At 38.5% G+C, this 144,179-nt stretch overlaps 1 pseudogene; it reads right to left on the bottom strand.

The window, feature by feature from the left end:
* Window positions 1–24,196: 24,196 nt before the first annotated feature.
* Window positions 24,197–134,897, bottom strand: LOC120538174 (annotated as a pseudogene).
* Between the last annotated feature and the right edge of the window lie 9,282 nt (window positions 134,898–144,179).

The following is a 144,179-nucleotide window of genomic DNA, read 5'->3' as shown; positions in this document are numbered from 1 at the left end:
ACTTTGAGCAGTTGTTAAAAGCTGATCCTCCTATTAGCTGTGAATCACCCAATTTCACTGATATTGCACAGGTGGTGAACCAGCTGAGGTAGGGAAAGGCTGCAGGGATCTGTGGTATCCGGGGTGATCTTCTCCAGGCTGGTGGTAAGGCTGTCCTCCTGGCATTGCAAGCAATCTTTACTTCCATTTGGGAGACTGGCATCATCCCAACTGACTAGAAAACGGGACTTATCGTCCCTACATGGAAAGGGAAGGTGAACGCCTGGATTGCACCAACTACAGGGGTATAACACTGCAATTGATGCCAGTTAAGGTCCTTGCTAAGGTTGTCTTCAATAGGATCCGTGATCACTTGCTCACTTACCAGCGACCGGAACAGTCTGGTTTTGCGCCTAAGAAATCTACCATCGACCGCATCGTGGCACTGAGGGTTCTCATGGAGTGCAAACACGAATATCGGCAGAGTTTCTTTGCAGCCTTTGCTGATTTTCGCAAAGCATTTGACTCAGTTGATCGAGCTGTCTGTGGGACATCCTGAGGGTTCACGGGATCCCCTCAAGGTGCTGGATATCATGGCCGGCCTGTACACTGGTACTGTGAGTGCTGTGCAGAGTGGAGGCAGTACCTCTGCATTTTTCCCACTTGATTCTGAAGTTCATCAGGTGTGTGTTCTTGCTCCTACTCTATTCAATGCTTGTATGGACTGGGTGTTGAGCAAGGTCATGGGGTCCAGCGGCTGTGGGGCATGTGTTGGTGAAGAAAGATTCACGGATCTTGACTTTGCTGACGATGTTGTGATCTTCACTGAGTCAGTGTAGGCTGTGATCTGGGCTCATGAGAGACTGTGTGAGGAGTCTGAATGTCTGGGCTTGCAAGTGTCCTGGATAAAAATCAAGATCCAGGCCTTTAATGACCTTTGGGCACAGCCATCAGCAGTGTGTCTGTTTGCGGAGAGAGTGTTGAACTGTTGAGAGGTTTACTTACCTTGGCAGTGACATTCATGTCTCTGGTGAACTCTTCCTATGAAGTCAGTAGATGGATTGGGAGAGCATGGGGGGTCATGAGGTTGCTTGAAAGGGGTGTGTGGCGCTCCCGATATCTATGCAAAAGGACGAAGATCCAAGTCTTTTAGAGTCCTGGTGCTTCCTGTTTTAGTATATGGTTGTGAGACATGGATGCTATCCAGTGACCTGAGACGAAGACTGGACTGCTTTGGTACTATGTCTCTCCAGAAAATCCTTGGGTACCGTTGGTTTGACTTTGTGTCGAATGAGTGGTTGCTCATGGAGACCTGAATGAGGCACATTACCTGCATAGTGAGGGAACGTCAGTTACGGCACTACGGTCATGTGGCGCGTTTCCCCAAGGGTGACCCAGCTCGTAAGATCTTAATTGTTGGGGACCCGAGTGGCTGGACCAGGCCAAGGGGTCGCCCACTTAACACATGGCTGCAGCAGATAGAGGGTCATTTCCAGAGGGTGGGTCTGGACCGCGTGTCTGCCTGGGGGATTGCAAACTGGGATCCCGAGTTGTTTCACTGTGTAGTGGATGCGGCAACATACTGTACCATGGCATGCTCCCCAACTTGACTTGATTTGTACTTCTGTTGCCATAGATAAAAACATAATGCTTGTTAAGGATAAATCTTTAGCAGTTATATACGTTTCTCCTTCTAAATTCAGTAGGAAGACTAAGTAAATGTCTGTTGTCTCAAAGCAACATCAGTCACACTGCAGTTTCACTGTATGACAAGCACACAGTGAAGAAAACTAAAGTGCAGATGTTCAAGAAAATTATAAAGATACTTTTATATAACTGATACATCTAACTGGTTGAAAGATTAGAATTGTGAAAAGGACACTTAAAAGCTTGTCCTAAACAAGTTATGCTTCAGGTTAAGATTTGGGGAACTACAATTCATAAGTTGTGTGCCTTTTCTACAGTATTTAAAATAATACAACTAAGCATTTTTTGTTATTGTTTTGTGTCTTCATCCTCCTTCTCTTATCCTTAAGATACTGTATACATTAAGTATTATTTTGTTAACTGCAGCAAGCATGTCTGAGTTTCTGGTGGACGGCCAGGGCTCTTGCCTAGCCGGGACGCCCCTGTGATGGAAGGACAGGGGTAGAGGGCATATTCAGGGCAATACCTCCCCCAGAGCACGAGAGGGCAACACCCCTGGCTCACAGCAGGGCCACGGGTTTTGGGATTGGAAGCTCAACCCTGCTGGGGTCAATTGCCACCACAGAGTGCACCACAGTGTTGAAAATTAGCCTATTGTCACATTTAAATCATGGGCAGAGAAAATGAGAGTTGTGTAGACTTTCACCAATCTATACTAATAAAAGGCAAAGCCCTCACTGACTGACTGACTGACTGACTCACTGACAGACTCATCACTAATTTTCTAAGTTCCTGTGTAGGTAGAAGGCTGAAATTTGGCAGGCTCATTCTTTACAGCTTACTTACAAAAGTTGGACAGGTTTCATTTCAAAATTCTACGCGTAATGGTCATAAGTGGAAGCTATTTTTCTCCATATACTGTAATGGAGTTGAGCTAGATGGCCGTGGGGGGCGGAGTTTCGTGTGACGTCATCACGCCTCCCACGTAATCACGTGAACTGACTATCAACGCAGTATGTAGAAAACCAGGAAGAGCTCAAAAAAGCGCTGAAGAAAACATGCATTATATAATTGAGAAGGCAGCGAAACAATAAGAAGCGAGCGACTGACATATACAACCATATTCATGAGTGCTGCTACTTCGGAAACAAAGCACGGTGTAAACCTAAAGTTTAAATTAAGTTCATAGACAGGCTGCCGCTGGTGTTTGTAATTTAGTGCCTGCCCATATAAGGCCGTCCGTCAGCGGCAATCCAATAGAAACACTGACACAAAATATTCACGGGTGAAGGACTGTGCTGATGCAGAGGAAGATGAGATGGTCAGGGTGGTGTTTGGCACAAACTCAGAGAAACTGCGAGAGAAACTTTTAAGTGCCGGGTCTTAGCTGACATTACATACAGCCGTGGACATCACACGAGATGGCACCAGCACAGCTGGGAACCTTCGATGCAAGAACACCAAGCGGCTTACGTGAACTGACGCAGTGCACAGACAGAAAGCAACAGTTCCAAAGAGTGCTGAACAAAAACCGAATTACACAATTGAGAAGGCAGCAAAAAAATATGAAGCGTCTGATACATACAAGCATATTCATAAGTGCAGCTACTGCGGAAACAAAGCACACGGTGGAAAAAGTGAATGTCCTGCTAAAGGAAGACAGTGTAAAAAAAAATCTGTGCATGTAGTGTGTCACATCTCAGATAAAGAGGAAGACAAGCTGTTTATTGATGCAGTAAGAAACGAATCGATGAATGAAACCCCTTATCTTTACAACGATTGACAAACACGGAATGTAACTTGAACACAACACATCGTACAAATACGACCCTGATTGAAACAAATAATGATAATCAAATCCTTGATGACAGCAACACTCAATAACACTCACAAAACAATTACTGTATATTGACAATCATGTTACGTTATTTTTTAAATGTTCCCTTTTCTTTTTCATAACTTCTCTAACACACTACTTCTCCGCTGCGAATATATATATATACCCCGATCTACATACTCTCAAATAGACAAGCCACACGCCGTGGCGCAATTCGCCTCTTGCGCCGACATCCGAGGTTCGATTCCCGAGAGGGGATGTACTGAGTATGTACGTGCGCTTCGATTCATTTAACCTCGCATCTCCTTGGTTTGGGACGTATGAAAAAATATGCGGTTAACGCAGAATCATGTTACGTTATTTTTAAAATCTTTCCTTTTCTTAGCACAAGCACAGCTGAGAAGCTTCGATGCATGTACTCCATAACAAAAAATAACGCATTTGATCACACTTTCAACTCCATGCAAAGGGGAACTTTTGTCAATGCATGATTTCCTGGTACATCGATTACACTGATGCACACATCACAGCTACAAAAATGTCAGAGTCGTAATGAAGCGCGTTCCTACGACTGATGGGAGGAAAATTTAATTTCAAAAAACTACCCGAGCGAAGCCTTGATAAAAGCATAGTTTTGTGCACACTGAAAAGCAAGCAAAATTAGATGCATTACAGAAAACTGACTTTGTGGCTCTTACTGGGGATCATTGGACTTCCGTGACCGTTAGTAATTCTAATTACATCTAATTACAAAATGTTCAATGATCATACTGTTTTAGCCTAATGTACAAAATAATTTTGGCTAAGGTTACTCAGAGTTTAAAGATTAAGTTGGTCAAATTAACTTTTATGTTTCTGACTTATTTGTTTTAGAAGAAAAACTGCACTTTATGTTGAAATTTTGGTTATTATTATTTAAAGACAATACCATTCTGAAAATGTACTTAAAGTACTTAAACTACCACTTTATTTTTAAGTCTGCCCAATTTTGACCAGGGATGATATTTTTGTTTCTGTTTTAAATTCAAATGCAGTTTAAAAGCATTTTTTTTTCAGAAATTAAAAGAGCTTCAGTTTACAATATTTATGTCCATGTCTATTATTTGATTCCCTTTTGAATTAAAAAACATTTGCAATTTGGGGCAAATTTACATGTGCGATTACATACAATTAATCAAGATTAATTATTACACAGCCTCTAATTAATTGGATTAATTTTTTAAATCGAGTCCCACCCCTAATATATATATATGTAGATTTGTATATATATGTGTATATGCAGTATATATGTATATGTGTATATATGTATATATATTTATTTGTATATGTATATATATATATGTATGTGTGTATATATATATATATATATATGTATATATGATGTGTATATATATGTTTATATATGTGTGTGTGTGTGTCTGTGTGTGTGTATATATATATATATATACAGTGGTGTGAAAAACTATTTGCCCCCTTCCTGATTTCTTATTCTTTTGCATGTTTGTCACACAAAATGTTTTTGATCATCAAACACATTTAACCATTAGTCAAATATAAGACAAGTAAACACAAAATGCAGTTTTTAAATGATGGTTTTTATTATTTAGGGAGAAAAAATCCAAACCTAAATTACCCTGTGTGAAAAAGTAATTGCCCCCTGAACCTAATAACTGGTTGGGCCACCCTTAGCAGCAATAACTGCAATCAAGCATTTGCGATAACTTGCAATGAGTCTTTTACAGTGCTCTGGAGGAATTTTGGCCCACTCATCTTTGCAGAAGTGTTGTAATTCAGCTTTATTTGAGGGTTTTCTAGCATGAACCGCCTTTTTAAGGTCATGCCATAGCATCTCAATTGGATTCAGGTCAGGACTTTGACTAGGCCACTCCAAAGTCTTCATTTTGTTTTTCTTCAGCCATTCAGAGGTGGATTTGCTGGTGTGCTTTGGGTCATTGTCCTGTTGCAGCACTCAAGATCGCTTCAGCTTGAGTTGATGAACAGATGGCCGGACATTCTCCTTCAGGATTTTTTGGTAGACAGTAGAATTCATGGTTCCATCTATCACAGCAAGCCTTCCAGGTCCTGGAGCAGCAAAACAACCCCAGACCATCACACTACCACCACCATATTTTACTGTTGGTATGATGTTCTTTTTCTGAAATGCTGTGTTCCTTTTACGCCAGATGTAACGGGACATTTGCCTTCCAAAAAGTTCAACTTTTGTCTCATCAGTCCACAAGGTATTTTTCCAAAGTCTTGGAAATCATTGAGATGTTTCTTAGAAAAATTGAGACGAGCCCTAATGTTCTTTTTGCTTAACAGTGGTTTGCGTCTTGAAAATCTGCCATGCAGGCCGTTTTTGCCCAGTCTCTTTCTTATTGTGGAGTCGTGAACACTGACATTAATTGAGGCAAGTGAGGCCTGCAGTTCTTTAGACGTTGTCCTGGGGTCTTTTGTGACCTCTCAGATGAGTCGTCTCTGCGCTCTTGGGGTAATTTTGGTCGGCCGGCCACTCCTGGGAAGGTTCACCACTGTTCCATGTTTTTGCCATTTGTTGATAATGGCTCTCACTGTGGTTTGCTGGAGTCCCAAAGCTTTAGAAATGGCTTTATAACCTTTACCAGACTGATAGATCTCAATTAATTCTGTTCTCATTTGTTCCTGAATTTCTTTGGATCTTGGCATGATGTCTAGCTTTTCAGGTGCTTTTGGTCTACTTCTCTGTGTCAGGCAGCTCCTATTTAAGTGATTTCTTGATTGAAACAGGTGTGGCAGTAATCAGGCCTAGGGGTGGCTATGGAAATTGAACTCAGGTGTGGTACACCACAGTTAGGTTATTTTTTAACAAGGGGACAATTACTTTTTCACACAGGACCATGTAGGTTTGGATTTTTTTTCTCCCGAAATAATAAAACCATCATTTAAAAACTGCATTTTGTGTTTACTTGTGTTATATTTGACTAATGGTTAAATGTGTTTGATGATCAGAAACATTTTGTGTGACAAACATGCAAAAGAATAAGAAATCAGGAAGGGGGCAAATAGTTTTTCACACCACTGTATATATATATATATATATATATACACTCACCTAAAGGATTATTAGGAACACCATACTAATACGGTGTTTGACCCCCTTTCGCCTTCAGAACTGCCTTAATTCTACGTGGCATTGATTCAACAAGGTGCTGAAAGCATTCTTTACAAATGTTGGCCCATATTGATAGGATAGCATCTTGCAGTTGATAGAGATTTGTGGGATGCACATCCAGGGCACGAAGCTCCCGTTCCACCACATCCCAAAGATGGGAGCTCTATTGGGTTGAGATCTGGTGACTGTGGGGGCCATTTTAGTACAGTGAACTCATTGTCATGTTCAAGTAACCAATTTGAAATGATTCGAGCTTTGTGACATGGTGAATTATCCTGCTGGAAGTAGCCATCAGAGGATGGGTACATGGTGGTCATGAAGGGATGGACATGGTCAGAAACAATGCTCAGGTAGCCCATGGCATTTAAACGATGCCCAATTGGCACTAAGGTGCCTAAAGTGTTCTACATCATTACACCACCACCACCAGCCTGCACAGTGGTAACAAGGCATGATGGATCCATGTTCTCATTCTGTTTACGCCAAATTCTGACTCTACCATTTGAATGTCTCAACAGAAATCGAGACTCATCAGACCAGGCAATATTTTTCCAGTCTTCAACTGTCCAATTTTGGTGAGCTTGTGCAAATTGTAGCCTCTTTTTCCTATTTGTAGTGGAGATGAGTGGTACCTGGTGGGGTCTTCTGCTGTTGTAGCCCATCCGCCTCAAGGTTGTGCGTGTTGTGGCTTCACAAATGCTTTGCTGCATACCTCGGTTGTAACGAGTGGTTATTTCAGTCAAAGTTGCTCTTCTATCAGCTTGAATCAGTCAACCCATTCTCCTCTGACCTCTAGCATCAACAAGGCATTTTTGCCCACAGGACTGCTGCATACTGGATGTTTTTCCCTTTTCACACCATTCTTTGTAAACCCTAGAAATGGTTGTGCGTGAAAATCCCAGTAACTGAGCAGATTGTGAAATACTCAGACTGGCCCGTCTGGCACCAACAACCATGCCATGCTCAAAATTTCTTAAATCACCTTTCTTTCCCATTCTGACATTCAGTTTGGAGTTTAGGAGATTGTCTTGACCAGGACCACACCCCTAAATGCATTGAAGCAACTGCCATGTGATTGGTTGATTAGATAATTGCATTAAAGAGAATATCAATGACAAAACAATTACATTAACAATCATCTTACGTTATTTTTAAAATATTTCCTTTTCTTTTTCATAACTTCTTTAACACACTACTTCTCCGCTGCGATCTCTTCATGCATCTGCTATTCTGAATGGAGCATGAAACTGAGATCTCCCACAATGTTTTGGTATTATTATGTGTATTACGTTGCTAATTACATATGGTTTGTGCGCTGATTCTCCGAAAACCCCAAAAGCTTCACGTGGTCTTCTAGGTAAACATATCAAAATTATATCTTACAATGAGGAATTCTACACTCAAATATTATGCATCAATTTCCCAAACTTGCTTTTTTTCCTTTGCATATTTAATATTACTAGTCTGCTGGTTTTTGAACTCTACAAGGAAACTGAATTTTCTAGACTATGTCTACACCAACACGAAGAGAAAAAAATCATCTAAACATTTTTCCACGCAGGAATGAATTTAGATTTTCACCGTTTTTCAATATTTCAGATTAATAGTTTACATATTTGGTGAATTCTCTAGGTCATATTGGATTACACTTTCATTAACACTCAGAAAAGTCTTTTTAAACAGACTTTATTGTTGAACTTCAAGAAACAATATTGGAGCCTTTTAACACTAGAATTACCAAAGCCCACAGAAAAACTTAATGTAATCCCGGCCCACCTTAAATCCGTTTGCACCTCTCCATCAGCATCTTTTGTTTTGTAAATGTGTTGATAAGCACAAGCAGCCTGCTATCCCATCCCCACCAACACTGCAGGATTATGAGTTTTTTGTAGGTGTTGGTAATTCTATTGTTAAAGGCACATGGCCTTCTTTTCTAGTTTGATTCCAGTTGTCTCTTTATGGAAATTGAAAGAATTCAAAGGCTTCTCCCCTGGCACTATTGAATGGCAGAAATGGCAGGGCCCCAAGCACTGCACATAGCCTGTAAGAAAAGAAAGCAACTGAGGAGTTAACTGTTTAATAGAAAATTACCCAGCTATAAAGGGTTTTATTAACGTGAGATATGAGACTTCTGCAAAGCACTTCTGCATTTGTTAAACTGCTCTCTGTTTAAAAGTGTGTTTTCTCTATAATTATACCAGCTCTAAAAAGCAAAAGCACAACCTAATCTCTCACAGTATAATAATATTAATATTATTATCTTATTCAAATATTGTTTGCAAAAATTAGTCCATCAAAACATCCAAGCAGTTTAAATGCCCGTTTGTCCCTAGGAATTTATTTAACTTGTAAGTTCTAGGATTGCTAATGTATAAAGAAAAACCAGTCTAGTGTTTTGCCTTTAGCTTTCTGTTTTCCTGCAATGTTTCAATGAATGTTCACACTCGAAACAAATCCTTGTTAAGATAGATGCTTGTAAAATAAATAAACTGTATTTCTTTTGGCATCTTACATCTTGGGCAGCAAAGTGGCACTGTTGGGGTTCACATCCTTTCTGTGTAGAGACTGCACATTCTCTCTGTCTGTGTTTGCTTTCTCCATGTACTGTACTTGATTATTTCCCCCACATCTCCCAGACATTCAGAATAGGTCTGGACCTCTAAACTGGCCTGGATTCAATAAGTGGATCCCATTCAGTATTGGTAGTTGTCTATCATTCAGTGTTCCCACCATAGGCATCAGTCTACACCTGTGTTGGAATAAGTTGATTAAAAATGAATGAATTAATATATTTTCCATATTTCATGGTGAACCTCTTTCCTAAGTGCTTTGAGAGCACATTTTAATTTTAAATAGAAAACAACTGCCATAAAAGCAAGTGAAATCTGTACTTTTTATATTTTTCCTTGTAAAAATTCTGAGCATTAACTGAAATGGTTTAAATTTATAGCAGGTTATGAAAACTATGAGCCCTCTGGGTGTATTAGAACACTGTGCCAGGTTGGAAATATCATAATGGCAACTGATGGACCACAACAGTTACTGAGGTCTAATAATTTTGGCAGGGCTGTTGGAATAAGCAGTAGGGGAATCTTGTTTTTATGTAAAATCAGAGCAGCACTGCAAGTCTTCAGTTTAAATATGAAACACTATTTTAAAATTCAAGGAGCATCTGGCAGTACAAATGACCATATATACAGTATATTGTAGGATGTGACTCGTCAAATTAAAAGACATTTTAAAATTTGGGGTTAAAGCTCAAAGTTGTGTCTCTGCCTGTTGAGTTTGGGTAATTGGGGAGCTGTCTATATATATATATATATATATTGTCACAATAATAAAACAAAAAGAGTCACAAAAACGTTTGGGGTATCCACCCTGTATATTGAGTTGGGTTGCAAACAAAGTAAAGCAACACATTTCACTGAGTTCAAAATGGAACTGGTGCATAGGTGGAAAATTGGCCGGAACTGGAAGCAAAGTCATCAGGATCAGAACTAGAAGTCACGTTGTCAGGCCAGGTGGGATTTCTCGAGAGTGGTCTGCAGGAGAAAAAGACAAAGGTTTAATGCACTCCATCCTCCTCTGGTCTGGAATTGAATTTCCCTCATTCAAGCCCTTTAGCTGCGTTGTATTTGATACTGTAAAGAAGTAATCTGTAATTATGACTGCACACTTAAAAAATCAAATCAAAGCAGTAACTGTTTAAAAGAACATTTTCTTTTTTGAGATTTTCATGTAATTTTAAATAGTGACAATTTTAAACAGTGTAACTTCCACCTGCAGCCATAATGTGGCATCAATAGGGCATAGCTTCCAACAACAACCATCCCAAAATGCCAGAACCCATGAGAACAGAAAAATAATATAAAATAAATTTGCAATTGAAAATAACAGAAAGAAAAGCAGTAGGTAAAGATATCCCCACAGGTAACGATATCCTTCTATTATTTTGGGCCTTAGGCAAATGAAATATAATGCAATATACCAAAAAAATATGCAGACATACCATTAAATATAATGTAAGAGATGTTTAGTTCAAACATATGTATATATGGATATTGTCACACATACAGTTGTGCTTGAAAGTTTGTGAACCCTTTAGAATTTTCTCTATTTCTGCATAAATATGACCTGAAACATCATCAGATTTTCACTCAAGTCCTAAAAGTAGATAAAGAGAAATCAGTTAAGCAAATGAGACAAAAATATTATACTTGGTCATTTATTAATTAAGGAAAATGATCGAATATTACATATTTGTGAGTGACAAAAGTATGTGAACCTTTGCTTTCAGTATCTGGTGTGACCCCGCCCTTGCAGTAAAAACTGCAACTAAATGTTTCCTGTAACTTTTGATCATTCCTGCACACCGGCTTGGAGGAATTTTAGCTCATTCCTCCATACAGAACAGCTTCAGCTCTGGGATGTTGGTGGGTTTCCACAAATTAACTGCTCGCTTCATGTCCTTCCACAACATTTCGATTGGATTAAGGTCTGGACTTTGATTTGGCCATTCCAAAACATTACCTTTATTCTTTTTTAACCATTCTTTGGTAGAACGACTTGTGTGCTTAGGGTCGTTGTCTTGCTGCATGACCCACCTTCTCTTGAGATTCAGTTCATGGACAGATGTCCTGACATTTTCCTTTAGAATTCTCTGATATAATTCAGAATTTATTGTTCCATCAATGAAGGCAATCTGTCCTGGCCCAGATGCAGCAAAACAGGCCCAAACCATAATACTACCACCACCAAGTTTCACAGATGGGATGAGATTCTTATGCTGGAATGCATTGTTTTCCTTTCTCCAAACATAACGCTTTTCATTTAAACCAAAAAGTTCTATTTTGGTCTCATCTGTCCACAAAACACTCTTCCAATAGCCTTCTGGTTTGTCCACATGATATTTAGCAAACTGCAGATGAGCAGCAATGTTTTTTTTGGAGAGCAGTGGCCTTCTCCTTGCAACCCTGTCATGCACACCATTGTTGTCCAGTGTTCTCCTGATGGTGGACTCATGAACATGAACATTAGCCAATGTGAGAGAGGCCTTCAGTTGCTTAGAAGTTACACTGGGGTCCTTTGTGACTTCGCTGACTATTACACGCCTTGCTCTTGGAGTGATCTTTGTTGGTCGACCACTCCTGAATTTCCTCCATTTGTACACAATCTGTCTGACTGTGGATTGGTGGAGTCCAAACTCTTTAGAGATGGTTTTGTAACCTTTTCCATGCTGATGAGCATCAACAACTTTTTATCTGTGGTCCTCAGAAATCTCCTTTGTTCGAGCCATGATACACTTCCACAAACGTGTTGTGAAGAGCAGACTTTGATAGATCCCTGTTCTTAAAATAACACAGGGTGCCCACTCACACCTGATTGTCATCCCATTCATTGAAAACACCTGACTCTAATTTCACTTTCAAATTAACTGCTAATCCTAGAGGTTCACATACTTTTGCCACTCACAGATATGTAATATTCGATCATTTTCCTCAATAAATAAATTACCAAGTATAACATTTTTGTCTCATTTGTTTAACTTGTTTCTCTTTATCTACTTTTAGGACTGATGATGTTTTAGGTCATATTTATGTAGAAATAGAGAAAATTCTAAAGGGTTCACAAACTTTCAAGCTCAACTATATGTTTATGGTAGACAACCTCTGTGCTCATCTACTGCTGATTACACTCCAAGCCACTCACTTAATGTTTTTTATTTACTCCCTCTGCAGAATGGATGATTGATTCCACCTATAATGTCACTTCTGTCTTCCAACCTCCAAAACCCACCTCTTCCATTGTGTCCCCTTTGAAACTGGTTCGCGCCCTCTTGGGCTCATTCCAATAAAGACTCTTGTCTGAAAAAGATGGCATTATTGCATGTTATTTTAAACAATCATCATTCACCTAGTCGCCCCAACTCTTTATAACTTGTCTGTCATTTACTATATATTTATATAGTGGAAGACCAGCCCGACTACAGACAGAAACAGGACACCCAATGTTTAAAAGTACACACATTTATTATTTTTCTGCACATAACACAGTGCCCAAACCAGCAACAATATCGTTCACTGTCCTCTCCTTCTTTTCTCCTTCTTCTTCTTCTGTCCTCTCTGCCGCCTCCACTCCTCTATTGCAAGCTCCGTCTTCTGCCTCCCGACTCTGGCTCCTCGAATGGAGTGAGGTGGCCCCTTTTATAATTTTACTCAGATGTGCTCCGTGATGACCTTCCTACAGCACTTCCTGGTGTGGCAGTAGTGCTGCATGGGCACCTGGAAGCACTCTGGGTGTAACTGGTTCCAGTTCTGGCAGCACTTCCTGGTGTGGTGGAAGTGCTGCATTCCATAGCTTCAAAACCATCCAGGAACCCCCTGGCAGTGGCCATGAGCCCCCACAGGATTAAGATTCTAAGCTCTGATCCTGTGGCCCCGATGCAGACCAGGGTAGCTATATATATATATATATATATATATATATATATATATATATATATATATATATATATATATATATATATATATATATATATATGTATATATAAAAGGGCAGCACGGTAGTGCAATGGGTAGAGCTGCTACCTCGCAGTTAGGAGACCCGGGTTTGCTTCCCAGGTCCTCCATGCGTGGAGTTTGCATATTCTCCCCGAGTCTGAATGGTTTCCTTCAGATGCTCCAGTTTCCTCCCACAGTCCAAAGACATGCATGTTAGGTGCATTGGTGTTTCTAAATTGTCCTTAGTGTGTGCTTGGTGTGTGTGTGTGAGCGTGCCCTGCCCAGGGTTTGTTTCCTGCCTTGTGCCCTGTGTTGGCTGGGATTGGCTCCAGCAGACCCCCGTGACCCTGTAGTTAGGATATAGCAGGTTAGATAATTGATGGATGGATGTTAATATATTTTTAAAACATTTAAAATATATATTGTAACAAGCCATGTGCGCCCAAATACATTGCGCGTGTTAAACTTGTCTGTTAAGGGCTCCCTGTTTAAACCTGGCTGCCAGTCGTGAATTGGGCCCTTCATCGCACAGCATTATGATTTTTTTTTCTGCTTCTCACCATTCACAGTCCGTCTCGTTTTCATGACGCTATCGTTTCCTCTCACGATGTCTTCTCAACCTTTCTCCAATCTCGCAGGTTGCTTTGTGGCAATCCAAAGAGTAAGGCAATATACACGGAGCAATGGTTATAAAAGGGGGACACGCAGGTATCCAGGCTCTTTAAAGCATAAATAGGGATCACTTCACTGACATGTGAGCAACCCACGGTACAATTGTGAGATGCGCAGCACTCGCGCTACTACACGTAACAATAATAATTTCCGGTACGTGCTGTTACGTTGTCATTCATTTTACCCACTGTCTTTCTTTCATGCATATGTTACGTAGGCACGTACCTTTTATCTTCGGCAATCTCATTCTCTAACCAGGCCTCAGGAGTTAACCAGTGTAACACTGTCCACCACCCCTTTAATTATACCAGCACATTGTTGACATCCGTGAGTAACAACAACGTACTAAACTGGAAGGTGGTCTACTAATGCGTGGAATTCGCGGACAAAGATCAAGATCTAAATGAAGATCTCTAGTTAATTTAAAGCACAACAATTTGCTTAGTTTGAATGCCTGTGTTTTGAGGTGTGACTGGAGTACTACAGTCTTCAGTAGTATAAGCCTGGAGGAGATTCTTAATGCAATGTCTATGTTTTAGCTGCCTCTCTACTGCCATCTAGTGCTTCTTCTTCTAATTCATTCGCGGACAAACAAAGATCAAGATCCAAATAAAGATTATATATAGAGATATACAGCACAAAATGACAGGTATATTGAAATATAAACTGTTTTAGGTATACTGTACAATATAAGCAGCATTTAAAGTATATCTGAAAATATATTTTAGCAGTTCTTTTAAATTTTTGTTATTCCTAGTATTTTAAAATATATTGACATATTTTTATATTTTAAATATATAAAACAATGGCAATAATTTAAATTATTTACAATACATTTCAGTATGCTAAACATATTACAATATATTGATCCTATTAGTATTTTATATTGCAAAATATTTTCATGTTGGTAGTATTATATTTTTTAAATATATATTTTTCATGTATGTCATTTAAACAAGGGCTTAAATAAAGATGGAAGCAGAAAGCCAAGATAATGGCATTTAGTTTCAGAAAAGAGGATACCAAGAATTTCAGCAGGTAACTCCTGTGGAGAAATCTACCTGAACAAAGCCATTTAAAGAAGACACAGCCACATGAGCAGAATCTCAGCAACTGAAAGCCTAGGATATTCTCTGGAGAGGTAAGTTGATTAAATGTAAATGTATAGCAAACACATATTCTTTACACAGAATATAGAAAAAAATAATTTAAAATATTATATATCCTCCTAAAAAATAAATTCAACCTGACTTAAAATATTTTTTGTTATTATTATGGATCCTTCTGTTTTTGTAAAAAAAATGTAAAGGAGCTGCTGAGTAGATAAAATATAGAATTTTCTGGTCCAACTGATATGCTGAATTTATTGTTTTATTGTAGCAGAAAGGATAAGTATTTTTAAATATATTTTCTTATAATGTTTTAGGATTTTCATATTTTTAATTTGAGATGTACAGCAAGGCAGCATCAAAGTGATTTATGTTCTCCAAATTATGTGGAGATAATACAACAGATTTTCATGCTCCAACTATCCAAATACCAAGCAGTTTAAATCAATAGTATGCAGATGGAACTGTCAGAAGAGCAAGCCGCTCAGTGAATATAAGTCTTACATCCTTCTGATTTAATATGACTCTCTCAGCCTATGGTCTGAATGTGTAAAAGAAAATGTATTAGTTTAAAATATAAAAGTACACACACACTGTTGGAAGAAAATGAAAGAGCAAAGGACTCTGACTTTTTTGCAATTGACATTCTCTTACAGTCTAATATAAATGGTTAAAAAAAATAATTTTCTGGTTATACAGTGTCAAAAAATAAGTGAATAAAACCAAAGTTCATTCTATCACTGGTAAATCGAAACATTTTTGTTCAAGAATAAATACTTCAGGATAGGAACAGTTTATAATGCAACAGTAAGTCATTTAGTATTATCTACCAGGATCTTAACAAAGGCTTTATTTGGGCTTAATAAAAGACAATTGTTAATACATGAGTTTGAGACAAGTCATCACAGGAGACGCTTACACAGACCAGTCAGCAGCTCCCACTTAGCCCACACTGGCTAAAACAATTGTAAATCCAGAGGATTATTTCCATTTGTTTCAAAGGATTGAACGAGAGATGAATTGCTTTTCCCCCTGTAAATCAAAGATTAGTCAGAAGCCAGTTAGGCCAGATTAGCAAAGAGAATAAAGGAAATTAAACATCAAAATCACAAGACGGATATCAAATGCTGTCTCCAAAAGAACAAAGCAAATAAGGCCCTACTGCTATCTGTTATCCTTTCTTTATCTAGATTCCTAACCTAATTTGTTTTATTTAAGGTGCTTGGACACTGAGAATAGTGCCATATTATATGTCAGAAGCTTGATGACATTACAGGTCACACCAATAACGGATCATGTGACTAGCAATTGGTGTTGTTATTAACAACAGTATGGCTGCAACCATTCTAAATGTGTCACAAAATGCCAGCACCCAGGAGAAAAACATACACAAAATGGTATTGTTATAACATCAGTAAGTAATAACAAAAATGAATAAGAACAATAAAAAAAACAAAACTGCAAACAAATAAATAGACAGAGTCCCAAAAAAGGTTATGACACTTTATCGCTTTGGGATGCAGAAGGAAAACCAGGGTATGGGGAGGAAAACACTTACAGACAAGCAGAGAACATGAAGACATCATGGAGTGAACAAGCTAGGATTGAAACGAAGTCACCTGAAGCTGTAATGTTTTCATACCGTATGTGAAATATGTATTACACATTTTAGTTTTATGGAAATACTTAATTTTTTACACATTTTTAAATTGTAAGGTGGAATACATCTAAAATTTTCTGTGTTAGAAGTAGATAACATTTGTACATGGACACATTGAATGTCTTATATTTATTAAAAGTTTGTACCGTACATTGTTAAACAATTCAATATGCAAAAAAAAATTAAGTTTAGTGTGTCTTTCCCTATTAAATATCCTGTGCTGAGATTTTAAATTAATTAATATTGTCATTTTTTTATTAGTGTTTAATTATAACCTACGGCAAAGTAATACTACTGTATATTTGCTAAGAGCTTTTTTTATATCTTGTAGCTTGATTAGTCAAGCCCTCCATTTTATTTTAATAACACATTTGTTTTTAAAAATCTTTTTGCTAAAAATGAAGAATCAAAATTTTTATTGTATTGAAATTTTATTCACAAACATGGTTGATAGAAAACATGAGTAAAGATCATTGAAGATCCACTCTTTGTGGACCAGATTTTGTATTAACTGTATTTTATTGTAAAATATGAGATAAACAATAAGGAAAAGAGACTAACAACAGTGCTGTAGGTGCTGGGGTGGGTGTTGTGATTTCCTGGTGTGGTCAGCAGCGGTGGCCCAGAAAATATAAGGCCTTGGTTTAACCCAAAGGCTATTATGTTTGCTAAGATCATAATAGACTGTGAAAGTGATTAAGTGATTTAATGGACAGTACCTAACGCATTTTAATATATAGCGGTGCTACATGATTAATGTTGTCGTAAATGTATTTTGTGCTGAGTCCCGTCTTTAGTCACATTGTCCATCATATTTTAGAAGAATTAACTGGACTGGACTTGCAAGCTTTGTTGGGCTGAATAATCTGTTCTCGTCTAGATGTTCTAATGTTCTAACTGCCTTAACCACAATACATGCCCCTACTTTAAAGAAGAAACACAATCTACACAACAAGTCATTTGCAATTGTTCACTTTGATCATCTTAAGTGGAAATTACAGGTGAAACTGAACACTATGTGAAATTCATGGAATAAGTTATAGAAAAGGATCATGTTCTACCAAGTACCACTCTCAGTGACCAATACCTAACTGGGCCTGATTTAATGAACAGTTTGGTTGGAGTCCTTATCCGATTTTGTTAGCACTGTGTTGCTCTTTTGTGAGCTGACACATGAGCTGACTGTTCAGAAAAACTCCTGTACCTGCCATAAACTGCTCACTCTTATCCTTAATAATTTCTTCCATTAATATTCCTGTTACGCACATTAAACTTACTGGCTAATACTTGTTTGGATCTGCCCAGTCACCCTTTTTATATAACAGGATAATATTTACCATTTTCCAGTCCTTCAGAATTTCCCCAGTGCACAGTGATGTTATTCTTAATGCCTGAAATTTGTGGTTTTGTATTTCTCAGTAAATATGTATTTATATTAAAACCGTACATATTATTATGAGAGATCCATGTTTTGTACTTCAAATTATTAAAACATAAATTAATTTTATTTTGGTATTCAAAAATGGTGCATCTTATTTTATTGTGAAGGTAGACAAGTGAAACAGACATTTTTTTTTAAACTTCTCCAGATTTGTACATATTACAACTGTTATTAGTGCTACCAGTATGCAGTTTCTCACAATCCTTTATGTGTAGTTGAGGATTGTGTGAGGCTTTCCATGACTCTGAACTGCATACACCAGTTAGAAAATGAATGTATACCTGGGCAGCCATCTGTAGATGCGCTCTGTAGATGTGTGTGATGGCAAAGCCTCCATTCCTTTATCAGGACTTTGTAGGAAATGATATCAAGCAGTGCTTAATCTTGCCATCATTTCATTTCCTCTTACAAATTTGTGACACTAAAAGTGAGGTGATTACAAATCACATTTGATTGGTTACATCATTGCAGTGTCAAGGCACACACAAATCTGTATCTGGTCTAACTGCAAAATGAGATAAAAGTGTCAGTTACAAAAGCCTGTATGCGTGTTTTGCACACAGCACAATTCCTGCAATCATGTGGCAAAATTTCTGAACCAAAGGCTTTTCCAGACATGACTTCTGCTGATTTTGTTTTGGACATGTGTTGATGTAGTGCTGTAACATCACCTATGTGAGCAACTTTTACATTTAGTTTTTATTCACATTTTTCTCACATATTATTGTGCCTGCCAAATAAATTTTTCTACTTGGAATAGTGCATAAATGTGGTACAGACTTTCACTGGGTGCCTCACTTGGCTTCACTTTCACTTTTGCTTGGTGCTACCGATACTGTAAAAAGCAGGTAATATATTATTGGAATTTTGGTTAGTACCAAAGTATCAACTCTTGTGACATCCCTACTCTTTAGTTTATCCACAATATCAGATGTGTCATGCATGATGCATTGGCTATTTAATGTTTTGCTGTTGACATCATGCTGCTCAATTTCTAAGACTATTCCCTCTGGAAAAAGCAAAATGGCCTTGTATTAAAGAAATTGCATAATAATTACTCTTCTGTCCTCACCATTTGCATACGTAGTTATGCAGCGAGCTAAACACTCCTTCAACAAACACCCAAGGCACTGATGATATTCAGGCATTTAATAAAAGTGGTATGAAACTGTAAAGTAAAAAGCAATACCTATCAGAATTTAACTTAATATACATTTTTCCCTAAAAATGCCTACAAATTGAATACAAACTACTTGTTATTATTTCCTTATGGAATGACATGAATATTACAAACAGATTCTTTACCGCAAAGACATCCTGCCGCTTCATATTCAAATACATAATAATAGGCCTGACCAATCATATACTGTACAAGCTCTATATATTTACGTACACACTAAACATTTGCAAAATAGTAAAAGGAACAACTAAAACTCAAAACAATGTATACAGTATACTAATAAAGAAACAAAATGCCTACAGAGTATGCCTTTACAAAGGCGAATAAATAGCAGATGGAAACGAATGTCTGCCACCTGCTTCTCCATGTGCTGCCTGCTTCAAGATGGAGTTTTAATAGCAGTATTAACAGTATTACATTTTAACAGAGGACAGAACACTCCCCGTCTGGCATCTGTAAGATGTCAAACTGACACAAACTAAACAAATTGGATCAACCTGTAAAGTAACGTTCATAGGTCAGTGTCCTCAGATACTAGAAGAATGACCTCAGAGACTGCTTGCAGGAAAAACTTGCATACATCGTCTTTGACAGTCTTCACTTCGACCTTCCTTACTTTTCCATCTTCACTGGGAAATGTTTTCATGATTAACCCAACCAGCCATTCATACCTGTTAACTTTATTGTCTTTCATCATCACCACATCTCCTTCTTTTAGGTTTGGTTTCTCATATTTCCATTTGTGACGAGTCTGAAGGTTATGGATGTATTCCCGTCTCCATCGTTGCCAAAAAATATTAGCTAAGATCTGCACTTAACGCCATTAACTTTTGTAAAGGTCTCCATCATTGAACTGATCTGGAGTTGCTGAAGGAACCCCAACTTTTTGAGTCAGAAGCATAGCTGGAGTAAGAATAAGTGGTTGATGTGGATCTGTAGACACTGGAACAAGTGGCCTGGAATTGATTATAGCAGTAATCTCAGCCATAAATGTAATTAAAACTTCATGTGTGATCTTCCTAGGTCCAAACAGAGAAACGTCGTGTTATGCCAATCATTCGTTCCCAACTGCCTCCCATATGTGAGGAGTGTGGAGGGTTAAACTGCCATGTGCATCTTTGAGCTGTAAGATAACTGTTCACGTCATTGTTCTTGCAGGTATTAGAGTCTATTTGTAACTCTCTGCAGGCTCCTACAAAATTTGTTCCTCGGTCAGATCTTAGCTTCTTTGCAGGTCCTCTGATTGCAAAGAATCATCATAGATCATTAATAAAACTGGAAGTGTCCATTGATTCAATTACCTCAATGTGTATTGCTCTTGTGGATAGACAAGTATATATTACTGCCCAATGTTTGCTGTTTAGGTAGCCACCGCATGTTTTTCTTGCGACTACGATCCATGGACCAAATACATCTAATCCCACATTAGTGAATGTGAATCTGTGCATAGGCGATCTATGGGCTAACCTGCCATCTTTTTTTCTTCCCTTTTTCCTCTTAGCTTACGACAGATCACACAATTGTGAATTGCGCTGCTGATGGCTCGGTTTCCCCCCGATAACCCAGAAACCAGCTGCTCTTACAGTCCCTTCAGTAAAATGTCTGCCTTGAAGCTGCACCTGTTCATGGTAGTGTCTAATTAGCAGTCTGGCAACATGGTGCTTACCAGGTATAATTATTGGGTGTATTTTGTCTGATGAAAGATGTGCATTCGCCAACCTGCCTCCAACCCGAAGTAGACCTTGTGAGTCAACAAATGGACAAAGTCTAATTAGTAAGCCTTGCGAATTTCTTTTCCTGACAGTACATAATTAATTTCTTCTGCATAGGCCTCAATTTGAACACTAGTTAGGATACAAGCTTTGGCTTGGTCATACTGTTCCTTGGTAAAGGGTTTGTTGCAGAAATGCCAGCCATAACAAGTGTTATTCTTGGTTGCTAGTTTAAAGTTATGAGCAATGTGTGAGAGGTGAACAATAGCCCTACAAAGTGATTTCCATCTTGAAAACCGTTCAAAATGTGCACTGCCAAGTTGGTTGTATGACATTTGTGAGACACACACAGTTACCTCTGGACGTATCTCTACATCAAATGCAGGATCAATGAGGTCAAATACTTCTGTCTGCAGCTGATTTTGTCTTGTGTCAGCCAGGAAAGCAGGCCCAGTTAACCATGAAGAACAAGCAAGCTGACTTGCTGGAAGTGCTCTTGTTGCATGATCAGCTGGGTTTAGGTGGGTGGGAATATAATTCCACTGACATAAACATAGAACCTTCTGGTTTCATTACTTATGTAGCCAAGCACTACTTTGCTGTCCATGAAAAACCTTGTGTCATCCAGTTTTGTGTCCAGTTCTTCAGAAATCATCTCTGCAATCTCAACTGCGAGGACGGCTGCACAGAGTTCTAGCCTGGGAATGGTAAGTTCTGGTTTTGGAGCTAGTTTTGCCTTACCAAAGATGAAACCAACTTCAGTCTGTCCTTTGGCATCTGTGACTTTAAGGTAAGCAACTGCCACAAGTGCTTTAGTTGATGCATCACAGAAGATACAGAGCTCTCTCCTTTGAGCTGACGAAAACGAGAGTGATGTGTAAAGTCTGGGTACTGTCAATTCTTTGAGATGCTGAAGGGAGTAACTCCACTTCTGACACTCTTCGCACTTCTCACTGGGAAGTGGAGTATCCCATTCACATACACTACAGGTACTGTAAGTTCTCTCAAAATAAGACGACCTTGTATGCTTACAGGAGCAGCAAATCCGAGGGGATCGAACATACTGTTTACCATAGGTAAGACACCACGGCGTGTGAAGGGCTTCTCATTGGCATCTACCTGAAAGGTTAATGTGTCTTTTGCGAGATCCCATTTAAGGCCTAAACTGCGCTGCATGGAAGGTTGATCTTGGCCAAAGTCAAGGTCACACAAATGCTGTTTGATGCAATCTTATGCAGTCTGATTAGACCAAGCCAACATGTCTTGGGTTCTTTTGAGTACATCAATGGCCTCAGAGACACTGGAAAATGATTTCAGGCCATCACCAACATAGAAATGCCTTTCTACGAAAAGTCTTTCTTCAGCACCAAATTCCCTTTCACTCTCTAAAGCTATCCTCTTTAGCCCATTAATGGCCACTGCTGGGGATGGACAGTTGCCAAAAACATGGACCTTCATGTGATAATCCTCAATTTCCTCATCGAATTGGTGGTTGCGAAACCACAAAAAGTGAAGATAGTCACGGTGGTCTTCTCTTACCACAAAGCTGTGAAACATTTGCTGAATGTCAGCCATCACTGTTATTCGCTCTGTCCTAAAGCAAATAAGAACTCCAAGTAAGCTATTATTCATATCTGGACCTCCCATGAGCACATCATTAAGTGAAATGCCTTTATAACGTGCACTTGAATCAAACACAACTCTAATTTGGTGTGGTTTTTGAGGGTGATAAACACCAAAACTTGGCAAGTACCAGCACTCATTGGTGTTCTTTATTTGTGGTACTGGTTCAGCGTGTTCATGAATTCAATAAAATGTTTTTTCATTTCGGGTTTGCTTTTTAAGGTGTGTTTAATAGACAAAAGACGGTTAAGGGCTTGTTCTTTGTTGTTAGGAAGAAACTGTCGAGGAGAACGAAATGGTAGAGGGGCCACCCTGCCCCAGCTGTTTGTTATCCTTAAAAATTTCTGTATTCATTATGTGGAGGAAAGTCTCATCTTCAACAGAGGGTGCTAGCTTGTTATCATCCTCTGAATGACTGAAGATTAGCTTGACTAAATTCTGTGACCAAGAGCTAGTAAATGAGGTAGAAGTTGATTTACCCTTCTCATTTGAGAGCTTCTCTTTTACGCAGATACTGCTTTCACAAGGTTGGAAGTAGCTTGGTCATCCGTTTTCAAGGACACTGGTTTTGAGGACTTTCAAAGAGGGCTTGTGAATGCCCCCCAAACAGACATCACCGATAATGACCCATCCTAGATCTAATTGTTGGGCATAGGGGGCGTTATTTGGACCATTGTGTGGGCTTCTTACTTTGTGCACACAGATAATGTCTCTGCCAAGCAACAAGAGAATATCAGCATAGGGGTCAAGAGGTGGAATGCTGTTAGCAATAACTGAGGATGGTTGTATGCAGCTTAAGGTGTAGAGATTTCATCCCTGTTGTTAGGTATCAAATTGCACTCAATAAGGGTTGGCAGAGTAAGGCAAACCTCTCCATTGACTGATTCCACCACAAATCCAGAGGTTCGTCTTCCAGACATTTCTGCAGTTCCAGCACATGTCTTTAGGGTGTAGGATGTGTTGTCACTCTGGATGTTGAAAATGTCAAAAAATGCAGATCTTGCCAACGACACATTGCTCTGATCATCTAGCATTGCATACATTTTTACTTTCTTTTCGGGGTGTCCTTTTGGATATACATGTACTAAGCATATTTAAAACACGACTTGCCTTGGAGACTTCCGCAGACCACTGTACATATAGAAGTAGCCACAGTTTCAGCATGTTCAATTTGCTCCCCGCCATGCTCTGTGGCAGAGAGGTTAGGTTCTCTTGTAATCCAGGGTGCTGGACTTGCGTGGAAAGCTGAAAAGTGCCGGTCACTGTCACATTCTGAACAGTGGATGACAGCTTTACAGTCTTTAGCTTGGTGGCTTGATGAAGCACAGCATCTGAAACAAATGCTATGTTCCTTAAAGTTCATGCGTGCTACATATGGTCTTTCTCTGAAAGCTTTGCAGTTTTTGAGAGCGTGAGGCTTATTATGAATTGGACATTTTTTGGACAGATCCGCTAGAGATGTTTCAGAGGAGGTAAGTGTGGTAGAGTCTTCGATAGCAGTTTTATTTACTGAGATGGGATTGGTAGGTTTCCATTATTTGGACAATGACCCTTCACTTCTGAATGACTCTGCCCTAGAAGCTGGGAGAACAAAGCTGGGATCAGTTTCTATCTCTACATAGCAACACACGAACTTTACAAAGAATGAAAATGGAGGATATTGTACACAATTTTCTCTTTTTATATCATGAGCCCTGAGAAATCCATTTCTCTTGAAGGTTGTGGGGCAGCTTTTCCACAATAGGATTTATTCCTCTGGCAGTATCGAGAAAACTAAGTCCAGGTAAGTAACCATCATTTTTTGCTGCTTCTATTTCAAGAAGCAAATCTCCAAGCTCTTGAAGTCTTTGACAGTCCTTTGCTGAGACTTTCGGAAAGCCATCAAGTCTACTGAAAAGTGAAGCTTCAATTGCTTCTGGAGAGCCATAAAGTTTGTCTAGTCTTTTCCAAACCATTTTTAGGCCAGATAGTGGGTGACGGACATGAACTGCTCTGATCCTTTTAACATGCCGCAGTGAATCGCCATCAAGCCACTTAATAAGAAGGTCTAGCTCTTCACTTGGTTTGAGGTTCAGTCCTTCTATGGCATTTTGAAAGCTAGATTTCCAGGACAGATAATTTGCCGGCTGATTGTCAAACATCTTAAGTCCTCCTGTTAAAAGATCACGACGAGCCAAATATGCTGCAAGGTCAGATATATTTAAAGATCTGCTTGAGCAGATGGGCGGGAGCTGGTTTTCTTTAAACACTGCTGTATTGAATTGTGAGTGTGCTCTAGAGGCCTTTGCATCAGAGTCAAAGTTCTTGAAATTTATACAGTCTTTAACATGAAGCTTTTGTTTTGATGGTTCTTTGGTAAGAGAATGCGAGAGATCTGACTGTGGCAACTTTTGTTTGTCATGAAGGGGACCACCAAAATCTAATTGTGTGGGAAGTGGAGGATAAGTGATTGTTGCTTCCTGAGTGTTGTAATGAAGTTCTGTGTCATTTTCATGAACAGCAAAATGAGCTTGAATATATTCTTGAGTCCAATGGATCAATTGTTGGGGTGACAGAAGGTATTTAGCTTCACTGATGAGTTCATCATTTCCTTTAAATGCTGCTTCTTCGAGAACCTGTGCCTCTACTAATGCAGCCGATCTATGTGACCACTCTTGAAATGAAGTAAATCTTTTCACTCTTCTGCCCTCATCACGCGTTTGCGAAATTAGTTATGCAGCGAGCTAAACACTTCTTCAACAAACACCCACGGCAATGATGATATTCAAGCATTTAAGTAAAGTGGTGTGAAACTGTAAAGTAAAAAACAATACCTATCAGAATTTGTTAACTTAATATTAATTTTTCCTTAAAAATGCCTTCAAATTGAATACAAACTACTTGTTATTATTTCCTTATGAAATTACATAAATATTACAAACAGATACTTTAGCGCAAAGACATCCTGCCGCTTCATATTCAAATACATAATAATAAGCCTGAACAATCATATACATGCTGTATATATTTACGTACACACTAAACATTTGCAAAATAGTAAAAGGAACAACTAAAACTCAAAACATTGCATATACTAATAAAGAAACAAAATACCTACAGATTATACCTTTACAAGGGCGAATAAATAGTGGATGGAAACGGATGTCTGCCACCTGCTTCTCCATGTGCTGCCTGCTTCAAGATGGAGTCTTAATAGCAGTATAAAACAATACTCAATCTAGCCACTAGAGGTTCCCCATGAACACATTTTAATAGAGGACAGAACAATTACATAATTCCAGAAGCTTAATAGATCCATTATACTTATATTCAAATGACCTCTGATGTTCAAAGCTTTCAATTGTTGGAATGAAGAAACTAGAAAAAATGTATAAAAATTTAGTCAAATTTTTCGTTAATATTGCCTTCATTAACAGGCTTACTTCAACAGTGTTTTTATAAAGTTCTGCTTGATAACCATCTGGATCTTGCAGCTTTTATGCTTTGCAGAGATTAAAAAGTGTCCAGGATTTTAGAAAATTAATGAAGTTGTGATGTATAATAGCTTCATTTCAGGAGTTAGCATTCTGGGTATTTATCATGCACACACGCTATTCATGTTCATGAAGAATGTATCCCACTGATCCACGACTAATCTCTATAGTGCTTGTTATCTCACACACCAATATTCTTTGCTTCTTCATTACAAGTCACTCCATGAAGACACCTTTTTCTTTTCTTGTCAGTGCTGAAGGCCACCCAGACCTTGGAAAGATGTCCTGCAGCAGTGGAATTCTAGTAATCTTCTCTCTACTGGTCCCAGTATATGTTGAATGGGTGAGAACGAGTCTCTGAAACCTTATTGTTCTCTAGTATTAGAAATTCAATGATACCACAACACATGATTTTCAGAGGTTTGGTCTCCATGGTGACTTCCGAAGCAAGGAACACACACTTTAAACCACAAGTGCTAGAAAGTTGTGATTTATATTTATTACTACATGGGAAATAAGTCCACTTATGATATCAACAATGTAGGAAAATGCTTAGAAATTCAGGATCAAACATTCTGATCATCCTTCATATTAATTTGTGATAAATTAAATGCTAACCCAGGTAAAGACAAGTTACTTCTCAATTAATTATGACCTTACTGTACAGATCCAAATCAATAAGTTATCGTATTTGTGTTCAATGACTTAATTTGTTCTTGCAATCTGTATTTTTGTGTGTACTTTTAGTATTAAAACAAACAACTTTTAACCTTTTAGTTTGTATGTTTAGTTTTATCCTGCCAGTCAGTGTTTGCAGTATTTTGGTATTTTTACTTGGATCAAGAGTCAAGACAGACAATTTATACTATACTCGACTTTTGATAAACTTTGCCTATCTTGACAGAAATTTAAGTAGATGGTGGTCCAATGTGTAATGGATTCCAAGACAAACTCCTCTCTAACTGATCAGAGGATCACTGAAGCTGCGATGTGAGCACCTGGCTTTTCTGCAATAAGTGGAGGTCAAGTGAAACCCACATTAAACTGTTCTGCATTTTCTTTAACTTTATCATTTTTACTAGTGTTAGCTCAACACTCTGTGATGGTGGATCATCCTACACACTGTTTTATTATTTTTTTTGGCGTATCAATAGGTTTATGCTTTATTTTAATAATGGTCTGTATTTATCTCTGGTTTAAAATCTTTTCAGGTACAAGTAAAATGTGGTAAAAATGTATTAAAAAAAGCATTTTCTAGGTTAAAATGTAAGAGGTCTAAAAGGTAAATAGCATACAAATCAATGTACTCTATTAAAATTCTAATGATTTAATGACTACACATAAAATTATGAAAGCTAAACATTTTTTGTGGGCTGTAAAAAATCAGAAAGGCGTGTAGTGACACATAATGTCAGTATGAAATATCAATAAAAAAGCTGTTTATACAGTTTCATGAAACTAGGCAAAATGTGCTTGGCTCCCTGGAACAGTTATTTTTGTGCATGAAAATCTACAGGATGTACAGAGAAGGTGAGCTAATTTATTACTCATTTCCGTGATTTACTCACAGCTTTTGATATTGCTGGCAATGTGGAAGCTGCAACATGATGTGTCAAGTCTAGCACAATTTCACGTCTTGTCTATTTTTATACTCATTAGCTACAGTGCATAAATGTTTATAGAATGTACATCTAAAGATTTCAAGTTGCTAGAATGTGTGATTATGCCAAAGACAAGAGACAAAAGGCTATGCTGATAGCACTTTATTGAAGCAGACATTCCAAAATCTGAAATATTTAAATATAATGAAATAAACCTTTACCTTACTTTATCTGTGGACATAATGATGTTTATTCTAATAACAAAGTATGCGCTTTAGCACTTTAAAGGAGAGCTGGTTATTCAAACAATATTTGTAAATCATTGTACAGCAAATTGCTTGGATAAAGGCAAATGTGGGTATGCCATCAAGCAGGTATGTGTGCTGTTATAGAATATTGCAAATACAATAAATAATTCAAAAGGGAAAACTCCATACGTGAATTAAAAATAAAAACTGAAATAGTTAGAAATAGTCTTTTATTCCCACTAAGCCAGAGGTAGAAGAAATGGCAGAATAACTCACAGTATCAAAACAATGCAATGTCAAGATAATGAAAATTCTATCATTTTTGCTTAGTGATATCCCAAAGGTCTTATTAGGTAAATAGGTAAATATTAAAGATTAACTGATACACTTAAGTGGTTGCATTTTAAGTTTTATATATAGTTTTTTGGCCGACTCCAGACAGATTTCAGTTTTGTTTAACTAACAATTTTGCAATGTTGATTTTTTTTATTTACATTTTCCTGCTTCACTCTGTAATTGCAGAAGATGTCATGAATTGCAATTATTACCAGCCAAACATTCATAGCAGTTTAACTTTAAATGTGAACGATATTTAACAATTCCACTGGGCAGCAATCATTATTATATAGACTACCTGTGACAATAAAATAACAATGGAAGTTAAAACTTCAAGACACACATTTAAGTATTTCCCATATTTTGAATTTTATAGGACACAGGACTATGAATATATTAGATACACCAAACAAAACACCACTAATAGAGAGAGCAGAGGCCCATGATCAGAAATAGTCTGCAGGGTTTTAGAAGTTAACTGTTTATACAATTGAAACGTATGTACTGTAAGAAAAAATAGACAGTTGTCAAGTGTTGGGGCACCCGTAGGCAAACCCAATATAATTTAAAGAAAATGGTAGTTATAAATGTACTGAAAAGAAAAGAAAAACACCTTTGCAGATGAGTCTCACTGTGGACCCCGTACATGCCTTGCACAGTACATGTGCATTGATTGCCACCAGGTCAAGCTTGTTATAGCACAAGTAAACGGCCACCTGTGTGCTCCTGCTAGCACTGAATAAGCTCACGCCTTCTGGTGCACGATGTCAACGCAGCACGGAGAAAATAAGAAAGAGACAAATATATGTGACATTTTTAAGAAATGCTTGTGCTATATCAATGTGTGCAAGGCATGTACAGGGTCCACTGAGAAAAGAATAGCGTTCATGGCTCACCTTGCAGAGGCACATTCTTTCCTCTGCATGTCCAAGTCATGTGAAGACTGGGCAAGATCAGGAAAAAGAAAAACACGGTCTCTGATTACAGGCGCATAAAGGTGTGTGAAGGAATGTGAATAATTATTAATAATGTTGCATCTGTGCCACAATGTTTTTCCAAATGAACTATAACAGGTCATAAAATGAATAATTCCGAAAATGTATACCTATGTCTCTGTTTTTTTGTCAATGCAGCAATGTCGACATCATGGACCATAAGGCTCATACTAATTCAAAATAAGCAGGAACACTATAAAATTGAATTAAAAAAATCAAGTGACAATGAGATACGAATAAGGCAGATTCGCCAACGTTTGTGTGTCACCTTTTATCCATCTATATCCAGTTCGATTGTCTCAAAAACACCACTCACATCTACAGTTATTCCCAGTTTCAGATAAAAAGTAACAGTGTCAGATCCCTTAGTATGTATCGTGATTGTGACTGAGAAAATAAAAAACGAAAAATAAAATGAACTTTTACAAGTACTTTACATTTACAGCAGCTGTTACAGACACAAATCAATTGTTTGTTTTTATTGTATAATGTTAACAATAAGAGTGGCTCACTACTCAAAATGATAAATATACGAGGCAGCCGGGATCGAACCGGGGACTCTTGATTACAAGTCAGCAACCACTACACCACGGAAGCTGTTGTCTTATCCCTGAACCTTTTGTGAAAGTGTTCATTTGATCTTTGCACTTCAGGTTTTACACATTATATAGTCTATGTCTGCATTTTGTCATTTATTACTAAAATATAAAAACGTTTCTGTTTTAACGATGTTCTAACACAGATTATTGTAGAAACAGAACACACACGAAATGCATAGGTTCCAAATAATGATCTATTATTTCCATTCTAAAACTCCAGCACTTCACTCCCAGATAATGAAGGCTGGAACAGGGAGAACTTTGTGCCCGTTCTGCGGTGGTGGGGGGATGGAACAGTAGGCTGCTTGCTGCTTGTCTTGATCGGCACATTTACAAGACCAAAGTCGCTGAAGGAGAGGGGCAAAGGGATTTATGGTGGGCTAGATTTACGAGTTTTTTCGTAGGCTTTGGTAATTCAAGTATTAAGCTGTCCTCAGTGTGCAAACGTTTGACAGTATAATAAAGTTCTTTCCTTATTTTTAATTTACTATTGCCACCTGCTTGAATATCAAGCCTGATTTATTCAAGATAATAGAAAAGCCACACATTCTAAATTAAGAGCTCTTTTTAACAGTAACTTACATACAACCATCTTTGAAACAGGCAAAGTATTGGAACTTGGCATGCATGGACTAGAGCACCAGAAGGCTGCGTCATCTTCCAGTCCTGCCATCTATTGACTGGAAGATGAGACACATGGTTATCAAAACTTTAAACTGAAAAATTGCTGCTAGAATTTTTTTTCAAGCAGTCTAAATCTAATCCATTCAATCTTATATGAATAAAAAACATTAGGCCTCTTTATGGCCCTACTCTCTCTTCTGTTTCCTTTTCCGGTGTCCTTTTGGTGGTGGCAACACCGTGATGTTCCAACAATGATTTATGGATTAAAAGCCAGAAGTCTGTTTGACCATTACATCAAGTGACTCCGTGAGAACCCTAACTACAAAGAGGACTATTTCATTAATGTTAGGTAGAATGCCCAGAGGGGACTGGGCGGTCTCGTGGCCTGGAACCCCAGCAGATTTTATTTTTTTCTCCAGCCGTCTGGAGTTTTTTTTTTTGTTTTTTCTGTCCACCCTGGCCATCAGACCTTACTCCTTTTCTATGTTAACTAATGTTGTCTTATTTTAATTTCTTATTTTGTCTTTTTTTTCTTTTCTTCATTATGTAACGCACTTTGAGCTACTTTTTGTATGAAAATGTACTATATAAATAAATGTTGTTGTTGTTGTCATGTTATTTTAATGCCTCAGCATACCTTAGAATTGATGGCAATGATGCATTCCTTTTATGGGTACAGTCTCCTGTTTTTCAAATTAAATTCACACTACAGGAATAGATAATGTGTCTGGTCACACAGAATACATCATCTCAACCTACTTCCAAGAGCATGGCATTGACTTCAGTTTACTCCAAAGGTCTGCGCATTCTGCAGATTTTATTCAAATGGGCCATATCTAGAATGAGGGGGAAATCAGAGGTTCATAGAAAGAATGAGTGTCTGAAAAACTGCATGATGGCATTATGTCTGCATGGACCAAAACCTCTAATATGCTAGAAATATTTCTTGTTCAATCCAGACTTTAAAAGATTGAAACTGTGCATAAGGATATACTGTATATACAGGGCCGGCCATGCTACCTCTATAAGACATGTTGAAATCTAGCATTAACATTTGCAACAACAACAACAACATTTATTTATATAGCACATTTTCATACAAAAGAGAGAAAAAATAAAATCTGCAGGGGTTCCAGGCCACGAGACTGCCCAGCCTCCTCTGGGCATTCTACCTAACATAAATGAAATAGTCCTCTTTGTATTTAGGGTTCTCTTGGAAGGACTTGATGCTGATGCAGGGCATCATACAATGCATATGTCTCTGCTACATGCCATTTGGTATGGGAATCATAAAGTATTGTTAATGTTTGTGATGCACCATGGAATGATAAATGCAATGCATTTTATTACAAGAAATGTTTGTGATGCACCATCTTTTGGAATGTTAGAGTTATAGCAACAGGATGGAAACACAGATACTTATCCTTTTGTTAAGGTGGATAAGTGATCCTGCCATCTTTTCTCACTTTTCTTTAGCACTGACGTAATCCGTCAGTAACAACCTAGGGATTGATACATGTCAAAAATAGAAAAACTTAAAAGAGTCTAGGCTAAATTAATGTTAAACTTGCAGCAAAATGCAATAAAAGAAAATGATACTGTTGTATATATGAATCACAATAAGACCATTATTACAATTTAATATAAATCCAGTATAAGTTAGAGAATGGATAACAAAGAGAATAGGTCCTACTATACTGCAACTGTAATTGTAACTGTTATAGAGATTTTGCTCTCCTCTATATTCTTTAAAAGAGCAATGTTTTAGTTTTACATATATCCATACTTTGTAATCATACTTTATACAAGCTTGTTAATAATTTGCTAACACTTTACTTTAAGTACTGCAAAATGCTTCTACTGCTCATTTACTGTTATATAACAAGACCTTAACAAAGGATGCTTTTGGTCTTCATAACACTTCTAAGACATCAATAGATAGGCTATTCATCTCTGGGCTGTGTGGCATATTGAGATGATGTTAAATTACTTGTTAATATAAGAGATTCACAGGCCTTCTACTAAATATATAATATCAAGAGAAATGTATCTCGGTTAAGCCCCCTCAGACCATTCCAAAGTGACGTTTTGTCATCAGGTCACACTGCAGAGATTAAGAAACACTTCACTGATACTTTGCAAGAGTTATGAAGACCCAAAGAAGTGTATGTTAAGGTCATGTTGCATAATAGTAAATGAGTAATAGATGCATTTTTGCAGTACCTAAATTAAAGTGCTACCAATAATTTTTCAGTTTTTAACAACATTTAAACTTAAAAGAACTCTTTCTCAAAACTCTTTTGTGTGAACTCAGCAAACAATTTCAACACATTCCTTTTTCTTACGTTTAATGTAATTAAAATGAAATTATATATAAAGAGTACATTTCACCACTGATTACTTTTTAATTAAATTGGCTTGTGTCTTATCTTAGTATTAGTTAATTTTAGTTATAATTATTAAGTTATAATTTGCAAAAAAGGTTTCTAACTTACTATTTAATTACTTTAAAAGCCCAACTATTTATTATACTAAAATATATAAATTACAAATCGCATGATATAACATAGCAGGAAGGAGGGCATGATACATGTAAAGCAGTGGTTACTTAATACCCTTTATGCCACAAAAGAGCAAATTAATGCCAGTGGCTGTGCATACTTTGTTCGGGAAAACCATGAGAACATTCTTAGTTGTCTGGCTGAGCAGATGTTTAATTTTTTTTTTATTTTATTAAAATCAAATAACATTCCATACAAATAACTCAAGTTTTACAAAAAAAAAAAAAACTTCTAAACAAATCAACCCTACACCCCTGAGAAAAAGAGTTAGGCCAGCAGAGTAAAACTTGAAGCTAGTAAATATCTGCTTCCTCAATTTAAATGCTTATTCCAAAATGTTATTGATTAGATCCTGCCAGGTTTTGAAAAATTTTTGTACAGATCCTCTAAGTGCAAATTAGATTTTTTCCAGTTTCAAATAGTATATAACATCAGTTACCCACTGACTTAAAAGGGGAGAGTTAGGATTTTTCCAGTTGAGCAAGATAAGTCCATATGCCAATAGTAAATTAAAGGCAATTACAGTTCTTCTTCTCTATTTTAAGCCCATCTGGAAGTACACTAGACAGTTAGGAGGGAATGTGACATTTAAGATGTCTGAAAGGCATTTAAAGATTTTGGTCCAAAGTAATGTTAATTTGGTGCAGGCCCAAAACATGTGACCCAGTGAGGCCGGAGCTTGATTGCAGCGTGCGCAGGTTGGATCTTTCCCTGGAAACATTTTGGACAATTTTAAGCGAGAGAGATGTGCTCGATATATAAGTATGAGTTGAATAATTCTATGCTTTGCGCATATGGAGCTCGAGTGAATTCTGTGCACTGCTACTTTACACTCCTTTTCAGAGATGTTAAATGTTTGTCTCATTTTCAACTTTTTCAGCAGAAAACCAAAAAAGTTAACTTTTTTTCCTACTTTTAGACAATGAGTGTCGCTAGTCATTGTCTGACTCAGATTGGTTCTTTAGACAACTCTTTTGTGTCTTCTTGTTTTCTTACAGAACCCACCCCGGTAGTAGCAGTGCCAGGATTTCATTGAAGGGTGGGCCTAAATTTGTCACAAGTGGGCCTTTTATTTTTATTATATTCATTTTAAAATTCATTTATTTTAGAAAATATTTTAGAAGTCCAATCATACAAATGTAAACAACATTGTTTTTGTTTTATTTGCATGTTTAGTCTGAATGATTTGTGTAAACATGAATTTATATTCACTTACCAATATTGAAGATAAATTGACTACCCACCTTTTGATGATACGTATGACATCCCAGCCCACCCTAAGGCACAGACACCCAAGTAACTTCCATTATCTGACCAATAGCATTATATAACAGAATTCAGATTCCAGTTTTCCCATTTGTTATTATGTGTACATGTGTGCCTGATGCATGTGTTTCCAGTCTCTGAATGCACAAGTGAATCTGTCCTCAATTAGATTATTACAAAAATATCACAATCACATCTTTTTATAGTCTGTATTCTGGATTGTACCTTTATCTGTTGTATCAATGAGCCATAAACCTGCACACCTTACCGGCTGTAACAATTGGAAACTTTAATACTGATTGTGTTGCTTCTGAATTTCAGAATAATTCATGACCTTGCTGATCCATCAACATTTCTCGACTGGCGGTTGTAGATTTGTCATCAAATAAGTAATAGAATTAATAATAAAACCTATTGCTAAAGTGAATGCAGCTAGTGGTGGGTTTTTCACTTTCCTCTGGGGCATCACCAAAATTCATTGCTGAAATCAGATTCCACTACGTTTTGCATTTCTGTTTGTTTCCTTTTACTAATAAAACTTAAAGGGGTTGCTTGTAGAGACATCGTTCATGTTTCCCTTCAGCAAGACCTTCGGTAAGTTACTAGTTGAGCCTACTGTTACCATCAAATGTTTTGAGTGGTTATGATTGGTAAAATTTATTTTCTAAACCTTATGTAGATGTACGCTATATAATCACTATCCAGATATGTGCTTTCCAAATGTTTTTTTTAAAGTTAAATGTACTCTTCTTGTGATAAAGTTAACCCTGGTGATTTTGCTGTGTATGTTTATAATCAACTGATTATGTAATCAGAGGAGATGTATATTAAAATGTGTGTATGAATTATAGGCTAACTGTCATTTGTGAAAAAAATATAAAGCTAAATTAAAAAACAGAATAGGCCAATTAGAAAAATGGGCAGGTCTAAAACCACCAGGGCTCTGTAATGGCACGGCTGCTGCACCCTAGCAAGAGGATAAACAACTGAGGTCATGTTCTCTCTGTTCTCTAGGCTGCCTACAACCACAACTATTCCAGACTTCGCCATCACTTTTGCCATCTGCTTACATCTTGGGTGATGTATATACATAAGAGTGGCATGCATCTCTTAGAATATTTCATTTAAAAAAATTGATCTCATTTGTCAGGTTCATCAGTTAGTTATAAGCAATTTCTGAGCATTCTTTGTGTAATTTTACTACATATTTGTGTTTAATTTCTGTTTTGTCTGCCTTGCAATATTCTAATGTCTTCCTGGTTTTCAAACTGCATATTAATAATGTTGGTGTTGCATTTTTTGTTCTGGTATTTGATAGAATGACAGACATTATCAGAGAGAAAGACCATCAAGTTTCCTAGTCATCCAGCAAGCTGTAAACCTTCTCAGTTACAGTCCAAATTAAGGCAATCCTAACACTTGTTTTGCTGTTTTTGTGCTTTCTGCACATTGTTAGTTTTTTTTTTTATTTTGAACATCTATTTTGGTGGACTTATTTACTTTGGTGTGGATCATTCTCCTTTTTTACTCAGCAGTGTTCATTGCAAGCAAGCTGCATATTCAGGTGCTCAAAGGGTTCTAGTTTAAGACCTCTGTAACAAACATTGGCTTAGGACATATTGTTTAGCCAAAAATAGCAGAAATTGTTTTAAGAGAGGACCTTGGGCATCTTATATGAAACCTTGCTTAAATTCCATACTGAAAGTTGGCTTATATAAAAATCAGATTTATATCCTAACTATATGAATGCCAATTTCATTTACACATCTCAATTCAACTCAAATGTATGCATGTGTGAACGGGTTTTTAGGTACTACTTGTCACATCCCTGCAGTAACCATGCATGCCTCAAAAAAATGCCCTTTTTGAATATTCATGACCTAATCCTAATCCATATAAATTTTGCCAAACTACTTTCAAACCATGGCTGAGTGCAGAAAACTTAACTCCAGTGGATGTGAAATTGAGGTATTACTGACATTTGGTGAAGTTTCAGGAGTGGCCGGTAGGGCCTGCTTTCAAAATGGCCAGAATCAGACCTAATTAGATCTGTTGCATCTCTGACCAGGTTCCTCTTTTGGTCTTTCTGGGGTTGCCAACAATTATGGCATCACACCACAATGTATTTAACCTAAACCTACCTCTTTTTTAAAGGACTGGTACATTTGTTACATTTATATATAAAGTAGCTCTCAGCCACATGCAATTCTTTGGTTTTATAAAACCACTTCAAAATCTGAAGCGGACTCAGAGGTAATATCTTGTCCTTAAGCAAAGTATCTCTGTGTGTACTAGCTAGGTCACCTCAAAACGTCTTCTTTTTCTTTCTGAACAGTCCTACACATTGAGGTTTTGTTGAAAAAAAAATTGATGTGTGATATGTTTGAAATATTTAAAAGTTTAGGACCGATTGTGATTGTTCCACCAGTAAACAGTTTGACCTACCCAGACATTCATTGGGAATTGACGGCAGAGCAATGAATGCTGCTGAAAGCGAAACTGTATCTTTCATGAGTTCGATCGATAGTATTAAAATAGTAATATTGATAATATTTGTACAGATGTACAGAAATGTTAAATCATGTGTACATTTTAAGCTGGTTGCTGTGTTACTTGAAATCCCATTTAATTTGTAGATATATGTTTGCACGATTGATTAACTTTCATTAGATTACTATCGGCGTAAAGCGCAGCAGTTTAGGGGCTGAACGGTAGCGCTGCTGCCTCGCAGTTAGGAGACCAAGGTTCGCTTCCTGGGTCCTCCAAGTGTGGAGTTTGCATGTTCTTCCCGTGTCTGCGTGGGTTTCCTCCGGGTGCTCCGGTTTCCTCCCACAGTCCAAAGACATGCAGGTGAGGTGCATTGATGTGTGTGGTTGTGGGTGTGTGTGTGAACCCTGCCCGGGGTTTGTTTCCTGCCTTGCACCATGTGTTGGCTGGGATTGGCTCCAGTAGACCCCCGTAACCCTGTAGATAGGATATAGCGGGTTGGATACTGGATGGATGGATAGATTACTATATATTGACTTATTTGCTAGTGAAGAATCCCATTATCTACCTGACTTGTCAGAAGCAGGAGTTCTGTAAGTTGCGTTACCTAATTTTATTGTGTTTGATGATTTAATAAATAGTTTAATTGGTAGTATATGTCTTCCAAAATCATTAAATCATGAAACATTTCATATAATTCAAGGCACAATACAAGACAATTTAGGTCAGCTGAACTTATGATGTATGATTTATCACTATAACTAAAATTTATAAAGAGTAGAAAAAGTAGTCTTTTGGCTAAAGAAGGGGAATTTAAAACAGGATTTTTCTACTTCTAGCTCACTGTATCACCTTGATCAAGTAAGTAAAATGGCCATGGGTCCAAATGTAAAATGCATATGTAAACAGGCTCCAAAAAGGAACAAATACAGTTTAGGGTGTTACAGTAGTAGAAATTTGGATTAAAGCATCTGCTAAATGATTAAATGTACAGTGTGGCCCACAAAAAAGTGGCCTGCCTCCACCGAGATGACTCCCGTGTAGAGTGTACATGAACATGCTGAAACAGGCTCAGAGATGTAGTGATGCACAAGGAGATTACTTTCAGCATCTTCTGTAAATGTGCATACCAAATATGATTATTTTTCTCTTCACCACGTAATGCCGTTGTCTTGGTGGAGGCGAGCCACATTTTCATGGGCCACCCTGTATTACAGGATTTTCCAATGCAATTCACTTTGGGGGTAGAACACACATTTTTAAAAAAGCACCAAGCTTGAATGAAGGAGACAATTATGTTGCTGCATTTTTACATGGTTCTGGCAACAGAATTAGATAAAACCATCAATATGCTGTTTATCAGACTTGTAGCCCATGGTCAATCGACTGTTCAGTGCTCGACTCATAACAGCTTGTTTATTTTGCCATGAACACATGTTACTCGGAATGAACCCTTCCGGGATTTCGTAAGCCAATTGAAATCCAGTGTTTTGGCATTGTATAATTCGCTGGTGCAAAATAACATCATAGCAAGCTGAGATTCATTTTAAGATCAAGCAGATAGATGATTATCTTTCTTTCTGGAACAGACCCCGGTGATGTTTGCATCACAGAAGTGTAAAGAGAACATTAAGAAAGTAAACAAATTGCTCAACTTTATCTCCATCTGCAGAATAATAAAAAGGAATCAGAAAAGGTGACAATTTGACTTTTGATTAGTGTGCACAGTTTTACATACCTTTACATGAAAGGCGCTAATGTCCTAAAATCATTCCAAAAAAGTAGAACACACTGATGTGTAGAATAGAAAGCAAAAACACACTCAGTGAACAATAAAGAGAACAGAATGAGCATGGCCAAAATGAAGCAGGATAAACAATGCCATTCTGTAAACCAATTTTTTATATAAAACCAGCTGTAAAAAGTCTGGGGTCCTAGAAACTATTGAAATCATTAGAAAAAAAATTAAATGTAGAGATGTCAGGTAATTGTAAGGAAGTACTCTGGACATCTATCTCCAAGTCGGTTTCGTTTTGCTGACGTGCTCACATCACTTGTGCATTAGCTGCTAAGCGACTTTGTCTTTCTTCTGAGGTTTCGTTTTGCCGACATGCTCGTCTCACTTGTGTATTATGACTGGAGGAAAAGTAAAAGGGATGTCCTTTTGCCAATGTGCTCGCCTCACTCCTGTATTAACGGCTAAGCAAATGACTTTCTTCGGAGATTTCGTTTTGCCGATGTGCTGGCCTCACTTACCCAGACTCCACACTTCCACATTTATATACAAGAAGAATGATTTTATTAAGTAGGTAAACCACTAGAATTAAGCCAAACAACAGGAATGAAACAAATGACAACAGCAGTTTCTTTAAGTTTTTAAAATATGCCAAACGTTTTAGCAAACCTGGCATGGAGTGTCTTTCTTACACCATTTTATTAGTCTTCCTATCAGAATTTAAAATATATTTTGTTTTTCTGGAATCCACTCTGAAGTACTCAAAGGCCTTATATGTAAATGCCAGCAACACACTAGTAAGAGAATTTTACTTTATGTACGGTATGGACTTGGCAAAGTGGTGCTGTTCAAGAAAATTAATAATTTTGAATTTTGGAGAATTAATGTATTTTTGGCTGTATGTTATAGTAACATTAATTCCTAGAATAGGCTTAATTTTAATAAAAATAATACAGGGAAAACATTCTACAATTATTACTTAATTTATTATCCATAACATTATCTTTTTTAAACTAAGATTCTGCTCTGACTTTCTTTTTTTGAACCTGTGGTTAAAATATAAAACAATGCAAGCATGGTAATCTATACTAATAAAAGGCAAAGCCCTCACTGACTGACTCACTGACTCACTGACTCATCACTAATTCTCCAACTTCCCGTGTAGGTAGAAGGCTGAAATTTATCAGGGTCATTCCTTACAGCTTACTTACAAAAGTTAGGCAGGTTTCATTTCGAAATTCTACACATAACGGTCATAACTGAACCTACTTATGTACATATATCCCGGCCATAGCCTGCAGCTCGGTCGCCGTGTGAAGCAGAGTTCTGTCCCTCATCGTCACGCCTCCCACGTAATTGAGTGCCTGCCCATATTAGGCCATCCGACAGTAGCAATCCAATAGAGTTTGGCACAAACTCAGCGAAATTGCGAGTGAAACTTTTAAGTGTCGGGTCTTAGCTAACATTAAATAAAGCCGTGGACAATGCGAAATCGCACAGGATAGCACAAGCACAGCTGAGAAGTTTTGATGCATAGAAACCTATGCATATGTATATATAATGAAAGCTGTTATCTTTACAACGGTTGACAAACACGGAATGTAACTTGAACACAACATGTCCTCCAAATGCGAACCTGATTGAAAGAAACAATGATAATCAAATCCTTGATGACAGCAACACTCATAACAGTCACAAAACAATTACAGTACATTGACAATCAGGTTACGTTATTTTTAAAATGTTTCATTATCTTTTTCATAACTTCTTTAACACAGTACTTCTCCGCTGCGATGCGTGTGTATTTTGCTAGTGTTTTTTGTTATCAAGAAAAAAACATCATTATCATTATAAAATAAAGATAATAATGCTTTCCATGTTCCTTAATGCATAAAGAAGATTAGAACATTGATTGATAGATGAGCGAGTTTTACTGATTGAATTCAGAGATTATGATACATTTTTTACAAACAAGCAAAAACAATCCTAAATAGAGCAGTAAGCATCATCTGTAATTGTGAGAGCATCTACAGTGATATCTTCACTATACTGCAACCGACACATTAAAAAAAAACATATGTAGCTGGGAAAACAAATCCTAATATTATCATCAATCAGAATACACTTTACCTTTAAACCTCAAAGATATTCTGTGATACTTGCACTGTTCTTAGATAGATAGATAGATAGATAGATAGATAGATAGATAGATAGATAGATAGATAGATAGATAGATAGATAGATAGATAGATAGATAGATAGATAGATAGATAGATAGATAGATAGATAGATAGATAGATACTTTATTAGTCCCAAGGGGAAATTCACATAATCCAGCAGCAGTATACTGATACAAAAAAAATTAAATTAAAGAGTAATAAAAATGCATGTAAAACCGGACAATAACTTTGAATAATGTTAGCGTTTACCATAGGGGGTACCACAGCAGTCTGTCACTGAAGCTACTCCTCTGCCTGGAGATGACACTGTTCAGTGGATGCAGTGAATTCTCCATGATTGACAGGAGCTTGCTTAGCGCCCATCGCTCTGCCACAGATGTTAAACTGTCCAGCTTCATTCCTACAATACAGCCTGCCTTCCTAACAAGTTTGTCCAGTTGTTCTTGGTTGACTTTGAGTGTTTTTTTCATAGTCCTTCTTGCTTTAATTTTTGGTGGTGTTTTCCTGAAGATATGTAAAAAAAAATAATCTTGGGTGTCTTTTCCATATAACACGAAAATGCATCCACCATTTCTACCTCTTGATATCCTCAGTTAAGGTTAATTTTGTAGAACACTGTCTCACCATTTAGGTCACAAGTGATAACCTCAAATGATGTTTGTACGCATCTTTGTGTATTTACATTTGTGTTTGCCAGCTGCATATCTACAAAATTCTGTACCTTTAACATGTTCTTTGGTATACGCATTAGAACAACAGAGATATACATCATCTCTGAACACTTCACCTTTCTCAGTCCATTGAACTCTTGCAGGTCTTGTGAGTAAAAGAGGAACAAATCAGAATTACCAGACCACTTCTTGAATAGCAGGAATAATGTATAAATAAATTTGATTGTGCTGCAGCATTCCAAACATTTGTGTGATGTTTGTATACTGTTACATTAGCCCATCAGTTATAGTTGTCATATATGGGTTGGATAAAATAAAGGAAATACCACATGAAAAAACAAAGTTTAACTCTGAAGTTACTAAATCACAATTAAAATGCAGATGCAAAGGTGAGTCATATTAGGTTGTTTGCTAATTAGTAGAGTATAATCTACACAAGAAGTCTGACAATTAGCACTTTGGGATGTGAGTTTTCAAACAACATGAAGCAATCAGTTACAGTTTTAAAAAAGACCAAAGAGATGCATTTGTAATTTGGGTGTCAATTGCCAAAAAACAGCAGTACTGTTTCACATGTCAACAACAGTTTTTATTTATATTATTTGGTTTCTCAGTTGTGTCTGATTTCTAATTTTGTGCAATATGTTCTGTTTGTCCATTTAGCAAGCAGTCTTAGCGTGCTTGTCAATGGCTGGTATATTATGTTGTTGGGAGATCTGCATTTCTGGTATTGCTATCCTTGAATAGTTTTTCTTAAGGAGGTAGGTTTAAGTTAACTACAGTTTTCTGAAGGGTGTTAGGAACACTAGACACTTGGCCACAAAGCATTTGTTGGTGCTGGTTACATTTCTCTGTCTGGTGTAGCCGCAGTCACTCTGAAACTCTAGAATAAGAGATCCAAGCATAAACTGTGAAGGTATTGAACATCAACAAGAAATGTTAAAGAAGAAAATCCAACAGTGCTGCAGACAGGATTGTAACAGTACATATGGATGCCATAGGTTTCCCTTTTATAAATTAGGCGTGGAAGAACAGTTAACTTTTTTGACTAAATCTGTAAATGTTGACACAATGACAGTCAACTTGCTGGCTCAAAGGTTAAACCTACTTTTTCACAGCTCCAGGAACCTGGATCGTAATGCCATCCAGGGTACTGTATTGATGTATGGAGTTGTAGTCTTTATGTGGTCCCTGTCTATGTAGACTTTTCTACCAGTATTTAAGTTTTCCTTCCACCTAACAAACACATGCACATTTATTAGATTAGCTAGCAACTTGAAATTTGCATGGCATGAGTGAGTCTGGGTTTGTGTACAAGAGGTGGCTGCGATGGCTCTACAGCCTCAAGCATCCTTGTTTCAAATGCAGTTCCAGTTGCTGTTGAAGTGGAGTTTTCATGGGGGTTTCACTGCAAATACCCCTTTTACTTACACATCCCAAAGGCACATATGGTCAGTTTGTAATTCCACAATGTCCATATGTGAGTGTGGGTGTATGTGAGAATGGCCCCTGCAATATATCCCTCATCCATTCCTGCTTTGTGCACAGTACTGCTCAACACCTAGGGAAACCCAGATTTGGTTAAGCATATTTGTGAATGCTATATCACGTGCTTTATCATTAACTTCATTGTTTGTGCCTTTAACAGCTTGAACTTTGACACCTAATCTTTAACCATTTATGTTTAAATTTTTTTTTTCAGTAATATTGTTTCTTTTGTGCTTGTTTAAGATCTATTTTTATGTTGGAAGACACTTTTTCTGAGTTTATAGGAGACACTGAGCAAAGCAAGTCCTTGTGTAACCTACAGCCTTAGTTCCAGCAACTCTGTTCAGGCAAAACCTAGGACCTATCAACATATTTATCACCTTTTGTTGAATCTCCCATTTCTTGTAAGAAACATGACAATGCACCCAAAAGTTAGTGTTGCGATTACTTAATGAGAGGCAGTTGTCCAGAGGAAATATGGAGCAATGGCCAGGAGATGGAAGAAAAGAATATGGGCAAAGACAATTGTTATCTGGGCATAAGCAAGAATCAGTAAATCAAAAGAAAGTTTTTTTAACACTGTTAAAAATTACACATAGGTAAGTTACCTCTACAAAAAAAAAATTCTGAGACAAGACAAGACTTTTTCAAGAAATTTTTCAAATCCCACGAGATGACACATTGGCCATGAGATTTTTTCAAGTCCTCCTCTCAACCATATTCAACCACGCACATGGTAATCTCACCTCTGATTTGTGTGAATGCTTTTGAGAGACACAGTTCTCGCTCACTCAGTTCTTATAAATTTTAACGCTTTCCTCACTTTAAGTTCCCAAGACATATTATGTCCAAATCTTATTTAAGAATTTCATCACAAAGGAATATCAACAGAAGAAATTAATACACGGGCAATCCTAGCACTGAGAAATGATGAAGTCAAACGAATTAATGCCAAAATTGATGATCGGTTACAGAACAAATTAGTTAAATTGGTATCAATAGACTATGCTGAAACAGTTAGTGGTGATCGTGCGGAAGATGAAAACATCAACTTACAATATCCCGAAGAGTATCTACAACCATTAACACCATCCAGTCTTCCACTGCATGAATTACTGTAGAAATAGAATGGAAAGAAAAATGTATCCAAGAAAGGTAATGTACTACATCTGCGGATAACATTAGACAACAAAGGAGATCTTGATATGTCATTCGTATTAAAACGTTAACAGTTTCCTGTTAGAATAGCTTTTGCAAAGACAATTAACAAATCTCATAGACAAACATTTGAAAAAGTCATTTAATCTATTAGAGAGAAAGAAACAAAATTCAGTCATGGGCAGTTATACATTGTGTTGTCATGATGAAAGTCCAAACACAGAATCAAAATTCAATGCGATATTAATGAAAATTGAATTCCAAAAATAGTTTTTACTCGTTTTATAGTAAAAGTGTAAGTTTAAAAAGTATTTGCGTGTTAATTTCAAAGCCAAACAGAACAAAATCGTATTACACAACGAATAACTCTAATGCAACTTGAAGCATAATTTACTTTCAAATTATTACATTTTATTATTTTTAATATGGTTAATTACTCACTGTAATGTAAAATATTTAGTTCTATTAGGCATATGTAACAATTCCCATGAAAATAACAATCTGTTTAAAATGTACATCCGCATCCTCATACTCTAGGCAGACCCAGGGGTTGGCGAGTGAAGCAAGCAGGGGGCTAAGCGCCCTAGTTTTTTAAATTTCCAGGACTGAGCAATATTAAGCATTGGTTGAAATTCATAAATGAATAAATTGTTCATGCCTGAATAGTTCTAATAAACATGGCCATTTTCATAAGAGTAACATTTTCAAGTATGTGCTGTAATGCATATACATTTCAGATTATTACATAGGACTAGATAATAAAATTGTATAATATCAAGTTGTATTCACTGAAAATGTTTTCTCATACCAAACTTCCCCTCAGAAGGAACATTGCTATAGATCATCCCTCCTTTATTTCACTAAATTTCTATGCACTTTATGGCTATGTAGTTTGTAGTTAGAATGTGTTTTTGAAAATGGAACATATTGTTGTAAACTAGCCTCAGTACCTGTCGAAATCAGGTAATGGAATAATTAAAAGTTATTTGCTTTCTCTTGCCCTACTTGTACAGTCAACGCCTTTTCTTGCTATTTCTGTGTGTGTGTGTGTGAACGCCCCTTAACTGGTGCTCTTTTTCTTGACCGTGTTCCCATGAAGCCTGCACTCCGATACTCTTTCATTATTTTCAAGGTGCCTTTCTCACCTTCTGTCCAGTTTTATACTTTCTGTCTTCGATGACAGCTGTCTTTGCATGGCTTATATGCCTTTACTCCTCTTCATGCATCTCACATTAAAACTTCCTTTTTTGTCAAGTCAGCAAAGCCAAACTTAGTGTTTTATTAAATAGTAGATAGGAAGGTCCTATCTTTGAGTACTTGGAATAAGACACTGAAAGTAAAGAGAGTAAGTGAATAATCAATGGTACAGATAGTTGCTTTGAAAAATTCAAGTAAAGTGAAAGAACACAGCAAGTTTAAAAACACTCTTAAACCGCTTTCATAAAGAAGTCTACAAAGAGAGTGAGAGCTGAAAAAACACAAACCTTCCAAAGAATATTGTCTATGTGGAAAGCTGCTGTTTGGTCAACTTGGTCAATGAAACAAAAAAAGAGTGATATTGAAGTGGTACAACTATTAATTAAAACAGAAATATCTAAAAAGGATGTATAAATTACTTCATATTGAAGTACTTGGTAAGAAGTTTAAAACGCCTAGCGGTGCCACAGTAAGCAGCCTGCTCCTTGAACAAATTGACAGTGCTAAAACACAAAAGGCACAAGTTTAACAAAAAGGAGTGGAGAAGATAAATCTCTCCATAGATGGCTGAAGTAAAAAGAGTTTCATGGAATGTCTATATGTTTTTTGAATCTCTTTGCAATGTAAGCTTAGCATACATTTCCTAATCTTCATTTGATGGTTGTTTTTTTAAGCTAAAATAAAAACTAAACAAGAATTATTTTCTCAAAATAAAAAGAAAACTGAAGTAAGTCAGCACAATAAAAATAAGTCCATAGGGTTTTATTTTATTTTAATTCCTGTCAGAATAGCTTATCTTCACCATTAGGGTGTTTGTTTTGTAGTTTAATAAATATTTGTTCACAATAAATAAATAAAAATTGTCAGAAGTTCTTAAAATGAAACTAAAAATGAAATTATGGGTAAAAACAGTCTATGGATAAAAACGAAGAAGTAAGGATTTAAAATAACTTGGTTCTTGCACAGAAGTCTGGTAGTTGCCAGTTCTGTCTATACACTGTGGGCTGTGAATACCTGAGTTCCTGTGTAAGCGCCCAAGGTAGCACACTCTGTGACACCAGTGTATGTGTTACCACAGCATGACTCAAGTGGCAACAAGTTACAGGCATCCTGTGCAATCGACGTATGCTGAATTACATCAAGGCAAAAGTGTACAAGACCGTCATTCAACCAATGGCCCTTTACAACATCGCATGTTGGACTGCCATTACACAACAAGAAAAGGCAATCCATAAGATGGAGATAAAGATGCTCCGATAGTCTCTCACACTCATGAGGTGGTATCACGCCATGAACATGTACATTAGGAGAAGAATGAGGGTAGGCGCACATCACTGAGAAGATGTGAGCGGCTTGATTGAGATGGTATGGACATGTTCTGCGTAGTGAAGAAGAGACAGTGGTCAAGATTGCCCTTCAATTCAGTCCAAACAGCAACAGACCATGTGGAAGACCCAAAAAGCCCTGGCCCAATAGAATCAATGAGAACATACAACAGATTGACTTCGACCCGGAAGATGCCCTAGATTGGAAGAAGTGGAGGAAGGTATCGAAAGCAGCAGACCCTGCATTAGCATGAGACAAATGTTAGGAAAGAAGAAGGAAAAGCATATGGTAGTTCACCATTGTTCGTATTTTTTTAGGGTTCACTCTGGCCTTCCATTCACATGACGTCTAGTTGTGCTGCTTGATGATGTTTACTACCAAACACCTCTAAAATTATTTTGGTATTAATTTTGGCCACTGCTGTACTTCTTGGCCTGCCAACATCTCTTAGCTGAATCTAAAGATCGTCCTTTATAAAATGTTAGAGTCACAAGATATACTGCTGCCACAGATTTTCGAATTTTGGTTATTTTTAATCTAGGTCATGACTTGGGGTATGCTTGTGTATGGTAATTATTTTTCATTTTTAAAACCTTTGCTATCATTGTTATCAGCTTCTAGTGATATTTTACTATTTTCATACTGTTCTTAGTATTTTACTTTCCCATTGGATACCAATGCTACTGCAGGTAAGATACTCCTCCTGCCAGTGACATTTCAAATGACTTGAGCAGGACTGGCCAATAGGTGTTGTATGATATTTTTGGATGCCAAGGACATTATGGTCTACAGAAGCCAGACTTTGACTTTGATCATTTCACAAGACAGTTGACTGGAATTGTTTTCCTGTGTAACACTGCGGGCTAGCCTGATCATGTACTAGTATGAGTTCTATTACATATTAGCCAACATCTGTTTATGTGTTAATATTCCTTTATCCAGATGTGAACATCTGTAGGTAAACATTGAATAGTTTTGCACAAGTACACTTCTTTTAGTTCATTCTGTTTGAAAGTGTATGTGCTCTGAGCCTGTCCTTAGTGAAGAACGCTAAACTGAATTGAATTTAAATATAGAACTCTATATTCAAATGATGGGAGATTGCATCTACTCCTGCTCTGTCCCGTTTTTCCCATTACATGAAGCATTCACTAATACCTGCTGTAAAACACATTTGACACCACCAGCAGTACTTCATGCTGTGTCTTTGTCCTCTCTGGGTAACTCTGATGTATAACAAAGGGTTATTTCAGGTATGTGGCATACCAGCAACAAAGTGACAAGGCTATCTTGTAAAGGTGGAGTTCCATGCTAGTAATTATTTCTCACTTGGCTTGTGTACTTATATAGCACTGATCTTGTCTGATGATCTATTGATGATGTGCAGAGGCAGGAGCTTAAGGTACAACAAAGTACAGGAGTTTTACCAAGTTGGAGACCTGGGATCTAAGCATGGGTGAGTGTATAAGTGCTCAAGTAGATGTATTGACAGTATCACTTTAGCAGATAATGATGTTGATACTGGCCCAGGCTACAATAGATTTTTTTTAAAAGTCTGAACAATTTGATTATATTGGAGGAGAAGGACAATAAGGTGGATATGTCAATTAATCACTAGGAATGTCCATACTCTCAATACTACAGCAGAGATGGGAACCATACATAAAGCTAATAACAGAAGCCAGAATGAAGGTAAAAACAGATGCAGATTGAAAAAAATGTAACTAGGAAGGAGAATAATAAGTATTGCACAAATCACAAAAATAAGCTACCTACAATAAAAAAAAAAATCAAAGCTCAAAATAGAAAACAATATTTAATCTCAAATGGTCTTTTAGGTTGCACCCCCACAAAGAAGCAATGTATTTTTTATCCTCCCCATAGAGTAACACAGTAAGTAATTTCCCAGTTACTGTCTACAATCTCTGGGTATGTGCAATATAGTCATACTGTATATAAAAAATATGATTAAAAAATCTACTTGTAAAGCAATTGAAACAACAAACCCATCCTCATGCCACCTGTTTAATTATTTTAGGATCTCTAAAATTGTGCACAGCTGTAAAAAACCCTACGTATACCCACTTTAAAAGTTTTATGTATGCTAATTGTTATTTTTTATTCACATAATAATCTGTTACTGGGGGCCTATTTCCTGCCACAACATCCCACTTTCATCTTCTAATAAATGAAGGGGAGGAGGTCAATTAACTGCAGGGACATGGTGAAGAAAATGCTGATGCATTTGTGCTGAATAGAATGCTGAAGCATATTTCTTTCATTTTATTATGTTGATTTATTCAGTTTCTCCTGCAAGTGTGATTCTTTACCAGAAAGTTACCACAAGTAACTCCCATGCTCAAATTTTCCCAACCTCTGTTCTTGTTTCTTTGTGACTAGAGGTCTTAATCAGTGGATGTTACACAGAATGCAAGAAAAAACATTTGGAAATGATTACTAGCAACCGTTCTGATGGGATGTCATAATGCCTCAGGACACTATAAGTTACAGCGTGAAGATTGAGTGCACCCTTGGATACACACCAAAGAGAAGTTATGGTGCTTTGCAGAGGAGAATGAACCCTGTATCTGCACAGAAGTGCTGCAGACCAATCGAGGTAAATGCACTCAATTAGAAACGTGGAATTGAACTTGTCAGCTTTAATTTCAGCTTCTGAATTGCTTCATTAGGCAAGGTGCTTAAGCACATCTCACAGATTAGGTACAGGAATGCTCCCTCTGTCACACTTCTGTGCTCTTAGTCAGTCGCATGCTTCTCAGAATGGCAGGGAGCTCATGAATGGATTACTATGGCACTGTTTTTTTAAACCATAATTAAAAACAATTTGAAAGAGACTAACCACGCAAATTGTTATTTTGAAAAAAATTCTAATAAATAATCAGTGACTCAGAGCCAGTTGTTGCGGCTTCTTGCATTCATTTTCTAATATATTAAGGGGGCGAAGAAAAATTTGCTGGAGGGAAATGAAGGAAGCACAACCGTTAATCAAATCTTCATTGTACTACAGAATCTTACTTAGGGGTTCAGTGGGGACGGATGGGACAGCAACTTCAAAAGATTTCAGTCGTTAAGATTTTTGTTAATATTTTTCTAATTTTCAGTTGGATTACCTCTGCATATTTGTTAAAAAATTTTTTTCCAACATAATAAAATAATACAGGTTATTTATGTTACACCTTATATATGTTTTCATCCTTTCTGTTTAGGCCTATTTTATTTACACTTAACCACTCTTAGCTTTAACTGCTTAAGAAAAAGAGTTACAGAAATGCTAAGTGGCTGTGATTGGCAATTTACAGAACAAAACTCCAAAACTGCCAAGGTAATCAAAAAATGAATGCCTTTTTAATTAAAATAACTATGGAGTGGGACTCACAGAAAGGTAGAAATAACTAGAAAGTAAAATTAGAATCTGCGAGGTTCTCTGGGACTGACTAAACATGCCTATCAGGTGGGTGGCTTGCACAAAAGCTGGCATTGCCAACTACAGTATATGACTACCATAGAGGTCTCCCTTTCCTCCGTCTTTCTCTTTCTTTTTCTCCAGACTCTGGCCTCTTGTGTCAATAGTGTTTGTTCCACTCTCCACTCTCTTCTCCTCCCACTCTGTTATTATCACAATGCTCATCACAGTAAATAACAACAACAGTTTTTCTCTTGTATGACCCAAAATCAAACAAGGAATGCCTCAACTGGCATTAACAGGCCATTTTTTTGACTGCATGCTAACCTCGACTCCCTAAGAAGACATGAAAGCACTCCCCTAAAAAACATTGTAGGGAAAAAACAATGGATGAAATACTAGGAAAGGCGATTCAAAGAGAGACCCCCATTTCAGGTAGGTTGTACATACAAAGGGTGTCAAAAAATGGGGTAAATGCAATACACAAAACAGAACAAAAGTAATCCTCTTCACAGATCTACCAATATCACCTCAGAAATAGAACACAATAGTACAAGCTACTTTGTTCTTGCAAAACTCTCCTCACTAAGTGCAGATGCAGAGCAACACATCAACTCATAAGGCAAAATGCAAGACTAGATTATACCATTCACTAAATGCAGAACTTTCAAATATAAGGATACATATTTGCTCAAATACATTAAAAACAAAGTAGAAAGTAATTAATATAAATAAAAACAACAGTATCTGCCTATCAGCTAATTGAAGCACTACAGCCAGACTGCTGACTACTGGCCATTGTACAGCAGAGTCAGGGCTGGGCCTTCTATCTGAAGATTCCAATGCTTCTTTATCTGACATGACCTTTTCATTGGCAGGCAAACAACTTACCAGTAGAGCAGTGTCAATAAATGATCATACACTACTGATTCTGTGTGACAGAGAGCTGCCTCTGGTCTGTTCAGTGCTCTAACACTAAGCCTAACAGAAGAACAGCCACTGGATGGCCTGCAAGGTAACTTGTAAGGGTTTTCTTCATTCTAAACACCCTTGTGAAACTACGGAAGCTTACAAGAAAAATGACAGAACTTACTCAAAACACATGGTAATGAAATAAAATAAACACTAGGAAAGAAACTATTATAACAAAAAAAATATAACGCATAGATGACATCAAGCAATTCCAACGGATCAGAAAAGCTGGTGAATAACAAATTTGAATTGAGCTTATAAAGATTAAATTGAAATACAGCCATCATAGACCCCAAACAGATTCTACATATTCTGTTTTATATTTGTTCCTGCCACAGTCACTCTTTAGAACATGTTTCCATTGTAATGCTAATAGGGTGTGTATCACTTTAAGAAGGAAAGTGGATGATCCTTGCTTGTGATTTCCAGTGTGGGCTGCTGAGCACTGATATATATATATATATATATTTTTAATATATATTTTTCAAAAGGGGAGACACATTTATTTAAGGGTAGAAGGAACCTGGAGAGAGAGAGAGAGGAGTGCACAATTTAAAGTTGTTGATGTAGTGTTGTGTATCATCAGAGGACATCTAATTTGCAAAGCTATCGTGATTTCCCAAATAAAGCAATGCTACTGCTGCCACTAAATGCAAGAGCAGCAGAATACCTTTTTGCCCAAATCAGGCATTTAATTGCTTTAACAGCAGAATTTTACTCCATTCTTATGAGGCGTATCTATTACAGTATGGCAATTATTTTTAAAACCACCTTATAGCAGTGGATCAGTCATTCAAAACATTGTTTGGCTGAATGGTAAGCACTGGAGAAAACCACAAGGATTGTTTGTTAAAAGTGTTTATGTGGTTAACTTATGTTGTAGGGAAAAATAAGGATGGCAATTGTTTTTGATATATACAGTATTGTATTGTATTGTATAATATATATAGTATATACCTATGTTATTTTGTGTTTAAATATTAATATCTAAACTGCTTAGCCTTTTTATTTTAATCTTACCATTGTCACACATGTGTACATGGGAGGCAACCGATTGGCTTAAATAAGTATAATGGTACGCCAGACCATTCTTTCCTCTTCTTTGGACCCATGGAGGGAAATCTCACCTGACTGTCCTGACCTCACTTCCAGTTCTTCACTCCAGAGACACTCCCCTTCCTATCAACCTGATATATAGATGCCATCTTGCTCAATGTATTTCAGTTCTGTTTTGACATTGCATTTGTAAATGTCATAATATTGTTTCATTTTTGCCTTTTTTCAAGTATACGAGTTTGTCACCCCAAGCCTTCATATTTCTCCTTGGAATTATTTCCACACCATACTGGGAATTGGTATTTTATGTACAGTACTGTGAAAAACTATTTGCCCCCTTCCTGCTTTTTATTTTTTTTACATGTTTGTCACATTTAAATGTTTCAGATTATCAAAAAAATTTTAATATCAGACAAAGATAACTCAAGTAATCAGAAAGTGCTGTTTTTAAGTGATGATTTTATTTATTAAGAAAAAAAAAATACTTTTTCACAGCACTGTGTCTTTTTACAAAGGGTTGGTATGTTGATATTCACAAAACATGCAATATTTTTCCTTGTTTGTACTGAGTCTTAGATTTTATTTTATTTGCATAATCATCTGTTTGGAGAAAGATGGACATCAAAGTAGAGCTCAGGTTCTATCCTTACTCTGACCCTTTTGTGTATACCTCTTACTGAGGCAAAGGGTTCTTGAGGTTATTGTGTTAAATCCAGTAAAGGCCAACATATTTGAACTGATCAAATACAGATATCCAAGACCCATAGCGGCAAGGAAACATCAACTAGTGATGTGCGAGAACTAAAACATACTAAGAAGAGGCAATCGTCAGCTAAAACAGTAAGGAGAAAGCAGATGAATACCAAAACTTATTTTTTTTATTATTAATTTTATTGCAATCATTCCTTACAAATCAATCAATTTTTACAAAAAGTAAAATTAAGTTCAGAACAAATCAACCCCCACCCCTGAGAGAGAGAGCAAGGCAAATGGCGTAAAATTTAAGGCATGTAAACATACCTAAAATAATAAGTTTGATAAGCCAATAGAGATGAATGCAGAAGACAAAAAAATACGGAAATAGTTGTTTCCTCTGTGCTTTAAGAGCTTATTTTAAAATATTACTGATTAGGTCCTGCCATATTTTGAAAAAAGTCTGTACAGATCCTTTAACTGAGTATTTGAATTTTTCCAATTTCAAATAGTATAACACATCGGTTTCCCACTGACTTAAAAGAGGAGATTTTGGGTTCTTCCAGTTTATCAGAATAAGTCTGCGTGCCAAAAGTGTAGTGAATGCAATCACAATTTGTTTGTCTTTCTCCGCTTTAAGCCCCTCTGGAAGGACCCCAAACACAGCCGTTAATGGGTTAGGAGGGATTGTGAGTCCAAGGCTGTCTGAAAGGTAATCAAAAATCTTGGTCCAGAATTATGTTAATTTGGTGCAAGCCCAGAACATGTGACCCAGTGATGATGGGACTTGATTGCAGCATTTGTAGGATGGATCATGCCCTGGAAACATTTTTGAGAGTTTTAGATGAGACAAATGTGCTCGATATATAATTTTAAATTGTATAATTGTATGCTTTGCACATATGGAGCTCGAGTGAATTCTTTGCATTGCTACTTTCCACTCCTTTTCTGATATATTAATTTAGAGATCTTTTTCCCAGTGTCCTCTTGGATCTTCTAAAGGGAGAGACTGTAAAATGAAAGTCATTGAGATTGAGCAATATTTTTTCCAGCATGGATGAGGGTGCAAGATGAGGAAAATCGGGAAGGTTCTGTTTAACAAAGTTCCTAATTTGAAAATAGTGAAAGAAATGTGTAGCTGGAATGTTAAATTTGTTCATAGGATGCAAAGATGTTGTCTATATAAAGATCTCTAAGCAAGTTAATCCCAAATTTTTTCCAGATATTAAAAACTGCATATGTTCGAGAGGGTTGAAAAAGGTGGTTCTCCTGCAGAGGTGCCACAGACAAAAGCCTCTCTGTCTTAAAATGCTTTCTACATTGGTTCCATATTCTAAGTGAGTGAAGCACAATTGGGTTATTAGTATATTGCCGATAACTTGTATTTATTGGGGCACAGAGCAGGGACTATAAAGAAGTACTGCAGGATTTTACTTTTTTTGCGGACCAAGCCTGTGTATGTTCTTCTATTTGTATCCAGGTTTTTATAGCGTGTATGTTTGCTGCCCAGTAATAAAACTGGAAGTTAGGTAGAGCCATGCCGCCTTCTGCATTTTGTCTTTGTAGGGTCGCTCTTTGGATGTGCGGATGTTTTGAGTTCCAAATAAATGAGGTTATTGTTGAATCTAATTGCTTAAAAAATGATTTATTGATGTACAGTATATTGGAATGTTTTGAAATAATAAAAGGAGCTTAGGGAGAATATTCATCTTGACAGTGTTGATTATTCCAGCTAGAGTGAGATGAAGGGTTGACCATCTATGCAAGTCTTGCTTAATTTTTTCCATGCAGACGGCGAAATTTTGTTGATAAAGAGCTTTATGTTTACTTGTGATGTTTACCCCTAGGTATTTAAACTGTTCTGCAATGATAAAAGGTAGGGTGTCTAATCTAATATTATATGCTTGAGAATTCACTGGAAAAAGTACAATTTTATTCAGATTAATTCTGAGACCAGAGATCTTTTGAAATTCTGTGAGTACTGGCACAGAATTTTGTGGGTCTGATATATACAGTACCATATCATCTGCATATAATGACATTTTCTGTTCCATTCCTTCTCTGATAATCCCCTTTATCTAATCAGTATTTCGACAATGTATTGCCAGTGGTTCAATGGCGATTGCAAACAGTAGAGGTGACAAGAGGCTTCCTTGTTTAGTACCACGTTCTAGTTTAAAGTAGTCTGAACAAACTGAAGCTTCTGGATTAGTATACAGTAATTTGATCCATGCACAAATGTTCGGGCCAAACCCAAATTTCTCCAATGCAGTAAAAAGGTATTTCCATTCAATCATGTCAAATCCTTTTTCTGCATCCAATGATAATAATATTTCTGGTGTGTTTGATTTAGTTGGTGAGTATATTACATTAAACAGGCGTCAAAGATTTGAAGATAAGTGTTGGCCCCTAATAAATCCAGTTTGATCTTGTGATATTACCGAGGGGAGCACTTTCTCCATCCTTCTAGCTATGATTTTAGAGAGTATTTTAACGTCATTATTCAGAAGTGAAATTGGTCTGTATGATGCACATTGTAATAAGTTCTTATTTTGTTTTGGGAAAACGGTGATTAGTGCTTGGCGAAAAGTTTGAGGAAGAGTTTGGTTGTCTCTGGCTTCTGTAAATGTTGCTAATAGGATGGGAGCTAGCTGAGAGGAGAATCTATACTAATAAAATGCAAAGCCCTCACTGACTCACTCACTCACTCACTCACTCATCACTAATTCTCCAGCTTCCCATGTAGGTAGAAGGCTGAAATTTGGCAGGCTCATTCCTTATTACTTACAAAAGTTGGGCAGGTTTCATTTTGAAATTCTACGCGTAATGGTCATAACTGGAACGTATTTTTGTCCATATACTGTAATAAAATTCAGCTCGATAGCCGTGGGAGGCGGAGTTTCATATTAAAATATTTAACCAATCACATTTCAGCCGTCATTTGTTGTCAGTCAGAGAGAATAGACTGCAGCTCGCTAGCCGTGGGAGGAGGAGTTGCGTATTAAAGCATTTAACCAATCACATTTCAGCCATCATTTGTTGCCAGGCATAGAGGCTTTCAAAATCTATTGTGGAGGCACTCTAACACAGAATAAATGTCGATTAACCTGTTGCTTCAACCAATCAAATTTTGAGTTGGTGTCAGTAGGTCCCTGTAGCAGGCGTTCGGCAACGTCACCGTATTCAGACCCATTGATTGGATAGAAGCCGATATGAGGAACTCTACGAGGCCATTGAACGCACCGCAAACGCTCCGAGTGAAAGATCGTCGCGTGCACTACGGCCAACTTCATGGCAGGATTCTGGACAATATTATTTGCCAGACACAGACCCGATTTCAAGACCACAAAAACCTGATGTTTGTCATGCTCCTCGAGCCCCAGAAGTTTCAGGAATACAAGAAAAATTTCACGCATGCAGGCTTCTCCAGTGTAACACAAGAGCCACAGAGCACTTTTTGATCTGACTCGGCTAAAAACAGAACTGACTGTAATGTATGCCATGGATGATTTTGCAGGAGAATCTCCCACTGATCTCCTTGACTTCCTTCATCAGAAAAATCTGAATGAGATCATGGGGCAGCTGTTCACATTGGTATATTTGGCGGTGAGCATTCCTGTGTACACTGCTTCTGTCGAATGGACATTTTCAGCCCTAAAGCGAATTAAAACTTATGCTAGAAATACCATAGGGCGGGTTCGCCTTTCAGCATTTTAGCTTCGATGGCGATAGAAAGTGAGGTTTTTGGTGAGTAAAATGTTGCGTTTTTCCTAAATAATATTGCAAGTTTATGAGTTATTATTGATGTTTTTTATGTGATGTTGCGGCTGTGGCTGCATTAGAAAGGAACTTGTTCACCCCGCTTTGTCTATTCAATAAAGGCATTTATTGTGGCTACAGGAGTTATCTTTATATATATATATATATATATAATCTCCCAATCTACATACTGTCAAATAAACGAACCACACGCTGTGGCGCAACACGAGAGGCTTCGCCTCTAGTGCTGACGTCCGAGGTTCAATTCCTGACAGGGGGTGCGGTGAGTGTGTACGCCTGATGAACCCAGAATTAGGGCGAAACATGTGTGGTGTATTGTTTGCATTATTTGACAGTAAAACTATTTCAGTATATTCAATATATATAAATCAGCACTTACCGATTCATTTTACTCTCACACCCCCTTGGTTTGAGAAGAAGTATGAAAAAATATGAGGTTAACGCAGAAAAACAGATCACCAATTGAAGCTTTATGAATAATGGATACTTTATTCACCATCAATAATTGTTTTGGTAACGCCATACTCAGGGTAATCCTCCTTCCATTTTCTAATTTTTTTAGCAACTAGCCATGATTAAATGAACGGTAAAAAAGTAAGAGCGAAGCGAGGGTGACTTATTGAAGCAGGCAGGCGAGAGCTCAATAGCTCGCAGGCTCGATGTAATGCGTGTCAAGTCGATCTGAAATGCGCGATCAGATTCGAAAAAATATGTCTTTTCAAGTTCTATTTGGATATAAGTAGGTTCTATTTAGTCGACAGAAATATCTTTGGTAGGAATGTAAGTTGAATTTAGTCTTTACATTTCTATGGTTAAGAAATATGGTGAAGAAAAGTGTATGCAATGATGACTACATTTAATTAACATTCCTACCAAACATATTTCTGTCGACTAAATAAAAATTACTTATATTTAAAATTAAATAGAACTTGAACAGATGCGATAGTTCATAATACCCACGCAGCACTAAGCGCACATAAGAGCGGGAGTCATCCGTTTAAACAAGCAGCGTATTGCACTGATACGACATAGCCTGCCCATTTAATTATTTAGGACTGCATAGATACAGTAAATTAAGATTTTGTACAAATGACGTTTTTCATTTTTCTTCCTCCATGGATTCTGGCACCCCCAGCAACAGCTGCTCACACCCCAAAAGGTATATATATATATATCTATACTAATAAAAGGCAAAGCCCTCACTCACTCACTCACTGATTCACTCACTGACTCACTTGCTCATCACTAATTCTCCAACTTCCCGTGTAGGTAGAAGGCTGAAATTTGGCAGGCTTATTCCTTAGGCCTTGTTCACACGGGCGTTAAGTTTTTGGATTAAGAACTTGCTCTGAACGTCCTAGACATTTATGTTGCATTTTGTGGTGGCGATCGATTGACTTCTACACCGGCGTTCGTTTGTCTCTGTCTAACGCCAGCCTGCAGCCCAAATTGTAGTTTGTGTGTTAACCTGTGGAGGCAGTGTCGGGAACTGGATATGAAAGCCCTTGTCGTTTTATTTGAGGTGCCTCCTTTCAATATGGACCATTTTGCTATGTTAGATATTAATCTTCTTGTTTTAAAAATACTCATAATACGGCGACGTAGGGAGAGAAAAAATCGCCGCCGCTACTGGGTTCATCCTCTGACTGCACAACGTCGGGTTAAAGGAAGTTTTTTTGTGCTTTATGAAGAAATGCGAAAATTTCCGCGCAAGTTTTTTAATTACTGTCGGATGTTGGTTTCCACTTTTGATTGTCTGCTGCAGCTGGTGCAATGCCACATTGCACGCCGATCAACCAATATGCGACTTGGTGTTAGCCCCGAAGAGAGACTACTTGTCACTTTGAGGTAAGGAAACAGTAGTTGAGTGTGCGCTTACACCGGTGTTATGCACTGAAATGCCCCCTCCGCTCCTCCGAAGCGTAAAATAAACGCGCAGAAAACAAACTAGAAGTGGTTTCCTTGTGTTCGTTGGGTTTTGAACGCCAAGAAAAAGCTGCATGCAACGTTTTTTTGATGCCGTATAAACGCGCAGCGGACAAACGCGCCGTCACCAAAGCCCGTGTGAACACTCTCATTGACTCCTACGTGTAGAAAACACTCGGCGCTTGATCCGCTCACCGGACGCTACGAACGCAAAAACGCTCGATTTTAACGCCCGTGTGAACAAGGCCTTACAGCTTACTTACAAAAGTTGGGCAGGTTTCATTTCGAAATTCTACGCATAAGGGTCATAACTGGAAGCTATTTTTCCCCATATAATGTAATGGAGTCTTGAGTTGGAGATGGCCGTGGGGGGCGGAGTTTCGTGTGACATCATCACGCCTCCTACGTAAGTACGTAGAGAACAAGGAAGAACTCCAAACAGCGATGAGCACAAAACGCCATTTCACAATTGAGAAGGCAGAAAAACATTATGAAGCAAATGATGCATACAAGCATATTCATAAGTACAGCTACTGCGGAAACAAAGCACGGCGTGAACCGTAAGTTTATATTAAATTAAGTTCATAGACAGGCTGCCACTAGCGTTTGTAATTTAGTGCCTGCCCATATAAGGCCGTCCATCAGCGGCAATCCAATACAAACACTGCCGGTAAATGTTCACGGGTGAAGGACTGTGCTTATGCAGAGGAAGATGAGATGGTCAGGGTGGTGTTTGGCACAAACTCATTGAACCTGCGAGAGAAACTTTTAAGTGCCGGGTCTTAGCTGACATTACACGAGATGGCACCAGTACAGCTGGGAACCTTCGATGCAAGAACACCAAGCGGCTCCGTGAACTGGCGCAATGCACAGACAAAAGCAACAGTTCCAAAGAGTGCTGAACAAAAACCGAATTACACAATTGAGAAGGCAGCAAAAAAATATGAAGCGTCTTATACATACAATCATATTCATAAGTGCAGCTACTGCGGAAACAAAGCACACGGTGGAAAAAGTGAATGTCCTGCTAAAGGAAGACAGTGTAAAAAAACGTGCATGCAGTTTGTCACATCTCAGATAAAAGGAAGACGAGCTGTTTATTGATGCAGTAAGGAACTAATCGATGAATGAAACCTCTTATCTTTACAGCGATTGACAAACACGGAATGTAACTTGAACACATCCTACAAATACGAGCCTGATTGAAAGAAATAATGATAATCAAATCCTTGATGACAGCAACATTCAATAACACTCACAAAACAATTACTGTATATTGACAATCATGTTACGTTATTTTTAAAATGTTCCCTTTTCTTTTCATAACTTCTACTTCTCCACTGCGATACGGGTATATATATATAAATGTATATATATACCCGATCTACAATACATACTTTAGCATAGACAAGCCACACGCTGTGGCTAATTGTAGAGTCTTAAGCCTCTAACGCCGACATTCGAGGTTCGATTCCCGAGAGGGTGTACTGACTATGTACGCGCTACCTGATTCATTTTACCTTCGATCTCCTTGGTTTGGGGCGTATGAAAAATATTAGGTTAACGAGAATCATGTTACGTTATTTTTAAAATTTTCCCTTTCTTAGCACAAGCACAGCTGAGAAGCTTCGATGCATGTACTCCATAACGCGTTAAAAATAGCGATTTAATCACACTTTCAATTCCAAGCAAGCGGGAACTTTTGTCAATGCATGATTTCCTGGTACATCCATTACACTGATGCACACATCACAGCTACAAAAATGTTAGAGTCGGAATAAAGCGCGTTCCTACGACTGATCATTTCGACTACCCGAAGCCTTGATAAAAGCATGGTTTTGTGCACACTGAAAAGCAAGCAAAATTAGATGCATTACAGAAAGCGGACTTTGTGGCTCTTACTGGGGATCATTGGACTTCCGTGACCGTTAGTAATTCTAAATACATCTAATTACAAAATGTTCAATGATCACACTGTTTTAGCCTAATGTACAAAATAATTTTGGCTAATGTTACTCAGAGTTTAAAGAGTAAGCTGGTCAAATTACCTTTTATGTTTCTGACTTATTTTTTTAAGAAGAAAACTGCACTTTATGTTGAAATTTTGGTTATTATTATTTAAAGACAATACTATTCTGAAAATGTACTTAAAGTACTTAAACTACCACTTTATTTTTAAGTCTGCCCAATTTTAACCAGGGATGATATTTTTGTTTCTGTTTTGAATTCAAATGCAGTTTAAAGCTTTTTTTCAGAAATTAAAACAGCTTCAGTTTACAATATTCATGTCCATGTCTATTATTTGATTCTGTAAGCCCACTAAAACCGTTTTAAATAAAAAAAAAAACATTTGCGATTTGGGGCAAATTTGTCGTGCGATTACATACGATTAATCAAGATTAATTCTTACACAGCCTCTAATTAATTGGATTAATTTTTTTAATCGAGTCCCACCCCTAATATATATATGTAGATATATATATGTAGATTTGTATATATATGTGTATATACAGTATATATGTAGATATGTATATGTTGTATATACAGTATGTATATATGTGTGTGTATATATACAGTATGTGTATATATGTATATGTATATATATGTATGTGTGTATATGTATATATATATAACTGTATATATGTATGTGTATAGATGTGTGTGTACTGTATATATATATATATATATATAATATAAATAGATAGATATGACAACAACACTCATATCAATGACAAAACAATTACATTAACTATCATCTTACGTTATTTTTAAAATGTTTGCTTTTCTTTTTCATAACTTCTTTAACACACTACTTCTCCGCTGCGAAGCGCGGGTATTCTGCTAGTATACTAATAAAAGGCAAAGCCCTCACTCACTTACTCACTCGCTGACTGACTCATCACTAATTCTCCAACTTCCCATGTAGGTAGAAGGCTGAAATTTGGCAGGCTCATTCCTTACAGCTTACTTACAAAAGTTGGGCAGGTTTCATTTCGAAATTCTACACGTAATGGTCATAACTGGAACCTATTTTTTCGTCCATATACTATAATAGACTTCTGCTCGATGCCCATGGGAGGCGGAGTTACGCCTCCCACGTAATTTAGTGTCTGCCCATATAAGGCCGTCCGTCAGCGGCAATCCAATAGAAACACTGCCACTAAATATTCACGGGTGAAGGACTGTGATTATGCAGAGGAAGATGAGATGGTCAGGGTGGTGTTTGGCACAAACTCGGTGAAACTGCGAGAGAAACTTTTAAGTGCCGGGTCTTAGCTAACATTAAATACAGCCGTGGACATAGCATGAGATGGCACCAGCACAGCTGGAAACCTTCGATGCATGTACACCGAATGGCTCATGTGAAATGACGCAGTGCACAGACAAAAAGCAACAGTTCCAAAGAGTGCTGAACAAAAACCAAATTACACAATTGAGAAGACAGCAAAAAAATATGAAGCGTGTGATACATACAAGCATATTCATAAGTGCAGCTACTGCGGAAACAAAACACACGGTGGAAAAAGTCAATGTCCCGCTAAAGGAAGACAGTGTAAAAAAAAACCCATGCATGCAGTGTGTCACGTCTCAGATAAAGAGGAAGACGAGCTGTTTATTGCTGCAGTAAGAAACGAATCAATGAATGAAATCTGTTATCTTTACAACGATTGACGATTGAAGTATATATATACCCCGATTTAAATACACTCAAATAGATCAACCACACGCTGGGGCGCAATGGTAGAGCTTTCGCCTCTAGCGCTGACGACTGAGGTTCGATTCCCGAGAAGGGGTGCACTGAGTATGTACGTGCGCTTCCCGATTCATTTTACCTTCGCATCCCCTTGGTTTGAGGCGTATGAAAAATATGCGGTTAGCAGAAAGACAGATCACCAATTGAAGCTTTATGAATAATGGATACTTTATTTGCCATCAATGATTGTTTTGGTAAAGCCATACTCAGTGTATAAAAAAGTAACAGCGAGGGGAGGGTGACTTATTGAAGCACGCAGGCAAAACCACAATAGCACGCGGGCTCGATGTAGGCTACTGTACTGTAGTGCGCGTCAACTCGATCTGAATTGCCGATCACATTCGAAAAAATATATCTTTTCAAGTTCTATTTAGTCCATATGTGTCAAACTCAAGGCCCGCGGGCCACATCCGGCCCGGCGTGTAATTATATCCGGCCTGCGAGATCATTTTATATACTGTATTATTGTTATTAATGGCCCGGGGATATGAAGCGCTTGTAACACAATAAACTATAGATCCCATAACGCAGCACTTCAGCTGCCTTGCCGATCACTTACCACGTTAATCAAGTCTAGCTTATGATGCTGCAAGTTATTGCGAAGCTAGCCCACACGATGCCGAAGAGAAAAGTTGAATCTGAAAATAGAGCCTTTAAAAACCGATGGGAGGCTGAGTATATGTTTACTGACATTGCCGGTAAACCCGTGTGTCTCATTTGTGGAGCTAATGTGGCTGTAATTACAGAATTTAATGTAAGACGGCACTATGAGACAAAACATCAGGATAACCTGGAAGACCTGAATGCAATGCAGAAGATACAGAAAGCAGAAGAGTTAAAGAAGAATCTGACACTTTAGCAGACGTTTTTACCCATGCAAAATCACAAAGTGATTTCAAGTGAAGCTGCTTTTATGGGAGACACAAATGCACCAGTGCAACTTGCCCCACTTCCCTGTTGCCAAGTAATGTTGAACCAAGTCGGCACAACGGTGTTCCCAAATACGCACTTTGCTGATAAACTGAGCGCACTGCGCACTGCGTTCGCACGCTGCTTTGGTGACTTTGAAGAACAAAAAAAGAATTTGAGTTGTTTCGCAACCCATTTGCCGTTGATATGGAAACTGCACCTGTGCTGATTCAGATGGAGGTGATTGAGCTGCAGTGTAATGGCACACTGAAAGCAAAGTACGATACTGCAGGGCCCGCACAGTTTATTCACTCCATTCCCGCAGAAATGCTCCAGCTTCGTCTACATGCGGCTCGAACCTTGTGCATGTTTGGTAGCACATATCTGTGTGAGAAGCTCTTCTCAGTGATAAAGACTAACAAAACAGCACACAGGAGTCGCCTCACTGATGAGCACCTGCAGTCCATCCTGAGAATCTCCACAACACAGAACCTCACACCAAACAGAAACGAACTTGTTGCCAAAAAAAGATGGCAGGCGTCCAGCTCTGATAAAATGACATATGAGCAAAGACAACTTCATGATTTGATTTGTTATTGCTGAAAAGAACAAATTTTATTTATATTTCTAGGTTTTGTTATGCAGCATGTTCATATTTGAATTTGTATAATTTTAACAGGATATATTTTTATGGAGAACAAAATCTTTGGGGATATTTAAAATTTAAGTTTATTTTTTATATAAAATTACATAAGAGTAAAGAAATTTGAATGTTTTTTCTTTTAACGTTTACTTTATTTCTAACTTGTATAATTTAGACAGGATATATTTTTATGGTTTGAGTTGATTTATTCAGGAATAATATTCCTGTCTGTTTTTATTCATATTTATGTTCAAAAAAGTTAAGTTTTAAAAGTTTAGTTTTAGTTTTTTCAATAAATTTTTATCCTGTTCGGCCCGCGACCTAAAGTGTGTTTTGGATTTTGGCCCCCTGTGCAATTGAGTTTGACACCCCTAATTTAGTCAACACAAATATCTTTGTTTGGAATGTAAGGCGAATTTACTCTTTACATTTGTATGGTAAAGAAAAATTTATGCAATGATTCCTACATTTAACTCACATTCCTACCAAAGATATTTCTGTCGACTAAATAAAAATTCCTTCTATTTAAAATTTAAATAGAACTTGAACAGATACGATAGTTCATAATATCCAGACTTGCACATATGAGCGGGAGTCATATGTTTTAACAAACAGCGTATTGCACTGATACAAAATAGCCTGCCATTTAATTATTTAGGAATGGATAAATAAATTAAGATTTTGTACAAATAATGTTTTTTTATTTTTCTTCCTTGATGGATTCTGCCACCCCCAGCAACAGTTGCTCGCACCCCAAAGAGTGTATGTATGTATATATATATATATATATATTGTGGTCCCCAGCCGGGGCTGGAGCCCGGCCGGGACGCCCAGGAGGACCAGAGGAGGGCTTGTGCCTCTTCCAGACCGAAAGGGGGCGTCCGTCCTGGTTATACTGGAGGCCTCGGGTAGAGGGCTCCGAGGGTCGCGCTGTCAGGACAGACAGCCAGGCCGGCGTTGCGACGCAGAAGGCCATACCGAGGTAGGGGCCTCGGCATGACGGGATCCGGGAGGTAAGTGCCCTGCCCTGCAGTAATCGGCCCTTCGGGGTCGCACTTACCTTTTCTACAGGGAGGGACGATCCGGATCCGCGCCCGTGGCAGGAGCACGCCGGGCCATGGGCTGTTGGCAGCGCGACGGTGGCAGCAGAGGAGGCTGCGAATCGGAGCCGCTGCGGCTCGACGAATCGCCGCAGCTGTGAAGCTGCGAGGAGGCACGTCACCGCACCCAGAGCAGGGGAGACAAGATGGCCGCGGGCCAGATGTCCCGCCCGCTGACAGGCACGGGATTGGCTGGTGTGTCTTGTGTGCCCGCCAATGATTGGATGGAGGCGGGACCAAGGAACGCCAGTCTCGTGCCTAGAAGTGACCCGATTGGGCCGGAGGGAGTGGCCCACAGGAGGCAGGCGTCGAGTGGAGCTGATGGACAGGTAAGCTCACCGGCGTCTGTCTCATTGTTTCCACCAGCGGCTCAGCGTGAGCCGGAGGAATCTCTTCGGCCCGCCGAGTCTTCCTTGGAGCAGGTGCTGGGTGATCTCGTGCTACGTTTGGAGCAGCTGAGGGGGAAGGCGGTCGCGTCGGGAGAGACGCTGCGTTTGACGGAGGATCGGCGCGTCGCTGGTGCCTTTGGCAATCGGGACACCACGGGGAAGGTGAGTAGTATCGTCCCCGTAAAGCATAAAGGGGGATCCGCCGAACATGGTCGCGACTTATTTAAGGAGGACCGACTTCAAGTAAGCGATCCCCCCACAGCGGACGCGGCGGTGCAGACGGCCGATCGGGTGAGGAGAGCGAGCACGCAGGCACTGGCAGGACAGGGGCTGATGAGTGCCCTGGGTCCTAGCACCCTGCGCTCCAAGCCTGCGGCAGTCTCCTGTCGCTCTGCAGGGACGCAGACGGGACTGGATTTGAGCTGTTGCCATGCTCAGCCCCAGACCGTCAAGGCGTCCAAGAGAAGAAGGAGGAACCGAGGGGTGAATGCCGGGACCTCCTATAGGAAGGGGCGTCTCGCTGGGGGCGAGCGCCCGGAGAAGGGTCATCCTCTGCGGGGGCAGAGGGAATTCCCTGGGCGGCTGGGCGAGCTGCCTGCGAGAGCGGTCCCGCGGACAGCGGGAGGACAGGCATGGAACCTGCGGCCTAGGACTCAAGCAGGCAAGTCGGGGGCTGTCGGAGGGGGGCATAAGCACTGCCAGTACAGAGACCGACAGGACGCTCGGGGGTGTTGTCCTGGCAGTGCTTCTGGCCTTCCTTTTCTTTTTTCCACAGGCCTGAAGCCCCGACGAGCGCTGGAGCCGATATCGTGTGGGACCTGCCCTCCTGGAACGGGCCGCTCCGCGGGAGGGCTCCACGCCGGGAGGCCAAAGGTGACCCAGCCGGTGGGGACGGCGGGGGCAAGAGCGGCACAGACCAGAGGGGCACGTTTGGGGAAGACGACTTCTGGGTGCGCAGCCGCACTTCGGGCTCACGGGGGTGTGTCCGCGGGAGATTTCCGGGAAGCAGCTGGAGCCCATCCGGTTCCTATAAAAGGGGCCGCCTCCCTCCAGTCATTAGTGGAAGTCGGGTGGAAGAGGACGGAGCTGTAGTGAGAACTGGAGGCAGCCAGAAGAAAAAGAGGCACAGGACTGTGTGGCTTGGACATTGGGGGAATCGGTGCAAGAGACACTGGGGTTTGTGAGCATGGTAGACTTTGTAAATATTGTAAATAAATGGTGTGTTGGGAGAAACTATGTTGTCCATCTGTCTGTGTCCGGGTCCAAGTTCACTATATATATACAGTATATATATATATATATATATATATATGTGTGTGTGTGTATATGTATATATGTATGTATATGTATATATATGTTTATATATGTGTGTGTATATACTGTATATATATGTATTTGTGTGTATATATGTGTGTGTATGTATGTGTGTATGTATATGTATGTGTATATATGTAGATATATATATATATATATATATATGTATATATGTGGATGTATATATATATATATATATATATATTGTAAAAGGCGCTATATAGCGCCCGACCCGGCACAGACCACGCAGAGGCACGTGTACAAAACACACAGGCTTTATTGTTTTTCTTCACCCGTGGGCGCACGTCTTCCCCGTGACCCACAGGCAATACGCAGTCCCAAAGCACAACACACAAACTATAATCAACCCTTTCTGGCACCACCACTCCTCCCAGGCAACCTCGTCCTCTACCTCCCGATTCTGGCCAAGAATGAAGGGAGGTTGGCCCACTTTATAGCCCACCCAGAAGTGCTCCAGGTGCCTGACCAGCTGGTCTTAATTGCGCCTCCGGGTGGGGCTGGTAAGTCGTCCAATGTGGCAGCTGGCTCTCCGCAGCACCCCCTAGTGGCCACCCCATCTCCCAACCGGGCTGTGGTGGACTCCATGTCCCATGGAGCCACGGGGGAGACTGAGGAAGGACCCACGGCCAGGGAGGCTGCCCCCAGGCGCCCCGGGGGAGGTATTGCACTGTCTGTATGCAGCAGAGGCGTCCCGGCCGGGCATGGGACCCGGCTGTCCATCACAATATATATGTATGTATATATGTGTGTGTGTATATGTATATATATGTGTATATGTCTATATGTATATATGTATGGATATGTATATACAGTATATATATTTATATGTGTGTGTGTGTGAATATATATATAAATATATATATATATATGACAGCAACACTCATCACTCACAACAGTGACAAAACAATTACATTGACAATCATGTTACGTTATTTTCAAAATGTTTCCTTTTCTTTTTCATTACTTCTTTAACACACTACTTCTCCGCTGCGAAGCGCGGGTATTTTGCTAGTGTGTATATATATATTGTCGCCCAGGAGGACCGGAGGATGGCTTGTATCTCCTCCAGACCGCGAAGGGGCGACTGCCCTGGTTGTGTTGGGGGCCACGGGTAGAGGGCATGGAAGCCCAACCCTGTTGGGACCCGTGGCCACCGCCAGGCGCGCCCCGGTGCCTGAACAAACCTGGACCTCAGAACTTCCGCCACGCCAGGAAGTGCTGGGGGGAAGAGGAGCAAGGACACCCGAAGGGCTTCCGGGTGCGCTGCCGGCACTTCCGCCACATAGGGGTGTGTCCGCAGGAGATTGCCGGGAAGCAGCTGGAGCCCATCCGGGTTCCTATATGAGGGGCCACCTACCTTCATTCAGCGGTGGAAGTCGGGTGGAAGAAGGACGGAGCTGGAGAGAGGACTGGAGGCGGCTGGAAAGGCATTTGGACTGTGAGACCTGGACTTTGGGGGATTGGTGCTGGAGGCACTGGGACGTGCACTGAACTTTCTTGTAAATATTGGCATATTAAATATGAGTGTGTTGGGTGAAACAACGATGTCCGTCTGTCTGTGTCCGGGCGCCTTTTCACAATATATATATGGCGGCGCCCCACTTCCAGACCATCATCTGCCACATCCGGCCGAGGCAGGAGCCCGGCCGGGACGCCCAGGAAGACCAGAGGAGGGCCTGTATCTCCACCAGACCACGAGGGGGTGTCCGCCCTGGTTATGTTGGTGGCCTCGGGTAAGGGGCATGGAAGCCCAGCCCTGTAGGGGCCTGTGGCCACCGCCAGGTGGCTCCCCGCTGCCTGAACAGCCCTGGAGCCCAGCACTTCCGCCACACCAGGAAGTGCTGGGGGGAAGACAACAGGGGACACCCGGACGGCTTTCGGGTGCACAGCCGGCACTTCCGCCACACAAGGGCGTGTCTGCGGAGGAGTGCCGGGAAGCAGCTGGAGCCCATCCGGGTTCCCATAAAAGGGGCCACCTCCCTTCAGTCATGAGCAGAAGTCGGGAGGAAGCAAGACGGAGCTGGAGTGAGGACTGGAGGCAGCCAGGAGAGAAAGACAAAAGGACTGTGTGGCCTGGACTTTGGGGGATCGGTGCAGGAGGCACTGGGGTTGGTAGTGCACGAAAACTGTAAATATTGTATATAATAAAGGGTGTGTGGTGAAACTATGTTGTCCGTCTGCCTGTGTCCGGGTCCCAGTTCACAGTATATATATATATATATATATATATATATATATGACAGCAACACTCATACCAGTGACAAAACAATTACATTGATAATCATGTTAAGTTATTTTTAAAATGTTTCCTTTTTTTCATTACTTCTTTAACACACTACTTCTCCGCTGCGAAGCGCGGGTATTTTGCTATTTCTTATAAAATTCTGCAGGGTAGCCATCAGGGCCTGCTGCTTTCCCGCCTTGAAGTGACTGTATAGCATCTAGTAATTATGATAACGCCAGAGGTTTATCAAGATCCTCCGCACTAAAAGTGTCTATTTGTGGTATCTGTAATGTATCCAGAAAATGCATTAGATTGTGTATTGTCTTCTTTAAACTCAGTAGTATATAGGGATTTATAGTAGTCTCTGAAAATGTGCATTATGTTTTTGTGGTCGATGATTTTATCTCCGTTTGTGTTGGTGATTACTAAGATTGTATTGCCCACTTCTTGCTTGTGAATTTGTTGAGCTTAAAGCTTATTAGCTTTCTTTCCATGTTCATAGTAATGATGTCTGGATTTATAAATTAGTTGTTCAGTTTCTTTAGTTGTCAAGAGGTTTAGTTCTGAATGCAGAGCCTGCCTTTTCCTCTGTAGAGCCTCACTTGTTAGTCTGGCATGTTCTTCATCTATTCTAGTAATTTCGCTTTTTATCTCTGCTACTTTCTTGGTTTCTAATTTATTTCTGTGGGAAAGATATGAGATAATCTGTCCTTTTAAGAAGGCCTTAAGAGTTTCCCAGAGTGTTCCTGCCGAAATCTCTGAGGATGTATTTGTCTCTAGAAAGAAGTTGATTTGTTTGGATATAAATTCTGTACAATTCTCGTCTGCTAATAGAAGCGGGTTCAGATGCCATCTGCAAGGTGAGAGTGTGGGGCATAGTAACTTTAGCTCAAAGATCAGAGGTGCATGGTCAGAAATAACAATAGCATCGTATTTGCAAGATTTAATCATAGACAAGAAGTTGTTATCTATAAAGAAATAATCAATCCTTGAGTAGCAATGATCTACTGGTGAGTAGAAAGAATATATTCATGAGTTTGGATTTAAAAACCTCCAGGGGTCTGATAATTTGTGATCAGTTATAAACTTTGTAATTATCTTTGCGGTGTTAGATGCCGTTCCCCCTGTGGTAGAAGTCCTATCTAAGAGTGGATTTAAAACACAATTAAAGTCCCCAGCCATTATAAATTTATGAGTGTTCAGATTGGGAATGGATGCAAATAAATTTTGTATAAATTCAACATTAGGTGCATAAACATTTATCAAAATCATTTTACAGTTAGATAAGTCTCCCATGACCATCACATATCTCCCTTCAGGATCCAATACTACATCTGATGCTACAAATGAGACTGTTCTATGTATGAGAATTCCCACACCTCTAGTTTTCTTTGTAAAGCTAGAATGGAACATTTGGCCAGTCCAGTCTTTTTGCAGCCAGAACTGATCCTTGCTTAGTAAATGGGTCTCCTGTAAAAATACTATTTTAGCGTTTAGACCTGTTAGGTACCTGTTAGTACTTTCTTTCTCTTTAATTCGTGATTCAGGCCTTTAACATTCCTGCTCACAAAGTTAACTGTCCCATCATGTAGACATTGATTTAGAATTTTTCATGTCATTTTATAGTCTTAACGTAAAAGTGAGACAGCTTTGGTCTTAATTTCCTATTTCCCCAAGAGTTACAGTGCATCCGGAAAGTATTCACAGCGCATCACTTTTTCCACATTTTGTTATGTTACAGCCTTATTCCAAAATGGATTAAATTCATTTTTTTCCTCAGAATTCTACAAACAACACCCCATAATGACAACATGAAAAAAGTTTCCTTGAGATTTTTGCAAATTTATTAAAAATAAAAAAATTGAGAAAGCACATGTACATAAGTATTCACAGCCTTTGCCATGAAGCTCAAAATTCAGCTCAGGTGCATCCTGTTTCCCCTGATCATCCTTGAGATGCTTCTGCAGCTTAATTGGAGTCCACCTGTGGTAAATTTAGTTGATTGGACATGATTTGGAAAGGCACACACCTGTCTATACAATGTCCCACAGTTGACAGTTCATGTCAGAGCACAAACCAAGCATGAAGTCAAAGGAATTGTCTGTAGACCTCCGAGACAGGACTGTCTCGAGGCACAAATGTGGGGAAGGTTACAGAAAAATTTCTGCTGCTTTGAAGGTCCCAATGAGCACAGTGGCCTCCATCATCCGTAAGTGGAAGAAGTTCGAAACCACCAGGACTCTTCCTTGAGCTGGCCGGCCATCTAACTGAGCGATCAGGGGAGAAGGGCCTTAGTCAGGGAGGTGACCAAGAACCCGATGGTCACTCTGTCAGAGCTCCAGAGGTCCTCTGTGGAGAGAGGAGAACCTTCCAGAAGGACAACCATCCCTGCAGCAATCCAACCATCAGGCCTGTATGGTAGAGTGGCCAGACGGAAGCCACTCCTTAGTAAAAGGCACATGGCAGCCCGCCTGGAGTTTGCCAAAAGGCACCTAAAGGACTCTCAGACCATGAGAAACAAAATTTTCTGGTCTGATGAGACAAAGATTGAATTCTTTGGTGTGAATGCCAGGCGTCACATTTGGAGGAAACCAGGCACCGCTCATCACCAGGGGCCTCATGTATAACGCCGTGTGTAGAACTCGCACTATAACATGGCGTAAGCACAAAAGCCGAAATGTGCTTACGCACAGAAAAATCCAGATGCAGGAATCTGTGCGTACTCCAACTTCCACGTTCTTCCACTACATAAATCCCGATCAGCGTGAAAAGTAACGCTCGTGCACGCGCTTTATGTAACGCCCCAACTCCTCCCAGAACAACGCCTCTTTGAATATGCAATGAATATAAATCGCCCTTAAGCTCAGCCATCTGTAAAAAGACAATGGGAAAAGCACGGGGGGGAATATAAAAATTTCAGCAAATACCAAGTGGAGGTAAAGGAAAAACATACTATTTGTTCAAATAAACCGTGGTATAATCAACAAAAGGAAGTTGATCGAGTGACATAGCGTGTTGGAGAAACTTGAAAGCTCACGTTCAGAAAATCGCACAGTGGCAGAAATAAAAAAGAAGTCACATATCAAAGTCGTCATGAAAAGGCGAGTTGTAGCCCACTGTCTTAGTGTCATAAGAAAGCTTATTAGGGTACAGAGAAAAAAAGGCACACAGTGGGTAAAAGGCACAAAATGTCAACTTCAATCTCGACATTTCCACTTTAATCACGTAGTTTATTTTGTCATTAAAGTAGAACATCATAAACTTCATCTTAAAATCGTTTAATTAACCAGTTTCTCAAATCACATTGTAATTAAAGTAGCACGTTAAATGCTTTGCTTTGAATTTGATCTTCTATGTGCTCTATGTGTGTGAATCACTATTTGCTTCTTAAACTGTCTCTCTTCCTCCAACTGGACACAGAATCCATTACATTCGTGATATTACAGCTCTCTGAATAACTAAAATACTGAGATGTATACGTGATATCATTTTCATGATGATAGGAGTTAAAGCATGTTATTAAACATGGGTTTCACGGTGCAGTGATTGTGTGCGACCTTCGATGAAATAATTTATTGCAGCAGTACTCAGGGGCGGCTCTAGGCTTGTGGTGGCACTGGGCAGAGGAAGAATCAATGTCAATAAGGTAGCTTATGGACGGTGGATGGCCACGTCCGTTGCGGACACTGCATAGCCGCCTTGTGCTCATGACACAAGCATTTAACTTTTGCCGAAATTTGTCGCTGCGTTTTTAGCTGTGTTGTTATTTTCTCTTTCTCTTTTATATTCAAGATATATTGGCGTAGTCTCCACTGCAGTCCTTGCTTTTCTTTCTCCAAGTAACCGATCGCCACACAATCAGCTCTGTAATAGACGTTAAGCCATCTGTAAGCTTAGAGCGCCGATTCTTCAAAACGTTTAAGGAACATTGAGATATCTTCGTAGTACATGTTTAATTATTCTATCCTTCACACCAGTCCCAGTGAAGAATATAGATTATTTAAATGAAGTTAAAGTTTTATCTGTATAATATAATAAACATATTTTGCTGCATTTCATCTTAAAACATCTTAGAACTTGCGTACGACAAGGTATGAGGTACCGTGGAAAAGTGCGTGGCTTTACGGCAAGTGTAGGTTTTATATATCGCGATTTGAACGTGGAAAAGTTCTTACGCGACATTTCTGTGCACACGCACCGTTTATACATGAGGCCCCAGGTCAATACCAACCCTACAGTGAAGCATGGTGGTGGCAACATCAAGTTGTGGGGATGTTTTTCAGTGGCAGGAACTGGGAGACTAGTCAGGATAAAGGGAAAGATGACTGCAGCAATGTACAGTGGCATCCTGGATGAAATCCTGCTCCAGAGCGCTCTTGACCTCAGACTGGGCAACGGTTCACCTTTCAGCAGGATAACAACCCTAAGCACACAGCCAGGATATCAAAGGAGTGGCTTCAGGATAACTCTGTGAATGTCCTTGAGTGGCCCAATCAGAGCCCAGACTTGAATCCTATTGAACATCTCTGGAGAAATCTTAAAATGGCTGTGCACTGACGCTTCCCATCCAACAAGATGGAGCTTGAAAGGTGCTGCAAAGAGGAATGGGCAAAACTGGCCAAGGATAGGTGTGTCAAGCTTGTGGCATCATATTCAAAAAGACTTGAGGCTTTATTTGCTGCCAAAGGTGCATCAACAAAGTATTGAGCAAAGGCTGTGAATACTTATGTACATGTGATTTCTCAGTTTTTTTATTTTTAATAAATTTGCAAAAACCTCAAGTAATGTTTTTTCACATTGTCATTATGGGGTGTTGTGTGTAGAATTCTGAGGAAAAAAATGAATTTAATCCATTTTGGAATAAGGCTGTAACATAACATAATATGGAAAAAGTGATGCGCTGTGAATACCTTCCGGATGCACTGTATTGCCATGCAGCCTATTATTATGTTGGTAGTTATAATTATAAAGATTAAAAAGATAGATTAGGTATAGATCTAGCCTGATCTCTTTCTCTCCCCCCCTTAACCCCCCACCCTCCCTTTTTGCCTCCCCACGTGAGGCTAGAACCCACTTCACACAGTCCTGGTCCTCTGACATACCCAGAGACAGAGCACATCCAAAGCAAAACAAGCCCCCACGCAGCAGCGTTTTAGGGTTAAAAAATAGAGATATCTATTACCAATATAGTCTAAATACTACGTATATGCATATAATTTAATCATTAACAAACTGTGCACTTAGAATATATATAATCTTCAGCAATCTTAGTGTGTTAAGATAATACACCCGGATAATAAACCCGGGGAATGGTGTTAGAAAGTGGTCCAGAGTAAGCATAATAAGTCTTAATGCAACAATAGCAATAACAATAAACCAAATGTATGATGTTAAACAGTCTCATTTAGGGAAGAAAGAGAGAAAATAATTAGATAATAAAATAAAAAAAAAGAAAAAACAATTAAGCACAATAAAAAATAAACAGATAGCGCCTGAGTAATAATATGTAATAATGAGAATATATAATGATAAAAACCCGTATTTTAAACAAATAGATCAGACAGTGGATTATTAATCCTTGCCATATCATTGACGGCCATAACTCACTATTATGTATCAGAATAGTCCCAGGATCAGCTTTCTTAATTCCTTTTCTGCTTCTTCCTTGCTAGCGAAGACATAGAATTGACCCTGTGATTCCACTTTCAGTTTGGCAGGATACAAGAGGCTGTATTTGATATTAGCTTGCCATAACCGCTGTTTAATGTTATAGAATGCTGCGCGTTTAGTAGCTGTTGCTGGAGAGAAGTCAGGGAAGATACGAATGTGGTTATTTTCATATATAATCTTTTGCTTGTGTCTCAGGAGTGCCATAACCTCTAGCTTAAATGATAGTCTTTCAAAGTGAATAATAAAAGATCTAGGTCCTATTTGATCCGTGTACGTGATAAGCCGCTGCTATCTCAGAATCTGCTTTAAAGTTCTCTCCAATTATTTTAGAAAATAGTTCAGTTGCGAATTTCACAGGGTTTGGACTTTCTCGATTCTCAGGCAGACCTTCAATTCTGACATTATTCCTTCTGCTTCCATCTTCCAAAGCAGCCAGTCTGTCTTTTTGCTTTTGATTTTCGTCTGTTTCAATCCAAGTCGTGAATGTCTCCTTGACATCCTCCAGTTGATCAGCAAGCATGCTCAGTTTAGCCAAGGTTTCCTGAATGTGCTCTTCAATTTTACCCAGTATATCTTTAAAGACTTTATTATCCTGCTGCCTCATCTGTCGCAGCTCCTGTTGCAGGTCCTGTCGCAGCTTCTCATTTGCCTTCTCGCTCTTCTTTATGTCCAGTTGGAGCTCCTGTCGTAGTTTCTCATTTGCCTGTTGGAGCTCCTGTCGAAGCTTCTCATTTGCCTTTTCCCTTGCCTTCTCATTTGACTTCTTGTTTTTCTTTATCTCTTGCATGAGCTCATAAAACATCACCTTCAGTTCAGACAGATCTATTCTGCTTTCTTGCAACGTAGGTGAGGCGGCAGGCTCTATTGTAGCCGGTGTCCCCGACATTCCTGGCTCGTGTGGGGTAATTGAAACCGCGGACTGCAAGGCCTTTTCCAGTTTTAGGTGATCTTTTTCAAAAAGCGAGCTATCGAGACCTGCTTCACTCACGCTCATACATTTGTTCCCCATTTCGCTCTCTGCCGGCGACGATGTATTGGACCGTGGTCCTGAGGAGTCTGGGCTTTCGCCCATCTGATCCAGGTTAGTCTCTGAAAGGCCTATCTTGAACTATGGCTTACTGATCTTAGCTTGGGTGCAGCTTTAGATTTCGGTCCTTTTCCTTCATCCCTTTTCTTGTTGGCCATGTTTATATATGCTTACATATACTGTAGCAGTGCCCCTCGAGTTGGATAAATACAGGATATCTCAGGATAATAAGCAGATAATATGAAAAATAACACCGATGCTAGCGGAGCTCCACTTCAGACGTCCATCTCTCGCAACGGACGAGACCAAAAAAAAAAAAGATGAATACCAAAACTTAACTGGGAAATCTCACACCAGCACTCAACTGATATATAAGTAAGCACTTCACTGTACCATGTACACATGACAGTAATGACCCTGTAAACCTACAAATTAGACACTGGCATTAAGACAGCATTTAACTGCATCTGTAGGTTAACTCCAGGGTCAGGGGCAGCCTTTTGTTTTTATTTTTAAAGAAATCCCCCTAGCAGCTCCTGATGTCCCTGCTCACATGAGCTTTCAACTGCCCTTAAAAGTTCTGGCCTCCAAACCAGATGGTTTAATGCCTTCATTATCTGAGGGTAGCAACATGTGGTGTTTCCTCATTCTAAAAGAAGATTGCAGTAACTGTTAGCCTTTTGAAGGATCACTGCAGGTATTAATTCCTAGAAGTAACATGGGATGAAGCGCCAGTTTACAGATTATAAAGCATTTGGTTTCTTCTCATTTTCTGTAGCTTTAATTTGTTGTTCCAAGTTTTCAGGCTGGCATCCCGTCATTTTATAGTGTCACACACGTGTGCTTAGGAGGCAGTCAACAAGCCCTGAAGTTAGTGAAACATTGCGAGACAAGGGGTTGATTTGTGATACTACGCCTCTCTCTCTTTTTCGTCAGACCAAAAGAAGAAAACTAAAATACCTCCCATACTTCCAGGTTCCCAAGATGGCCACCAAACGTCACTTTCTCATCCAGCTCCCACTGATGATGTCACTTCTGGATCGATCACAATGACGTCACATCCAGCTCCATCTCAATGACGGCACATCCGGTCTCCTGAAGATGACATCACGTCCACCATTACATCACTTCCTGTTCCTTCTGATGATGTCACATCCGTCTGCCAGTTACGATGTCATCTCCTGCCATAGCATTTCTCCCCGCCATTTTGTTACAGTACAAAAATGCCATCTTTGTAATTCACCATTGTCAACTGCTGTAAAAAGTATTTGATCCACGATTTTGCCTTTTTTGAATTCTTTCTCCATTGGACATTATACGGGAATGGTGCCCCACTCTTATCCGTTGTGGAAGCTTTGTTATTTTATTGCAATAGATATATATATAGATGTCTATATATATTAAAATTAAAAGTTTAACCTAAATATTACGGAGAAAATTTAGGCAGAGTGTGAAATACCCTGTAGCAATTAAGCAGTCCCATTTCTGTTCCATTGTTGACTAAACATTGAAATCTTCCTGTGGTACAGTGGAATATACTGTATGCGGGGCAGAATGCCATGACTTAGGATATAAATATCAATCCATCCATCCATGCTCTTCCGCTTATCTGAGATCGGGTCGTGGGGGCAGCAGCTTGAGCACAGATACCCAGACTTCCCTCTCCCTGGCCACTTCTTCTAGCTCTTCCAGGGGAATCCCGAGGCGTTCCTAGGCCAGCCAAGAGACATAGTCCCTCCAGCGTGTCCTGGGTCTTCCCCGGGGCCTCCTACCAGTTAGACGTGCCAGGAACACCTCACCAGGGAGGCTTCCAGGTGGCGTCCTGATCAGATGCCCGAGCCACCTCATCTGACTCCTCTCGATGCGGAGGAGCAGCGGCTCTACTCTGAGCCCCTCTCGGATGGCTGAGCTTTTCACCCTATCTTTAAGGGAAAGTCCAGAAACCCTGCGGAGGAAACTAATTTTGTCTGCTTGTATTTGCAATCTTGTTCTTTTGGTCACTACCCATAGCTCATGACCATAGGTGAGGGTAGGAACATAGATCAACTGGTAAATTGAGAGCTTAGCCTTACGGCTCAGGTCCTTTTTCACCACGACAGACCGATGCAGAGCCCGCATCACTGTGGACGCCGCACCGATCCGCCTGTCGATCTCACTCTCCATTCTTCCCTCACTCGTGAACAAGACCCAGAGATACTTGAACTCCTCCATTTGGGGCAGGATCTCGCTCCCAACCCTGAGAGGGCACTTCATCCTTTTCCAGCTGAGGACCATGCTCTCAGATTTGGAGGTGCTGATTCCAATCCCAGCCGCTTCACACTCAGCTGCAAACTGATCGAGAGAGAGTTGAAGATCACGGCCTGTTGAAGCAAACAGGACAACATCTTCTGCAAAAAAGCAGTGACCCAATCCTGAGTCCACCAAACCGGACCCCCTCAATGCCCTGGCTGCACCTAGAAATTCTGTCCATAAAAGTTATGAACAGAATTGGTGACAAAGGGCAGTCCTGGCGGAGTCCAACTCTCACTGGAGATGCGGACCAAGCTCTGACTGTGTCTCCAATTGTACAAGGACTGAACAGCCCTTATCAAGGGGTCCGGTACCCCATACTCTCGGAGTACCCCCCACAGGATTCCCCAAGGGACACGGTCAAACGCCTTTTCCAAGTCCACAAAACACATGTAGACTGGTTGGGCAAACTCCCATGCACCCTCCAGGACGCTGCTAAGGGCGTAGAGCTGGTCCACTGTTCCGCGACCAGGACAAAAACCGCACTGTTCCTCCTAAATCCGAGGTTCGACTATCTGACGGACCCTCCTCTCCAGGACCCCCGAATAGACTTTATCAGGGAAGCTGAGGAGTGTGATCCCTCTGTAGTTTGAACACACCCTCCGGTCCCCCTTCTTAAAGAGTGGAACCACCACCCCGGTCTGCCAATCCAGAGGCACTGTCCCTGTCCATGCGATGTCCATGTGACGTTGCAGAGGCGTGTCAACCAAGACAGTCCTACAGCATCCAGAGCCTTGAGGAACTCCGGGCGTATCTCTTCCACCTCCGGGGCCCTGCCACCAAGGAGTTTTTTGACCACCTCAGTGACCTCAATCCCAGAGAGGGGGGTTGCCCTCCTCCGAATCCCCAGGCTCTGTTTACTCATTGGAAGGCATGTTAGTGGGATTGAGGAGGTCTTCAAAGTACTCCCCCCACTGACCCACAACGTCCCAAGTCGAGATCAGCAGCGCACCATCCCCACCATATACAGTGTTGACACTGCACTGCTTCCCCCTCCTGAGACGCCGGATGGTGGACCAGAATTTCCTCGAAGCTTTCTGAAAGTCATTCTCCATAGCCTCCCCAAACTCATCCCATGCCCGAGTTTTTGCATTCAGCAACCACTGAAGCCGCATTCCGCTTGGCCTGCCTGACCTATCAGCTGCCTCCAGAGTCCCAAAGGGCAAAAAGGTCCGGTAGGACTCTTTTTCAGCTTGACGTCATCCCTCACCACTGGTGCCCACCAACAGGTTCAGGGATTGCTGCCATGACAGACACCTTACGGCCACATCTCCAGTCAGCCGCCTCAACAATAGAGGTACAGAACATGGCCCATTCAGACTCAATGTCCCCCACCTCCCTCAGGATGTGGTCGAAGTTCTGCCGGAGGTGGGAGTTGAAGCTACTTTTGACATGGGACTCTGCCAGATGTTCCCAGCAGACCCTCACAACATGTTTGGGCCTATCAGGCCTGACCGGCATCCTCCCCCACCATCGAAGCCTACTCACCACCAGGTGGTGATCAGTTGACAGCTCTGCCCCTCTCTTCACTCGAGTGTCCAAGACATGTGGCCGCAGGTCCGATGATACGACCACAAAGTCAATCATCAAACTGAGGCCTAGGGTGTCCTGGTGCCAAGTGCACATATGAACACCCCTATGCTTGAACATGGTGTTTGTAATGGACAATCCATGACGAGCACAGAAGTCCAATAAAAAATCATCACTTGGGTTGAGATTGGGGGGCCATTCATCCCAATCACGCCCTTCCAGGTCTCACTGTTTTTGCCCACGTGAGCATTGAAGTCTCCCAGTAGAATGCAGGAGTATCCAGAAGGTATGCTCTCTAGCAACCCTCCAGAGACTCCAAAAAGGTTGGGTACTCCAAACTGCTGTTTGGCGCATATACACAAACAACAGTTAGGACCCATCCCCCTACCTAAAGGTGGAGGGAGGCTACCCTCTCATCCACCAGGGTAAACCCCTATGAACAGGCTCCAAGTTGGGGGGCAATAAGTATGCCCACACCAGCTCGGCGTCTGTCACCGGGGGCAACTCCAGAGTGGTAGAGAGTCCAGCCCCTCTCAAGGAGATTGGTTCCAGAGTCCAAGCTGAGCATCGAGGTGATCCCGACTATATCTAGCCGGAACCTCTTGACCTCGCACACTAGCTCAGGCTACTTCCCCTTCAGAGAGGTGACATTCCATCTCCCAAGAGCCAGCTTCTGTAGCCGAGGATCGGACTGCCAAGGTCCCCGCCTTCGGCCACCACCCAACTTACACGGCACACGACCTCCTTGGCCCCTCCCATAGGTGGTGAGCCCATGGGAAGGAGGACCCACATTGCCTCTTCAGGCTGTGCCCGGCCAAGCTCCATGGGTGCAGGCTCAGCCACCAGGCGCTCGCCATCGAGCCCCACCTCCAGGCCTGGCCCCAGAGGGGGGCCCCGGTGACCTGCGTCCAGGCAAGTGAAAACGTCGTCCAAAGTTTTCATTCATCAAGGAAGGTTAGCTGAATCGCTCTTTGTCTCTTCCCTCACCTAGGACCAGTTTGCCTTGGGTGGCCCTACCAGGGGCATAAAGCCCCGGACAACAGAGCTCCTAGGATCATTGGGACACGCAAACTCCTCCACCACTATAAGTGACGGTTCGAGGAGGGGGATATGAATATTGTAAGTAGATGTATCACATACAAAAAATTCATACTGAGCAGTATCACGCAGAATCTCCACTTTTCATTAGACTTAAACACTTAAATGCTATGTGTGCAATGCCACAATGTTTATTTCATTTTATGAATTAAAGTAGTCATGTGTTGTGAGCCAGTTTTTCACACTGCCACAGACCTGTGCTGCTACTCTGAGCACAGCTAAGAGCACAGAAGGCAGATTCTGGCAATTTTGATGGTATGGAAATATTTCCCTGCAACTTGTACACTGTCACTATCAGCAGGTCCCGGCACTTTCGGTTCTCCACCGTTACCCTTTTCAGCATTACTAAGACCATGGCAAGCATTAATGGCTGCATGTGGCTCTTATTTATACTTCTTCTCTGAAAGTTTACTCCCTCATTCATGAATTCTCCCTATGCCTACCCAGCCTTGAAGGTTATTGCCCTCAGGTGCCCTTCTGTGCAGAGTCTGTAGATCTTTCTCACAAATCTAGTAATAAGCAGTAAGTTATTTATAACACCTTAGATACTGTAGGTTCATAGGTTCCTAGAGTCACCCCTATATAAAAGGATTTTAAAATGTATTTTCAGGCACTCCCCACAATTTTGATTTGGAAGCTTTCAATGCATCTAAAGAGTTAATTAGGTGTTCCCAAAACACCCTGGGGTCTGCTGGATTGTGTACTTTGTATTTAGGCATTGATGTGCCATTATCTAGCTTTAGGATTCTGCCAGCAATTGCTTGGCTAAAGCTTTTAGGTATAAAACTGTCACATAGCAAAACAACAATTTTCTTGAAAAGTATTGCTAGGTACTGCTGGATAACCTAAAGGTAGTATTTCCATCAAAATCAGACTGGCACCCCAGGAAACTCCTGAGCTAATCTCCTCACAGATGATTTCAAGCTATTTACCTTTGCCAACTGGTCATGGAGGTGTATAAAGGAAATAAACCTTCAAAATTTGATGTATGTGTAATAGGCTTGCCGATTGTTAGAACTGTTGCAGCTTTACTATGATTTAGGACTTCATAAATTGATAGCATCTTATCAGTTACTGGTAATATAAGGATTCTTCAAGGCTAACTTGCTTTTCGCTGTAATACCTTCTAACAGATGTACATTTACACCGTGTTTGTGCCATTGCCTGTTTTAGATCTGAGGAGAAATTGTTTTTTGTTCTCAAGTGAAATTTTCTGTAAAAATCCTGTTATATTTATCATTATAAACTAAGCCCTTTTGTTGTCATTAATAATGTTCATAACTAGACCTCTTTAAGTTTTGAACTTTTTTCATCATCTAATATAACCTACAGTACATTTTTACTATATAGAAAAGTTTTTTGATTTACCTTAAAAATTTGAAATTTTTGATGCATTTCACAAATTTGTCTCTGAATAAGCCTGATCTATATTAAAAAATAACTCAAATATAAAAACATGTCCTGAAGTAACAGCAAGCTCAAACCACCTGAATTATTTTTACCCATCATAGAGTCAGATACCATCCTGGCAGCAGTAAGTGTAATGCAGTGCGAAATAATTCAGCCTCGGACACACAGAAAGGTTTGGGGCAGCCACCCATATATTATACCTGGCTGCAATGGTTTTTAAATAAGCACTGAATTACACAAGTCGAGTTTCAAGATGAACTGAATCATTTAATTAAAATGGCGTCTTTATAGACCAGGTGCCGGCAATGATGTCATCTTGAATGCCGGGACCAGAAGTGATGTTTCCTGGTGACACTGGTACCGGAAGTGACGTCTTTCATGGAGCTGGAACAGAAGTGACATGTTTGCAGAGAAATCAGGTAAATTTTCCCATATCTGGTCTGCAGAGGCAACAGAGGAGAGGTTAGTGCACCCCACCAACCCCTGGCCTGGCATGGAATTACCTTTTTCGGTCCTCTCAGCATCCTCCTATTCACACGTGTGTGACAGCAGATACAAATAAGCTGTAAGTCCATTGTAGGACACACCCATATTCACTCCCACTGGGCCATTACAGTATCAACAATTAACATGGCACAAATCTTTAGAATGTGGGAGAAAAGCACGGAAGCCCTGAAAGACCTGCAAACCCTTCCAGACAGCTGTGAAGCATCAGCATTAACTTCTGTGCAGCTGTGCTACCTGAATATTTACAATGCAATATTTTTTGTATTGCAGTATGAACAATTCTCAGTTATAATACAAGTTCAGCTTATACTAATTAGTAAATACAGAAGTGGAACACATATAAAAGCATATTTGTTAAAAAACATGGAGAAGCAGGTATATCTGTCCATTAATTCATTGATGAACTATAGCCAGTTGAGAACAGTTTTGTTTTTAATTATTCATCCCTGTCCAATTGGCCATCTTTCTCAGAGTAGTTGATGTCTTGCTCAGTTGAGCCAGCTGTGTTCCCTCTGAGTGGGTCCTGAAATCTGTTGAGATTATTTGTTTAATGGGGATTTTTTTTTTTTTTAGTGGTGACTCTTAATATTTTTTGACAACATCATTGAGTGACTACCTGTCTGTTCAGTTTTGCTTATTATTAACTATACATCAGCTATGTGCATATTTACTTAAACAGTCATTCAATTTAATCCTCTGTAACAGGGGTTGGTAAACCTTTGTGGTGGTGGGCCGAATTGTCAATAATGACAATGATGGTAGTTTGCCGTATATTAAATCAAGGTGTGCCTATGAACAAGGTAAACTAGCACACGTGTTAATGACTAGAATTAGTTTGCTAATTGCTCTTTTGATTATAAGAATTTTTATATAAGCTATTAATAACACATTTCAAACATCAATAAGAGATAAAAAATTGTAAAGTAATTACAGTTAAGTAAACACCTGCTTGCAACTCTATGTGCTATCAAACTGTGATGCACAGCAGGTTACATATCATTGGAAGCACAGCCTGAGTATTGTCCAATTGGTTGAAATCAAGCAAAGAAAGTCTGGTAAACTTATTTTTAAGATTACAATTGCACATTTTAAATTAAATCCTCTGCAGAATTGTTCACATTAACAGCAAAAGTGAATGGAAAATTTGAAAAATCTGTCTTGTGGTCCCTAAAGTTCTGAAAGCGAGATTCAAATTCACTATGAAGAATGGCAACCTGAGCTTCATATGTGCCAAAGTCCTCACTTCTGTCTAAATACTGATCCTTAAATTTGGGACAATGAACAGGTTTTGCCCATTGCAGTTAACTCAGACTATTGTAATATATAAATAATAAAATAAAAGATAAATTAACAAAATTGTAATGAGCTCACCTGGAAAGCTGTAACACTATTTTCTGACTCAAGGATGATAAGTTTGAAAAAAAAAACTCCCGTTCCCTGAAGGCACAGTTGGGACGCCACTGCCGGCAAGCACATTTTACTTCTTGTCTTACCATACACGACGGTTGAAGTACAGAGACAATCCATTTATGTTGAACCACTACTGGAGAACTGCTCTGTTCTTTCTTTTACATTTCTAAACAGTACGTAGATCTGGATTCACACTCGAAGTTCTGCTTTCAAGCATGCCACTGCCAACCAAATCAATTTCTGATAAAATCTGCCATGCTCCAACTCATATTCTTTAAAAATGCACAAACAGAACAAAAGCAAGTAAGCAGCTAAAATGTATGACACCACATGCAATTTATTACCTGCCAGAATATTGTACATCTCTATGAGAAGCTTGTGGGCCATAGTTTGCCCACTCCTGCTCCATAAGCTCCTTCTCCTTTGCATTGTATATGCAGCAAATCTCCACCTTAAGGGAATGCACTCTTGTCTGCAAAGTCTGCCTTTTCTCAACCAATCATCGGCTGTCCCATTCTTCCCGTTTGTCTGCGCATCTAGCCACTCCAGTCCAGGCACAGATTTACTCTTTAATCTGGCAGCACAATCATTAGGTGAATGTGAAATGTTTTTTTGGCTTCTTTTTATGCCTAATATACTTTTTTACACAAATATATTTAAAACTGTTGCTTTGTATTATGGATTTTGTTCAGGTATTTGACTTCTGCAAAGTAAAATGTATCATCATTACTGCTAACTTAACAGAAAACATTTGTTATCCCACCCATCCATGATACCCACAGAAGGTCACATTAAACTATACCTCAGTGTCTATAATCTTTAACTCTAACAACCCAAGACAGACGTAAAAGGGAAGAATTGTACATTTTCATATTGTTTAAAGGTAATGTGGATTGACTTTCAAATAACTTGTTATAAAAAAAAATTTTGTGCCCTAAAGGGACAAATTCTATTGTCTTTCTCTTTTACATGGATAACACTCATTCTACATTTGCGCAGTTCACAAAAGTTCTATACTATGTTCTTGTTATTAGAATGTTCTAGTAAAGAAATATATCAGACTAATTTTGAGAAATGATGCATATTCATTTGAAGACACTGACATTTTTTCTCAGTTGTTGCATTATTCAATTGAGACTTATAAAAATAATGAAACATTCTGTCCATCACAATTTCAACAGAGAAAAATACATTTCAACGTGCTGGTATACAAAAATCCTGATATTTGTTTTTTACATTCTCTGATTTTACATGAGTTTTCAGTATTAATTACTGAAAAGGTCTTCCAACATCAAGGGTGGTTCTTTACATAGCCAACACTTTAAAGTGCTTTCTGGAAGCCAAAGCTGTCCCAGTGTCACTGAGCCCTACTGGGACTTATAAGTGCTGCCAGGCCCTCAAACGGCTGCTTACTCTTTTGGTAGAAGGGTGTCACCTGCTAGATTGAAGATATTTCACCAGCCTCTTTCAACCCTCCTTGGTCCTAGACTCTTAAAGAAAAAGGTACAGAGTGGTTCTTCTGATCAATGCCATAGGGGAACCATTTTTGGTTCCCAAAAGACTCATCCACACCAAGGTTGTTATTTACTTAGATCTGTAACAGGCTTCAGATATAAAACAACCATGAATAGATGATAATAGATTTCTGAAATTTTATGACTCTTGCTTACAAAAACACAAGCTAAATCCAGGTTTTCTTAATTTCTCACGTGCAATTGAAAAACCTAGTAACTGCCTTTTTTTCAAAGTTTTTTTTTTTTTTTGGAGTTACTAGGCCTTTCCTGTTATAAGGTAGTGGTGATGTCCAAATATGTCTTCATTCCGGTCATAGCAAGATAGAAGAAGCTAGTAAAAAACTCCACTGACCAATGAGGAAAGACCATCTACCAATGAAAATGTTGGATTATGATCATGTGCAGCGGCTGCGTGATATAAATGGCAGGGGTTGTTGATTTGTGAAAAAAACAATATCGTGTACGTGAAGCTCAGGAAAAATGAAATCTACAGATTGTTAATTATAGGGGCGACATAATTATCTCAATTTGCCAAAAACTCGAAAGATGTGACATACTAGATTTTTCCATAGTTGGTGAGATTTGTTAGCATCCTGCTGGGTAGCATACCATACATTAAAGACTTCTGCTTTTTTTCCTACATATTAGGAAGCTTTTCAGTGCACAATGAACCAACTTAATATGCAGTGAACTCTTCCCAGAATAAAATGGTACTTTGTCAAGCAAAGGTTCTATGAGGATTCACCTAACCCTTTCAAGAACCATAAAATGCTATTAAAGAACCATTATTTTTAAGAGTGCCTTTTCTATGAGGAGAACAGGTACTCTTGATGTCTGCTTGGTCAAATATCCTCTTGTCATCAGTAAAAACCCACTGTTAAACTGTATGCCCTTTAGCTTCCCAGGGTTTCCCTACATGCTTTGCTTTATATTTCCGACAGTTTCTTCAGCGATTCACTTTCAGAGCATCGTTCACTCTGGCAAATCACATTGCCTGTTAGTGATCCAGTGCACCCAAGCTGGAGTGAAGAGTAGCTGTTTACACCATAATAAATGTTTCTGTTTTTCCTGGAGGGTCTAATTGGAACCATACTTTACCCTGAGTCATCGTGGTCACAGTTTTGCCACTGGAAATCCATTCTCTGCTGAATAGTATTTGTATTAATATTTTTATCATGAATAGATGATTTTGGTAGACTTAGTGATACTACTATCAATATAATTGAAGCCTACTGGAGTTGTTAAGAAACCTCTCAAGTCAATCCTCCATTCCCACATCTCCTGCCTTTTGTTTGTGGCATTTTTTGTTTGAAATCTATGATGCTCTGCCTCCTGGTTTCATCTCGTGTAAATGTAAATTTTCTCCACTTTGAACACAAATCTTCTATAAAGTACATTGTAAGATCAGCAGGTTCACAGTTCACACTAAACCTCATTTGCTTAGGCAAAAATAATGAGATTTATTTCTCTAAAAAGGAGAATAAAGTGTACTGATTTGTTGGTAAATATTATTCAGTGCAAGAAATTGGACTAATATTAATAGCACAGCATTATGTGAATTTGTGTGTGTGTTTTAAAATGTCAAATGATTCGTCATCTCGTCAAAATTATACAATCGTATCTTTAAATATCTCAAGGTAATGCACAAAAATATAAATACCAGCAAAACTATTTAAACAGGATTTAAGACTTCACTGTACAACCAGGAAAAATTCATCTTTTTGTTTCTTTTTTTCCAGCTATAACAACCTTTACTTCATAAATCTGTCATTCTATTTCCTTCATTTAGCACTTGTCAGACAGTTCCAGAAAGGCTGTATGTTGTTGAAATTTAGTGAGTATGAGTAGTTTTATTCTTCTACTTCTACAAATACTCATTGACAACTTGTGCCCTGTGGCTTGGAGCACTGCCATCCTGAAAGAAATCCCTTTTATCAGAAGGGACACAGCAATGTTCCACCATGCTTAACAGACAATCACAACCCACGGTGCTAAGGTCTCCTGTTTTTTTGCCAATTAATATATGTTGCTCGACTGTATAATGTCAAAATTTAGTGTTGTAACTAGGCACATGAGAAACTTAGATTTCCATAGGTTATTTCCTCTTGAATCTTACATACTAGTCAAGAATATTTAAACTTTTCAAACAAATAGTATTACAGAATTTCAGTACTTGATCCCCTTACTCTATTATATGAACAAAAATCATTTCTATCCATCCTTTTATAAAACCTCAAAAGTAATAATTGGATCGATAGTAACTAAATAAGGCCCCTTAATAAGATACTTTAAGATGTTCCCTAATTGAATTCTCCATTATTTTTTGGTCTTGAAAAGCATTTACCTTCCCAGTTTATTACCTTGGTTTTCTCCAAATGACATTATATCTTGAAATAGCGGCTCTAAAGTTCTGCTTTGCACTAGGTGACAAAAATTGCATTTCTCAAGCTGTTCATCTGCCATCTGGAAAGGGAGTGCCAATTCCACTGGATATAAAGCTAGAAGCATTCCAAAAACACAGGCTGTTTCCCCAAGTATCCCAGAAAATGGTATTGAACAGTGTTAGCTGAATAAAGTCTTTTGAAAATGGTGATTCTCGAGATGAAAATGCCTCTATACTATTTGTTAGTTTCCATTTCTGTCAATATTTCATTATGATGCAGTCATCACTGTGCCATTCTATTAGCAATTGCTCTTGTGTCACCACAATTGTGTTTTTATTTTTTTTTTATGGGCTCCACCGTGTTGTTTGACAACAATGTCTGTGGCTAACCACGTGTGCTGACATCATGTGGCACATGATGTAATCATGTCATCACTAGTCAAGCTAGCAGCACACTCAAGTGTGCAACTGGAAATTACAACCAAATCTTTGAGATTCAGAATATTAGGGTAAAAATGTTTTACTTGATCTTAAATTAAATTGATGAATTGTATGTTTGTGGTCAACTAAATATTGATACCAAAATGCATTCTAGGTGTGAAGACAGTCAGTTCAGTGAAACGTCAGTTCAGTTAGAGAGATAATGATGAGGATCAGTTGATCAAATACACTTGTTACTAATCTGTCATGATTTAGTTTCATCACACACCTAAACTGTACATATATTTACAGAACCTATAAAAAGTATTCATTCCCTTGGATGTTTTAATATTTAATTATACTGTACATTTAATTACAATGGTTTTCATTTGGATTTTTTACACTATTCAACAGAAAATGTTAAAACTCTCTGAAAATTGGTCTAAATAATTTACAAATATAAAACACAAAATAATTGATTGCATAAGTATTTAAGTCAGTATTTAGTAGATGCACCTTTGGCAGCCATGACAGCCTTGATTCTCTGTGTGCAGTTCTCAGCTTTGTAAGTCTGGACACTGCTATTTTACCCCATTCTTCTTTGCAAAACTGTCATGTTCCATAGGAATGGAGAGCGGACAGCCACAAATGCTCAATTGAATTGAGATCTGGATTCTGATTAAGCCACTCCAGGACATTAAAGTTATTGTTTTCAAACCCTTCTTGTGTAGGTTTTGCTTTATGCTTGTTGCCTTTGTGGAAAACAAATCTTTTGCCAAAGTGTGGTTTTTGTGCAGCCTGAATGAGGTTTTCCTCCAGGATTTTGCTGTATTTTCTGCATTCATTTTACTTTTGCTAGCACTCTTCTTGCATGATCAGTATGGTTTTGTGAACGACCTGCTCTAGGCAGATTTACACCGTTCCGTATTCTTTCCATTATTAATGACTGAATAAACTGGACTCAATGGGATATTCAGTGACTTGAATATTGTCTTGTATCGATCCTCTGGCCTATGTTTTTCAATCAGCTTTTTACAGAGTTACTTGGAGTGTTCTTTTGTCTTCATTGTGTAGGTCAGGCCATGGTACTGATTCACCAGTTAAAGGTTATTTATACTACAATCTGCTGAAACTCCTAGACCACAGACATGGTGATCTCCATTGAACTAATAATGTGCCTTCTAAAAACAACTGACTGCACCCCCTGGTTGTTTACGGGTGTCATATAAGTGTATGCTATCATTTATTTTGTGAACTGTTGTCCCTTTGATTGTTGATTAGGGTTAAAAAAGCCAAATTTAATCCACTCTGCTTCAATGTTATATAGCAATAAATGTGAAAGGGGTGAATACTTTTTGATAGATAGATAGATAGATAGATAGATAGATAGATAGATAGATAGATAGATAGATAGATAGATAGATAGATAGATAGATAGATTTGTATGTATACTGAAAAGAATGTCTGTGCAATTTTAGGAGAAAAAGGTTGCTGTCTGTTAGTCCTAAAACATTACAAATCTCATCTAGGGCCTCATCAATGCAAACTCAGAGCCATATTGCCCAAATAAAGAATGTTTGGAACTTTAGTCAGTTTTCCCAGGGATTGTAACCTTGCCACAATCTTTTTGTGAAAAAGTCATAACATTTTCCACGAAAGAACCCCACAACTGCATCTAGTGATCTGAAGGTCTTGCTGATTTTCCTAAGATTAATGTACATTGCTTCACTCTCAGAAGTATACTGATCACAAATGTGAACAAATTTTTTATCAAAGGTGTACTAAACAGACAATCTTTAAGAGTTCTGGAAAAGTGTTCGGCAGACAGAAAATCAACAGGGGAACGGTCTGACTGACCCAGGTCCTGTAATATCTGGATAGCTTATAATACTGCAATCATCATTAGGAAACTCATATCAGCAATCTAGCAAGGTGATGGCAGTTATGGATGATGTTTACATCAGGACCTGGAACAGGTACAGTCACTTTGATTGAAGGCCTTCCTGGTGTTTTTAAGTTTCAAAAATTAATTGTTTAAATAAAGAGCCAGGTCTTTCCATTATAAAAAATAATTGAAGGACAAAACTGATAACCACTCTCTGAATTTTCCAAATTTCCATATTCTCTTAATTCTTACTTTGAATCACAAGGGTCCTTTTTGTTTGGAAATGAGGTATATTGTAATAAGGTTACCTGTCAATTTATTTTAATTGGTTACTTTTAAAAATAATGGTCACGCGTATTAAAACTGACAAAAAATAATGTGATCATAGTCTCATTTTTTGACGAAAATCACACTGGGAGTGCTAATTTTAAATAAAACAACAATAAGCTAGCACTTGTGCTGTGAAGGGCACAGCAGCCTAGTGGACTTTACGTATTATTGAATGATTCTTTTTCATGTGAGTTCCTTGTTAATCTGTATATGTTAGTTCATTCTGTAAAGACTGGGCCCAGAATAACAAGACTTTCAGCATTAAAATGTTCCTGTTAACAAGAGTAACTGTCTCCTTTTACTTGTAAACATTATGTTCTTATGATTTTTTTATCTTCAGAGAATGTCTAGCTGTCAATTTTTTCAAGACTAGAAGGAGCTGAAGTCTATCCCAGGAGTATTTGGTGCAGCACAGATATCAACTTTGAAAGATACCATTCTATAGCAGGACACATTCACATATACAGTGGACCCTTGACTTACGAACTCAATTTGCTTGCGAGGGCTGGTTGCAACTCAAGTTGGTTGTAAGTCAAGACCATTTTTCCCACAAGAAATAATGGAAATACCCATAATGCGCTCCGAACCGCCTACAGCAACGCTTACTTAACCTTTTCATAATAAAAAAGGGTTATATAATGTGCATAATTTACCAAAACACCAACAATTTTTCTAATGTACTAACCAAAAAATTATAAAAAGTGTGTAGACTACCAAAAACAGCAATTTCACACTGTACTAACCATTTAATTTGACACCTTTGGGCTGCAGGAAGGGAGGAGGAGAATGCAATGGAAGGTGGTTATTGTTTAGAAGGAGCCTCCTTATGCAAATTTTTTCTTTGTAAAATTGTCGAGATGGTGTATTTCGACATGCTCTACATATTAGCGAGATCGGTCACAAGAACAACACTCTCATATTTCCGCACAATTTCCTTCTTCGTTTCGATTTTGATCGCTGTTTCTCAAGTTAATAATGACAGTAGTCGAGCACTCAGTTCAAAGCTGGTTGTGTTGTGAACTGCTGTAATAATACACTCCAAAGCAAGCCGGTGCTGACTCAGCCTGATAACTTCATCATGTGCCGCACCAGCCCGCTAGCTAACATCCCTTAACAATCGCTTTCTTTACCTTCGTTACCTTCTCTTCCTTCCTTAGCAATTATGCGTCTTGCTTGCCATGGTCTTAGTGAATTATATATATAGATAAATCACTGCACTGACTGAAATTACATCCACAAACACATGTATCTGGGCTCCGACTGACACTTACAAGCCCTCTCGGCTGTTTGTTTACAATCGCACAAGCGGATACACGTGACCGCATTCGGGTCGTAATGCAAGATGTTGGTCATAAATCAAAACAAAAATTTTGGTCGTAAATCAAGTTGTTTGTATGTCAGGCCGGTCGTATATCAAGGGTCGACTGTACGTCACCAAACACTCAAACTGAAACCACCATATAAGGGTATTGTTACATATTAGAGAAAACCACAGTGCTCAGAGAAAAGCAGCAAAACTTGAGGGGAATGTATAAACTCCATGAAGAGAAGGAATGGGGTGATAAGTAAAGTACCGGGACTGTAAGGCAGCAGCACTGTGCCAATATGTTACTTCTTCTTTCGCTTGCTCCTGTTAGGGGTTGGCACAGCGGATCATCTTTTTTCCATATCTTTCTGTCCTCTGTATCTTGTTCTGTTACACCCATCACCTTCATGTCCTCTCTCACCACATCCATAAACCTTCTCTTAGGCCTTCCTCTTTTTCTCTTCCCTGGCAGCTCTATCCTTAGCATCCTTCTCCCAATATACTCAGCATCTCTCCTCTGCACATGTCCAAACAAACACAATCTCACCTCACACTTTGTCTCCCAACCTGAGCTGACCCTCTAATGTACTCATTTCTAATCCTGTCCATCCTCGTCACACCCAGTGCAAATCTTAACATCTTTAACTTTGCCACCTCCAGCTCTGTCTCCTGCTTTCTGGTTAGTGCCACCGTATCCAGCCCATATAACATAGCTGGTCTCACTACCATCCTGTAGATCTTCCCTTTCACTCTGGCTGATGCCCGTCTGTCACAAGTTACTCCTGACACTCTTCTCCACCCATTCCACTCTGCCTGCACTCTCTTTTTCACCTTTCTTCCACAATCCCCATTACTCTGTACTGTTGATCCCAAGTATTTAAACTCATCCACCTTCGCCAACTCTACTCCTTGCATCCTCACCATTCCACTGACCTCCCTGTCATTCACACACATGTGTTCTGTCTTGTTCCTACTGACCTTCATTCTTCTCCTCTCTAGAGCATATCTCCACCTCTCCAGGATCTCATCAACCTGCTTCTTACTCGTGCTACAGATCACAATGTCATCAGCAAACTTCATAGTCCACAGGGATGCCTGTCTAATCTTGTCTGTCAACCTGTCCATCACCATTACAAATAGGAAAGTATGAAATTAATGTATAATAAATGTATAAAAATAAATAACATAGAAACAATAATTGAGAGGCTCCAATTAATTTAAAACATTTCCATTTTCTTGCTGTACCATATTATAGTTTAAATAAAAAATTTAATTGTGAAAGTAACTAAAAAAATGTTTCCTAAAACTTCACTTTGTGCTCATATCTCAAAAACAAAACAAAAATAAAAGCCAGCACACTAGACCAAGATTTCATGTGTAACCCCTACAGTAGCATCCACATAGATTGCTTGATGAAAACATTTAAATTCACATAAAACATTACTTTCACTGATATGACAATATGTTCCCTGACTATTTCTTTCCATCTAACTTTGATTTGCAGATATCTCTGTAATGCTTTACTCAACAATCCAACATGTCTGTGGTACCTTGGCAAGCAGAAACATGCCATCTGCTAGTATAAAGATGCTGGCTTGTTTACTCTAACTGTAAAATTAAAAAAGACCCCTTCATGTTAATGCTGTCATCAGAAGGTACATCTAATCGAATGTTGGGCAAACCACAGGCACGGATAATAACCTTTTTTACGTAACTAGGCTGGAAACCTCATTTGTGTGTGGAAACAAGCTCTTGGAAAACATCCTGTCATGCATATTGTTATTCTAGTATTTGTCTAGATTTGAAATATTGCTTGCTGTTAATTATGCATTTTGGCAAGTTCCTTTTTATTTTCTTCAGAATCAGTTCACAAATTTGGCAAGTAGCACACCTGAGATGTAGGTCAATATTATCCTTTTTAAATTTGAATTTAAAACTGCAATGTTTTCTACAAGAGAAAACTTTATTAAATGTAAAATTATGTTATGAGCTTTATTTACAAAACTGTGAGGTGGCAAATCTTTTCAATTTAAACACAGAGTTTGTGAAATTTGCCTGAATAGATGTTGTTGCTAATATATGTTTATGCTCTAGGCTACCATAGAGTGTGACTGAGAAGCTGCTCCTGTGTCTGTGACTTTAATTATTGAACAGGATGTTTCAAAATATGCTTTAACCTGTATATACAGTTTGTAAGGTATTTTGAGTTCTGCATTTGAAGGACACATTTAAATTCATCATAAAGTGGAAGATTGAGAAGGTCCAGCTGCACACAAACAGGTGTAGGTCTGCTATAATGCCTTTCACAATACAAGCACAGATGTTACAGAAGAGGCACAGCCTCACAACTCATACCTCACACTTGGTGGCTTCCTTTTCTATGGACTTTTAAAAAAATGACTTGGGTTGTCCACGGCTTCTAACTGATGGTGATATTGAGAACACAGTAACATTTCAGTTGCTGTTCACTGGCACAGATTCTTCCTGGATGAGGATGAATGTCTTTGTGTAACAATTAAACAATATGTGGATAAGTCTAGAAACTGTAGATCTAGGGAGAAGGAGCAGGGATGCTACTTGCTTAGCTTCTTTCTTTTGCAGTTACTCTTTGATGTAACCTTTTTTTTTACTTCTGCACATATTGATGGTTTTATGGTGCCTCAAAATGTAACTGTCTCATTTGAGAGCTAAAAAGCAAATGAGAAAAAAAATGAGAAAGTGGAGAAAACAAAATTAATACAAATGAATGGGGACCATCATGTGTACGTCAAACTGATTGAAAGCTAAAATAAAGAAAACACAAACAGTTAAATAGTTAAAATGTATAGGCTTGTTATTTAATCACAAGTTTCACTTAAAATATTTTTGCTAGGATACATTTAGAATTTAGGGTAAAAATAAATTGAATATTTGATTTTATCTTTGAGTATATCCTTAAGAAAGCTGTTTGAACGCAACACTGTGCTCTTTTGAAAGGCTTAATAGTTTCAGCCTCGTTTTCCACTGCAAAAACCTTTCTTCCTCTTCTGATTAGTTAAATTTATACTTAGCAATGAGCATTATGACAACATTTTTAACTGGTTGGTTGGTTAAATTAAAATATCAAATATTGTTTTACATAGGAAGATGATTAAAAACGTACTTAATATGCAAATTGTATTCAAGCTAATAATTATTTTAAGTGCTGTGATTTATCTCAGTAGGAACTAATGTCAGAATATTCTGAAGCTCACCATTAGCCACGACAGGAATCGTTCTTTACTGGAGACATTTTTTTTATTTTTTTTACAGATTCCATAGCAGGCTTGCAGAAAATTTCAAAATGACAGGAGGAGCGCCACTATATCAAGTACTTTTTAATTAAGCTGTAAAGAGAAAACATTTAGCACAGCCTGAATTGTCTTTAGCCAGAGGTAAAAAGCAGCATGTAGTAAATTAGTTGTACTACAATAATGACTTCAGATGTAGCCATTTAGTTCATTGACAGCCGTAAAGGTTCTGATCAAACTCAGCAGCGAGACATGTGGATTCTAAATTAGTCCCAGACAAAAGTCTAAATCAGCAGCTTGTTAAAAAGAAATTGACAGCTCTGTTTAACCTGTGGGTAGATCCTTACTTAAAGGGCAACTTCAGTGGACAATATGTCATAGAGATGCAAAATTTAATGTGGTGTAATAAGAAGCTGAATCAAACATTATATAGCACCGTTCACAATCAAAATAATATCAAAGTGTATTATAATATAAAACACATATATGTCACATTAAAAAGGCTTATATTAAAAATACAATATTGTAATGGGGATCCTGAGAACATGAAGAACAAGAATAAACATTAATTCCTGCTTATGAATAATAGGAATTGAAATGTGGATAGGGTTTATTGTTTCAAATGTCAGTTTTGAAATTTTTAAACAATTAACAATGAATTAAAAATATGAGTGGAGAAATAGTTTGATAAATGCAGCTGCTGTATATGAGAAAAGAGTAATATCACTTTTTCAAAGCAGTATGTCCTAAATGGTTGCAACACGGTGACGCAAGCAAGCAAGAGTTCATGTTCCATGTGCTCCCCTTTTGGAGCTTGTTCCCTCTGCCCACATTCTGAAGATGTGCAAACACTGGCAAGGTTAAATGTCTTGTTCTATCTAAGGAGGGTTCCTGTTTTGGGCTTTGTGCTTGCTGGGATAGGCTTCAGATTCCTTGTGACCCTGTTCAGGATAAAGCAGGTTTAGAAAATGGATGAAATCATGGATGGATCGACTTAATGCACTACATCAACAAAAACAGTAACTGTCACTGTAATGACCCTAATGGATAACATATTTCATTCACTGATTGAGTATTTGTCATGATCTTACAATAAAGTATGGCTGTGATTCATTTATTGTTAAATAAAAACACCTGTTCTTGGGCTTTACTCTCATTTGGTGTAGGCGTGTCTCCATATTTCCATCTTGGTGTTTGTTACAGTATTATTCTTGGTGTTGTTGAGAATTGGCCCAGTGCAACTCCAGACTGTAGATTGCTTCATGAGAGTGGCAAAACTCTTTAATTTGAATGTAATCACATTCCTTTGGATATTTACTGTATATATGACTATTGTTAGTAGTAGTAGTAATAACAATAGTAGAAAAAGGAGTAGGAGTATCATCATCATTATCATCATCATCCTTGTGGTGAAGCCTTAGCTCTGGTATCAAAAAACTACTGTCATTATGATTTCCCAGGATACTACAAAACACCCTCATGAGTATCATTTTGCGGCTTGCGGTGTTATAAAATCAAGATGTCACTCATTCTCAAATGTGAACTCCTACTTCTTCCTGTGGTTAGGTCTTGGACACTTCATAATTACTTTTCATGTCCTACACTGAAGTAGAACAAAATCTTATCCTAGTCAGACTTTTAGTGAAATTCCTAGAAGTAATTGTAATGAATACGAACAAAAGAAATGGAACAATCAAGTGAACAAGGAAAAATGAAAGAAGGGAAGAAGCATGGGTCTGAATACGAGAAGACAACAAACCAAGCGGCAAAACCAAAATGACAATTTAAAAATCAAAGACAAATGTCTAATGGCCTTCTCCTAATGCATTTGAAAAATATAGTTTGAAAAAAGAGTTGCTCTTCAGTGTAAAGTTGGGATGTTTTGCAGTAGTGCGCCACCATCTTATATAGTTAGAACACAATGACATAATACATGAATTGAACATGTGTCATGTGACCAGCAATGGGCACAGAGGCAGTAAATGATAAGGGCGAGCAGAGTCTGTCGCAAAATGGCAGTTGTGGTTTGTGAATGAGATTGTTAAGCCAAAATTTGATCTGATATATAAATATTACTAGAAAGCAATTTGATTTTTGTGAAAATAAGATGAAAAATATAAAAGAGACTTTTACCAAAAACAGCACAATGAAAAGAATACCAGAAAACAAAAAAATGAGTGTCGAAACCAAAATGCCAATTCAAAAATCAAAGTCAAAAAGTCTAAAGTCCTTCTCCTAACTCACAGTAGAAGGACACCACTTCACACCTTCTTGGTTTTATGTTGTTCCAATTCTTTCGATTTTGTAATCTGGTTAAAATTCCAGCACCATTATTAACTAGATGAAACTAAATGGATTATTTGGCCACCAAATTATTTATAGAGTCATTATTGTCACACGTATAGGGTACAATGAAATTCTTAACTTGCATGAATTACCCAACATGCATCATGCAGTTATTTGAGTATGTCTGTCCATCCATCCATCCATTATCCAACCTGCTATATCCTAACTACAGAGTCACGGAGGTCTGTTGGAGCCAATCCCAGCCAACACAAGCGCAAGGCATGAAACAAACCCTGGACAGAGCGCCAGCCCACCGCAGGGCACACACACTAGGGACAATTTAGGATCACCAAGTATGTGACTTGTGTAATTATCATTGTTATTCAACTGATCTTAGAAGAAAGTTTTAGTGATCAACATTTAAAAGAAAAACAAGTTAAGTGCATTCCTTCATTTTAATTTTATATATTTTTTTCTTTCCCACTGAAATGATTTCTCCTTGGCTACCAAATACTATTCATAAAATAAACTTAATTCCAAGGGAGTTAGTCCTCCCTGCTGTATACATATATTAAGCACTGCGTCTTAACCTTACATTAGATGGCATCAGTGACCCCCACATGACAATATGGCTGTACAAATGCATGTGTTTAAAAGCAATGCATAGTCACAACAATCACTTACTCTTGAACAGAAATGTCACTGACAGCATCAACATAACAAGAAAACAACAAAACAAACATGAAACAATACAAAAATAAATAAAATGACAACTAAATACTCCAAATGATGTTTAAAACATGACAACTATAATCACATTTTTGTACACATTGTAAATGATTAGGTAATCCACAAAAGAAAAATGTCTTATAGCACAGAATCACTTTCAATCCTGTTTAATAGAATGGTCTGTTTAATAGTGACAAAAGCTGAACATTTAATTCTGACAACATAATAATTTGTAGCATTACTTCTACTGGGAAATGTTTAAATGTTGTTGACAATATAAGCTGAGGCTTCTTCAGGAAACAATTCTTCTATGAGCAGCTTACCTAAATATGAGACTGAAGCTTTAAGTCTAGTATTTTTTTCTTTACAAAGAAAATAAAGTATATATTCGAAACTGGTTTGTACCAGCATATTCAGTAATTCATGTAATTTCTTCATTAAAGGTCTAATAATGTGCATATTTACATAAAGGTTTATTACTTGTCACAAATATAAAAATTACAAATGTTGTACAAAAGAATAGAATAGAAACCACTATTTCCAGGCATCAGAGGCTGATTGAAATATATGTTGGTACTGTTTTGCTACAGGTCACAATGACATACAAAATCTAAATATAGAAATTCAAATGCAGATTATACAACAAAAATTTAGAGAAGAATGTGAATGGATAATACCATAGGTTTCATTCACTGGTGCAGCATTAGGTCGATTGCCCCCCCAATCCTGGGCAATGCAAAAAATGTCACACTAGTGACATTGAGTTGAAAGGTTCAAACTAGACACATTTGAGTTTATATGCTGCTACAGGCTATATAGAAAGGTGGACCTGTTCTTGACTTGTCAGTCTTACCAGGGTTAGGGTTACAGTGACCGCAAAATCCTATTCATACCAATTTCATTCAGACTCCTGAAATTAACTGACTAGCCCGATATAAACTCAAAATTAGATGTAATAAAAATGTAATAATCATCTTTGAAAACTCAATTCCTGTTTACTGTGTCCATGCCAGCATATGCAGAGAACGCAATATCATCCTCCACTCAATGGAAAATGTCAGAGGCTTTTTTATACAACAAAACTACAAAGAACATATTAATGAGTCAGGAGCAAACGTGAAGAGTGTTATCGGTCATTTCATAGATAGTAATGAATAACTGACAATTTCTGCCAAGTTATGGTTTAAGTATTTTTAGGAGACATTTATATTTTGACTTTAGCAAAGCTTTCAAAGCCTAGTGTTACAGTCACGTTGTTGTATTCATTGTTAAGTTTGATTTTGCCATGTTTGTGTTTCTTATGTGATTTTTGTTGGGGGATGTTCAAAGGACAAACAAAATGGTCAGTATTGCACAGTGCAAAAGACAAGGAAGTCAGGCATTTCGAGAAGGCTTTCATTTCATTTTATAGATTCAAATGTGAAGGCGCTCTCTGGCTAAAAGAAATTAATTACTGTAAAATAAAATACTAAAATACTGTATGTGTATCCAGTCCATCAGAGCAATCTGATTGATCAGTTAGATTTTACGAACCTGATGAAAATGGAAGTGTAAGATGCACGAGGATGAATAAATGTGAAAGCTGAGAGAGTCACCTTCAAAGATGAAAACTATGAAACCGGACAAGCAAGGCGTGTCAAAATGCTAGATTCTGAGAAGCAGGCAGTATGAGAATGTGCTTGAGAAAGGGGGCGCCAGTGGAGAGAGGTTCAGACACAAGCAAATACACAGGAAAGACACTGAATGACACATATGACAAGAGATAACAAATATTTTTTAATTATTCTATTACATGTTTTTGACATGTACTGTGGCTAGCATTTCATAAAGATGTACGATTTCCCTGTCAGCATCAACTGAGAAAAAAGGGAGAACTGTTTTGAACTTATGTGTGAAGCCATTTGTCTGTAGGATTTTGTAGCTACTAAAGGCTTTGTGCAATCTTAACACATTGTTGACAACAACTATGAAAATAATAAATGTTATCTTATTTTTATTATTTGTTTATTTGGGGATTGGCTCAAGTTCATTAAAAAAATGCAATAGAAAGGAGCAGTCAGAGTATCCATGGGAATCGAATTAAAAACAGCTTGGCACACAGCTACAATGCGGATAAAATAAATGTACACCCTGTGGGTACTGCTGGCACTCAGGTTCACTCCATAACTTTATTTGCATGGTTTGCTTCAGCTGTAGTCTTAACTACAAGGCATACCCTACACCACACTTGTAGGCCAGCTTTGTGACAGTGTCAACATTTTTGAATTAAGCTTGAACCAAATTGCATTTGCGGTTGGTATATCAGCATGTTTTATTAGTGTGTTAGCCACTAAAAACTGACGGATGTCACCGTTGGAGGTGTAGCCCTACCTATAAAAGCACTTGAGACTCAAGTGATAGAGTCAGTTAAGAAATTTACTCCAGCTCCAACACTGAATCTGACTACACCAAAAATAATTGACTCCAATTCAACAGCCCTGCTCATAGCTCCATGAAACTGGGTTAGAATTCTATTTGAATAGAGATTAGCACATTCGTCCGCTATCTGTATGTATATTTATCCAGCACTCTGATTTTTTATATCATTCCAAAGACTTATAGCTAAAATTAATTACTAATTCTAATTCGGCCTAGTGTTGAACAAATATACTCTGTGCTGGATTTTTTTTTACTCAGTGTTCTTGGAGTAGCCTGACAATTACCCAACCTTTTAATTGAATTGTGTGTAAGATAATTGATGGACACAAAAATCTATCAATGCTGTTTCTAAAAATGTTGATTTTATACTGCTTCTCAACTTTTTCTACTGATGTAATGTTCAAACTGACTCAGAGTGCCTTTCTTTGATTCTTTATACATTATTCACCCAACGAGTCATTAAACCCTAGCCTTGTCTCCTCAGACCCCCCTTGCTCATTTGACCATATGCCTGATCACATGAAATAGTACTTTAATCTTTATTAATCATTTTCATGAATAATTTTTCAGTTTCCCTTAAGAATACCTTGTTCAGTAAGGCCTGAATAAACTCACTATGCAATGTATGTCAGCTATGGGCACAACACATACCAAAATCTTGGGGCTCCAATTACTTGAAATAAAATGTTAATGCAATATACAGATGAAAACTACAAATACACTTTATTCAGTAAGTGCAGACTGAAACTACATGCTCTCAATTAAAATACTGAATTTCTAAGAATTCTATGATTCATACTGCTTCTAAGGTGCTTTTACCATATTCTTAGAAATGACTGCTTGCAACCTAATATATTCAGCTTCTAATGCATACTGTTAGAATCATGCTAATGTGGTCTGAATTTTAATTTCAAGCACAGTAGACAGACCACATTTTTAAGTCTATTTATTCTTACATAGCTCAGAGTTACCAGGCTGAATTTAATTTGTGCTTGAGGTACCAATGTTCCTGAATTTCTTATTTCTCGTAGCTCTTGTTTTATATTTCAAGATTGAAGGGTAGAGAAACAAAATAAAATCGAAAAATATTTTTGCATAAAATGCTATATTTGTTCTATCTGGTTTTAAAGCACAATAGTGCAATTTATAGCACTTTCATACTAACATTAACCATTTTAACAGTTATATATAATTATTACATACTTATGTTATTATTATTGAAATGTAAATGACAGAATGATATAGTAGAGAAGAATCAGTATGGTTGGTGCCTTTTCCAGTAAAAAGTAAGCCACAAAAGTATACCAAACTCCTGGGCAAAAGTTTAAAAACTAAAGAAGCACAAACAAGAGAGAATTGCAACTATGAGTGAAAGAGTTAGGCAGGTCATCTGCCTTATGAAATGAATGCTGGCTGATACTGTGCTAAATGAGAAAGTTCCTGGATGAGGTGATGCACAGTGTGTGCAGAATTGCTGCTTGCTTCCATATAGGTGGGAACAGGTGTGCATTGGTAAGGATTGGGTGCCGCAATCTCCACTGGCATATAAAACCAGACGTTGGACACTCTGGTTTGTCTTTTCATCATGGGTTAGTGTCCATAAAAGCCTTTGAGCAGCAGATAGAGAAAAGGTTGCAGGGTAAGCTGGGCGACAGAGTATGTAAGATGCACAGGGCTGCTTGGAAAATTAAGCGATAAAGAAAACATGATGCTTGACTGTTTTATTTGTGGATTTTAGCTTTTATTTGAAATTTATTAATAAATGGCTTTTATACTAACTTATGTTCTGATTTTTACTGTATAATTTGTGTATTTATTTAAAAGAGACTGCACTGTTCTTTGTTGTAAACTGGACTTTAGTTACATAACTTTGCACAATGCACTTTGTATGTTCCCTTGTTGTTTTATGTCCTCCTTCACCCTAGTCCGTCTCTGTTTATTAACATCTATGTCTGAGGTTTAAGGAGAAGATGCAAGCCGTGGGTCACCCAGATATCACAGAGAGAAACATTTAACAATACATTGGATACATGAAGTGGTAGAGGCTAGAAATCCTGTTAAGTTTATGCTGAGATCCCTTGTTAAAATGTGGTGAAACACCATTAACAAAAGGTCAGTTGTCTGTTGTCATTATTAATGTTTGTTTCTTTCTTTTCTGTTCATTCTTTTTGTATGTGCTGTTTTTCTGCCACAACAAAGCACAAAAAGGCTAGCAGGTCCCAAACCCCCCACCAAAAGTCACAAAAAAGGCCAGACCTGCCCTTATTTCAAGTCTGATCTCTGGATTTGGCCTCACCCCAGGTAATCTAGCCCCAAACTGAAATGTCAGGAATTGTAGTATGCAAAAGCTCAAAATATGGTTCAGGCTGCTAATGTTCAAAAATATCAAAAGCATGAAGAAGAAAAACTATAGAAACCTCTGATCAAAGGTCAAAAGACAATTACTTTAATATTTGTTTATTAAAAAGGTAAAAAAAAATGAACAAATAGACAAGGCATAAACAAAAGGCAAAAACAGGCAATCAATCTACATTACAAAACAAAAACAACGGCTTAAAAAAAAGCAGGGGGGCTCAAAGCTAGTGGATCCACACAAACAAAAACAGCAAAATCAAAAAAAATAATAAGTTAGTAATCCAAAAACATGCCCAAGCTTCGATACAATGTAAGCTTCTTTTATTACATAGTTGGGCCAGTCCTTCTGCTATATCATCACCAGGCTCTACATACTAGAGGCAGTATAACAAAGAAAATTATGGCATTAAAATGAATCATAGTGGAAAACTGAATAATAGTTAATAAACCCCACCATATTAAGCAAATAAAAAACATACAGACCAAACCCCTAAAAATAATTAATAAAAAATTATGTTTGGTGCAATGATGCAGTGCTACAACTTCTGCCCACCATTAAAGAGCCTTGGGTTCGCATCCTGGAGGACTCTGTCTTTATTCTAAACGTGGAGTGGCAGCTCGGAGGCTAAGGATCTGTGCTTCAATCTAGAAGGTTGCTGGTTTCAATCATGTTACTGCTAGAAGGGATCCTACGGTGCTAGGCCCTTGAGCAAATCCCTTAACCTTAAAATTGCTCCAGGGGCGCTGTACAATGGCGGACCCAGTGCTTTGACTCCCAAAGATCACTGAGAAAGACACTTTCCCCTCGGGGATTAATACAGTTTACCAAATACAAAAAAAGAAGAAGAAATATATAACGAAACACAACAAAAAGATTAAATTAAAAAAAAAAAACTTAATCCAGGACAACTATCTGAAATACATCTGTTTTTTTCTCTTAGTTCTGTTTCTCTTCATTATACTACTACGAGTATTACTTTAAAATTATTACTTTGGTTACTTTATTATATTTTAATATTAGATTTTTCACTCTACTTTTATTCCTTCAACCTATTATTGCTATAATGTATAATAATACTTCATAACTGTTCTTACAGTTACTATTTTTTTAAATCTACATTTGTTTAATCAATTTGCTCACTTTATTGCGCACTCTTTTGGCTGATTGGAGCACATTTCTCTGTATGTTGTACTTATATAACTGTGTACAGTATGTGTAAGAGCCAATCTTAGAAAGTTAAATCAATCAATCAACATTTATTTATATTGCACATATTCATACAAAAAAATGTAGCTCAAAGTGCTTTACAAAATGAATAGAAAAATAGAAGACACAATAAAAAATAAACATAAGTCAACATTAATTAACATAGAATAAGAGTAAGGTCCGATGGCCAGGGTGGACAGAAAAAACAAAAAAAAAATAAAATCTGTAGGGATTCCAGACCAAGAGACCGCCCAGTCCCCTCTGGGCAATCTACCTAACATAAATGAAACAGTCCTCTTTGTATTTAGGGTTTTCATGGAAGGACCTGATGATGATGGTCACGTAGACTTCTGGCTTTCAGTCCATCAATGTTGGTGCATCATGATGCTTTGAGTAGGTGGTGGTGGCGCAGGCCGCCACCACAAAGAAACCGGAAAAAGAAACAGAAGAGAGAGTTGGGGTCAGTACGGATTTTAGAGCCACTATGAATAGTTATTACGATGAATTGAACATACAGAGTATCAGGATTAAGTTAAAGTGAAGTTAGGAGAAAGCCATGTTAAAGTAATGTGTTTTCAGCAGTGTTTTAAAGTGCTCTACTGTATTTGCCTGGCGAATTCCTATTGGCAGGCTATTCCAGATTTTAGGTGCATAACAGCAGAAGGCCGCCTCACCACTTCTTTTAAGTTTAGCTTTTGGAATTATAAGGAGACACTCATTTGAAGATCTGGAATATAACGTGTCAGGCATTCCGATATATAAGATGGAGCAAGATTATTTAAGGCTTTATAAACCATAAGCAGTATTTTAAAGTCAATCCTGAATGACACAGGCAACCAGTGTAGTGACATCAAAACTGGAGAAATGTGTTCGGATTTTCTTTTCCCAGTTAGGATTCTAGCAGCTGCATTCTGCACTTGTTGCAAATGATTTATGTCTTTTTTGGGTAGTCCTGAGAGGAGTGCGTTACAGTAATCTAGTTTACTGAAAACAAAAGAGTGAATTAATTTCTCAGCATCTTTCAATGATATAAGAGGTCTAACTTTTGCTATGTTTCTTAAGTGAAAAAATGCTGTCCTAGTGGTCTGATGAATATGCGATTTAAAATTCAGATTACAGTCAACGGTTACCCCTAAATTTTTTACTTCCGTCTTAACTTTCACTCCTAGTGCATCAAGTTTATTTTTGATAACCTCATTGAATCCATTATTGCCAATTACTAAAATTTCAGTTAAAGTTTGAGTTAAACTCATATTAATGTTTGCTTAATTTAAATAGAATATAAATTTCTTTAATAATCATAACTTATGGTATAGTCTTTTCCCCCTATAAGTTAGCAAGAGATAGAACCTTCTTACTATAACTGAGTAACAGTGTGATAATAAGCTTAGTTGTGGAAATAAAAGGTCCCAGTAAAGAGGGACTTGAAAGACCCATTTTCTACTCAGAGATAGGATAAGCATACAGTTTTCTGACCGTTTTCAAATGGTTCAGAAATGTTAAGTAAGTAGTAACGATTTGAGATGTAACAAGATTTAAGCTTTGAACTGAACTTTTCTTAACATTAATTTTTCCTTTTTTGTTGTTTTAATTTTCTCTTTTGTTTTACTTTGAAACTTAACTAAACTTTAAAAAAACAAAGACATTTTGTCTGTGGAATCATTTCTGCATGTCAGGCTTTTGTTGAATCCCATTTTTTGAGTTGAAGCTGCTGAACTTTGGTAATTTTGGGAAAACGCAGTGTGACAAATAAAAAAACCTTGAATCTTCTTCTTAAAATGCACATGAATTTTAATGTTAATAATTGGAATACACTTTAGTACATTTCTATCTAACATTGTATTGAAATTATTAATGGTTTTACTACCCATTTTAGTATTTAGTCACTACATTTTAGATTTCTGATTTCTTATAGTTTTTGTCAGGACTGTATTGAGGCTTTGTCACCAACTTTGTTTTCTTTTTAATCTTTTATAACTGTGTTTTTTCTTTTTGTTAATTTGTTTTTTTTTTTCTTGTTTTTAAGTTCACTTTTTAAATGTAATTATTTGTTTTTGATTGCCTTTATCATTTACTCTTTTTTTCTTAGTGTGTAATCATTATAGCCTTGTAGTGTTCAGTTATTATCTTTGGTTCTCTTTCTGTGAGATGTTTCTTAAATAAAATTGAGCGACTCTATGGATACATTTTGTTATTGTCACACATTCATTTTAATGAATTATTTCTATTTCACTTTAGATTTGGTTTAGCTTTTTTTAGAAGAAGTTTTTGAGTTTTCTAAGGTTCATTTACATTTGTGTTTTGCCCTTAATGTATAAATCGAAAAAATATTGTAGAAAGCCTTTATTTGGTGTGTATAATTTGAACTAATTGTAAATTTAAATGTAGTTTCTATTCCTTTTTCTGGAATTCAAAGCTTATAATTTATCCTTCTAAAATTACTTTTTCTTTTCTTTTTTTTAAGTAAAAAATATTGAATTGTTCTTTTTAATGTAAGGTTTATTGTTTTACTTATACCAGCTTGTTGTGGCACATTTGTGTTTAATTAAAAAATTAAGTTAAATAAATGTTATTTGTAGTCATTGAAAACATGTTATCAAGGTTTAACAGTCTTTTTTCTTTCACCTTCTAATCATAACAGGCATTCATGAAAATGAGTAACTACGAGTATTAGTCCACAATGCTATCCAGCTACAACATCTCAAATGTTTAGTTTTATCAGGGCTTCTTCTTTTATTGGAAAAAGTAATTACATTATTGATATGTCAGCATTTTTTTCAACTTACTATTCTCAGAGGAATCTGGGTATTTTGGGGCATGTCAGAGGACAGGGGCTCTTAACAGTTTGATCGTGTCCTTATTTGGGAGTAAGTCTTATATAAGTAATGTTATGCCCACACTATTTATCTGAGACACTCAAAGCTCACAGGAGTCAATAACACTATTTGAAAACATGAAGCATTTGAAGAGATGTCATTTTTGTTTTTCTGTCTGGAAAAATATATTCTGAGATATATAAAAATAAAACATTGATCATTCATTACATTTTGATACCTGATATGTTAAGTCTTACTCTTAAAAAAAGAAAAAAATGTGCTATCTCAGCCCACTGAGGTCAGATACAGTCTTTCTGAAGCAGAACGTTTTAAAATATTAGCTTGAAACTATGTTGGAAAAAGACTGAGTTGACCATGTTTATCGCTGTAACTCTGGTCAGTTTTGCAGCCACTGCAATCATCTCTGAACTTTAAGGACACTATATTATTAAAGTGGAGAAACTAAAAAGAACTAAATTGACTATGGATAACATAAAAGCACCCAACTGGCGCTGTAAAAAGTTGTAGAGCTTTAACTGTGCATTAATTCCAGCTGTAGAAGGGTCTTCTACATCTACAATATTAAACCTTCATATTTTACCAGTGATAACAGCTTAAAGGATCCATCAACATTTCTTCCATATTCAAGACAATATTCTGTGTCTCTTTTGAGTGCATAGTTTCTCAGGAAGAATCATTTACTTTATTCAATAACAGATTGCTGCCTTCTCTCAAATCTAACAATTATGATGCCTTTCTTATATTCGACAGCGCTTTCAAAATTAGGTTAACAAATACCTAAAGGGGAAGTTCAGAATGCAATCATGAAAATTAATAATTCAACTGAAAACAAAGTCAATGAACATAAAGAAATAAGTAACATGCTTAAGAATTACTAAAGAAATGTATAAACATTAAAATATAATGAGTGCGATGCTCAAAGAACTCAAAATTGTCTAAACTCAATGCAATATACATGGAGGAGCTGGATAAACCCTTGAAGCTCTCTGAAATTCAAGATGCTATCAAATTAAGGTTAGCTAGCAAAGAAATAGGCTTAGACAGCCATTTACCTGAATTTTATAAAAAGCTGTTTATTAAATTAACTCAGTTATTGCTAGCTATATTTAAGGAAGCTAGAGAAGAAAGCCTTCTACTAAAGACATTGTGGCGGGCATCAATTACTGTTTTCCCAAAAGAGAATAAAAAGTCCCTAGATTATGCATCTTAAGGACCAATTTCTAAACTGAACTATGATATCATGATTTTGGCAAGAACTTTAACACAAAAAAAGAGAATGTGCTGCTTTCTTTAATATCACAAGATCAAAATGGATTTGTTAATGGCAAACATTTACTATCAAAGCTTTAACAATTGTTCAGAGCAATGTACACCACTTCAGCATCTGAGCTTCTAGGAAGTCTGTTACCTCTGGACACAGAAAAAAGTCTTTGATAAAGTTCAGTGGGGATGAATATTCACTTTACTACACAAATCGGGGTATGGATCTGACGTGCACATGACTTAAACTACTATTTCTAGCTCAGACATTTCTTATTGTATAAATAACATGAATTTGGACTTAGAATGAAAAGCTAGTTAGGGCAGCCTGTTATCATAAATGATATTTCTTATTGCTTCAAAACCCTTGCCTCTTCAGCTACAGAAATTGCAGATATTCAGGGGATTGTAATTGGTTGATTGTAATCTTCTAACGGCATCATTTAAAATAAACCAGAGGGGAATATTCTGTAACAAATAATCTATTTTGAAATTTTACTACATAACTTTCATGTCCTTTTATCTTAACCAATAGGAAGAATCCTTACCAAATGAGAAAATCGTGTTATTTTATTTAAAATTAGGAAAATATCCAATGTTTTTCATGAAAAACAGTCCAAAGTTTTCTAAAAGTTGGCATGAATTTTGTTAATACTGTTCAGGGTCCTTGTAAACCTTTTTTCTGTATCACTATCCATGAGGGAAAAATTAGGTCGGGGTCTGTGATCACACAGCTCTCCAGGTTGGATAGGGGATGGGTGATGAGACTGAAATGTAATGTAAAACTACTTTTGTAATAAATGATTTTCACTTTGATAGATGCATGTCTTATTCACTGTAAATAATTTACAAAGTCCAGATGCAAAATGAAAGAAAATTTTCAATAAAGGTCAACATTCTCCATTGATGACATGGCCCTTCAAGCTGCTATGAAACTCAAAAGCTAGTCCAAGAATGAATGAGGAGTTTTAGGTAGGCGGATCCAATTTTTCTACCATTTCCTTTTCCACAAAAGCATTTAAACACAAATGTAAAACTTTTTTACATTTCAAGCCAAAATGCAAAAGATTATTAGCTTGTGCTTTGTAACACTACAAACTCAATTCAACAAAAAATCTTTTTAGTGTCATTTAAAACACATGTAGTAAATAACAGGTCCAATCTCATTGCACTCATTTTTACAGAATCCCCCTCCAAGCTTTTGCAGTTGCAAAGTCACTAATGACACCTGCAATATTCACTTGACGCTGAAGTTCACCTTTTGATAGGACAGCAAGACTGCTAAGTCTTTCTTGGCACATCGATGCATATAAGTAAATAATTTCTCATGGATTTCTGACTTCTACCTTTAAAATGATCACTCGATCAGCTGTGTGGAATAACCAAAATGTGGCCTGCTCCCCCTGCTCGATTCGCTCGCCAACCACCCCAGCCAGCGCTACTCGCCAGCCACTTTGTCTCTCCACCGCTCTTGTTGTGAAGAGGGGGGCTAAATGCACCCCAAGGAGATGCGGTCGCTCCTCTGAAACCCCCTCCTAAACGGTGATTTTTTTTTGCCTCCTCTTTCATCGATCAGCTGCCATGTCGCATGATCTGCATCTCACATGGCACTTCGAACATTTAAAAGCCTGCACAGCAGCTGTCCTACTCTTTGTCTTTTAACTCCGGCCCTGGACATGGTTAAATCTTTTGGCACAAAGTTTTGTCTCGCGGGTAATGAGTTTTTGTTATTTTTCAGATTATAATTTAAAAATGGAATAAAAATCTGAAAATCTAACAACATCACATTAAAGTTTGATAAATTCTGAAAAGAATGATACCAAACATATATACAGCATGTAGGTTTCAAAATAAGCCCAATTTTAAAGTGTGACTATAAATGTGAAATCAAAAAGGTGACAAAAAATCGTTACACTTTAGGGCTTAGGATTTTATATATAGAGGGTAGATAAATCAGGTAAATCTTTCCAGGCAAAACAATTTAATTTGTTTAAAATGGAGTAGCGGGGTTTAAGAGGATCAGTATTGGGAAGATGTACTGTATTATTTCTAATATCATTAATTTTGTGATTAACAAATACAGCAAAAGCCTCACAAGTTTCATGTAAGTTTTTTGGAGGCGATACATTGAGTGACCTGGGTTTAGCAGATGATTAATTGTAGAGAATGAGACTCTGGGATTACTAGCATTGTTATTTATAATTCTAGAGAAATAACACCACTTCTCAAGGTGGACTATGTTGTTGTATTCTGTTATTTTAGCCTTCCAGAGTATGTCCCATAGCTGGGTCTGTCCTTTTACAAATTATTTGTTGATTCAGTGGGCCGCTCTGGAAGTGATGTCATCAGGCCAGCACACCAGAGCATAGAAAATTGCACTCATCATCACTGAGTTGTAGAAGACCTGGAGGATGTCACTACCCACATTAAAGAAACGCAGATTTCTAAGAAAAGCAGGTTGCTCTATTTTTCCCTTTCTTATATAGTTCCACTGTGTTATGAGAACAGTGCAGACTGTCATTGCTGTGGACTTCCAAGTACCTGTACAAGTGGACGACCTCTACATCATCCCCTTGAATAGCAACTGAGTGTAGCAGCTCTTTGGTGCAGCAAAAGTAAATGACCAGTTCCTTGCTTTTGCTGATGTTAAGTTGCAGACAATTCTTTCTGCACGATGAAGAAAAGTTCTCCATCAGACATATATACACTGACTCATCCCCCATATAAACCTCTGCAAGTGACATGACCTGATGTTACATTTATAGTCTGAGGTGCACATAGTGAAGAAAAAGGGAAATGGCACTGTTCCTTGTGGTGCTCCAGTATTGCTAAAATCAATATGAGAAACACAGTTATTAAGTCTCACATTTTAACTGGCAGCTACTCCATTATCCAGGACACCATGGGCTCTTCCATCTGTATATCTTAGAATTTAGCCCTTAACAGGGATAGCTAGATGGTATTGAAGGTGCTGGAGAAATTAAAACAATCCTCACAGTGCTGCTAGCCCTGTCAAGGTATGAATAAGCCTTGTATAGCATACAGATAATTGCACCATCCATGCCAATCTTTGTCTGATAGGCAAACATCAGTGGGTCCTGGTGATCTACCACTAGAGGACTCATAGAGTCCAGGACCAGTCTCTCAAAGGTCTTCATGATGTGAAATGTAACTGCCACTGGTCTGTATTCCTTAGGTGCCTACTTTTGAACAGGAACAATGCCGGTAATTTTCCACAGTGGCAGCACATTCTGGAGCCTCAGGGGCAGACTTAACAGATGAAATGGGGCAAACAACAAAGTTGGTCAGCACAGGCCTAAGAACTCGAGGACCGAATCGAATCCTAAAACCTATAGTGAAGGTTATGAACAAATCTACCAGAAGAATCACAATTCACATTAATAATATTTAATGACTTCTCAATATCTTTACAGGGATTATTAAACAGCTGAAAATATGTTTCCAAATAATTTTCACAATAAACTTTAATTACTTTACTTTAAAAACACCATAGAAAATGCATAGAAAATGAGCACTAGCCACTCAACTGAGAAAGCCCATTTAAAAATCTGCCTGCAGTAAAGTGCAGAGCCTTCAAGCAGCATTGTTTCAACAAAGCTTATATCAAATCTGACATCACAATTACTAACTCATTTTAACTCTGTAATGCAGGTTACCGACAGAGCAGTCTTTCCTGTTATTTTTACATGGTATTTAAATTGACTGCGCATTGACTTTATTATTGAGCAATAACTCTATAAATTTATGTTGTTCTTTATACCTAGTACCTTCATGTGTGCAGACTCTGGCATACATAAAACAGTCTCCAGATTGCCTCATTTGAATTCCTATCTGAAAGGACATTGATTGTTTGCCAATAGAATTTCTCTCAATTTATTTAATTTTTATTAAGCAAGTAACCACACTTGCTTTAAAATTGCTTTCATTTATTCTCTGCCAGTTTGCAAAAGGCCAAATGTCACCTTTGCTGTCTTTAAGCTGGATTCTGTTATTGTGTTTGCATACCATTTACATTTGGGTATATATAAACCTTTTTCTTCTTTGGTGCTTATCTTAATCTTTCTTTATTTCCAGTCACGTTAACGTTATAATGATTTTCATTATGTTTTTAAAAAATATAGGTATTAAAATCTTTTAGTAATAATCAATATTATTTTCAAGAGTTACCAGAAAATTTATTTTAATTGAATAAAAAATAAGTTTAGTTAGGGCTGTCATGGTTGCAAGAAGCTTTTTTTCCAACATGCCTGATGAAACAACAGAGTTTCTACTGGCCAAATGGTCAAGCTTAAGTAAACAATCTAGTATCTACGTGCTGCCAGACCAACAGTGACCCCCTGCTTGATTAAATGATCGAGTCTCAAATTGTAATGAAGTGTTACAAATACCGTGCTGCATTAAACGACTCCGTGTCCGTGTGCTGCATTGTTAAAAGTGTGAGCAGCTCTCTGTTAAAGAGCTAAAACACCCAGGGGCCTGTAGGGGTCTTAATCTGGCCTTGAGCTGAGTGCTTTATTGCCTGTTCTCCTTTTTTGTTCAATTCAAAAAAGATTTTACAGTTTAGACAAAGTACAGTATGTATTAGTTTTCTATTTATGCCATTTTTACATATCCTCGATTGACTCACTGATTAACTGACAAGAAATTCTAAAAAATACAACCTCATTGAAAATAAGGTTAATTGTAAAAAAAAACCTGGAAAGACTGCTAGCTCATTTTGCATTTAACAGTTGTAATTTGCCATCATACTTCTGGTCTGTGATGCTGGAGAGCACAGAGGGTACTGTGACTGACAGCAAATCAGAAAGATTGTGATTTGTGTGGCACATATATTCTTTTTTATCTTGATCGTTTTTGGTGTTTTGTACACATATGCATTAATCCCTTCCTCTTTACCAGTTTTCACAAAATAAAAAATAGCTTCCCGCATTACATGGACCACAGAAAGCACCTGCAGCTATGGGAATACAATACATAGAGGATACAGCAGGACGCACTGCTGCAAGAGACATTACAGGAAGTTTGTTATTCAGTAATATAAAAATTACTTAGCAAACATTTGAAGTTGATTTAACCTCACTACAAATAATAACTTTATAATGTCTGAAGAGCATAAAAGCTGAATTGCCTGATAATATTATGAACTTATAAATTTCTATTGGTGAGAAGCAATCTAAGGAATTAATGAGATTAACTCACTCAAACACACTGTCCTCAATTGCTGTCTTTTTCTCGATGATGTTCTCCACAAGAGCAGTTTAGCTACTTTGTATAATCTGTATTTTCAACACCTCTACAACTCTGTGGTGTTTTTCATTTCCTCTGTATTTTTCTTATAATGGTACGCATCCGAGGGAAAGCTGTTAATGTTAATTGTTGCTTGCCACTGTGAACCTTTGTAAGTACATTTGGGTGACCACTGGCATGGAATCTTTAAAAGAATTTAAGGTTTTAAATTGATGTTTCATGAAGTGTAATGAGTTCAATTTAGATTTATTGTCAATTGGAAGTGTAACTCTTATAGGTACACATGGTGCTTCAACTGTGTGGTGACACAAATCTTGCTCCATAAGTTATATAAAATACATCAACACAGTCTACAGTAAGCATAAATTAGCCCAGGTCTCCCCGGTTCTGTGGTCAACCACCTTCCCCATTATTCTCTACTCACACTTTCCTGCATTTGGCATCATTGTGCATTTTGTGCTGTTTTTTGAGGTTCAGTTACCTTCAACTTTTGTTAAGTATATGGCTTAAACGTGCAGGCTGTTATGGTGCAAGTAAGCCTGCAGCTAAAATGGCCAGGAGGAAATTACGAATGTTATAAAAGCAGTACATTTCTTTGAATCTGTGGACCTTAGAAATACTGTAGCATGGAAGAGCTCACAGTTAAGTTTAGGGCAGATTTCAAAATCCTCCTTTTAACATATAAAGCATTAAATGGCCAAGGTCCGACTTACTTGTCTGAACTTATCATGATTTACAATCCAGAGCACACATTAAGATCTCAAGATGCCGGTCTGCTTATCATTCCAAGGATTAATAAAATAACAGTGGGAGGTCGAGCTTTTAGTTACAGGGCCCCTAAACTGTGGAATGGTCTTCCTGCTTCTATAAGAGATGCCCCTTCTGTCTCAGCCTTTAAATCCCAGCTGAAGACTCACTGCTTCAGTTTAGCATATCCTGAATAGAGCGGCTGATTAACTGTACAGACTGCATCTCTGTTGTTAGTCATTAGCACTATAACATAAGTAACATGATAGTTATAATTGAATACTAACCCTCACCTATTCTGTTTCTGTTCTCGGTACTCAAATGTGGCAATTGGTACCACTGCCCACCTGCCAAAGTCATCCCTGATGGAGGATCACAGGAATCATGGGAAAGAGGGGTCCTTTCATCGGATTGGCTGGCCCAGCACTGTTTCAGCCGTGGAATGGCCAAATGGGGGAGGCAGCTTGATGGATGAGGTCTCTAGGACTCTAAAAATATCCAAATCTAATTATGTGATATCATCTACTGTTAAATTATGCTCCGTACTTCTAAAATTTTTATTATTATGTTGTATTAAGGAATTGTTCTGTTCTGTGTATTGTATTGTATTGACTCCCTTCTTTTGACACCCACTGCACGCCCAACCTACCTGGAAAGGGGTCTCTCTTTGAACTGCCTTTCCCAAGGTTTCTTCCATTTTTCCCTACAAGGTTTTTTTGGGAGTTTTTCCTTGTCTTCTCAGAGAGTCAAGGCTGGGGGGCTGTCAAGAGTCAGGGCCTGTTAAAGCCCATTGCGGCACTTCCTGTGTCATTTAGTGCTATACAGAAATAAACTGTATTGTATTGTATTGTTCTGCAGTTCTAAGAAAGAAAAAGAAACATATGAATGTTTTGCTGTTGGTGCACAAAAAGCTACAATGGCTCTAGTGAAAATGAAAAGAAATCTTAGCATCTGAACTAAAGACATGACAACAAGACAAATCAGTCACAAAACAACATGAAGTTCAAGTCCCTTTTTTAAATCCGCATAATCCTGAATGCTGTTGCTAGGAGCAAAGCAACAAACAATATTGAATGAGATGCCAGTCCATTGAAGGATAAAGGGAGACTCACACAGGGCTAACTTGGAATTAGCAATTTTGAGAAATGAAACTGGAATGCCCAGAGAAAATTCCCAATGAGAATGTGCAAACTACCACACTACGACCGGCGAGGCACTCAAGTCCTGATGCCTAAGCTGCAGTACTTACCACTATGTAACAGTCTAGATTACAGGCAAATATGCTTTGATTTTAACAAAGACATTTTCCGGTGCTGCATCCGAGTGGCAGCCTTTCCAGCAGCTCCGTATATGCCTTTATCTTTTTACCTTTTTATCTCTATTTTTCTCTATTTTACTGATCACTTCTACCACTTTCTTTTAAGTGGAATTGCTCCCTGGACACTTTTTACTATTTTATTACTTGACATGGATTTTTACACTCTGAGAATCGCCTATTCAAGTAGTCAGCGTAAAGCACTGAGAAGAAATGCTTATGCCGGTGTGGTTCCTTATTTACCTGACGAGGTAAGAAGACGATATCGGGACAGCCGAGCCGGCGCAAAGATAAAAGATAGGATTAAATCGAGACAACTTGAGAGAATAAAATAGAGAGAATAGCGTTATAAACCATCGGTGCCTTCTGTGATCCTGGGAAATGTAAACTCACTACCAAATAAGATCGACTTTAACTGGCTGTGCTGGTGAAAAATGTCAGAACCTACAGAGAATGCAGCTTGCTGTGTTTTAGTGAAACTTGGCTAACGACTACCATCCCAGATGCTAACGTGGAGCTACCCGGGTTTAGCACAGTTAGAGCAGACAGAGATGCAAGTACCTGTGGAAAGAAGAAAGGAGGAGGACTCGCTCTCTATGTCAATACAAAGTGGTGCAACTCAGGACATGTAAACGTTAAAATCTCCACTTGCTGCAGGGACATCGAACTGTTGGCCGTAAGTCTGCGTCCCTATTACTTGCCCAGAGAGTTTGGACACGTGATTGTTGTTATTGTTTACATCCCCCTCGCTTAACGCGAGATGGCGAATGACATCATCCATTCCGCTTGCTAAGTTACAAACGCAGCACCCTGAGGCACTTGTGCTAATCGCTGGAGACTTTAACCATGTAATGCTGGACAAAACATTACCTGCCTTCTCCCAGTATGTGGATTGTAACACTCGGGGAAACAGGACTATCGACCTACTGTATGCAAACGTTAAAGACGCATACAGCGCCACCCCGCTGCCTGCGCTTGGGAAAGCAGATCATAACCTGGTTCTGCTTCAGCCTCAATACAAACCAAGAGTGAGGGCGCTACCTAAAACTACACGCTCATTCAGGAAGTGGTCCCCTGAGGCAGAGCAGACTCTGAGAGACTGCTTTGGAACTACAGACTGGGATATATTGCTTGGGTCACATAGTGAGAACATTGAAGAGGCTGTTGAATGCACAACTGATTACATCAACTTCTGTATGGACATTGTAGTTCCAGTAAGAACAGTACGCTGCTATGCTAACAACAAGCCATGGGTTACAAGTGACATCAAGGGCCTTTTGAACCAGAAGAAAAGGGCTTTTAAAGGTGGTGATCAGCATGAGCTCAAGCGCGTGCAGAAGGAACTCCGAGTCCAGCTCAGTGCGGCGAAAGAGCAGTACAGAAGAAAGCTGGAGCAGAAGTTGCAGAACAACAGCATGAAGGAAGTGTGGGATGGGATGAAGATTATCACTGGCTACAGCTCGAAGCGGGGTGCCGCCATCGAGACAGACGTGGAGAGAGCAAAACCAAATGAACAACTTCTTTAATAGGTTTGATCACAGTAACCCCTCTCACCTCGGAGTACTGCATCCTCCAACCATCCTTCTGCTGATACCAGCATAGGTGAGACATCCCCACCCACAATTACAGCAGCCCATGTGAGCAGAGAGCTGAAAAGACTTCATGCCAGCAAAGCAGCGGTTCCAGATGGTGTATCGCCACGACTGCTGAAGGCATGTGCGTTGGAACTGCATCTTCAACCTGAGCCTGGAACAGGGGAGAGTCCCAAGGCTTTGGAAAACATCTTGTATCACCCCTGTCCCAAAGGTATCACGTCCTAGTGAGCTGAATGACTTCCGCCTGTTGCCCTGACGTCCACTTCTGATGAAGACCATGGAGCAGCTGCTGCTTCACCACCTGAGGCCACAGGTCCGCCACGCCCTCGACCCTCTGCAGTTCGCATACCAGGAGAAGGTGGGAGCGGAGGATGCCATCATCTATATGCTACACCGATCCCTCTCCCACTTGGACAGAGGAAGTAGTGCTGTAAGAATTATGTTTCTGGACTTCTCTAGCGCCTTCAACACCATCCAACCTCTGCTCCTTAGAGACAAGCTGACTGAGATGGGAGTAGACTCACACCTGGTGGCATGGATTGTGGACTATCTTACAGACAGACCTCAATATGTGCGTCTTGGGAACTGCAGGTCTGACATTGTGTTCAGCAATACAGGGGACTGTACTTTCTCCGGTCCTGTTTAATCTATATACATCAGACTTCCAATATGACTTGGAGTCCTGCCACGTGCAAAAGTTCGCTGATGACACTGCTATTGTGGGCTGCATCAGGAGTGGGCAGGAGGAGGAGTACAGGAAGCTAATCAAGGACTTTGTTAAATGGTGCGACTCAAACCACTTACATCTTAACACCAGCAAAACCAAGGAGCTGGTGGTGGATTTTAGGAGGCCCAGGCCCCTCATGGACCCTGTGATCATCAGAGGTGACTGTGTGCAGAGGGTGCAGACCTATAAATATCTGGGAGTGCAGCTGGATGACAAATTGGACTGGGCTGCCAATACTGATGCTCTATGTAAGAAAGGTCAGAGCAGACTATACTTTCTGAGAAGGTTGGCATCCTTCAACATCTGCAGTAAGATGCTGCAGATGTTCTACCAGACGGTTGTGGCGAGTGCCCTCTTCTATGCAGTGGTGTGCTGGGGTGGCAGCATAAAGATGAAAGACGCCTCACACCTGGACAAACTTGCTAAGAAGGCAGGCTGTATTGTAGGAGTAAAGTTGGACAGTTTAACATCTGTGGCAGAGCGACGGGCATTAAGCAAACTCCTGTCAATCATGAATAATCCACTGCATCCACTGAACAGTGTCATCTCCAGGCAGAGGAGTAGCTTCAGTGACAGACTTTTGTCACTGTCTTGCTCCACTGATAGACTGAGGAGATCATTCCTTTCCCACACTATGCGACTCTTCAATTCCACCCTGGGGAGTAAATGCTAATTTTAATTTTTTTTTTTTTTTTTTTTATTACTATTTAATTTAATATTGTTTCTTTGTATCAGTATACTGCTGCTGGATTATGTGAATTTCCCCTTGGGATTAATAAAGTATCTATCTATCTATCTATCTATCTATCTATCTATCTATCTATCTATCTATCTATCTATCTATCTATCTATCTATCTATCTATCTATCTATCTATCTATCTATTAAGCAGGTCTTTTGTTTTTTTTGTACAAGCCATGGTATTTGTTGAAGACAAGTAACAGAAGAGTTAAAAAATATTTGCTGTTCCTTACCCTACGTGTACCTACAGTACCTCTCCTCTCTATTTACCTGAATGTTTCTTCATCAGTGCTCCCTTTCTCAAGCATGTTCCCGTAAAGCCTGCTTCTCAGACTCTGTCCTTATTTATGAGGCAACTTTCTCATCTCCTGTCTGGTTTTATATGTTCTGTTTTTGAAGGCAACTCTGTCAGCGTGCCCCTTTAATCCCCCTTGTGCAACTGGCACTTGCACTTACACTTTGGTCACATCACGAAGACCAAACAGACCAATCACATCAAAGCCAGAGGGACTGGACACACAGACCATATTGTTTAATTATATTGCAGATGCTTATCAAGGCTGGAATTTCACCACAAGACTCAGTGAGTTATGCCTGTTATTTAAAAACCTCATATTGTTTTAACCTTAAGCAGGCAGCTCCTTTTGCCCTTTCAATGCAAAAAAGAAAAAAACATTTCTAATTGTCAGTTTTAATTCTTTTTTAAGAAACAGTTTAGAAATAAAAAAAAATGACCAAGTCAGCTGTAAATTGTAATCTTTATAAATTGTAATTTCACACATTTTTAAATAAATAAATTCAAATAATGGCAAGATTATTGCTTTTTAATACAGCCCCATACAACCCTGACAAATTAACATATACGTATTATTCATCCTCTTACTCTAATGGACATGGCTACAGTTTCTGTTCAGCTCTCCATTTGTTATCTGTACTAATTATCCTGATCATGGACTCCGGGAACGGGTGCACATCTCAGCTGCACTGGGCTCCTTACAGGGACCAACTTTGGATGAGGCGCCATGCTTGCAGTGATACAAATTAACACACACTTACATTTGGACAAATTTAGAATATTCAGAAAATATAACCTGTATATCTTTGAGATTTGGGAGTCCAGAGTATCAGGCAATGCCAACAGTAGCTTTAGCGAGTGATAATCGAACCAAGCTGCAAACAATGTGCAGGCTGTCACAGTACCTGTAGCAAGTCATCAATGATGGAGTGTTCCATATGCTTGTTCCAAAATAAAATATATTTAGTTAGCATTTAAAACATCTACATTGGTCAAACATGATCTCAGACACATACACACATAGTGAAACGGTGTACTTCATTGCTGAATACGAATCAGCAAACTTTATATTTGTACCATTCATGGGATTTTTTTTAAGGCAAAGTAATTGATTAGTGTAACAACCAAAGTGTGATAAACTTTTTTTTTTTTTTATTTTATTAATTTTATTACAATCAATACATAGCAATCAAGTTTTACAAAAAAAAAAAAGAATTATGCTAAGAACAGATCGATCCCCACCCTTGAGAGAGAGAGCAAGCCAAACGTGTAAAATTTAAGGCTTTTAAAAATACCTAAATCAACAAATTCTCTGTGCTTTATAAATCATTTCAAAATATTACTGATTAGATCCTGCCATGTTTTGAAAAAAGTCTGCACAGATCCTCTAACTGAGTATTTGATTTTTTCCAATTTTAAATAATATAACACATCAGTTTCCCACTGACTTAAAAGAGGAGAGTTTGGGTTCTTCCAGTTTATCAGAATAAGTCTGCGTGCCAACAGTGTAGTGAATGCAATCACAATTTGTTTGTCTTTCTCCACTTTAAGACCCTCTGGAAGAACCCCAAACACAGCTGTTAATGGGTTAGGAGGGATTGTGAGTCCAAGACTGTCTGAGAGGTAATTAAAAATTTTTGTCCAGAATAATGTTAATTTGGTGCAGGCCCAGAACATGTGACCTAGTGAGGCTGGGGCTTGGTTGCAACGTTCACAGGTTGGATCATGCCCTGGAAACATTTTGAGAGTTTTAGTCGAGACAGATGTGCTCGATATATAATTTTGAGTTGTATAATTGTATGCTTTGCATATGGAGCTTGAGTGAATTCTCTGCATTGCTACTTTCCACTCCTTTTCTGATATATTAATTGAGAGGTCATTTTCCCAGTGTCCTCTTGGATCTTTGAAAGGAAGGGATTGTAAAAGGATTTTATATATTGTAGAGATGGAGTCTAACTCCTTGAAATTGAGCAATAATTTTTCCAGCGTGGATGAGGGTGCAAGATGAGGAAAATCTGGAAGGTTCTGTTTAACAAAGTTCCTGATTTGAAGATAGTGAAAGAAATTTGTAGCTGGAATGTTAAATTTGGAATGTAATTGTTCATAGGATGCAAAGACGTTGTCTATATAAAGATCTCTAAGCAAGTTAATTCCAAATTTTTCCAGATATTAAAACTGCATATGTTTGTGAGGGTTGAAAGAGGTGGTTCTTTTGCAGGTGCCACAGAAAGAAGCTTCTCCGTCTTAATATGCTTTCTACATTGGTTCCAGATTCTAAGTGAGTGGAGCACAATTGGGTTATTAGTGTATTGCCGATAACGTGTGTTTATTGGAGCACAAAGCAAGGAATACAAAGAAGTACTGCAGGATTTTACTTCTATTGCGGTCCATGCCTGTGTATGTTCTTCTATTTGTGTCCAGGTTCTTATCGACTGTATATTTGCCGCCCAGTAATAAAACTGGAAGTTAGGTAGAGCCATGCCGCCTTCTGCCTTTTGTCTTTGTAGGGTCGCTCTTTTGATGCGTGGATGTTTAGAATTCCAAATAAATGAGGTTATTGTTGAATCTAATTGCTTAAAGAACGATTTATTAATGTATATTGGTATGTTTTGAAATAAAAAGGAGCTTAGGAAGAATATTCATCTTAACAGTGTTAATTCTTCCAGCTAGTGTGAGATGAAGGGTTGACCATCTATGCAAGTCTTGTTTAATTTTTTCCATGCAGACGACGAAATTTTGTTGATAAAGAGCTTTATGTTTACTTGTGATGTTTACCCCGAGGTATTTAAACTGTTCTGCAATGATAAAAGGAAGGGTGTCTAATCTAATATTATATGCTTGCGAATTCACCGGAAAGAGTACACTTTTATTCAGATTAATTCTGAGACCAGAGAGCTTTTGAAATTCTGTGAGTGCTGCTAAGACTGCAGGCACAGAATTTTCTGGGTCCGATATATACAGTACCATGTCATCTGCATATAATGAGATTTTCTGTTCCAGTCCTTCTCTGCTAATCCCCTTTATCTGATCAGTATTTCGACAATGTATTGCCAGTGGTTCAATGGCAATTGCAAACAGCAGTGGTGACAAAGGGCATCCTTGTCTTGTGCCACGCTCTAGTTTAAAGTAGTCTGAGCAAATGTTATTGATGCAAACTGAAGCTTCTGGGTTAGTATACAGTAATTTAATCCATGCACAAATGTTCGGGCCAAACCCAAACTTCTCCAAAATAGTAAAAAGGTATTTCCATTCAATCATGTCGAATGCTTTTTCTGCATCCAATGATAATAATATTTCTGGGGTGTTTGATTTAGTTGGTGAGTATATTACATTAAACAGGCGTCAAGATTTGAAGATAAGTGTCGGCCCCTAATAAATCCAGTTTGGTCTTGTGATATTACTGAGGGGAGCACTTTCTCCATCCTTCTAGCTATGATTTTAGAGAGTATTTTAACGTCGTTATTCAGAAGTGAAATTGGTCTGTATGATGCACATTGTAATAAGTCCTTATTTTGTTTTGGAAAGACAGTGATTAGTGCTTGGCGAAAGGTTTGTGGAAGAGATTGGTTATCTCTGGCTTCTGTAAATGTTGCTAATAGGAGGGAGCTAGCTGAGCGGAGAATTTCTTGTAAAACTCTGCAGGGTAGCCGTCAGGGCCTGCTGCTTTTCCACCTTGGAGTGACTTTATAGCATCCAGTAATTCTGATAATGACAGAGGTTTATCGAGCTCCTCCACACTAATAGCGTCAATTTGTGGTATCTGTAATTTATCCAGAAATGCATTAGATTGTATATTGTCTTCTTTAAACTCAGTAGTATATAGGGATTTATAGTAGTCTCTAAAAGTGTACATTATATTTTTGTGTTCGATGATTTTATCTCCGTTCGTGTTAGTAATTACCGAGGTTGCGTATGCATCTTGCTTGTGGATTTGTTGCGCTAAAAGCTTATTAGCTTTCTCCATGTTCATAATAATGATGTCTGGATTTGTAAATTAGTTGTTCGGTTTCTTTAGTTGTCAAGAGGTTTAATTCTGAATGTAGAGCCTGCCTCCTCTTATGTAGAGTCTCGCTTGGTAGTCTGGCATGTTCTTCATCTATTTTAGTAATTTCGCTTTTATCTCTGCTACTTTCTTGCGGATTTATTTCTGTGGGAAAGATATGAGATAATCTGTCCTCTTAAGAAGGCCTTAAGAGTTTCCCAGAGTATTCCTGCAGAGATCTCAGGGGATGTATTTGTCTCTAGAAAGAATTCAATTTGTTTGGATATAAATTCAGTACAATTCTCGTCAGCTAATAGAAGCGGATTGAGACGCCATCTGGGGTGAGTGTATGGGGCTTAGTAATTTCAGCTCCAAGATCATCGGAGCATGGTCTGAAATAACAATAGCATCGTATTTACAAGATTTAATCTTAGGCAAGAAGTTATTATCTATAAAGAAGTAATCAATCCTTGAGTAGCAATGATGTACTGGTGAGTAGAAAGAATATGTTCTTGAATTTGGGTTTAAAAACCTCCAGGGATCTGATAAGTTGTGATCAGTTATAAACTTTGTAATTATCTTTGCGGTGTTAGTTGCCGTTCCCCCTGTGGAGGAAGTCTTATCTAAAAGTGGATTTAGAACACAATTAAAGTCCCCAGCCATTATAAGTTTATGAGTGTTCAGATTGGGAATGGATGCAAATAAATTTTGTATAAATTCCTTATCATCAACATTAGGTGCATAAACATTTATCAAAATCATTTTACAGTTAGATAAGTCTCCCATGACCATCACATATCTCCCTTCAGGATCCAATACTACATCTGATGCTACAAATGGTACTGTTCTATGTATGAGAATTCCCACCCCTCTAGTTTTCTTTGTAAAACTAGAATGGAACATTTGGCCAGTCCAGTCTTTTGCAGCCGGAACTGATCCTTACTTAGTAAGTGGGTTTCCTGTAAAAATACTATTTTAGCATTTAGACCTGTTAGGTGAGAAAGTACTTTCTTTCTCTTTAATTCGTGATTCAGGCCTTTAACATTCCAGCTTACGAAGTTAACTGTCCCATCATGGAGACACTGATTCTGAGTTTTTGGTGTCATATTATAGTCTTAACTGGAAGTGAAATAGTTTAGGTCTTAATTTCCTATTCCCCCAAGAGTTGTTGCCATGCAGCTTATTATTACGTTGATAGTTATAATTATAAAGATTGAGATGATAGATTAGATATAGATCAAGCCTGCTCTCTTTCTCTTACCCCCTTAACCCCCACCCTCCCTTTTGCCTCCCCAGGTGAGGCTAAAACCCACTTCATGCAGTCCCAGTCCTCTGACATACCCAGAGACAGAGCACGTCCAAAGCACATCAAGCCCCCATGCAGTGGCGCTTTAAGGTTAAAAGATAGAGATATCTGTTACCAATATAGTCTTTAAAAGAGGAAAAAGAAAAAAAAAAAAAGAATTTTGCACTCTAATATATATATATATATATATATATATATATATACATACATATATACATATATATATATATATACATACATATACATACACATACACATACACATATACATATAATCTTCATCAATTTTAGTGCATTAAGATGATATCCCCAGATAATAAACCCAGGTGATGGTGTTAAAGATGTGTCCAAAACAAGCATAACAAGTCTTAATGCAGTAATAGCAATAACAGCAAACCAAGGGTATGATATTGAACAGTCTCATTTAGGGTACACATGAAATAATTAGAAAAGAAAAAAGAGGAGGAAAACGTAACTAAGCACAATAAAACATAAACATTTAGCGCCCTAGTAATACTAAGTAATGATAAGTAATAAGTAAGTAATAATAATATAAGAATATGAGAATATATGCTGATAAAAAAAATTTTTTTTTAAGGTAAAGTAATTGATTAGTGTAACAACCAAAGTGTGATAAACTTAACATCCACCACACACATTCGAAGGACATGAAATCAAATGAGAGGCAGTCTCCAGGTACAAGTAACTATCACAGTATGGTTCAGTTAGTCCAACTCGGGATTATCTCTCAGCCATAAGCAGTGAAGACTGATCATGTATGTATGAGGTGACATTTAGGATATAATGCATTTTTGGCTGCTCATGCACTCCATCTTGAAATGCTTTTACTGAATACCGAAATACATGCCTTATAAATTGAGCTGTATACACTCTGTGGTGATACACGTTTTGTAAACTGAAATTTAAAAACTCTCTCAGAAACATACATAGCTTATACTGAAATCCTCAAACACACAGACCATATCCTGGCATGCATGCAAGTCAAACGTGAAAGCCACACACTCCACAGTGCAATATAGTGACTCAGTTTTGGAATTTACTGTATATCATTCATATTTAATTTAAGCAGAGTGTGATTAAACATGTTTTCTGTAATAACAGCCAGGACCGGCTGTTTCCTATGCTACATTCCCTGATTTTCAAAATGATATTACATGATTGACAAAGGAATTGTCAGTTTTTCATGGAATCTATCTATAAAATAACATTACATTACAACACAGCAGATGTAACAAACTCGTGCTGGCCTAGACATAGATCCTAAGGAAGATTACGGTATAAATCACACATACAACAACCTAGGTTTTTTTTTAGCTGTTACTTAATTGCCTACACTATACACATTATGTAAATGTATGTATCACATAAGTCTTTTACAATCAAGTAAGAAAATGTTTAGTATTTAAAATATTTGTCCACAGTGAAAATCTTAGTATACAGTATGTTGTATACATTTCAGCAAGTAATGTATGAGACAAGGTCCAAGGGGGAAGTGTTTCAGTATAAAGTGTATGTGTTACTGTAAATGAGACACAATCTCTTTATTTAATGTAAGCTTTTCAGTTTATCTAGTGTAGGCATTCCTAAGAAAGAATTAAGTTATAAAGAGTGCCTCATACTTATGATGGGTGCCATCAAATCAACAGAACAAAGGCTCTTTTACAGGAGTTCTGAAACAATTTCACAAAGATAGCCTTTAAGTTGGGACAAATGTAAGAAAAGAAGGAAGAGATGTGGAAAATTAAAGAATCAGTGGTTTGTGACTTTTTAAATTAGAATCTGCTGCATTAAATATTACTCTTGAGTAAGTATTGTTAACTGGCTAATGCCTCCTTCATTTAATAATGCAGGCATACATCTCACAACAGCACATGCCAAAAATCTAATGATGTGATTTTTTTTCCGTAACACCTGATTTCAAAAATGGTTACAAAACCAGCTTTAAAGACAAATGAGCGTATCCTCAATTATCTTGGAATTCATGTTTACCTTTCAAAGAAAGCCTTTCACTATTTATTTTATTGTGTTTTTCTATTATATCGTAAATTTCCTGCCTAATTTTCTATCTTTTATATAAAGCCTTTCACTATCTGTTGTACTAGCTTTTCATATAACTGCATACACTGTGATCTGAGATTTGTCATGTAAGAAAGATGCAAGTTTTGTGATTAGGCAGTTCTTCTCACTAATCATGTCACTGGAGGGTGGTGATGTGTTGCATGTTAATCATTTCATGTAAGTTTAAATTTCACTAATGTCTCTATAAACCTATAATGTAGCATTTGCATGATAACTGTTGAGTTTTAGGGCTTTTTTCTGTTGATTGTAAGCAGTATATTTTGTGTATTTAGTATGTTTACATGTTAACTATATTTCCAACGGAAATCAGATAGAAATGGGGAATCAATTTTAGGGAGTTAAGGGGAGAGGTTCCCCCACAGAAATGTTACTGTTCTGTTTTGGCCACATGACCATTTCTATTATATATTTCTTTTTGCAATTACATTTTTCTGTGGTTAAATATATCTAAGTCAAGTGCCTAATGGTTGTAATGATTATTTTGTACAGTGCTTCTATGGAACATTTAAAAAAACTAAGCAAATTGAACTTTACCAAATATTTTTTAATAACATTAGTAACAAAAAATAGCTAAATAAATTAAAATTCATAAATAATTTAATATCTTACAATAAATAAACAGAAACAATTTAATTAACAAAAATACTTTCTCTGAATAAATAAAGATAAAAAATGAAGCTGTAATGACACACAAAAACTGTGTAAAGAGGCTAAATGCAACTGCATATTAAAATAAAAGATGAGGAGAAGGAATCTTGCAAAGACTGGTTAAGGCGTGGGTCCATCCGTTATTATTCCCCACTCCCCTGTCATTGGGTGGTGGAATAAACTAGATACATTCACATATACATGAAAAAGCAACATAGTAAAATAGTAGTGCATACCTGAAGAATGTGAAACAAAAGAAAAGATGTCTTAGGAATTTCCATCCATTTTCTAACCAGCTGAATCTGAATACAGGGTCATGGGGGTCTGTTGGAGCCAATCCCAGCCAACACAGGGGAGGAACCAATCCTGGGCAGGGTGCCAACCCACTGCAAGACACACACAAACACACACTAGGGCCAATTTAGAATCACCAATCCACCTAACCTGCATGTCTTTAGATTGTGGGAGGAAACCCACGCAGACACAGGGAGAACATGCAAACTCCAAACAGGGAGGACCCGGGAAGCGAACCTGGGTCTCCTAACTGCGAGGCAGCAGCGCTACCACTGCGCCACCATGCCACCCTCTTAGGAGTTTTCACAGATCAATTTTAGAAAGCCCAGTGAATTTGTTATTAGTAGTGATGGGCAGAGTGAAGCCTCACGAAGCATCAAAACGTTTGAAGCAATTGTGTCGGAAATCGTATCGAAGCTTCGAAGCATTTGACACTCACCTCTCTAGTGACCCCTCCTGGCCATTTTCATTAATGTTACACAAACTCATGATCCACTTCAATGATGTCTGTTACAACCCTTATTGCTTTTATTTTTTTGCTGCTTACAGACTGACAACAAAAAGAAGGGTTCGTCAGCAACTTCTAGTGTCTAATGTCTAAAAAATTCTGAGTGTAGTGCTAGCTCGAGTTTGATCCGACTTAAAGAATCATCAAAATTAACAATAATAAAAAAAATGATCAGAATTGAAACCTTTATAACCAATTTGAACTAAGTAATTTTGAGAGATACTGTGGAAGGATCGCATAAGAGATCAGTTCGGGAATCACCCCTACTCAAAATCACCATCAAAATGCTATGTCTAATTGCGGACAGCAGCTCAAGTATTTACATTAATCCATTTCATATTATTGCCATTTGACGTCCATGAACCCCTCCTTGAATAAGGCAGTGGTTCTCAACCTGTGGGGCGGGTGCCCTAGGGGCGCGAAGTAACAAAAAGGGGGGCGTGAAGATGTGAAAAAAAGAAATCAAGAATCAAAAATATGAAAAAAACATCTGTTGAAACCAAAACAAATTAACTTAAACTACATTCTGATACTAGAACAATAAATATAGAGTCAGATAAATGTTGATAAAAGTTAAATAGGTATAATAAAATGTGCATCTACATTTCAAAAACATGTTGGGGGGGTGCGAGATTAAAACTGTTATGAAAACTCAGGTCGCAAATACTTAAAGGTTGAGAAACGCTGGAATAAGGTGATAACAAACCCACTGTGGTAGATCAAGTTGAATTTGCTCTGCTGCACCAAACATTCAAAGGTGTCAATCCAGAGCACATCAGAGAGACTGAGAGACACAGCGCAGATTAGTCACCGGCACACAGACACACATGGGACACTCCAAGGTGAGCAGTGCATGGATCAAGGTTGGCATTAAAGATCCTCTTGAGTGCTGAGGCAACAAAAAGCAGCGGGATAAACATATCTGGACCTGCTGTTGAAAAAGCATTTGCTTTTAACAGCAGCATTCCTCCCTCATGAACTCATCTTCAAGTTCTGGACAGGCGATCAGTAAAAAGTTTTTTAGTCACAGCACAGTGCAATAATAAAACATTTCCTTAAACTTATAGTTGTCCAGTCTGTATCATTCCTAAGTAATCTTCCAGTAATAGAGGCGCAATCCCAGTTACTAACACATTTACCATGTAGAAAACACTCAAAGTAAGAGCACATTCCACCTTATCAATTTAATATTTAAAAACTTAAACCGCTAAACTCGCCATCAACAACTACAAAAACAATTGAAATCATTACTCAAATAAATTTTTTTGTTATAGACATAAAACAAGATGCCCATTTCCTTTTGATATATCTTTACTAGTGTTCTCGCCTTGCTCGCTACCGGTCCACGTTGGAATTTGGCACAATCATTTAACATGTATTGATCATCTACAAACATTATTTTCAATGGGAATTCTGTTGAGTTTTATAACTCTGTTGATGCCATATGTATTTCAAACGGGAGCTCGATGAATAAACAATGAGTTGAAGCTTTGCGCAGACATGTGTAGTACTGAGATTGTGTCATGACGGGCTTCGAACGGGGCTCCGAAGCCTCAGACATGCGTAGTACTGAGATCATGACGGGGCTCTGAAGCCTCAGACATGCGTAGTACTGAGATTATGACGGGCTTCGAATGGGGCTTCGAGGCCTCAGACAATCATGACGGGGCTCTGAAGCCTCAGACATGCGTACTACTGAGATCATGACAGGGCTCCGAAGCCTCAGACATGCCTAGTACCGAGATTGGATCATGACAGGGCTTTGAGCAGACATGGTCACTGGTCACTGAATCTTTGTGAAGCCTCAGCACACTGAAAGGAATTGACTTCTATATTTTGAAAGTCTATCTGACACTTAACTCTCTAGTTATATTTTGTAATTTGTATTGACATTACACACTTCAGTTAATATAGTTAAACTACAATTCAGGTAGTTGCTGAGAAGTAATTATTGTTCTTGTGGATTGCTGTGATTTCCTTTGTCTGATACTTACTTACTTATGGGCTGCAAAAGGTAGATCTCCAGAGATTTCTGTACTGGGCCATTCTTTCTAATTGACTCCAGGTGTAGCCCATCCTTGTGATGTCTGCCTCGAGGTCGCGTCACCAGGGGCCTCATGTATAACGCCGTGCGTAGAACTCGCACTATAACATGGCGTAAGCACAAAAGCCGAAATGTGCTTACGCACAGAAAAATCCAGATGCAGGAATCTGTGCGTACTCCAACTTCCACGTTCTTTCGTTACATAAATCCCGATCAGCGTGAAAACTAACGCTCGTGCACGCGCATTTTGTAACGCCCCAAATCCTCCCAGAATTACGCCTATTTGAATATGCAAATCAATATAAATCGCCCTTAAGCACAGCCTTCTGTGAAAAGACAATGGGAAAAGCACGGGGAAAATATAAGAATTTCAGCGAATACCAAGTGGAGGCAAAGGAAAAACATACTATTTGTTCAAATAAACCGTGGTATAATCAACAAAATGAAGTTGATCGAGTGACATAGCGTGTTGGAGAAACTTGAAAAGCTCACATTCACAAAATCGCACAGTGCCGGAAATAAAAAAGAAGTCACATATCAAAGTTGCCGTGATAAGAAGAGTTGTAAACCCACTGTCTGAGTGTCATATGAAAGCTTATTAGGGTACAGAGAAAAAAGGCACACGGTGGGGAAAACGCACGAAATGTCAACTTTAATCTCGAATTTTCCACTTTAATCACGTAGTTTATTTTGTCATTTAGTAGAACATTATAAACTTCATCCTAAAACCGTTTAATTAACCAGTTTCTCAAAATTACATTGTAATTAAAGTAGCACGTTAAATGCTTTGTTTTGTATTTGATCTTCTACTCGTATGTGATCTATGTGTGTGAATCACTACTTGCTTCTTAAACTGGCTCTCTTCCTCCAACTGGACACAGAGTCCATTACATTTGTGATATTACAGCTCTCTGAATAACTAAAATACTGAGATGTATACGTGATGTCATTTTCATGATGATAGGAGCTAAAGCACATTATTAAACATGTGTTTCATGAGCCTCGTGCTCATGACAAGCATTTATCTTTTGTCGAAATTTGTCGCTGCGTTTTTAGCTGTGTTGTTATTTTCTCTTTCTGTTTTATATTCAATATATATTGGCGTGGCCGCCCCAAGAGTCCTTGCTTTTCTTTCCCCAAGTAACCGATCGCCACACAATCAGCTCTGTAATAGAAGTTAAGCCATCTGTAAGCTTAGCTACGATTCTTCAAAACGTTTAAAGAACATTGAAATATCTTCGTAGTGCATGTTTAATTATTCTATCCTTCACGACACTCCCAGTGAAGAATATAGATTATTTAAATGAAGTTAAAGTTTTATGTGTATAATTTAACAAACATATTTTGCTGCATTTCACCTTAAAATGATATCGTCATCATATGTAAATACGCTTTATAAAGTGGCCCAGGTTGTGAGATATTATAACTGTAGTACAAGTTTACAGTGTGGTGATTGTACTTATAAGTACAAACCGTTCTACAAGGAGCAATTGATTGAGTGCATTTAAAGTTCTTGGGATTAAATTGTTTCTGAACCGCGAGGTCCGTACAGGAAAGGCTTTAAAACATTTTGCAGTGGCTGAGACAGCGTGTCCTTGAAGCTGTATACCGATAATTCTCTTTCCGGTCAGCTGCTGCTGTGATTCACACTCAGATACAGTGATATAAATACTCCGAGTCGTGCAGTGAGAGTAATATGGAAAAAGATGATCCGCTGTGGCAACTCCTAACGGGAGGAGCTGAAAGAAGAAGAAGAAGAAGAAGTGAGAGTAACAACGCTAAAGCAGTTATGGTATTTGGAATACTATGGCTGTTCCCTGGACCATTATATTGTTACGAGTTAATTACAATCAGATGCATTACACTAATAAACAATATGCGGTTAGTTTCTGTGTGTTTATAAAGCCGCGTCATGAAAATAATGAGTAATCACACAAGAACAGTACCATTGCTTTGACGCTGGGTGCCGCCAGTTTGCAAAACCGAGCGGAGAACTTGCGTACGACAAGGCATGAGGTACCATGGAAAAGTGCGTGGTTTTACGCCAAGTGTAGGTTTTATACATCGCGATTTGAGCGTGGAAAAGTTCTTACGCAACATTTCTATGCGTACGCACCGTTTATACATGAGGCCCCAGGTGTTTCTTGAACGGCCTCTCTTCCGCTTTCCTTGGGGGTTCCATCTGAGAGCCTGTCTGGTGATACTAGTTTGCGGTTTACGTAGGGTTTGCCCTATCCATCCCCATCTTCTCTTCCAGATTTCTGCTTCTACTGAAAGTTAGCAGGTCCTTCCCCATAGGTTGGTGTTACTGATGGTGTCTGGCCAGCGAATATGGAGGATCTTTCTGAGACAGCTGTTAATGAATGTCTGGATTCTTTGGGTGGTGGTTTTGGTTGTCCTCCAGGTTTCGGCCCCGTACAACAGTACTGATTTCACATTGGCATTGAACAGACGTGTCTTGGTGGTCAAGGTCAGTTCTTTGGAAGCCCAGATGTTCTTGAGCTGGATGAAGGCGGCTCTTGCTTGGCCGATCCTTGCCTTGACGTCTGTATTTGTTCCACCCTGCTGGTTGATGATGCTGCCCAGGTAGGTGAAGGACTGTATCTCCTCCAGGGAACTTCCATTCAGTGTGACTGGGTCGTTGCTGTTGGAATTGATCTTAAGAATCTTGGTTTTCTCCATGTGAATGTTGAGTCCAGCCTGTGATGATGTGGCTGCCAACACACTGGTCTTTTCTTGCATCTGCTGCTGACTGTGGGAGAGAAGTGCAAGATCATCTGCAAACTCTAAGTCTTCCAATTGGCTCCACGAGGTCCACTGGATTCCATTCCTGCGTTCACTGGTGGATGTCTTCATGATCCAGGTGATAGCAATGAGGAAGAGGAACGGGGATAACAAGGACTCCCGTCTTCACTTGGAAGCTGTCGGTAAGCTGCCCTCGGTGGATCACTCTGCAGGTTATTCCCTCTGTCACGGATGTCTGGGGACACTTCCCGGCCGGGACGCCTGGATAGTTCCCGACATGGACAGTATTACTCCTCGGCCACGAGAGGGCAGCCACCCGGGCCTATCTGGGGGCCACAAGGAGGGACCTGGGACGTTCCTGAGAGGACGTGGCCACTGCCAGGGGGCGCCCGGACAGTAAGGGAATCCTGGATTGCAGCACTTCCGCCACACCAGAAAGTGCTGCCGGAAATACTTCCAAGAAGACCCGGAGTGCTTCCAGGTGCTTTCCTGGCACTTCCGCCACACCAGGAAGTGACGTCAAGGGGAGCACCTGGGGCTCATCCGGGCCATGATAAAAGGAGCCGCCTCCTTCTAGCAGACGAGCCAGAGTTGGGAGGAAGGAGACGAAGCTTGTGAGGAGGAGGAAGGAGGTCGAGAGAGAGAGAGAGAAAGAAAGAAGAAGAAGAAAGGAAAGAGAATTGGTGAAAGAAGGCATTGTGGTGCTTTGGAAAAATAAAGGAGTGTGCTTTGGACATCCTGGTGTCAGTCTGTCTGTGTTTGGGGGTATGGTTTCCACACCTCGTATGAGCTCTTGATCAGGTTGACCACCTTGGCTGGGATGCTGTAGTGCCGGAGGAGCTTCCACACTATCAAATGCCTTCTCATAGTCGACAAAGTTGATGTACAATGGTGTGTTCTACTCCAAGGACTGCTCGACTATGATGCTCAGCATTGCAATCTGGTCCATGCACGATCGATTCTGCCGGAAGCCTGCTTGCTCGTCTCATAGTTGTGGAGACGACATCCTTCATCCGTTCTAGGAGGATCCGGTTGAAGACCTTGCCTGGCACTGACAGAAGTGTGATGCCTCTGTAGTTGTTACAGTTACTGAGGTCCCCTTTTTTTTGAAAGCTTGGCTAGGCAACCCTCCTTCCAGTAAGTCGGTATCTCTTCCTCCTCCCTGATCTTCTCGAAAGGGGGTACAACATCTCCACCGATGCTTCCAGGTCTACTTTCAGGGCTTCTGCTGGTATGTCGTCAGGTCCAGCTGCCTTCCCGTTCTTCATCAGGGTGATGGCCTTCCTGATCTCTTCTCTGGTCGGCTTACCGCAATTAATGGGGAGATCTTCGTTGGCTGGGTTGATGTCTGGAGGGTTTGGTGGTATTGGTCTGTTCAAAAGCTCCTCAAAATGTTCAGACCATCTGTTCATCTGCTGCTCTAGTCCTGTGATGGCCTTTCCCTCCTTGTCTTTGACGGGTCACTCTGGCCTGTTGTACTTTCCAGATAGTTTCTTAGTTGTGTCATACAGCTGCTTCATGTTGCCGTTGTACACTGCCTGTTCTGCTTCAGCTGCTAGTCCATTTATGTAGTCTTTCTTGTCCTTCCTAATGCTCTTCTTCACTGCTCTATGGGCTTCTGCATATTCCTCTTAGGCCTTAGCTTTTGATGCCCTAGTCCTGCTGTTGTTGACTGCCACTTTCTTCTGTTTCCTCTCTTCTATCTTTCCCAAGGTCACAGCTGTGATCCACTCTTTGTGATGATGTTTCTTCATTTCAACCACTTCTTTACAGGCTGTTCTCAGTGTCTCTTTTACTGCCTGCCAACTGATCTGTAACTACTTCCTTCCTCTTCCTGGTGCAGTTCTTGTAGCACCTTAAACTTGTTCTTCAACTGTAGTCCAAACTCTTCCCTGACGCTGGAGATCTTTAGACGGCTGACATCATACTTCACTCTACACTGTGTTGTTTCCTTCCAGTTCTTCTTCAACTTCAGCTGAATGCTGGCTACTACTAAGTGGTGGTCGGAAGTCACATCTGCTCCTCTTCTAACTCTAACGTCCTGAAGGGATCTTCTAAACTTCTTGCTAATGCAGATGTGGTCAATCTGGTTCTCTGTCAAGTTGTCCAGTGGTACCCAGGTACATTTGTGGATCCGCTTGTGAGGAAATATACTACCTCCGATGACCAGGTTATTGTGCACACACAGTTCCGTAAATCTCTCTCCATTATTGTTCATTACTCCCAGACCATGGATCCCCATGACTTGTTCATATCCTGTGTTGTCGGGTCAAATCTTGGCATTGAAGTCTCCCATAAGGATGACGATGTCTCTGGCTCGAAATGTCTCTACAATTTTCTGTAGTCTGTCGTAGAACTGGTCCTTATCTTCTTCATCAGAGTCATTGGTTGGAGCGTAACTCTGGATGACGTTGAGTTTTATCTTCTTGTGTTTGGTTCTGAAGGATACTGTGATGATTCTGGAGCCGTGTGCCTCCCATCCAATCAGTGCCCTCTGTGCTTGTTTAGACAACATGAAGCCTACTGCCTGCGTATGGGGTGCATTACTCTCGTCATGCCCAGAGTACAGCAACAGCTCTCCTGTTGTTAATTTCCTCTGTCTGACTTGTGTCCATCTGGTTTCACTGATGCCCAGCATGATCAGGTTGTTCTTTTTCATCCTGTGCCGTCTTGCCTGTCTTGTACATGGTCCTGATATTCCATGCACCGATAAGGGTTCTCCTGGTCGAAAGAAGGGTAGTCGGCTCGGTGGTTTCCTTTCGGCTTTCACCATCTAGCGTCATGCGTCTCCGAGTTGTCAGAGATCCTTCATCTTCCAGGAAGTTAGTCTCTGTTTCTCTTTTTGGCGTTTCTATAGTGTTGTGGTTTTATGGGGTGGGGTTGCTAGCCCAACGCCCAACCCTCCTCCTTTTTCATCTGGTCTTGGGACCGGCAATGGCGGAGTTTGTCTGATACATAGTGTCAAAGATATATTGTTATATAACCATATAACAACATTAAACCAATTTAACGTGTATATCTCAAACAACACATTCTACATCCGCCACAGTAAGAGCAGTAGTAGTAGTTCAGTTGTGCAGAGCTCGTGAATTATCCCGGTTCGATGGCTCAATGGTGTTGCAACTGTCTCTCAGTAAAAACACCAGGGGCTCGCATCGTTGATCCTCCACTTGTGAATGTTTTTTTTTTTCAATTCCTCCATTTAACAATATTTTCAGCTTGGACGAATAGCGAGTGAATCGAGCTGTTGAGGGAAGGTTGGGCCACCATAGTCGGGCAGGGGGCACACGTCCCTAGTTATATTGTGTAAGTAAAGAGTTTCACTGTAAAACGTAATAAGGTTCATATTTGTGTGTTTGGAGACCCTGGTGTCGTACTGAATTTGTATTGTAGAAAAACAAACTACTGTGCAGCATGCTTAAATGTGTCTTTTCATTTCTGATTTCTATACGGCACTACCAATTTGAGACAATTTGCTAGAAAGAGTTTCAGCCAATCAGCGCCTTATAAACATGCAGAATGACGATGTGAACCTTTATTGTAGCGTTTCAGTTTCAGTCAGTCATTGTCCTGTTAGATTATTTACTGTTAAGTGCTGCTTGAACTACCATTTTGTAGTACAACAGGTAGCCTACGCAATTCTTAACACTAGAATTACCAGAGCCTAATAAAAAACTCGTAAATCTGTCCCACCTTAAATCGCTTCTTAAAATCGTTCACAGCTCTCCACCAGCGTCTTTTGTAATCTAAATGTGCTCATAAAATCAGGCTGCAAGCAGCCGGCTATTCCATCCCCCCACCGACTTAGAACGTGCACAAACTTCTCCCAGTTCATGCCTTGATTGATTTTCTGGGAGTGAAGTGGAGTTTTAGAGTGGAAATAATAGATAGTTGTTTTGGAACACACGCATTTCATGTCTGTTCCGTTTTCTATCTGTGTAAACACATTGTCAAAACAGAAATGTTTTTTATATTCTAGTAGTAGATGACAAAATGTAGGCATACACTATATAATGTATGAAGCCTGTAGTATCAAAGAAATACTTTCACAAAAGGTACAAATCTAACACAACAATTGTGCTTTTGTTCAAAAATATAACTGCAGAAATAAAAAACCGCCTTAACATGTGATATTGACACCCATTTATTAAGACTGCCTCTGTGGCGCAATAGAATCAGCTGCTGACTGGTAATCAAAAGGTTGTGAGTTTGATCCTGCACCGCTCCTTTTTGAGAAGTAAACTGCTTTTAGTCTTACTATTTTAGAATAAAAACATACGACATACGACGTACATTTGATTTCAGTCTGCAACAGCCTGTGTAATTTACGATACTTGTAAAGGTTAGCTTTGTTTTTTTTTTTTTTAGTCAGTTTTATTATCTCAGCCACGTTCAAATGCCCAAACACACCTCACCCCCGCTTCTGACACTGCTGTTTTCACGCTATAACAGAGGTAAACTCAGCTCCCTTTTACATTGGAGCAAGAATGCACATACCATTGCTTGCATACTAAAGTGTCAGCAGGCACTTTCGTGGCATTACACACATTTTTGAGCATGCCCTCTGCACACTATTTGTGACTTTAGGCTTTAGGAAGTAAGTAAATAAATAAAGGTAAATCGTGTCATAAAATGATTTCTTCAAAACGTCACATATATTTGTCTCTTTCTTTTTTTAAAATGTGCGTTGATCACCGCCAGCATGTTGTAGCACACAGCATCTGGCCACCTGAATGTTCTTGTGCACAATGAATAAGAGACAAATATACAGTCTAACTGAGAGAATCAGACTGAAAAAAAGCAAACATTTAGAAATGCAATACTTTTACAGCTGATCGAACGCTGTTCGTTGTCAAATAATATTGCATTTGTACGATGATGTTTTCACATATATTGTCTCTTACTTTCAGGTGTGTAATATAAACCACAGCATAGAGAGAAGTGTGTACAACACTTCTTACAAGAAAAGGCGATGGAAAAAGAAAAGATGATGCAGCATCAACACGCTTCAGTTCTTTAATTACCTTTAGTTACCTTTATTTATTTACTCACTTCCTACAGTGTAAAGGCACATGTAAAATGCAGAGCTTCCCATATACATATACAAAGTACAGCGATGGCAAAAGTGCGATGTGCATTCTTGCTCCGACGCTAGATCTGCAGTGTATCACAATACATTCTCTTACCAATGGTAGCGAAATGAAGGGCTTAGGGAGGGATCCTGAATGCAACTGAGAGAATGAAAAGTGAATAAAAAAACCAAAGCTAACCTTTACAAGTATCATAAATTAAACCAGCTGTTACAGACTGAAATCAAATGTATGTTTTTATTCTAAAATAGTAAAAATAAGATCAGTTTACTTCTCAAAAAGGAGTCGTGAGGGATTAAACTCATGACCTTTTGATTCCCAGTCAGCAGCTGATATCATTACACCACCGCACCAGTTGTAGTGAATATATGTCAGTATGGCTTGCTAAGGCGACTTTTTTTTCTGCAGTTACACTTTAGAATAAAAGCGCATTTGTTCTGTTATATTTGTACCTTTTGTGAAAGTGTTTCTTTGATATTTGCACTTCAGGCTTCATACATTATAAAGTTTATGTCTACATTTTGTCATTTACTACTAAAATATGAAAAACGTTTCTGTTTTAAAAAAATTTTTGTATACAAAGTTTACTGTAGAAACGGAACACACGGAAACTCTAAAACTCCACTTCACTCCCAGATACTCGAGGCATGAGCTGGGAGAAGTTTGTGCACGTTCTAAGTCGGTGGGGGGATGGAATAGCCGGCTGCTTGCAGCCTGATTTTATGAGCACATTTAGATTACAAAAGACGCTGGTGGAGAGCTGTGAACGATTTTAAGAAGCGATTTAAGGTGGGACGGATTTACAAGTTTTTTCGTAGGCTCTGGTAATTCTAGTGTTAAATCGATATTGAAATGCACACACAAGTCTCCTAAATTATTTATTGAAATGCCTACATTTACAGTGTCCGTTTTAGGAAGTCGTAGTTTTTACTTGTTCCCATTATTAGGAATTATAATTTCTCAGTGTCACATATTATTCGTTACGACTCGCGAGTCCCGTATCATTGAGATTCTGTTTTATATTCTGTATAAGCAAACTTTTTAAAAGGAGTGTTAATTGAACTGACTATAGCAGACTTGTCATCTTCTTAAATGACTTTATTGATTTGATATTGACAATTAATCATAAGGTCAAAAACCAAGGAGGATATGAGTTTGCATGGACTGTGCTGTTTCTTTTTTTTTCGTGACATCGCGTCAGTAGAGAGTGCGTCAAGTTAACAATGCATTCTGTCCTAAATGACAACGAACACACTTTTTTATATTTCCTAAAGGCCAATGTGTCTCAGTTTGCTCATTAATATATTTTGACAGTGTATTTTAGTGAGAATAATTCTAAACATATTATCCATGTTCATTTCCCATGTAGATATGTAACGTTTGGTGAGAATAAATAAAAAGTAACTACACATATAATAGTTATGTTGCATTGTTTATGATTAACAAAATTCATAGTTTATCTGAAATGTTCTACTTATACAGTCGATTTATTCCACTTCTGAAGGTGTACATTATCGGTATTCTCCATTGCATTTGCCCCCGAGTAACGTGTGCCAGGGGTGGAAGACGAGCTCACGTAATGGGTGACAAGGCACATTCTCACCCTGATGCCGAGGTTCTTGTCATGAATATTCCCATCTTGTGCTTTTTCTCGCTCTTGACAGTTTACTATTATTATTGGACACGTATGTAGAGGAAATGTGTGTTGTGAAAGGAAGAACGGTAAAGCCTTGAATGAAACTGAGTGTTGAAGCTTTGGGTAACAAGAGAGGTAAGGAGCAGGGAACGTTAAACGTGACAGTGACTGCGGGGGATTGTGTAACTGGAAGATGGTTTAAGAATACAGAAACGACAAAAGCTTACTCTTTCAATAATTCTATTTACATCAATAATTTATCTGTTGTTTTGCAGTTCAGAAGATTACTTATTTAACCCCCAGCGCTGCCTTTGATAAAATGCATTCAGAAGGAAAGGATGTTGCTGACAAAGTCAGGTGTTTTTTTGAAAGTTTGGATCCAGATGTGCTTATCCAGCTGCTCCTTCTTCTCAGTACTTGAGTGATCTTTATGTTCACCTCTGGATGAGTTTGCAAAGTTTCTTTACAACTTTTTTGTCTCATTAACGCAGAAATCCTGAGGCTTTCCTAATATTACAGAAGACACTGTTGATGCCGCTGATTCTGTTTTAAAGACAGTTGTGATTAGTTATGCAGCACATGCTTTTACTCACATTGCTTTTTGGAAATCAATAATACAAATCAGCTACAGATCTGGGAAACACTGAATAGTAAAAATGTTTAATGAGAGTGTCTTGCGCATATACTGGTGTAATGACTTTAGAGAAGCGTTTCTTAGCCTCTCTAATATGATCGACATGGGGTAGAATAGATTCTGGATTGTTATAATACGTGCCACCTTACGCAAGATACGCTCATTAATTTGTTACAGATTCTAGGTGGACACGATTCCACACCAAGGAAAAATGTGGCCCATGTAAATCATTCATAATGTCTCCAAAATATATTTGTTAACTTTCAGACAAGTATTACTTAACTGTTTTATACAAAATCCTTATTTCAACATATGCGAGCCCCAACTATGATTTGAACTTGGGTTAGCGAACCTTATCACTTTAGCACAGACAACTGCTGTTACGCTTTGAGCCAAAGCAACTTCAACAGACTAGTGAGTGACCAAATCAACTGCTGACTGCGCAGATATCAATGACGTCATTATGCTAGCGTGACTCAAAATCACGTGACGGGCGCATTTGAAGCAAGCCTTGAAGCGGCACTTCGATCTCCATTGCTTGGAAAGCACAACACAGTGTCGAAACCTCAGTATCGTGTGGCCCATCACTAGTTATTAGGCAAAGAAATCCTACTACTGTCATGATTTGCTTATGACTAATTTTTACAGACTGTTCCTTGGTCATTTTAATTTTCTGGAACATTGTTTCCATGATTTTGAAGATCAAGGAATTAATTAGTTACATCTATTTTTTTACTACAAAGTGTTTTTAATGATGTTGAAACTGAATTACATTCTCCCACAGCACTGTTTTTTTTTCTTATGGGCACTGCCATGTTAGGCATTTCTGTTGATGGTTGCTATACCGTTAACAAGCAAGACTACTAGTAGTGGGAGATGAATGATATCATCAGCACGACATTGTGCATTTTCTGATTATAGGAGATGCCAGTATTCCTCCTAAGAAAACCCTTTAGCAATCATTTTTGTTAGTCTATTCAAGTTATGAAAATTTCTTCCGTCCCTTGACTACAATTAATGTCTACTTGATTTGGACATTGTTACATGCTCCATCTTAGCTATGAATTCCTGCTATTGTTTTCTAACTTTAATCCTTGATTCACATCCTGAGCTTTATTTATTTCAGGTTTTAGCGGTTATGACCTTCGGCTTGTTATTTTGACGTCATGACTTCTTCTTATCTCCTTTCTATTTAAAATTACTACTACCCAGTTCAATCAGTACAACTACCATATTCTCATCTATATAACCCCTTATTTTCCAACCAGTATAGCCTGAAAGGTGAGACTCTAGTGCCTGAAAAAATAAATGTCTTAGGAAAGGAAAGAAAAACCACTATGAAAAAACAGTAATGACCACGTAAACCCATGAAAGATGATGTATTGGAAATACTTTATCTTCTGCCTTAGCAGACACTAATTATTTTTTTTTTGTGAAGGACCAGGAGTCATAAACTGGAGATGTGCAAAGATCATTAACCAAGAGTCAAGCTTATCTTTGGTCAAACAAAAGGGCAAAACAAGAATCAAAGTTAAGAAATTTTCAAATTGACTAGAATTACCATGATTTTATCAGTCTCATATACAATTTAATGCATGCGCCCATCTTTATATGGTTGTGTCAATAAAATCACATGCAGAACAATCCCAGGGAATTCTGGGATACATCATCATTACAAATACTAAAACTGTTGCCAGAAAATGGCTGTACCCACAAGAAAAGCAAAATGCAATAACAAGGCAACAAAAAGTAATACAATTTTTACACGTCTTGAATTGCAAAATAAATGTCAAAAACTAATTCTTTGGGTATCAAACTCCAGAAAAGATGTGTAGGTTTTTCCCAATTACTTCAGTGAGGGGCATAAAAAATTAAACAAAGAGACCAATCGTGACATAGCCCTCCTCCTTCACATGACCGTCGGTTTCCAGAGAAAATTAGCATGAAACTGAGAAAAAAGGTACAGAACATGGACAGCCCCAGAATACATCCAAGAATGTCTTTAGGGTCACAGCCTTTCCAATGTGCTAGTTATTCTTCCCTAGTGCCACAATGATGTGAGTCAAAAACAGATTGGATTTCACAGCCCTTAGATCCCTCCATTGTAACAGATGGTGGTGATATTCTGGGACCATAATAAAGACTGTGACTGGTTGGCTTAGTTGAGAGTCATAGAAAGTAGATTGAATCTTAAAACTGGCTGGCAGAGACAAGCAATAATAATAATAATCTTCCTCAGAACACCTTAAATAGCAACATAAACATCAAAATTGAATTCATTGGGTTGTGAAACCCCACAAAAGATGTGTGGATTTCCCCTATCACTTCAGGTGGCTTGCAAGGAAAATTAAATAATGAAACCAAACACGATATTTTAAACTGTTCAAGTATGCAGCTTTTTGCTTCTAGTCTTAGGTTTTGTCAAGCTGAGCAGAAATGCAGTGCATACTGGGGAAGCTTACTTAGCCTAGAATCTTAGAGGACTAACCATGAGGTTTCTGAAAATAATGTTTAAAGTTTTTACCGTACTGTGAGAAGCTGCAAAAGATAATGCCAACATGCTGTGGTATCAGTCTGTACTTGCTCATCTGTGGGCCAGAAGCTGGGAGCTGATGCCTGAGGATACACCACTTTATTTATTTTTATAGCACATTTTTATACACAGAATTTAGCTCAAAGTGCTGTACAAGATATCAAAGAAACTGTTAAAAGAAATGAAAAACAAATTAGGTAAGAATAATAATGAATAAGCGTGAATACAATATTAGTAGAAAAGTGGAGTACTTATATACAGTATGTAATATCCTATTCTAAACCTCTAAAGAAGACAAAATAAATAAAAAAATATGCTCCAGTTAAGCCAGAGAAAAAATACAAAATCTGCAGGAGTTCCAAGGCCAAAAGACCACCCAGCCCCCATTTGGCATTCAACCTAATATAAATGTTCTTAAATAATTCTTCATTGTTTCCAGGTTTCGTCTGAGAGGATGCAAAACAGTTGGTCTTGTGGGTAGCTGGGGCTCCTGCCTTTATTCAGGCACCACACATGGCTGCTCAGTATCTCATTGTGCTAAACAAAACCACAGAAAGACCGGAAAAGAAAACAGAAAACAGTAGAGATTAGTAAAGATTGCAAATACCCAAAGAACATATTTCAATGAATACAGTATATAGTCCAATTGGAGTTGGAGTGTTTAAGAGGCAACTACTGCTTATCTTCTAGATAGATGCCTCTGATCATGGCTTTGAGGTTGTATGAACTCAGTTAAAGGACAGAGAAGAAAAAGTTAAAGGACATATTGTATCTTTCACTTCCCATTTATATACTGTTGTTCACATTTACATTCAAGGCATCTGTGCAGTCATAATTTTGTATAACATATGCATAACATTAAAGCAAACTTACAAAAAATGGACAACCCCATTTGTGGCATCAGTACAAAGACTTACAGCTACAAATTTCTGTTGTTCTCCACTGCATCTGACAGATGCTTAATTTCTTTTTTCATGAACACAAGCTTTCTTAAGCACATGGTTATTGTTTTTATGTGGTTCTTGAACTTTTTTTTCTTGTAACCTAATTTAGCCTTTTATGTGGTTTCATAACATGTCAACGCCAGCAGTAGTCACACTGTGGTGGGGATGGTCACCTTACCCAACTGGTGATCCATTGCAAGGCTTTCTGGAAATAATTTGCAACCCTTTCTTATTCTGTATTGTTATAATTCAGAGTGACCCAAGTTCAGACTTCACGCGACTCATCGTGTAAGAAACAATGTATTAAAGGACTAATGAAACCACTTTGCATTAAAATTTTAATCTTACCTTAAGAACCCTTTTGTGAAACCAGTGAAAAAATTACTGATTCATTACCTACGAACTTCTTTAAATTGTTCGTTACTCGTTAAGTACAAATGTTTTCGGGAAACTCACTCCCGAAGAGGAGAGGTCATTTTACATCATTGATGCTGATTAAAATAAATCTCTTCTTAATGGAATGGAAGCTCATTTATTTTAAACACTTAGTCTTTGAATTTTATGATGCATCATAGGAAATACTTCAGCAGCATATCTATAGGCAAGATTTAATGGTGCAACAATAACAAACTGTGAAAGAATCGGCTAACAGGATTAATCACAAAGTCTCATTCAGAGACATGTCTCCCTTTGAAACTGAGATTGTAAGGTACAGTAGTAGCTCCTTCTGGGTTCTCTGCACTCACCGAGTTTCTTCAATGTTTCCCACATTGGTACAATACAATGGGAAAAAAACTTCTAACATTTGATTGGTCATATATCTGTCACATATCTGCCAGTCCATCATCTCTCTCATCTTTAATAAGCCGTCTCCTTGAAACTGTATCAGCCCCAATTGTAGTTCAGATCAAGGCAGAGAACACCTTTTAATTTACATACAAGAAAGACTTGGGCAAATAAGCTGTGATTATACACATACACACACATTAACACTCCCAAAGACATTAATTTGGAATCACCAATTCAACTAGCTTGCTGCTCTTTGGAAATGTTTGTTGACACTCTAAGTGAACTACTTATTATATAATAGCCATTAGCATGTCAAGACAATTTTATCCAAAAGCAGAAAGCACATACTCCATTACAAAAGTCTCAATAATGAGAACTGGGGTAAATATTTAATCTAAATTACTTTATTAAGAAGGACACTCAATATATTATTTGTGTT

The sequence above is a fragment of the Polypterus senegalus genome, chromosome 10, assembly GCF_016835505.1.
Source record: "Polypterus senegalus isolate Bchr_013 chromosome 10, ASM1683550v1, whole genome shotgun sequence".
Taxonomy (NCBI): domain Eukaryota; kingdom Metazoa; phylum Chordata; class Cladistia; order Polypteriformes; family Polypteridae; genus Polypterus; species Polypterus senegalus.
Note: the sequence above shows the minus strand (reverse complement) of the source record. Positions and strands in the feature narration are given on the sequence as shown.